General features: G+C 37.6%; 1 pseudogene; it reads right to left on the bottom strand.

Moving 5' to 3' along the window:
- Positions 1-26542: 26542 nt before the first annotated feature.
- Positions 26543-138493, bottom strand: LOC149259887 (putative sugar phosphate/phosphate translocator At1g12500 pseudogene; annotated as a pseudogene).
- Between the last annotated feature and the right edge of the window lie 5686 nt (positions 138494-144179).

Genomic DNA, 144179 nt, shown 5'->3' with positions numbered 1-144179 from the left:
ATCTTTGAAGAATCAAGATGGAGAAGGGCGATACTATTTCCACATATCTGAACAAGCTCACCACCTACAGAGATGAGCATGGTAGTATGGTAATAACTACTGCTGATGATGATATGGTGAGCCTCTCTTTCCTTGGCCTTCCAAAGAGTTGGAATAGCTATCATGACTCTGTGAATGGAAGGGAGAATTTGCTGGATTGGGAACGACTATGGTCGGATATTATGTAGGAGGAGATCAAGAGGAGCACACGAGATGGTTCTTCACCCAAGAATGATGATGAAGAAAATTTGGCCTTAGAAAGTAAGGCAAGGAAAAGGAAGGGGAAGGCTTCCCATTTCAAATCGAATTCTTCTCATGGAGGGAAGAAGGGTGACATGTCTAAAGTAAGATGCTTTAATTGTCACGAGATGGGACATTATGTGAATAATTTCCCATCAAAGAAGTCCAAGAAGGGATCCTCAGAAGGATCGGAAGGTGAGGCATTAGCCTCTCAATTCTAAATGGACTTTACCCTCATCACATGCATGATGTCATCGATGATGGGTTGTGTCTGGTATCTTGACAATCGAGCCTCATTCCATATGACCGGTGATAAAAATTTATTCAGTGCCTTGGAGGAGAAAGACTTCAAGATGTGCATAGAGATGGGTGATGATAGAAAGCATAGTGTTTCAGGAGTGGGCATAGTTGCTTTTTAGAGGGAGCATGGAGCTCCTCTCACCTTAATAGATGTGATGTATGTGCATGGACTGAAGAAGAATTTGGTATTGGTCACGATGTTGGAGGACAAAGGCTACGATGTTGCCTTCAGTACAGGAAAGGTGTTCCTAAGACACATAGCCATGGGTTAGACCAAGAGGATAGGGATTCAGGTGAAGAATCTCTATAAACTAGAGGTAGATGATTGTGCAGCATTGAGTACAAAAGCAAAATTGGTGCAAAGCCAAGACATTGGCGAGTTGTGGCACAGGAAGTTGGGCCATTTGCATCATGGGGCTTTGAAGATAATGCAACAGATATCTACAGGACTTCCCAAAGGTAAACTTGAGCAAGTTGACACATGCAAAGGTTGTACCTTGGGAAAGTACACCAAGTCTTCCTTTCATGATTGAGACAATCGAGCAAAGGCTATCTTAGAGTGAGTTCATACTGATGTGTGTGGACCATTCTTGACGAAATCCATAATGAAGCAAAGGTATTATGTGATTTTCATTGATGACTATTCTTGTAAATGTTGGATTTATTTCATGTAGAAGAAGGACCAAAATTTCACAAAGTTTTGTGAGTTCAAATCTTTGGTTGAGAAAGAGTCAAGGAAGAAGATCAAGGCCTTTAGAAGTGACAATGATGGAGAATATGTCTCTCAAGAGTTTAAGGACTTCTGTGCAGTGGAAGGAATTAAAGAGAGTTGACGACACCTCATAACCCACAGCAGAATGGGGTGGCCAAGAGGAAGAACAAAACTATTGTAGGGGCAGCACGGGAAATGCTGCATGACCAAGGCCTACCACTTCACTTGTGGGCTATGGCATGTAACACAATGATATATTTGTAGAATAGAAGCCCGCATCACATACTTGGGATGAAGACACCCAAGGAAGATTTCTCCAGTAAGAGACTAGATGTGGGTCACTTCAGGATCTTTGGCTCATTGGTATATTGCCATGTGACAATGGATGCACGGAAGAAGCTTGAGCCAACAACAGAGTTGAGGATATTTGTGGGGTACACTGATACACCTCACAACTATCAGGTGTACTTTCCTACCAGTCAGAGGACAGTGGTTCGCAAAGATCTCAAGTTTGATGAGCAGAATGCCATGCGAGTTTCCCTTGAGAGGGAGATCCAACTACAAGTTATGGAGGAACTGTTGCTTCCTAAGGAGGAGGAGCCTCAGACTGATGCGAAGTAGCTGCATGCAGAGGTTCCAAGAGTGTAGACATCCACTCAAGTAGAGTCTTCTAGAGATGGAGGAAAGCACACAAGAGAAGCTGACAGATTGTTGGAGGATGTGCGAGAGAATGTGGGAGCACCATTTTCTTAGCATAGACAGAGGAGGTCACGTGAGAGGTACATTGGATAGATGGCCCTTGCTGGGGAATGTGTTGAGACTGAAACATCTTCCTTTGAGGAAACAGTGCAGCTGTCAATTTGGGTTGATGCTATGGTGGAGGAGTATGACTCCATAGTTTGTAACAGTGTTTGGGACGTGGTTACAAGACCAGAGAACAAGTCAGTTGTGAGTTCCCGTTGACTTTACAAGGTAAAGCAAGCTAGTGATGGTAGTGTGGAGAAGCATAAGGCAAGAATTTTTACTCGTGGCTTTTCACAGGTCAAGAGGATCATGTTGCTGTAGTATATTTCGATAGAGGAGCAAGATGCTGACATTTTGACAAAGGCATTGTCAAAGTGTAAATTTGAGTTCCATAGAGACAAGATCGAGGTGGCAGAAAATCCCTTTCTTGTTGAGAGGGACTGTTGAAATATGGAAACAAGAATATTCCAATTTAATTTGTCCTTTAATTAAATTGTGAATTAAAATCGAATTTAGTCTTAACAGATACTTGGAAATAATTAATTAATTCATTTTGAATTAATTAGTTGGAGAAATTCAAGTTAGAAGTCTTTCTGAAGTCATGCAAGAGTTATCCCTTAAATTAAGGAGATAATATTGAGTTATATTTGAGTTGTAATTAGTTAACTCAATTTACAGAGTTAAGTCCAGTTAAATTAGTTCCAAACTATTTGGGGAACTAATGGTGAGTTAAAAGTTAGTTGATGCATGCATGCACTCAACTAGTGCTACTCTAGTTAATTGAAGATGCCCTCATCAAAAACTCATGCATGTCTATTATGAGAAAGGCCTAGTTGAGATTAAAGTCAAGGACATTGTGCTATTAATTGCATGTGTTTTCTCAAAGAGAAAACTCATGCATGCAGTCAAGGATTTAATCCTTGAGGATTGTGCAGTTTTAGAAGGTTATCATCCACTTGGTAGATGATTTTTCCACTTGGTAAGGGAGAATCATCCCAGAGGAACAACGCAAGGAAATAGGAGCTTGCAGGGCAGAGAGGAAGGCTGGAGAGAAGCTAAGATTGGCTATGAGCATTTGTGAGGATTGTACTGAGAGCTGGCTAGCTGTGAGAGCTAAGGCTTTGTATAATTCCTATGTATTTCCACCTTGTATGATAATACAGATAGTGGGGTTTTTAGCTGAGGCTTTCCCCAAAGTATTTTCATGTGTATTGTGCGATTGATTCTTCTTCTTCTGGTTATATTGTTCAACTTGATCTTTAAGCTTCCACAAATTGATAGTAGAAGTAGGTTATAGTATTCTGCTTTGATTTATATTGCATTATCGGGTTAACCTACACAAATTTTCTACATAGATAAGCACAATTTTCTACATCTGGTAGTTACGAACATCATTAAGTAACTACACATAAAATTAAACTTTATAGAAACTTTGACCTCTTCCTTAGATTACTTCACACACGAGAGGGAGAGAAATATGTGTGTGATAAGTGTGTAATGAGTGTAGGATGAGAGTGTGTAAATGAGAAGTACAAGTGTATTTTTATAGTGATATTAGGTTTCCCTAAAGAGGCACATCTCTTTGTAAATTAAATTATTTTTTCTTTCTTTTAGTTTTAACTTAACTTAAATTAATTTTTCTTTATTTTAATTTTAACTTTTGTAGCTGGGGAATACCTCCCGCAACTACCCAAAAATAAACACTCCCTCTTAGCTATGGAGGTATTCACCTTGACTTCCTTAGATGTTCACTTCACTAAAATTTGTTATCATGGGAGTTACCATGTAATGATTGCCCATTATACCAAATATTTGAAGGGTTGGAATATTATGCTTCCTTTGACTAAGGAATATCTCACCCGACTTCTATCACACTTCTAATCCCAAGAAGTAATGTATTGAACCAATATCCTTCATCTCGAACTCAGAGGTAAACTCCCTTGACATTGAAGCAGGGCTTGACTGCCCCCTCTATCATGGAAGAAAGTCCTCTTGCCACTATTTCTCCCTTTGTCACATGAGTCCTTCTTCTCCTATCAGAAACAAGTCATATAATAACAATTTCAACCAAAACTCATCAGATTTATATCAATACAAGAATACCAAGCCCAACGTGTCTGCTTGTTATTGTACTTGTGTAGCTGAGGAATATCTCCCTCAAATACCAAAAAATCAACACTCCCTCTTAAGTAGGAACGTATTCACTTTAAATTTATTAGAAGTATCTCTTTTTTGAAAAATTTCTCCATCCCCAAAAAAAGTTGAATGAGCTCAACTATGTTGATGAATCCATCCACCTCATGTTCCATTCTAGAACCATGTGGAAAACATCCTACATCAACATCACGCAAAATATTTAGTTACCGACTAGACAAATCCCCTTTGTAAATGGATCTAGTCACCCACTAGCCAAATAACCTTTAGCGATATGGGTGGGTACACCCTGATCGGAGTAACAATAGTCCTAGTTCATCAACTATCCAAGTCATCACTTGGAACCAGGTCAGTATCCATGATCAATGGAGAAACCTTGGTCCAATTTACCATTCTCTCATGTCGTCACATGATAGTGAATGATAAAACACTTTCCTAATGCTTGAGGCACTCACTCTACCCACTATCTAAGTAACCCTTGGCAATATGGTCAAGTAACCTCTCACTGGGGCAACACTCTAGGCCTTGATGCTACTAGGACAATATCCCTAGCCACATTACATGGTCCTTGGTCAATACCCTTGACCTATCAATATTCTTGACCCAGGGAGAAAGACTGCCTTTTGATGCTATAACATCAACACTATGTTAGGTGGACAAATCTCGTTCTGTGGACAAAACAAGATCTCTCTAGACTTGGAAACCAAGCCTAGAAACAAACAAACAAATAAGTGCAAACATTCCCTAATTTATGATTGGATCATAAATATAAGAATATGAAAAGATGCATACCGTTTCATGAAATTATCATTAATGACCCTCGCTATTGTCCTTTATAGATTCCAGCCTTTCTCCATTGATGCTCCAAGAGGAGACCTGTAAAGACAAAACTAAACAAGAGATCAAAGCATAACATATATCAAATATTCAATCATAAACCATGTAAGAGATCAAGGAGCCTTACAATAAACATTATAACACATGCATATGGGAAAGAAACAAATATTTGTATTAATGATAAAGAGAAGGAGATTTACAACCAAGTGCCTTGATGTTAGAGTCTCCTTGCAATGATCCTCAACCCAAGCCTTTGAAATGAAAAGATCTCAATTGAAAATTTGAGCAACATTTAGGTAAGTTTAGATGCTTGAAATGACAACCCAAATCTCTTTGCAAGCATTGTACTTATAGGAAGAAATGGAAGTTGAGAGATACATGAAGGAAGGAAAGAGACCCATAATGAGTTGGATGGATCCACTATAGGAGGGAGGAGGCCCAGGATATGGGGAGCTTGAGATTAATCTCAAACAATTTAGATTAGATACCAACCATGAGGCTTCTAGAAAAGGAAGCTTCATTTACATTTAATTTTTTACCTTAGTATGAAGATCATTGCGACCTTATCATAGGCAAAAGTGCAATGACATTGCTCTATATATACTATGAAATCATGCATCATCACACCTTGTAAACTGAGTTCCCATGATGTCCTCCACAATTAGGGTTTTTTAGATATTTAATCTAGGATTATTATACACCATTAAAAGGCATTTCTTCCATCTTTTAAGGGGATTGATGATCATACTTCATCGGATCGTGTAAGACCTAGATTTCGTATCATTTGCATAAGAGTGACACATTGATGTGTAACAGATTCCCCCCTAAAGTACAAAGTCAAAACTAGTATGATGGATGAATTTTTTTAACAAATAAAGGAAAGGAGCAAGGAATCATTGTTTAGAGACTTCCAAATCAACAATCAAAGGGATTAAAATACAATATCATTATCATCACTGAGGTAGGCATTCCCATACTCATAGTAAAAGTGTAACAACCCCTAGTTAAAAGTTCATGTAATAAAAGTTAATAAAGGAAAAATAAGAGCACGATTAAGGGACACATATTCCAAGCTGAATGTTGGGCAATGATATCATAATGGGCATCAATAGATGTGTTTATGGATAAGGGAAATTGGCGAAGGAAATGGCTAAGGATTTGGAAAGGAAAAATGGAAATTTTGGCACATTGTTTATGAAAATAAAGGAAAATAGGAGAAAAGGAAGGTGAAAGGTCACATGTTTCATGTGAGGAGGAAATTGAAGGAAAATAATGGTAGATGATCAACTGGTGATGGGACCAAGTCGACATTCATTTCGACCAATGGTTGGTTGGGAATAGACACAAGAGAGTCTCACTCAGGAAGAGGAGTGTGATTTTGGTTTGGAGTGAAGCCTAAAGGGAAGATCCTTAAAACTATTGTTGATTGAGGCCATCATGGAATGCTAGTAGAAGTGTGTGGGAACCTGGTCTTGTCAGAGGAGGACATAAATGTCAAGACAATGGTTGTAATCCCTTCTTGATTCAATATATATGCAACTATCAATTGATTTTCTACATGTTTTTTCATCTTACATATTCATGGCTTAATGTTTCTTGACTTGTTAAGTAGGTTGAATTACAATTTGTCTATTATCATGGTTGTTGTTTGCTACTGTTTACTTGTTTCAAGTGCTTGAAGAAGGAAGCGAGAGATAACTAGAGTGAGCAAGCAAGGACATCATCAAACATGATATGCATACTAAGAGGTAGGCCCTCTTAATTGGTTCTAACCTAAGGAAATATTTCGTATAATGTATCAGTTGTGGCTAGACCCATTATCGGGGTAGAGGAATTTGTTTGTGTCGCACTTATAATTTTACTTCACCACAAATTGGCGAATCCACTGGGGAATTGATCTTCTCATGAAGAGGGACATAATGGGGGTTTCTTCATGAAGGGAAAGCATGTAGGTTTCATTGTAGAGGTCCTCCAGGATCAAGGAACGGGGAGTACATGGACAATGACAAAATGTTGTGTAACAGGGGTCCTGTAGATGATGTTGAAGGTTTGTTTGTTATGCTTCCATTGATTCCATTTCCTTGATGTCACATAGGAGGTTGAATCCAACCACAGTAGCCTCTCGTCACATGTTTACCCCCATTGGCTGGTTACTTGGGTAGATGTGGGAGGAGGGTGTTACATTGAAACCAAAAAATCATGAAATATGGTGGAAAAATGATACAAGGGTATAATTTTGGCTATTTTAAGAAAAAATAGGTAAAAGTAGTAATTAAAAATAATTTTATTTTCTACAAAAGCCTAAAAATTCATTTTATTTAATCATTTCTTCTTTACCAATTCCAAAGCTAAAAAACTCACTTTTACCTTCAAACTTTCAAAGCAAAATGCGACCAATCCAGTCAATAATTTTCAGTGTCGTTTCTTCTAGGTAATAACTCTCTCCTTTCTCTTCCCCTTTATGATTCATTTTAATTTTCTTTTTTAATGGTGAAAATATTGGTTTTTAGCTTGTAAAGAAACCTAGGTCACTTTGAGGAATCATCGCGGGTTTCCTCTTCAGACCTACAATGACCGTGGGTTCGAAGCTGAAAAGCATGATGACATCATTTTGTTAAAAAAACATGCGTGGTGAATGGGAAATGCATAAAAATTTTAAATTTTCTCATGGAATAACCTCAAAATTTTATTTCTTTGCAATCCAATGTTTTCCTTTTTTAATTTTAACAAGGTTTACACCCACCACGACCATTGAATGAAGATAATGAGAACATGAAACTGATGATATCATAATAGTAAATGATCCAAATACAATTTTGGCCCTACGACTGTGTGGTTTGGCCAAATTCTTCTTAACCCCTGGCATCAACGCTCAGACAGAGCTCTTAGAGTTCTTGGTAAGGGAATGGGATTCCAATGAACAATGATTTCACATTGGTTCCCATTCCCTTGCAATTGAAGTAGAAGACATCTACTTTTTAACTAGATTGTCCAAGAAAGGGGCTAGGATTCAGTTAACTAGCCATTGTGGTGGTGGTGAAAACACTGATTATTATGTTTCTCAACATTACATCTGAGGATCTCGTAAAGCAAGTAGTGGCAAGATTGAGATAAATATGTAGCAAACATTTCTTTGAAAACCATCTTATTTACTATGTCTTGAGTGGGTGGGAGCACAACTCCTCATGTAGCTTCGAAATCTTAGATGCAGTATGCTCTTATGTGTATGGATCCAAAAGTATTTAAATGGTGCGAGGCTTTGCTGAAGAATATGAAAGAGCCACTAACAAAGTGCAAGACATGAAGGCTGAAGTAGTTTGGGTATGGTTCTATCTTGGTATGTTTTTTTTAGAATGAGTACCACTATTCCATTTATATAAGGTTGATGTAAATACTCCTAAACCTAGATATATGCACATGAGGAGGTGGGTTGACCTAATGACCTGCCATGGTGGGGGGAAACTAATTCCATTCACTCCTCCTTTCTTCAGGTGAATTTGTCTACAAATTGTTATGATTGAAGGATGTCCTTATGGAGGGACCAACTTTAGAGGAGATCCAGATTTCATTCTCCCACTAGGCATATAGTTGGACGAGTCAGGTAGAAACAATTTTTGGGTGTTTTGAATATTTTTGATTTTTTTCTAAGTGTGTCAAGACTAAAATTTGACTATTGTACAAACATGTGAGTGGTAAGACTAGCTGGGATTCCTTCTACATAGAGGTGGGGCCAACAAGAGGTACAGGTTAGAGAACATAACTTGGAGGGTTCTGTGACACTAATAGAGTTGAAGCGAAACCTGGAGGGACTTACCCAGGGTATTCCAGACTATGGGATTGATGATATTCCACTTTTCTACTAGAGGCACATTGTATGAGTGCCTCCACAATTACATTGATTATTTGGATATGTTGTAAGAGCCATAGTCTGTTATCATGAGCACCACCGTGCCTAGTGTTTAGGTAGTTTAGGCTAGTTTTTGATGTTTTGATGTCATCAACATAATAAAGGCTTGAGAGACTCATGTGTCATGAACACAATTTTGATGTATAAAATCTTTTGAAAACTTTATATATATATATATATATATTGACCTATCTATCTTCCTCTGAGCTATTTAAAATGTATGCTTTCTTTCTATGGTTTTTACAAATGGTGCAAATGTCTATCTAAAATATGATTTTCTAATGTATCTATCAATGTATTTACATGTCTTGGAATGTGTTGATATTAAATATGATCAAAATTTCTTTCCAAGAGATGGATTGTTAAAAAAATCCTTAGCATCGATAGACTTTTGACGGAATAAACCCTACTTAGTTGTAAAACTATGAGTTGAGAATCAAGTCTAACAACTAATCTACGAATACCAAAAGCACAACATCAGATAATAGCTTGATTATCGCACTATATTCTGTGATATTCTTAGTCGCACAACCTAAACACCTCCCATGTAAACTTAGTAATTCATCATTAGGTGTGAAAATTTCCCAAGAAGTGCATGAGAGATTCCAAGTACTACTACTAGCACCATCAACAAAGCTGATATAAGGTAAATACTCTGACGACATTTGCAAACCAAGTGCAACACTACACAAGTAGCGGGTTAAAAATTCGTTCACAAAAGAATGCGCAACACACCAAAAACTAAAATACCATATGTACAAAGTACCCATGCATGAATCTAGGCATAATACCTTTTTAGGTAAAACCGATTTCTAGGCTTGGAAAGAGGAATCCCATCATAGTCAACTAGATCATAGGAACCTTTTCCAAGTGCACACTTTACAATATAAGGACCATGCAACATGGGCTCAAATTTTCTGGCTCCTAGGTTTTCATGACCTTGATTATAAAGTAAGACCAAGTCACCTTCTGAAAACACACGATGATTATCACTTTTGTCAAATTTTTCTTTAATAAATTTCTTACGAGCCTTGCTAGCCATAGTGGCATCGTGACAAGTCTCATCTAGACATGCTAAAATAAAAAACACTCTTCCTCTGCCAAATTAGCAGGGATACATTCGATATCTAGCTTAAGTGACGAGATCTTGCATTCAATAGGTAACACCGCTTCTAGGCCATAAACAAGCTGAAAGTGTGTAAAACCAGTTGCATTTTTTCCTGAGGTATAGTATGCCCACAATGTCGAGAAGAGCATAAGATACCAAGTCATTTTGTGAATTCCTATCATCTGTTGAAGCACAATGGTTAATACTTTGTTCATGGCTTCTACTTGGCCATTGGCCTACAAATAATAGGGAGTTAGGCTATCGTGACGTAGACCCAACTTGGGAGTAAGCTCGGACATCATAAAACTTCAAAAATTTGTGCCATGATAAGTGACAATGGCTTGTGGGACACCGACCTAGCAATCACATGATTGAATATGAATAGGGAAACAATTTCACCAGTGTCTTTATATATAGGCATTGCCTTGACCCCTTTTGAAAAATAATCCACTGCAAGGATAATACACCCATGCCCCTCGACTGAGTGAGAGTCACATGTAATGAAATCAATGCCCCATTTGGAAAAGGGGCCGATGAAAAATACTAAATTAAGAGGAGTAAGAGGAACACACATTTTCAGTTGTATATTTGACACACATGACATTTATGGACCACAAGAATACAATATTTAAACATAGAAGGCCAAAAATATCTAACATGCAAGATTTAATAGGCAGTGTCATACCCTGACATATGTCCGCCACATGCTCCAGAGTGATAATAATTCAAAACTTTTTCAGCTTCCTCATGCGTTAAACATCGACGCAAAATTGAATCGACACCATGACGATAAAGTATATTTGCAACAATATTGTATTATTGATATTGGTACTGAACACGATGACGTTAAGTATGGGACAATTCATGCTTACAAGTTTGAATTTGGAGATAAATAATAATATCTCCATACCAAGGACCTGGCAAACTCATAAGAAAGAGAGATACATTGGGAATAGAATCTTATGCCACAGTTTCTGTTTCAACATAAGGAAGGTTAAAAATTAATTTGACAAATATTAAGGATTTCTTAGACTTAGATTTGATGAATTCTAAAAAAAACTCTTGTAGAATAACAATCAACTTCGAGTATTTCCCCCCGAGCAATTTAAGATTAAGGATATATATAATAGGGTTGCAATAAAAAACCACTATAGTTTTGCAAAGTAATATATATTGACAAAACCATTGGACAACTTGCAAGGCTTCCAAAGCCAATTTCTCCACATGTGAGTACTTTATCTCTATGTTGGTAAGATTTATACTCAGGTAGTAAATCACATGTTTGTCGTTTTCATCATCTTCTTGGAGAAGCACCACAAAAATAGTAATGTCCGAGGCATCTAAGTATAAAAAATAATCTTGATGATAATTAGGGGTTGTAACAAAGGTGTGTGAGTCAACACATCCTTCAAAGCATCAAAATATTTTTGGTCTGTGTCATCCCAAATAAGGGGAACCACTTTTTCAATATTCAGGTAAATCCTTTAGTAAGCTCAACATAATTAGGTACAAAGCAACATAAAAATTTTGCCTTCCCATGCAAACTTTTGAGTTGACATAGGTTAGAAGGAGTAGGTAGATTAAGTATGGACCGAACCTTCAATGGATCAATGTGTATCCCCTCCTTGGATACAATGAAACCTAAGAGTTTACCATATTCCACACAAAAAACAAATTTGTGCATGTTCAAGTGCATATTGTAATGTCTGCATCATAGAAATATGGCTCGCAGATGCATAATATGATCTTGACATTTCTTAGAGTGAGCAAGTAATTCATCAAGATAAGGCTGAATGATATTTTTGATGTCATTAAAAGCATAGGACATTGATCTTTGGAAAGTTGCACCAACATTTTTAAGACCAAAAGGAAGCTTTCGATAGGAAAAAGTTCCCCATGGGCAGATACAACCAATTTTATGTTGGTTAGAAGGAAGTATTTTTATTTGATTATATCCGGAAAATCTGTCCATAAACGAAAATTTTTCATTCTCGACACAATCATCAATGATTTGGTCGATGAAAGGAGTTGGATAATTATCCTTTCGACAAGCTCTATTGTTTTTTTGTAACTGGGACAATATTCGACACCCAGTCAGTTAATGGAACAAGATATATAAAACCAACTTTTAGAAGTTTTTCAACTTCAACCTTGATAGCAACAACTTTTTGCGAATGTACCAAACATAACCTTGTTGAACAGGAATAACATCCAAATAAGTTTTGATTTGATGGAAAATAATACTTGGGCCGATTCTAGGAATTTCCTCGTATGTCCAAGAAAATATATCTCATAATTATTGGAGCAGGGCCTTGTAAGTTTATATTTATTCTATAGAACAAGAGGCTCCTATGTGAACTTTCTCAATAATCCCTAGTTTTTACCAAGATGTCAATCAAGATAGTAGCAGATATACTCCCTAAATTCCTTTCAGAACTTGCTTCATAAATAGGAACAAGACTTTGGGTTTTTCAACTATCTCAGGTAAAAAGAACTAATTAGAATTATTCTCAATTAGTTCTAATTTTGGTAGAAAAGAGGAATAATGATGGTTATTGTCCCATGTTTTTTCATCTGAATACATTACCTCCACAATGCTTTCATCCGTAGTGAAAACACCATAAAAAGGATTAGGGTTTGAGATAGAAATAACCATGAATGTTGAGAATATTCGTCGACTATCGGGTTCACTTAGTTTTCTTGTGCATGGATTACTGCAAAAGTTAAATGGATTTCTTTATAAGTAGACTCAATTGGACTAAGCAACATTCAACCCAATAAATTTGATAATCAGTGTCAGTAGGTACTATCCATGGATCATAAGAATCAGTACTAGATAATATCATGTTTACTTATACGACTGTGGTAGAAACATTAGGTGGAGGGAGTACAAAAGTTCCGATTAGTGATGAATCTTTAAGTAGACCCACACCAACACTCTCTTAAGAACTAGTCATTTTCGCCACAAGGGGTACACTAATAGTGGTATTTGGAAGGAAGTGTAAAAATCCAGCTTATCTACTTTAACTATTCTCCCTTGGTGGGGAAATAATATCATTCAAAATAATGAAGAGACTACCATAGACATGGCATAAGTCTAACTCCAACCTAGTAAAAGGTATTAGTTAAGCTGAGCATCAACAACCTTTACCTTGACAATAACTATTTTACCTTCTAATTCCATGGGTAAGTCATTTAAAATGCCATAGGGTCTGAATCCTCTTCCATCGAATGCTTTAAGAGTGGTAGGAAATTGATTAAGTGTTGGAGAGCCCAAAGATTTCCAACAAGTAGAATCTCCCTTGTCAATTATAGTACGAAATACTCTTTTGGTTTTAACAAAAGCTAGAATTTGGAATTCTAGTTGATGCGAGAGTGTAGGTACATGATTTTCAAGATCAAAGACTATTAGGTTAGAATCCCATGGATCAATTCCACCAATAGTTGATAACAATATTTTTTGCTGTGTTGGGCATGTTTAAAGCACTTCAAGAGCCGACTTTGTTGAAGGAGCTTGAATCAAGTCTTCAACAATATTATAATTTTGAGCTGCTTGAGCATGCAGATTAAAAGACAAATTTCGAATAAAACCTTTAGGAGGAGGGTGAATTATTGTTTCACGAACCGATTACTCGATCCACAGAGGATAAGAGGGAAGCAAGATTGACGTGGAAGGTTGATTTGTATCGTTCCATTTGAAGGATTTTTGAGAACCATAATCTTTGGACTTTGTTGCTACCATAACTTGAGAAGACTAAGAAGACATCATCATGTTATTAGCAGAGTTTTGGGAAGAAGAATATTTTTAGGTGGAAAAATCTCGTTCTGTGGACATAACAAGATGTACCTAGACTTGGAAATGAAGCCTAGAAACATACAAACAAATAAGTGCAAACGTTCCCTAATTTATGAATGAAACATAGATATAAGAAGATGTAAATACACATACTATTCCATGAAATTCTCATTGATGACCCTCGCTATTGTCCTTTGTACCTTCCAACCTTTCTCCCTTGATTCTCTAAGAGGGGACCTCCAAAGACAAAACCAAACAAGAGATCAAGGAATACCATATATCAAATATTAAATCATAAACCATGTAAGAGATAAAGAATACTTACAATAAACATTATAACACATGAATATGGGAAAAAAACCAAGTGCCTTGATGTTGGAGTCTCCTTGCAATGATCCTCAACCCAATTCTTTGAAATGAAAAGAAATCCAATGGAAATTTGAGCAACATTTAGGTAAGTTCAGAAGTTTGAAATGAAAACCCAACTCTCTTTACAAGAATTGTACTTATAGGGAGGAGTGGAAGTTGAGAGATCCATGAAGGAAGGAGACAGATCCATGATGACTGGGATGGATCCAATATAGGAGGAAGGAGGCCCAGGATATGAGGATATCAAGCTCAATCTCAACCAATTTGGATTAGATACCAACCATGAGGTTTCTAGAAAAGGAAGCTTCATTTACTTTTTATTTTTTTACCTCAGTAAGAAGATCGTCACAACCTTAAAATAAGAAAAAGTGCATCGGGATCCCTATGTATACATCATGCAATCATGTGTCATCGCAACTTTTAAACTAATTTCCCTCAATGTCCTCCAAAATTAGGGTTTTTTAAATATTTAATTTAGGATTCTTATACACCATTTAAAGGTATTTCTTCCATATTTCAAGTCGAATAATGATCATAGTTCATCACATCATGTAAGACCCATATTTGGTATCATTTGCATAAGAGTGACAAATTGATGTGTAACACACTCCCTCTAACTAAGGTAAACATTCTCAACCACTCCAATCTTATCCCTAAAGTAAACAAACTTCATCCTGGGATAAAATATTTGTGAGAATGTTAGAAATCTACTTGTTTAAATAAAATTATCAGAGCTACACCACTCCCTTCTGTACCATGTCTTGGTACTTGATCTGAATTTTCTTTGACCTATCATCATAGTCGTCTCCTTCACCTATTCAAATAATCCCACGAGAAAATTCCAAATCCATGCTGCTTCACATCTCTCCAAACTAGCTGCAATATAGTTAGTCTTTGTAGTGTTGAGTGTGACAAATGTCTATTATTTGCAAAGCTCAAATTGAAGCAACATCTCGATGTGTTCTTCCGGTCTTCGACACTCCCTACTCAATTGTAATATGTATATCCCAACAATTGTACTTCATCATTTGAGACATATCTCATTCCATATCCAAATGTACCATGTTGGTACCTCAAGACATGGTTTGCTGCATGCCCCGGTTCAACCATAAACAAACAACTTCCGATATTGGATCCATCACCACAATTATTTTTCGATCACCTTGACTGGGTGCTCTCTCTGACACTGAAATAGATCCTACTGTGGCAATCCTGGATTCTCCCTCTACCACTGCTATTTCCTAGTCACTGAAGCATAAATGCTATCTTGCATGGTCGACTCATAGAGGGAAAAACTGAGCATCTAATCTAACAATATTATAGTCCTCATCTAAAGGATCTCATTAGTATACTTCCATTGACTAAGGAAGTAATACATCAAATCTAGATCCTTTATCTCAAATTCTAAGGCCATAGTCGTCTGACATTGAAGAAATGATTCTTGTGGTAATCCTGACTACTCCCTTTATCACAAAAGAAAATATTCTTTCTAATGCTACTTCCTCTATCAGAATAAGTCATCAACAAGATAATATGATCATCAAAAAATAAGTTACCTACTATGTCCATACAAATTATTTTTCCTTAGTTTGCAAATGTGAGACTCCTTCTTATGAACCTTAAGGCCCTGAGTTGGTCCTATGTACACTTCTTCCTCAATTTATTCATTAAGGAAAGTGATATTCATATCCACCTGGTGCAATTTCTAAGGCAATTGAAATAATAATTCTAACAAAGGACCTGACAACTGGAGCACATGTCTTGTCATAGTCTTCTCCCTCTTTTTGGGAGAACCTACTTGTCATGAATCTTTATTTTTACTTCTCTATGCTACCATCTGCTGCATGCTAGATCTTGTATATCAACGCTAAGTCACCATTGACTTCCCCTCAGCTGTTGACATAATTTCCCACACATCATTCTTCATGATGGATTGATATTCCTCCATCATTGCATCCTTCCAAAATTTCTGGCTTGCTACCTCCTTATAGTTGAATGACTCAAAATAAATGATTTGACTCATCATTGCTACATATCCTAAGTACTTAGGATGTTTTATTTCCTTCACAGTGCCACGGGGAGATATATGTCCCTTTACATACTTCAATGTACTTCAAAGTTGTGCCAACCTCTTCTTGGATTCTAGAACAACAACCCTATGTGGGTACATTAGATCAATGGGATCTTCTGGCTCTTCCTAATGATATAAAGAATATTCCACATGTATAGAAGGACTTTAATCCACATCCTTGGGAGCCTTATTATCCTCATCATCATGAGAGACCTATTGGATCTTCAGTAGGATGCATCATTCCACTCTACCTGACTGTATGCTCCCTCTGAACTGGAATATTTTCTAGTTGTTAAGCATGGTTCTAAATGTCTTGTTCCATTTCTCCCTCTTGAACACAAATCTCTCTAGTCGAGTTTGTGCTCCACCCTAGGAGAATCCTCTTATCATAAAATTTGCTTTTCTCTTCTTGCTTCTTCGATATACTTCCAGATCCTTTGCAACCTTCATAATCTAATTGCAACCCTCATCAGGAGGTCCTCTTAATTTGAGCAATGTAGGGAATTGTAAACTCCCTCTTGATCCTTTCCTTCTTACAAGAAGCATTGAAATCTCATAAAGCTAGAAATGATCATCCTTGTACTCATCATCAACATGTTTATTTCCTCTCCTTTCATGCATGAGCTAGGATTTCTTATGTCAACAAAAAAATTGATATAGGTCTAGATCTAGGGTTTTATTCATAAACCATAGGGATTTATTATCCAAGACTTCTAGTATTTTATGGTTTACAAACCATTAGACTTCCAACTTTCATCAACACCCTGTGAATCACATCACTAGAAACCTTTTTCCTCAATTCTCTATAGTTATGGAGTATCTTTCAACTTTGTACCTAAAATTGTCCAACAAGACTTGAGTGTGAGCCCTTATCATGGTCCTGCTACTCTGCTTTCTAGAGTTTAGTTCATCCATTTTATATGATATCAATTAATCAATAATACTTCATCTCGAAAAGATACCAATTTGTTTCAACTTCAAGTGGCACAAGCATGATCCAAACTTCTTGATATATCTTAAATGATTGCTTGATCCTGGGAGAATGCTCTAAGATTCCCTTTAAATATCCTAGGTTAATTTATTATTAAAAATAGTGGATACATGAATTTCTTATTAACAGTAGTGGATATATGTTGTTATTCACCCCAAACATATTCTTTAACCATCTACTCATTGGTGCTATGAGGTTAAATCTCTCCTCATTACTCCTTTTGAATTGGGCTATAATCCACCCAAGTAGTGTTTGAATTTGTTAAATTGTTCCTCCATAATTTATGGGATGCTTTGCATAAGTTTAGGAGAAGTAAAAAGTAAATATGCAATACATTCTTTTAGTAGGAATTACTACCCACCATAATTTATGGAATTCTTTGCATAAATTTAGGTAGGAGTAAAAAGTAAATATGTTGTTACATAAAGATTGTAACAACCCAAAAATTTAACATATATTTTTCCTTGCAAGATCTTATTACTCTAATACGAATAACCGCTTACCTCCTAATCCCCTAAAGTGTTAACCCCTAAGCTAGCCTATCCCCTTAATCCCTAACCCTAAACCTCTAATTAAAAAAAAACAAATCTACTTTATAAGGACATATAATGAATAACTTACCAAGGGATGATATTCACACCCACCTTCAATATGTCCAAATTCTCTACAATGTTGTTTAGATTTTTTAATTAAAAGTTTCCTCTTATTGTAGTCCCATTTCTTATAAGGGAAATAAAATTTTCCATCACCCATTTTTCTTACCAAACTTTCAATATTGATTAAATAAAAAATATACCAAAATTAAACTATTTGTAATGCAATTGATAAATTATTTGTGAACAAAAAACAACCCTGGTTTATATTTGTTGATTTATGACGTCCATAGATTATGGGGAGGAGCTGTACAATAGTAAAAAAAGTTGACCTTGTTTCAAAATTGCTATAACTTACCGGGTCAAATGTTAGAAATACACTAAACGTCACATATGTTGGAATAGATAGACAAAAATAAAGAATGGGAGTAAAATCCACTTTCATCAAATATATTATACATATAAATATAACATTAGAACCATTTGATTTAATTTCCAAGGTTTCTTGGACATGTGGTTACTGTCCACCATAGCCATAATGGATTAGGTGTCCTACATTTCCCCCCTTAATCTAAAGGGGTGTATATGAGTCCAAGATGAGCTCTAAAATGCAAAAGTACATGGAGGCCAATGGTTGAATGTGCTCTTTGAAATGGTGGTTTAAAAGAGACCACAAACCAAATGAGTTAGAAGGTGTTAAGGAAGCCCACAAACCAAATGAGGTAGATGGTGGTTTAAGGAAGACAACAAAACAAATTAGTGGGAGAAATCGAGGTCTCTACTAGTGGTGGTTTAAGATTGACCACCAACTCTGTAACTAAATCTCGAAGCAATTCCAAGAACAATTCTGAATCGAGCTAGAAGCTTAAGTCTTCAAATAGTGGAAGTGCTCCTTGATAATGGTTTAAAGGTGGCCATAAAATAATGTAGCTGAAACCAAAGTCTTTTTATTGGTGTTGGCTTAAGGTAGGTCACTAAGCAAAATGAATGCTCATGGAGAATAAATCTGTCTCTGGCTACAACTCTAAATCTAGCTATGGATGACTCTAGCTCTAGGCTCTGACCTTTTGGTTCTGGTTCAGATTGTGGTTCAGGCTTGCTTGATAAACCTTTGAAGTAAGTAGTTGACCATCAATACTCACTTAATAAATCTTCGAAGTAAGTAGCTAACTATAAATTCCACCATGTCAGATACAAGTAAGAATATGAAGAAATCTTAATTGTAAGACTAGTCAATACTCGAGAACAAATTCCGTGGTATGACCAGTATATCTTCTTGGCTATTGAAGGCCATTGCCAAGAAGTAATCCATCCAAGGTGAATGTTTGTTCTTGCAAGAGTCTTGTTTTTGGAATATGTGTTTGAATGATGAATGTTCTTACCATAATGCGTTTTTGGAATATGTGTTTGAATGATGAGTGTTCTTACCATAATGCTCAAAACATTGATATTTCACATGGCCAACTCGATCACACTGTTGGCATGTGATAATCTTCTATGGATATGGAATAGGGGCAAGTGAAGATGTATCATCTTGAAGAAACCCAACACTATGAAACTGGATGGGCTTGGAATAGTCCAGAATATGAAAGGAAAAATCCTTGTCATATCTAATACCAGTTCTTTTCCTATTGTTAACATCTTCTTCCTGAGGTCTAATGATGGGTTTGGGAAGTGAAAGCTAAACCTCTGCATTTTTATGCAAATATGTTCTTGAAATGAATTCATGAATATGACTAATCTCTAACTATTGATGGGAGTTAGACTAAAAAAGGGAGTTGTTCTGAATAATAACTAGTTCAAAATCATGGGAGTCGGACTAAAAAGGGAACTTGTTCTAAACAAGAACCAATTCAGAATCACAACTCTTCTATTGGAGTTCATCTCATAGTAGCTATGATTCAATCTCCAAAAACTCAAACTTGTTTTGAGAATTTTGCAAATAGATTAGAATGTTAGAGATAGCATCCTTACTGATTTTAATTGTATTTTCAACAATAAATAGTATTAGAGTGTTCAATAACTCTAATAATCCCTCATCTCTCTGCCTCAAGCAGAATTCTGCTGAATGTTCACTCATCTGATTGTAACTTTTTTATTTTACTAATAGAAAAGTTCGGCTTTTTTCTTCGGAAAAAACTCTAATAATCCCTCAAGACTGGCATTTTTTTTGAACATTTACAATCAACTTCGAAAAATGGTGTTGGATTCAACTGAAAATGCACCCGTTTACAATGTAATTTAATAAGTAAAAGATAGATGGCACCCAAAAATTTGTAATTACTATGACAAATAGAATTAGGAATTAATCACCACGTCATGAGACACAGATACAATAGTTATTAGTTGTTAATATCTGATTACTTCACAATGAATATATGGATCTCCATTTATATACTAATTTCTTTTCACTAAATGCATATCTGCTTCCAAATTCACCATCAGATGCAATGTAATATTCAGCCCAGCCGACCATTCTCCTCTACTAGCGAGCATGAAGAGATGTAGAATTGATTATGGAAGTTTTGTTAAAACTAAAATGCTACATCATGAGGAGAGGAGGCACAACCTAATGTTGTGCTCCAACATGATCATGGTTTTCATGCACTCTTAGAAGATTATGTCTGCCTATGAAAGAAAAAAATAAAAAACCATTAATGCACATTGAAATCTTTAATGGAGAAATAAACTTCAACGTAGCAAGGATGAGAAATTGCTATAAGTGGCTAAACTAAGATAGAGCCGATGGGAAATAGTTGATACTTGAGACTCACTACTTAATAAATTCACTTCGTCTGAACCATAGTGATTGTAACTCAATAGAATACGTTGATACCATAACTTGTGATAGTGGGAAACATGAACGTGAAAATAATGACTTAGATTTAGGGTATTAATAATTAAATTTTTGAAAATATATGGTCATCAGTATGGGTGACAAAGAATAAACTTGCAAGATTCCTTGCACATTTTATATAGATTTCCTTACTATCCACGAACTCCATAGTGGAAATGGTTTCACTTTCTTGTGGTCATACTATCAGAAAGACACAATGCAAGAATTTTTTGAAGATAATATGCAACAAGATAAATGGAAGAATTAATAGAACTATCAATTGATTTCGAGATTAAACATTTCATAAGTTGTATATGCATTTAAGAATCTACCTATATAATCATTGTGAGAAAGTGATCTCTCTATGTATTTTCCAATTATTCTTATAATAATCCATATGCCTTTGAATTTATTAGTAAGGACATTTAAGACTCATTTTATTAAATTTAAATCTCAAACACCTAGTTTATCAACTAGGTAAATGTAATTCTTTTTATTATAATAGGGCTTTTCTTACTTACTTTTTATAAAATTTATGATCTTTATTCCTCTTTACTATTATAATAGGGTTTAGTTAATTACTTTATATAAAATTTATGTTCTTGTTTTCCCTTTACTATTTGCTTGCAATAAATTTCCAAATTATTGTTTCTTTTTTAATTAAATGTTTATTTGGTTGGTTTGATTTACAAGATTTGAAACTTGAATTTTATGGCTTATATAATATTTCATAACATAATTATTGTTAATTGAATTACACTTCATTGACATGAAAAATGAGATTTTAATAAATATCTAACTTTATAATATGCATTAACTAATAATACACAAAATATTAAATTTTTTAACCTCCATTAATTAAATACATAATAATTTTTTTTAGATTTTTAAAATTAAAATAAGATACTATTTTATTAATTAATTAAAAAATTAATATAATAATACATTTTTGGTATAATAATATATTAAGTTCAAATCTCAAAAAGTAATAGATATGAATGGAATAGAAAACTGATAGATATGAATCTATTTGAATACTAAGATAACGAATTTGGTAGAAAATAATTCCTGATTTCGATTAAAAAATAAAATTTATTATTGTAAAAACAAATAATAACATAATCTCAACTTTCAAATTTAATTCTTGATGGAGAAGATAAAAATGTCTTTCTTACCAAATGAAATATAAATTTAAAAGCCTTTATTATTTTTTGCCTATGACAATGTAGGGACTATAGCGATCGGTTACAATGGAGTTTATATTAGTTTGCATTGATTGGATGTCTTTACCAAAATTTAACCAAATTTTCGGGGTGACAATTTGAGTTCAACAAAATTTAACCAAATTTTTGAAATGGACCTCTTATTGGAAACTTCACGTCCCTAGAGGAAAAGTATGGATAACCAAAGTCTACATAACCAAAGTTTTGTAATAACCAAATTCGGCAAAAAACCAAAAGCTTTTAAAATAACCGAAGTTTGTAAATAACCAAATTTTTGTAATAACCAAAGTCTGTAAATAACCAAGGTTTAATAATAACCAATTCTTGCAATATATTTCCCAAAAATTGCATTAACAAAAGTTAATGCATAGATTTAATGTATATGCACAAAATGCTCTTTATTGTTCTTAATCCAAAGTCCATCACCTTTGTGTCCATTTACACCTGCCACCACTTTTCTCCGCCTGAAACAACTGTTCATGTACATTTCCACCATTTTCGACCACTGCTTCTTGGTGAGTAGTATATCATACAAAGAAGTGATGCTTGTTAGCAAGTATTGAAAAAATGCATCACAATTTTTCATTGAAGCAATGCTTGTTAGTGATTATTGCAAACCCGCATCATAAATTTGCATTGGAGTGCACTGCAGACAACCTACATCACAATTTTGCAGATTTGGACTGTATTGCTAATGTTGTGTTTTTTCTCACAATTTTGCATCATATTTGGACTATATTGCTACTGATGTGTTTTTTCTCCCATTACAAAAAGAAAGGATTGTATTATAGATGTTGTGTTTTTTCTCCCATAAGTTGGTTGTTAAAGAATGGACTATATTGCATCTGCTGTGTTTTCGCTCCCATTGGCTGGTTATTTTTTGAAATAATTATTTTGATAATAGGGTGTTGAATAGTTCTTGTTCTCTTCATTGCAGGCTAGACATGTGTGTTCATGTTGCCATGAACTGGTTTTAGTTGCAACGAAGCATTTTCATGGACATTAGTAACTAGAGGTTTGTTTATGGTTTAACTTTTTCTAGCTATGGTTTTGATTTTTGTAGCTTATGCTTAGGTGTGTCTAGAACTAGCCTATTGAAAGTGGTGTGTCTAGAACTGGACTAGTTAGTTGCTTCTTTATAATCTTGATACTGAACATTTCAATTTTTGTTCCTAAGCAACAATGAGTGAAGAGAAGCATAGAATAGAGACTCGGGCAATAATTTTCAGGAAAATGAAAATAAAATCCCCACAATCCTCTTCAAGAAAAAAATAAAATTCTATACTGAATTGATCAATGGAGACCTGCACAATACTTAGTCACCCTGGATTCCTTGTCTTTCTCAATTGAAGAATTCTCGGTTTCATGTGCCACTACAAGGAAAAGACCTTCTAACAGAGGTTTTTGTGCAAACCCTTATACAAATAGCCCAAAAATCCATTTGTAGCAGAGGTCACTAGCAGAGGTGGGCGGGAAGGTGTTTTAGCATATGTTTTTTGGATAGTGCATGTACAATATACAAACACACCGATGCTTTACTATCCATAAAAGCACTAGTGTTGGATATAACATTGTGCATCATGGAAAAATATTTTTATAAAATAAAAAAAATAGTGCGCTAAATAACACAACGCACCGGTGCTTGAATAATCGATAGCATATGTGCCCTTCATGTAGTAAAACATCCTAGTGCATACCACTAAGTAGCACTGCTATAGTTTTAAATTTAAGAAAAATGCAGTGTTATTTTCTAATGATGCACCAGTGTGATAAAGATACTAAAACACCTCAGGGTGTCTAATAAAGAGCACTACTAGGCGATTTTTAATTTTTAAAAATAGAGCGATACTATAGTTAGACAAAGCACCAATGCGGTACCTGTATTAGAATGCCCCAGGGTGTCTTAAGAAAAGCACTGCGATATATTTTTTAATTTTAAAAACAGGTGGCTCTCTTGGATCAATTCCGCATTGGTGTTGTAAGAGTAACACACCGAAGGAAGGTTAAATACAAAAAACCCTCTCGTCCGTAAATTTCATTTTTACCATCTACAGTGCTAGAGAGCTCTAAAGAACTGGTGCCACTCTTGCCTCATGCAAGCACCCTGATGTCAGTGCTTCTCATGCTCACCATCCTTCCATACTGTGCTCACTGCCTGACTTTCCAATTTTTTCAAACCATGCTAAAATTTGTTTTTCTCCATTATGTGTCCACAATGCCTCTTGACGACCAAATGTCGAGGTAATGTCTATGTTTCTATCTCATTTATTTTTTTAGCAGATTAGAATTACAAATTAGGTTAAATTTTCTATTTTTTTTTTCTCCATGCGCAGTACGCTCGATATATTTGGCTTGCAAAGATAGTGGTGCACCCTGTAAATTTACAGGGTGCACCCTGCATTTCAGTGCGTGAACATAACACACCCATATTTTTGCGGTGCGTTTCGTAAATAAAAAGGCACCGGGAATACTATAAATTATAAGCCAGTGTGTTACTCATGGTGCATTTATATTTACCAAATGCATCACAAAAATAATATTTAAAAATTTAGTTATAGCTTGGTGCGTTCGAGAACCTGAATGTTCTGTGTTGGTGTGAAAAAGTTTATATATGCACACCAGTGCACAAGTGTGACACACCACTATGAAAAATTAAATTTGTGAACCAACAACGATGTGTCATCCTTATGTGTACATCGATGTTAGTGCGGTTATGTTTGGCAATGCACTGGAGCTGGTACATGACTGTGTTTTGAGTGCATCAATGATTTTTTTTTATTTTGTTTTTAATTTAAATTTATGTTTCCATATATATAAATACATGTTTCATTTATTAAAACAAATTATATTTTATGTATGAGGCTGATGTATTTTATATGTCAATCATGTAGCAGAGACATCAACAGAGGGAACAACAACATGAGTAGGAGTAGTAACCAGACCCATATAATATGGTCCAAAATGGGAGGCCAGAGAGAGGGAGAGGAATTTATACCCTTCCCCTATTACTACAGTGACCTGAGTGCTCTTAAGGAATGTAGGCCTCCTAAAATACTATGAGGAGGCTACATCCTTGAAGGTACACTCTGTCTTATTGGTGCATTTCATCCACTAATGGAGTGCCCAAGAGAATGCTTTCCATGTTGGTCCTAGGGCGCAGTATAGGCCCATTGAGGAGGACATATACTTTATCACTGCCCTATCCAGGAGAGGGGAAGATTTTTCCCAGTTCCATGATGTCCCCCATGGGGTTGCAGCTAAGATTTAGCTTGCCTACACTCAGAGATATGTCAGGCCTCATGCAGTCCGTCCTACAAATTTTCAGGTTTATGGTGGACAACTACAGATTTCTTATTTCGCCACACAGGAGGTTAGGTGCCTCTATTTATTAGTCACCACCATTGAACACTCTAGTAGTGATTGGCAACACATTAGTTTCCCTCTTTTGTATTATGTTGATTCTTTGATACGGGTGCCATGTTGTATCAGTTGGTCTGCCATTTTTTTGAGGAAATTTTGCATGGCTTTAGATAGATGTTGTGCATTGAGACAAAGGAGGGAGACCTTCCCTTTCGCTTCAGAGCTATTTTGTATATTCTTTTGAGAGCCTTCCATAGGAAAGGCCTACATTTGAACGTCGCCCCTTAAGCCGATCATTGAGGTTCATATGTGCATGTAGGGGAAGATAATGCCCAAAAGGGGCCTGCCATAGTATCCAACTAGGAATTCCACCGAGGCACTGATGCTACTGGCCAATGAGGATGAGCATGTGTTTATCGCGTAGGCGTTTCCATAGCGGGGATTGATTAGAGACAATGTCCCAACATCCTCTTCACAATGAATGAGCCTCTAGATGATAGAGGTAATATTTGTGTTTTCTTTGAATTAATCTAGTTCCATTTTATTGTTTTAATTAATTAGAATAAAATTTATTCTAGCACGTTCTTTAACTTGTTTTATTAAATTGTTTAATATTGAAATTGTCTAATTATTGTTGTGTACTATATATTTCGTAGACATTGACACATTCTATGGGGACATTCCTCCTCCGCCACTGGATGGAGGAGATAAGGAGATGGCCGAGGCATGGGCGTGGGTGTCTGGGGCCATAGGGCTAGTTTGAAATTTCAGATGGGTTACTATGACATATTAGCCATAGTTTTGATTGACGAGGGAGTCCGTCCTGTGAGTGCTCAAGATATCAGCATAGATCATAGGTTCGTGTATCTCTATAGGGACTATTTGCACAAGGTGATGTCTCTTATGTGTCATATCATTAGAGCTAGTAGGGTACTGGCAACAATGAGGAATGTAGGGCATGCAACAACAAATACATTAGATGAGGGTGGTGATCATGATGATGAGGGTGGTGATCGTGATGCTTCTGGTAGTACAACCCCATCGAATCATGGCCATCAGGATGCCTATGATCCTTCTGGTAGTACACCTCCTCGTCAATCACCTGATGATGAGATGCCAGAGCTAGAGGACGTGCCTGATGTTTCTCCTGATAGAGCAGAGTAACCAACTCCTCTTCCACCAAAGAGTTTGATAGACCACATTGAGACAATAGTTGACCATCCATCATCTTCTACCCCAGACCAACCACCTCCTCCTCTACCTCAACTGAGTTCAACAGACGTCGAGGGAGTAGCTAACCATCCATCATCTTCTACTACATACCAGGCTGACACTTTCACGTCTATTGTATCAACAAATATTTGATTGCACTTATTTGAATTGATATATATTGCATTTTTTTTGTTCATGTATATGTACTTAATTTATATGTTGGTGTTGGTGTGCATATTATTAGGTCATGTTAGATATGTTCATCTAATGTGATTGCAAATTGATGTGTATGTGATAATATTTATTTGACATGAGATTTATATTATTTTGAGTATGTGTGTGGTGATGATGTTAGATTACAATGTTTGCATTTTGTTATATGTGATCATGATGATGATGTTGTGTTAGGTTATTAGATTTGTGTGCTAGCTAATGACGTTTATATGTGCTAGAGGTGTATATAATTATATGATGGTAGTGAATTCGAATGTGTATCTTAGATGATGTTTATGTTTGTTAGATGGCTATCATCATGATGTTTATTTTTATGAAATAATATTTATTATAGATTATGTATTTGTTGATGGTGCTGGACCTGCCAACATGTCAAGGGAATCTCCTCGGTAAGAAGTCCCAATTAGGCCTCAGACTGTTTGGTGCAGGAGTCGCAATAGTGGGTCGTAAGGTAATGCCTTAACCGCGATGTCGCGCAGAGGCAAGTAAGATAACTCTGTCAGTAGCAAGGGTGTGACTGATGCAGTGAGTTAAGGAATGAGTATGAGAGGTTCCAAAACTTCAAAGGGAGAGGAAGGTGAAGGTGAGTTCCAAGTTGAAAGGGATCACTCCCAACTCGGCCAGGAACACACAACACAAAGGACATGCACAACTTCTGGTAGAGCAGTCGACACGGATGCGGTAGTCACAACACATAAGGTAAGATAACATGAAAAACACTCACAGATCAGTATGAGATGAGTATTATAGTTGATATAACAAGGTTCAAAGAAAGGTCTGTTTGATGTCCGACAGAGCAGTTGACACTGACGGTGACAACATTAACAACATATGCAACACATTAATAACAAGATTCATATAATTGCATACAAATAAGTTCATATACAAGTACGTAAGTTAAACAACATATATAATTAAGGAAACCAGAACAGTCCAACTAAAATAATAACATATGCATGAAAATGAGCAGGCCCTTATTATTAAAGAAGTGTAAGTCAAAATCATAAAATACACCATTTAAACCTGCTAGCCCCAACAGTGGAACGTTACAGCCACATCCGCCTGCTCCTCCAAAGAGATGTACTAGCACCACGTAGTGGAGAAGCCAAGGCCCATTATAATATTGTCCAAGCCTTCTTCAAGATAGTCTTAGTAGAAGCTTGGTTGACCAAAAGCCTATACAATGAGTTATGAGGGACTACTTATAGCAAAGGGTGGGGTGACCCTTGACATTCCCCTTTGTGACAGTTCAACTACCCTCATGACTCTTCTCTTGCTCTATGACTGTTACATCCAACTGTTGTCACTTGAACTACACTTGACATGACTCAAAATTACAATGCACATGTACTCATGTGAGACAACATGGCTTTAGCAAGCCTTGCAAGACATCATTGACACTCGTTCGGCTGTGGTGAGACCAACTCTTTGACATGCTTGTGATGGTGAAGTTGGTGAAATGATGCCAAACTTGGTCGTCCATGATGGTGTGCATGCACCTCATGGTGACATCTTACTGAATGGAACTCTTGCCTCCACTACAACTGATGCATTGGTTCAACCCCTTCATCCAACTCGTCTGTTATCATGCGCATGGTCTTCTTGGGTACGGTTGAACCAAAAACATATTGATGCATAGTGTCGGTGATGATCTTCAAGTGTGTGTTGGTGGTCATGCGCATCAACTTGCCGAAGTGCATGTTTAGCCCCAGTTGGACTTGCTTCTTGTCTTCGCCTTGGTGAGTGTGTTGAATGGGTTGGATTTCATGCGTGCGCTCAATGGCAGGCATGCTTCTATATCCTTTGCATGTGATCAAAAACATTGCTCACCATGTTTTCTCTGTGTCAGCTGCTGGGATGGATCCTTAACTTGTACTGGCACAGTTTTATCCATGAGTGCATGTTGCATGCACTGCTATTCCTATTCCTGCTACAACTCATTGGTCTATCTGTGCAGCTTCATGTTCTTCCTAAGTTTTTGCTTCAACACATGCAACTCCTTCTTTGTTCCATCTTCTGCCTTTACGCGATCTTCATGTTACACCTTCACTTCATAGCCCGTGTCTCCAAAGTTGCTTTCATTATCAGTAGATCTGCTTGATCTTGCAACTTTGCTCCACCTCTATGTTGTCAGCAACCTTCCTCTTCCATTCTCTGCGTTCACTTCATTTGCTGCATTCGCTGCATTCGATATGCTACCTTAAGCTACTGTTCATGTTGCTGCTCGCTGTGATGCTGTTGGTTGATGTCCTTGTCCATGAACGACTCGATGTCTTTGTGAGTAGGTAAGCCCATGGAAACTTGATCGACTGCATCCCTAAGCATACTCTGAACGGTGTCTTCATCTCTGCTCTCTTAGAAACCATTGTACCTGTAATACTGAGAGGCAAATGAACACCTGTGATACCTGGAGACATGGCAAGACTCATAGCAAGCAATCTATCAGTCAAAAACTAAAATGAACATGAGAACTGACTTGCAACATACCTGGGTGAATGATCATGAAGGTTGCATAATTTCGGCCGGGAGGTCGGGAGACTGGCTGCCAAGAATGCATAAGGCACAATCCAGGTTGCTGGGAGACTAACTGACTTTTGGAAATGAAAAATGTGAATCCATTTGGGTAGTTGGCTGGTGGGATTATGCAATGCACGATTCTAGCTGGGAAAGACTACTGGCCCAAGGAAAAATTTACGCAAATTTTTGGGCCAAGCAGTCACTGACCTCCAGAAATGTGCAATTCAGTCCAGGAGGCCTGTGCAGGGCCAAAATGCACAAATCTAGAGAGGAAGGTGAGCCTTCCTTCTCCATATTTCACAATGCAGCCTTGGTGAAGGTAGAGACTGGGCCAAGGTTGGCCCGACTCGCCAACGGGAAACTGAAAGAAAGTAAGTCGATGAAATGCATGGAGACACTAAGTGATAACATAAGTGATAAACAGTGCATGCAAAACATGAATGGAAGATTCAACAAACAAATCAACATACATGTGGGTGAGGCCGTTTGCCGGTTGGGCGAACGTCCATGCAAAACAGTTTCATGCATGTGACAACAGTGTGATAGCAACGAAAATTGAAACAGAGCTAGGAAAAGTTAGAATACATGTAAACGACAACCGGTGTTTAAATAAATCAAGCAAGAAGTACTCATACAAGCGGAAACCAAAAAAGTGACAGAAATGCAGCACAAGGCATGGGAAGCGAGCTTACCCCAAAATAGTCGAGCTGAATGTGCTGACTGCTCCTAGATGTGATGTGGGATGTTAGAGCTACAAGGCTTATGTGAGGAATGAGATATGCAGCATTTGGTTGATGAGTTTTGATAACATCGGGGTTGTGACGCGCATGCCACAAATCTAGGGGAAGCAACACTTGGTGCGAGGTTTCTGAATTTCTCCTTGCATGTAACCTCCAACTGCTAAACATAGATCCCTGAGACAAGGGATGCCTTTGCATGCTACCTTGGGAGAAGTAGCTTATGCATGCAAGTCTATTTTGCTCGGTCTCGAAGGGAACCAATCAACTAAGCTGCACATGCAAGAGATTGCTTGACTGCTAGAGAAAAATGCACATTTCTGTCTGTAAGCTGGACTGACTGCCCAAGGGGATTACACAATTTCTAGGTAGAGCAGCTGACTCCTGCCCATATTTGCACAAATCCTCGATTGAACAACCTGTTGATGGAAAAAATTGCGCAAATCTTGCTAGGAGTGTTGGCTGATAGGATTGCACAATCCTGGAGCCTAGCAGGATGTTAGAGGGAATTGCGCAATTCCTAGAGGGAAAGCTGGTTTCCCTCTAGAAATGCACAAATTTCACTAGGAAGATGCTCAACCTTCAGCTGGACCAAGTCCAGGTGAGCAGCATGTGAAGGGAAAAGATCAAACTGTGATCAATAGGTTGCCTTTGAGCAAGAAAGACACCGAAGCTTGAGGACTTGACGAAGCAAGGCAAGCTGCTATGCAAGTTTGTAGGGAGGCTCCAAAACAGGCTAAGGAAAAATTTTGGAGGGTGGTTGTAGCTGCTAGGCAACACACTGGTAGAACTCCAGCTCTGTGAATGGACCTTCTTTGTGAAAAGCAAGTCTAACACCTCCAGAAGTATTGTTCAGCTCTCAGCTTGTCTTGGCTTAACACTAGCTTGATTGTAATATGTAGCATCTGCTAGACTCTTGGTCGATTGACACACATTCCAAGCCAAGGCAACACAGTTGTTTTGATTAGGGTTGAGGGGTATATAAGTGCACAAGCAGTATAGTCGTCAGAGTCTAAATTTCATCTCCGGTGTTACTCCATTGCCAGCAGGCCTGGACAGTACCCCGGTGGAGTCACATAGGAACACAAGCATGGCTATGCTGCCAGCAAGCCTGGTCAGTACCTCGACAGAGTTACTTGCATCACCTCCCTGCGGAGGAAGCCTTTCTCTTCTTTCTCATTATTCATTTTCATTTGAATTTTTTTACTTTTCATTTTTTTCATTTGCACTGTACATAACGCTTATTCATTTCAGAGGCGGAAGAGGGATCCCGACTTATTGAGAGAAGAGGAGGTTGTTCCAACATAGAAGTAGTTTATTGCATCTCTGACATGCTTGTTAATGTTTTCCCCCTAGCTTACTCTACTTGACTGAGCTAACAAGGGTTAACCCAAAAGCAACCGACTAGAGCAGGTGACACTAGTTAGCGCACAAACATTGTAGATGAGAAGGAAGGATGTTCACCCTCTACGTTTCTGGAAAGAGAAGATGAAATATCAAGTGGATTTTCAATGATTGATTGGTCCTCTCCATTGTTGGATGATGGGATAACATATAATGTGTCCTAAAAAAGATCAACAATGGGTGCATACGTAGATGAAGAAACACATGAAAAATAATAGATGGCAGGTTCACCAATGATGTTAGGAAAGGACGGAGGGGGCTCGGATGAAATGGAGTCATCCTTCACCAAGTGTTGATGCTCAAGCTCCCACTCATACTCTTCATGAATGACAATGCATGTTGGTTGTGCAACACCAACTTCTTAAGTGGGTTTTTCCTCATTCACAACAAGTGGAGAGTCCGAAATGGATGAGCACAAGACAACATCATCTGTAGGAACACCTAGGTGTGAAGAAAGAGATCGAAAAAATGAATGCATATGAGAACTTGAAGGACTCACTACCAAATCTGCACAAAAAGTGTGTGGAGTGAGGGTGTGAAGGTTGAATAGGTGTATGAACATGATCCTTAACATCATAGGGAGATGTTGGAACTATTGAATGAGAGGGAGGAAGAAAGTCCGTTGAGACAGTACCTGCTCCCACATGAGATTGTGCAGTTCCATCAATGAAGAAGGTTGAGCGAGGCTTGATCTCAAGCTTTCTCTTGGGACGGGCAGATTTCTTAAGGAAATACTCGAACCGGTCCTAGAGATAAGAAAACTTCATCTGGCTCCTCAGAGCTTGAAACTGTAAGTCACGGAAGCGCTGCCAAAAATCAATAACAGATTCATGCGGAGCCCTCTGTTGCTGTAACAGTTTCTGGTCAAGATGGTCTGGATCAAAATGATAGAACATGTCTTCAATAAGATCACATAAGTGCTCACATGAGTGCATGGTGTCAGCTGGTAGGCTAAGCACCCAACGAAATGGGGATTAGTGAAGTGTGAATGCAAGTAGCAGACCAGCCTGTTCATCAGTAAGCTCATCTTCCTCATAAATCATGGAAAGGAAGTTATGTAAGTTCTCAGGCCAGGCCACTTCACCTTCACCATCATACATGTGAGTGGACAAGAGATTGAAAAGCTTCCCCGAGATGGAGACATCTTCACGATTTGAAAAGCACCTCAGGGGAAGAAGAATGCAAGAATCCATGAAAGATATGAAAAGTTTCAAAACTGGATGAGAGGACATTACTTGTCATCAGGCCCTCCTTCTAGCACCAAAAATGTTGATGGTGCTGGACCCGCAAACAAGTCAAGGGGATCTCCCTGGTAAGAAGTCCCAATTAGACCTTAGACCGTTTGGTGTAGGAGTCCTAGCAGTGGGTCGTAAGGTAATGCCTCAACCGCGATGTCACACAGAGGCAAGTAAGATAACTCTGTTAGTAGCAAGGGTGTGATTGATGTAGTGAGTCGAGGAATGAGTATGAGATGTTCCAACACTTCAAAGGGAGAGGAAGGTGAAGGTGAGTTTCAGGTTGAAAGGGATCAGTCCCAACTCGGCTAGGAACACACAACACAAAGGACATGCACAACTTTTGGTAGAGCAGTCGACACGAATGCGACAGTCACAACACACAAGGTAAGATAACAAGAACAACACTCAAGGATCAATTCAAGATGAGTGTGACGGTTGATATAACAAGGTTCTGTTGAAGCCCCGAAAATCGGGTCGACAACAAGGGGGATACCCACCCGGTCCGGACCTTGGTTGGCAGCTCCTTATCCATTTGGTATAGCGGGTCCAGTTGGGGATAATGGGACCAGTTTCCAAATCTATGAGTGTGTGTGTGTAGAATTCGATGTTGCTGATCTAAAAATTCCTATCTAAGCTATTCTAATTCAAACTTCTAATCTAATTCTATGCTATTGTAATCTAATAAACTGCACATCTAAATCTATACTAACCCGGGATGTAATTCTTCTATTATGCGATCTAAAGAGATTTCAAATAACAATTGGTAATAAAGATCATTCAGCGATTATAAGAAAGGAAATCATTCAAGATGAACCACCTCGCATAAAAAGTTAGACGAAACGATTGTGAACAACATATCGCATAATGAGCTATTGATACATTAAACATAAATAAATATCTACCACCGTACAAAAGTGCCAAATGATAACTCAAGCATTCATGCAATAATACATAAACAACTAAAAACTGTATATCACTTTAACATATAAGCAGAAATGTTCAAGAGATAAAAGTACCATTTATGACTGGTCCTACTCCTAAGCTTCAAGCAACAATGATTTATCTCTCCTTACTCTAACATCTACTAAAAGTACAGAAGTGCAACATCAGTAGCAGATATCAAATGCAAACATCAACAAATCTTGATCCATTCATTCACCAAAACCTCCTCTGAGGGTGCAAAAGTGCATGTTCTGAGGACAAGTTTTTGATAAATTTCTGGACCCTTCTCTAAATGCATGAGAAGGGTTTAAATACTACTAACTAAATAACTTAATTACATAGATTCAGGATATGGTTTAAATGACCGCCCTTTTTCTAAGCAAACTATTTCTAAAAATTAAATCTAATATCTAACTATTTCTGCATTTGCTCCTTAATGTTGCGAGCATTCAATATTTGCCTGGGTAGAGTCGGCTGACTGTCTTCCGCTTTTGGTTGAGCTAAGCAAACAGAAATGGTAAGAGCTGGCACCATCTTTTCAGCAAAATAGATGATATACTCGAGAGTCATCCTCTGGCTATGTGGATTTACTGTGTATGCCCAGTAATAATCCAAGTTCCACTTGGTTAATCCTCGAATTGCTTCTGCCTTTGCTTTCTTGCGTTTTCCGGGCTTACGAGTGACTGAGCAGTTAGAGACTTTGCTTTTTGAGCAATTTTCTCAGCGATGCGCGATTAGTGCTAGGCGCTAGGCGCTAATCGCGCATCAGAAACTGCCTCCGTTCTTTGATCCGGGCCTTTCTGATGCGTTTTTCGCCTTTAGTGCCTTTTCCTTCACTGGGTATAAGCTTCAAAATTTTGTAAACATACTGCTTTCGTGAGCTTCTGACCTTGAGCGTTAAACCGCCTGTTGATATCAGCATTGTTCAACTACTCATTCAACCATGGCTGTGACTGAAAGATCTGTAATGGATAGCTCAGCAGCGTTCTGCGAATCTGTGGCTCTGTTACATGCGGTATCCGCTTATGAGGGCATCTTTTCTCTATCTCTGAGCATTGGAGCTTTACCCTTTTCCTTTATTGCTTCCTGCACATTGCTTCATGTTGTTTCTGTTTTTCGTTCCTGCAGTTCACACATGAGGAGAGAGTAATGATAATAAAAATCGACAAGAAAGCTTTACACTCTACGGATGTACAAAAACATGCCACCTGACATGAACTGACTCTTCGAAAAACACAAAACCGTCTTTCATCAACACTTGGCGCATCATTCATTAATTATCATTAAAGCGTGTATCCAATTTTTGGTTTATGGACAGCTTTTCTTGAATGTTGAGCCGGGGAAAATCTGCGATGAAAATTTTCTGCGATTCACATCGCAGCATCGCAGTGTCACATTATCGCATTTTTCATTAAGATGTGTTATCACAGGGTTGCTCGATCGCGCTTATCGCAGAATCGCAGAATCGCAGTATCGCGCGATCGCAAAATCGCAAATTGCTATAATCGTTAAATGGTTATGTGTTTTTTTATGCGACATTGCGATATGCGATATCGCATATCGGATATCGGCGATTTTTTAAAGTTTTCCAATGTGAGTGTTTCTTAATGTATGCGATGCGATGGAATTCGCGTTGCACTCTCGCAATTTATCATTTTACTCATAAGGAAATGTCCTATCATTCTTCGCGCGATGCGATGTTTTCTTAAGGAGTAAAATACATGAGTTTTAATTGAATTTTTTGAATTTTTACTAAGGGTCCCCACTTACCTAGTGTTATTGCTAATACTAAATAAGGAGGGGGGTTGTTGGTGGCCACAACAATTGGCGATTCACTTGGAAGAACCAGTTATCTCTGTTTTTCTATTGAATTTTTCAAACTTCCAAAACAGAAAATTTTTCAGAAAATTAAACTTTGTTATGGAAAGATAGAGTACATTATGCTCTAAACTGTCAATGATATTTTGTTTCAACCTCTTTCTACTCTAATTATTTGTTTCATCAGGTTAGTCCTTGTATTCACATCAGCCATTACTTGGTCTTGTAAAGATAAAACAAAGTCTCCTCTGTAAGCCAGTTTTAAATATGCTCATTTGTCGTAGGTAGAGCCTCTGCTGCCAGCAGGCGTTTATAGCCTCGATAGGGTTACCTGTTACCCAACAATGATCCTGTATCCTACTTAAGGTGACCTACAACTTTCAAAGAAAAAATCCATATCCACACTTATTGCTTTGATTTTCTTTTTATTCTTAAAGAACAATGTCTTGGTTTGGTAGCCAAATTATGACACAGTCATTCACTTGATTTATAACTTTGCTGAACAAGCTGGCTCGTGATGAGACCCCTTGTCTTTTGATTGCAACAATCTTGAGTCATTGCCCTGTTGTGGTGTACAGTATTGGCAAAGTCAGCAAGTTATAATATCTGTGATAATGATAAGCCGGCTCGTGATGAGACCTCTCATTCTTCAAGATAAAGTGTATCCTTGGATTATTCCTCTGAAAGCTGCGATTTCCTTAGCAGGGAGGAAGTCATTGTTTCCTTAAGATAGCTCTGGACGACAATAATAGAGTTTTTGGAAACAGCTATTCTACAGAGAATCTTTATTTTGTTATTGATACCTTTCATTGTACTGAGATAAAACAATTTCTTCACTAAAGGTTGCTTTCATCAAATTCTTTGAAGTTGAAACTAGTATCATATCTAGGCTAAAGTTTTTAACTGTATCTGTCAATAATAAAGATCAGTTTTCCAAAAGATTTGCTATTTATACAAGCGAAAAGTTCAAAATCTGAAAGAGAATTGGTGTCTTTTTCGTAAATGCCTAATGTAACCATTCACAACGGGTTTTATTATGAAAAAGAAAAACTATTCTACAAAAATAGAAGAATAATCTTCTATGGAAAATATTTCTTGAGAATTTGTCCATTAACAGGCAAAGGATCCCTCTTACCTGCTAAATCCTGTAACACAAACGTTGATGGACCTACGACTTCAACAATCTGAAAAGGACCAAGCCACATCCTTTGAAATTTTGTATGTTTGCCCTTTTCTTCATGAGCCTTGTCCCACTATAAAACTAAATCTCCCATCTGAAATGGTCATTATGTTTGAATCAAAAGAGGATTTTACTAGTGCTTGATGATGAGCATGCATTTTCTTAGCTTATTCTCGTTGTTCTTCTAATTTAATTATTTCCATTTGTCTTAGCTGTAAGGAGGAAGCAGGTACTTCATCAATGTATTGTACTAAAGACAAAGAGGGAATGGCTAAGTGAGTCAGAAAAACCACTTCTTTCCCATAAACTAAATTAGAGGGAGAAGTGCCGATAGAAGCTTTTTGCGTTATCCGATCTGCCCATAAAGCATATATCAAAGCCTTGTGCCAATTCTTTTGATTCTGGTCAACTGTTCTTTTAATAATCCTGATTAGGTTTTTATTTGTTGACTCAGCTAACCCATTACCTTGCGGGTAGTAATTGGCCGAATATTTAAGTTTGAATCCTCTTTTAAGTGCAAATTCAGTCATTGCATTTCTAGAAAAGTATGATGCATTATCAAACATTAAAGCGGATGGCAATCCAAACTTGGTGATTATAAATTGATCTATGAACTCAATTATATTTTCAGAATTAGCTGTCTTGAGCGGAACTGCTTCTACCCATTTAGTAAAATAATCTGTTGCTATGAGGATGTATCTATGCTGCTTAGAAGAGTGAGGAACGATCTCACCTATTATGTCCAAGCCCCACTGATTGAAAGGTTGCTCGATGTTTACCGGCTGTAGTGGTAGGGATGGCTTCTTTTGTCTTCCAGCAATAGTTTGGCAGACTTGACATCTTCTCACGTAACTGTGCGAGTCTTTAAACAGCGTGGGCCAGTAATATCCTGCGCGTAAGATTTTATGTGCAGTAGCATCTCCAGCATAGTGTCCGCCTGCTGGCCCATCGTGGAGTTCCTGCAAAACTTTTTCAGCTTCAGCTTTCTCAAGACACCTAAGAAGAACATAATCATAATTTTTTCTAAAAAGAATATCATTTATGAGCTGATATTGTTTAGCTTTCAACCTTAGGGCTCTTTTCTTAGTATGATCAAGGTGTGAAGGAGCATACCCATTCTTAAGATAATAAATGACATCAGCATATAATGATTATGCATCATTTAGGCTTACCTCACACATTTGTACCTCTTCAGATGGAATTTCAGAAATTTGCGATGCTCCAGCCAACATTTTGCAAAAGCCTTGGCCTCTTACAATGTTTGCTGGTTTGATCTCAATGTCATATTCCTGTAAGGCAGTAACCCAATTGGCCCTTTTCTCACCCACATCTTTCTGTACTAGAAGATTCCTTACCGCTGGAAACGTTACTATGATCTTAGTATGGGTTTTAAGTAAGAAAGGTCTGAAGTATTTGACCGCTTTGAAAACAGCATAAGCTTGTTTCTCCACGTTTGAATAATTTAGTTCAGCACCCTGTAAATTTGAGCTAAAAAACGCAATTGGAGCTTCCGCTTTTTCTTGATTTTCTTGAGTTAAAATCGCAGCATATGACTTATCTGAGGCAAATGTGTATAAAACAAAAGGCTCTGAAAAATTCATAGTCACTAAAGATGGAGCATTAATAATAGCTTGCTTGATCAGGTTGAATGCTTCATGTTCATCTTGACCCCATTTAAAATTTGAATTCTTTTTAATCATGGTTTGCAAAGGAGACACGATTTGTGAAAAATCTGGAACGAACCTCTTTACAAAATTAATTTGACCAAGGAAAGATTGCATGGCTTTTTTGTTATGAGGTAGGGATATTTCAAAAATTTCTTTGATTCTGTCGGGATCAATGTGAATACCAGATTTTGACACTATGAATCCTAGAAGTTTCCCTTCACTTAGTGCGAAAAAATATTTCTTTGGGTTAAGTGAAATTCCATACCTTAAACATCGTTGAAAGATTTGTTTCAGGTCTTTGAGATGGTCGTTTCGCTTCTTCGAGTACACTGTTATATCATCCAAATAAATTACTACAGATTTATTGACTAAACCTTTGAATGCGATGTCCATGGCTCTCTAAAATGTGGCACCAGCATTAATCAAACCAAATGGCATCTTCCGATATGCGTATGTGCCCCATTTAGTTCTGAATGTGGTTTTCAACTGATCATCAGGATGTACCAACACTTGATTGTATCCTGAAAATCCATCCAAGAAAGACATTAATTCTAAGCCCGCCACTGCTTGCAGTATCTGTTCCATAGGTGGTAGAGGAAAATTATCTTTTTGACAGGCTTTGTTAAGGTTCCGAAAGTCAATGCAAATCCTAATATCTCCGTTTTTCTTTCTAACGGGTACCATATTGGAGACCCATTTGGAATGTCTGACGGGAAAGATTATCCTGGCTTTCAGTAACTTATTGAGCTTAGTTTTTATCTGATTTTCTAAATTGGGGTGGATTTTTCTCAGCTTTTGTTGGACAGGTTTTTCATTATTGATCATGGGAATAGTATGCTGGATGATGGAAGTGTCGTATGTTTTCAGCTCATCATAATTCCAGGCAAAAACATTTTTATATTGTCTCAAAAGACGAATATACGCTAGTTTCTCTTCAGGGGCTAGGCCGAGGCCTAGATTAATGTTTTGTGGTTTAGCATCGGTCCCTAGGTTTACTAATTCGTAGTTCAAGGTTGAACTTTGGAGTTTTGAATTGGTAGATCTCTTAAACCGATTTTTCAAATCGTACAAGTCTTCTAACTTGACCACCGACTTAGGTATAGCATTATTAGTGCTATTTTGTTGCAATTGTTGATCGTGTTGGTCTTCGTCAATTATTTGATTGGAGTAGGATCCTTCAGACGTGAGGAAATTTACGATATCAGGATCATCATTGAATACTCTCCAATTTGTGATGTTGTCGGGAATGGACGGTCTAAAGATTAATTCTATTAAGAATCTGTCTGGACTAAAATCTTCGGAGGGAATAAGCTTAGAAGCTACGTTAGCCAAAAGGTCTGCACTTGCGTTTTGGAGCCTGGGGATTGAAGAAATATTAAACGCTATGAAATGCTCAGTCAGATCTTGTACTAAGGATTGATAGTGTTTTAAATGACCTGATAAGCAATGTATAGTGTTACATACCTGTTTAACCACAATCTCAGAGTCTCCAAAAACTTGAAGATACTTGACGTCTAACCCGATTGCTTTGTACAGGCCTTGAACCAAAGCCTCGTATTCTGCTGTATTGTTTGTGCAATCGAATTCGAGTCTACATGTGAGCATGATTTTATCTCCTTCTGGACTAATTAGAGCGCATCCTGCTCCTACTCCTTCGTTAGATCTAGAGCTATCAAAAAATAATTTCCAAAACAAAGATTTATTTACAGGTTTATCTAAAAAATTGATACATTTCGAACTATCAGTTCGAGAAAATTTTTCGACTTGGGACAAAACAGAGTGTTCTAAATAGGGTGACGCATGAGCATTGAAATTGCCGAGGAAAGAATCTACCAAGTAATTGCCAATAATGCTGCTGTTATACACTACTGGTTCATTTTCTCCCTCTAACTCTGTTACTATGTACTTCTGGTGTAGCTCTCATTCAACTTTTATTTGATTCGGTTTACCGTTGTAGGGTAGCCACATGTGCAACCAGTCGTTTGCGAAGTATCCATGGAGTTTTTCTGACCAATCCCTGCTAAGAATTAAGCCATAGAATTCTGGGATATCGGCAACTAGAATGTCAATAACCTGACATACCTTCGGGTTGGATGACAATCTTATGGTTACTTGATTTAGTTCGCCAATCACTTCGACTTGAGATCGATCTAGCTGAACTATGCGCACTGCGGATTTCTGTGGTTGAAAATTTAACTTAGCACATATAGATTTGGGTAAAATATTCGATGAAGCACCGGAATCTACCAAACAATTGTGGACATTTTTATTGAAGATTTCATAAGTAAGGAGAAATAGGGGAGTGTGAGATCTTGATCTTCCTCCAATTAGGGCGATGTCATTTGGATCAATATTATTGATCGCGTTAGTTGGAGGTCTTCCCATGTTATGGGAAGCTTGAGAAAGTACAGTGGCAGGCAAAGGTGCAACTGGCACGGCATGTAATTCTTTCATCATTATCTTCTGTTGATGTTTCAACTTGCTCAGTTCGTAAAGGGTGATATTAGCCCTAGTCTTCTTCATGTCATCAATAATATTATACTCCATTTCATCCGACACTATCAGTGTTTTAGATGGAGTCGTTTCATCTGTTTGGACTGGGCTAGTTTGAGTCGCTTTAGATGTCGTTTTCTTTGTTGCGACTTTATCCTTTGTTGCAGAGCTTGTGCTCTTCGGCTTAGGGGTAGTTTGGGGAGGATCAAGCTGATTTTTGCTTCGTGTGCTAACTGGAAATACTTCTTGATCTTCTTCTTGTGGGAGGATGAAATCCCACATTCCTTGTAATTCCATAACTTCTTCGTCATCAGTCTGCCCTTCAGTGGAAATTTCCTCTTCCTCTTCCTCGGATTCAGCATTTGAAATGGCGTTGGGTGGCTTTGTGTCCGTTGAAGGACCTCTTTTAAAAGCTCTGTAGGGATTTTTTGAAGAAGTTTCTGCTACTTGCTTTTTTATGTCGACCATCTCATTAGACATGGTCTTTAGAACTTTCTGCAATCCTTTCAAATCGAATGGATCTTTTGCTTGTTTCTTCTTGGAGTCTTCCTTGAAGGTGACTTTTTTGGACTTACGTTCCTCTATCGCGGATCTCTTTTCGAGGGCTATTATTCATTTCTCTACTGCTATCGCCTCTTTCATGTTATCAGTTAAGGTTATTTTATTTTCCCTTTCCACGAAGATTGCTAGGTTTGATGGTAGAGCGGTGATATACCATTCACATCGTACTTCTTCACTGGGCTGGGAACCAGTAGGAATTTTGTTGAACCGTAAATTGAAATCCTTGATAGGCTCTCTAGCTTCGGCTTTAAGATTGGATAGGTAATTGATTAACGTTGCCGTTGTCCTGTCATCACCAAACTTGGTTAGGAATTGGTCCTGGAAGATGTCCCAACTTGTGATGGATTCGGAGGGTAATGAAAAGTACCATGACCGGGCTGTTCCTTGCAGTGTATAAGGAAAAAGCCGAACAACAGCATCTTCATTAGTAACTCCATTGAGATTAATGGAAAGCATGAAGTTTTTTATGTGCTCTTCTGCTAGCATGCCTACCTCGGGATTGAATTTAGGCAGCCATTTCTCAGGATGGGCTAGTATTTGACTCAAGGGTGCAGGCATTAAGACTGCCCCAAGGTTATTCCATGGAGACTGGGCCATTGTTGAACTGCTAACAGAGGAAAGTGCAGAAGATGATCCCTGTGGCTGGGAGGATGAGGATTGTAGATGACTGAAGAGGGGTTGTGGGGGTTCCAGTGGACGGTTGGACGATGATCTGGAGTGGAGGTGTGGATGGTTGACTTCGCGGTGAAGTAGTTGAGATGGACGATGTTGACGAAAGAGTCTCACTGTCAGACTCTTGCAGTGATTTCCTCGCTCTTTTCCTGGTGGGAAGAGGTAATTCGGTTGGCTGGACGCCAAAATTTTCACTCTTTAGCCTAGTCAGGGGATGAGTAGGGTTGTATTGTGAAGTCACGCTGCCTTGAGATTTATCAGACCTCTGAGGAGAAATGGAAAATCGCTGAAGTTTGTGAATCAGGGATTCGACTTCAGGAAGTTCAATGGTAGATTGTTCTGAAATATCAGGGTGTGTAGCAGCGGTTGATACTCGAGCAACTTCTGACTCTGGATTTAAATGTAATGGGGAAGTCGGGGGAGATGATGAGGGCGATTTAATCTCAGAATGGTATTCAGATTTGGATTTACTTGCCATTCATAGTTTAGGCCCTCCTTCTAGCGCCAAATATGTTGAAGCCCCGAAAATCGGGTCGACAATAAGGGGGATACCCGCCCGGTCCGAACCTTGGTTGGCAGCTCCTTATCCGTTTGGTATAGCGGGTCCGACTGGGGATAATGGGACCAGTTTCCCAATCTATGAGTGTGTGTGTGTAGAATTCGATGTTGCTGATCTAACAATTCCTATCTAAGCTATTCTAATTCAAACTTTTAATCTAATTCTATGCTATTGTAATCTAATAAACAACACATCTAAATCTATACTAACCCGGGATGTAATTCTTCTATTATGCGATCTAAAGAGATTTCAAATAACAACTGGTAATAAAGATCATTAAGCAATTATAAGAAAGGAAATCATTCAAGATGAACCACCTCACATAAAAAGTTAGACGAAACGGTTGTGAACAGCATATCGCATAATGAGCTATTCATACATTAAACATAAATAAATAGCTACCACCGTACAAAAGTGCCAAATGATAACTCAAGCATTCATGCAATAATACATAAACAACTAAAAACTCTATATCACTTTAACATATAAGCATAAATGGTCAAGAGATAAAAGTACCATTTATGACTGGTCCTACACATAAGCTTCAAGCAACAATGATTTATCTCTCCTTGCTCTAACATCTACTAAGAGTACAGAAGTGCAACATCAGTAGCAGATATCAAATGCAAACATCAACAAATCTTGATCCATTCATTCACCAAAACCTCCTCTGAGGGTGCAAAAGTGCATGTTCTGAGAACAAGTTTTTGATAAATTTCTGGACCCTTCTCTAAATGCATGAGAAGGGTTTAAATACTACTAACTAAATAACTTAATTACACAGATTCAGGATACAGTTTAAATGACCGCCCTTTTTCTAAGCAAAACTATTTCTAAAAATTAAATCTAATATCTAACTATTTCTGCATTTGCTCCTTAATGTTGCGAGCATTCAATATTTGCCTGGGTAGAGTCGGCTAACTGTCTTCCGCTTTTGGTTGAGCTAAGCAAATAGAAATGGTAAGAGCTGGCACCATCTTTTCAGAAAAATAGATGATATACTCGAGAGTCATCCTCTGGCTATGTGGATTTACTGTGTATGCCTAGTAATAATCCAAGTTCCACTTGGTTAATCCTCGAATTGCTTTTGCCTTTGCTTTCTTGCATTTTCCGGGCTTACGAGTGACTGAGCAGTTAGAGACTTTGCTTTCTGAGCAATTTTCTCAGCGATGCGCGATTAGTGCTAGGCACTAGGCGCTAATCGCGCATCAGAAACTGCCTCCATTCTTTGATCCGGGCCTTTTTGACGTGCTTTTCGCCTTTAGCGCCTTTTCCTTCACTCGGTATAAGCTTCAAAATTTTGTAAACACACTTCTTTCGTGAGCTTCTGACCTTGAGCGTTAAACTGCCTGTTGATATCAGCATTGTTCAACTACTCATTCAACCATGGCTGTGACTGAAAGATCTGTAATGGATAGCTTAGCAGCGTTCTGCGAATCTGTGGCTCTGTTACACACGGTATTCGCTTATGAGGGCATCTTTTCTCTGTCTCTGAGCATTGGAGCTTTACCCTTTTACTTTATTGCTTCCTGCACATTGCTTCATGTTGTTTCTGTTTTTCATTCCTGCAGTTCACACATGAGGAGAGAGTAATGATAATAAAAATCGACAAGAAAGCTTTACACTCTACGGATGTACAAAAACATGCCACCTGACATGAACTGACTCTTCGAAAAACACAAAACCGTCTTTCATCAACACTTGGCGCATCATTCATTAATTATCATTAAAGCGCGTATCCAATTTTTGGTTTATGGACAGCTTTTCTTGAATGTTGAGTCGGGGAAAATCTGCGATGGAAAGTTTCTGCGATTCACATCGCAGCATCACAATGTCGCATTATTGCATTTTTCATTAAGATGTGTTATCGCAGGGTTGCTCGATCGCGCTTATTGCAGAATCGCAAATCGCAGTATCGCGCGATCGCAAAATCGCAGATTGCTATAATCGTTAAATGGTTATGTGTTTTTTATGCGACATTGCGATATGCGATATCGCATATCGGATATCGGTGATTTTTTAAAGTTTTCCAATGTGAGTGTTTCTTAATGTATGCGATGCAATGGAATTCACGTCGCACTCTCGCAGTTTATCATTTTACTCATAAGGAAATGTCCTATCATTCTTCGCGTGATGCGATGTTTTCTTAAGGAGTAAAATACATGAGTTCTAATTGAATTTTTTGAATTTTTACTAAGGGTCCCCACTTACCTAGTGTTATCGCTAATACTAAATAAGGAGGGGGGTTGTTGATGGCCACAACAGGTTCATAGAAAGGTCTATTTGATGTCCGAAAGAGTAGTCGACACAGACAGTGACAACATTAACAACATATGCAACACATTAACAACAAGATTCATATAATTGCATACAAATCACTTCATATACAAGTACGCAAGTTAAACAACATATATCATTAAGGCAACCAGAACAATCCAACTACAATAACAACATATGCATGAAAATTTGTTGGCTCTTATTATTAAATAAGTGTAAATCACAATCATACAATACACCATGTAAACCTACTAGCCCCAACAGTGGAACGTTACAACCACATTTGCCTGCTCCTCCAAAGAGATGTACTAGCTCTGTGCAAAGGAGAAGCCAAGGCACATTACAATACTATCTAATCCTTCTTCAAGATAGTCTTAGTAGAAGCTTGGCTGACCAAAAGCCTATACAATGGTTATGAGGGACTATTTATAATAAAGGGTAGGGTGACCCTTGACATTCCCCTTTTTGACAGTTCAACTACCCTCATGACTCTTCACCTACTCTATGACTGTTACATCCAACTATTGACACTTGACCTACACTTGACATGACTCAACATTACAATGCACATGTACTCTTATGAGACAACATGGCTTGAGCAAGCCTTGCAAGACATCATTGACACTCGACCCACTGTGGTGAGACCAACTCTTTGACATGATTGTGATGGTGAAGCTGGTGAGCTTATGCCAAGCTTGGTTGTTCTTGATGGTGTGCATGCACCTCATGGTGACATCTTGCTGAAGCAAACTCTTGCCTCTGTTGTAACCGGTGCATTGGTTCAGCCCATTCATACAACTCCTCTGCTATCATGCGCATGGTCGTCTTAGGTACGGTTGAATTGGCAACACACTGATGCATAGTGTCAGTGCTGATCTTCAAGTGTGTGTTGGTGGTCATGCACATCAACTTTCCAAAGTGCATGTTCAACCCTAGTTGGACTTGCTTCTTGTCTTCACCTTGGTGAGTGTGTTAAATGGGTTGGATTGCATGCGTGTGCTCAATGATATGCATGCTGCTGGATCCTTTACATGCGATCAACAACACTACTCATCATGTTTGCTCTATGTTATCTATTGGGATGGATCCTTAACTTGTACTGGCGTAATTTCATCTGTGAGTGCATGTTGCACCCTCATGGTCTGTCTGCAACTCATGGTCTGTCTGCAACTCATGGTCTGTCTGCCTTTGCACGATCTTCATGTCTCACCGTCACTTCATAGCTTGATTCTCCAAAGTTTCTTTCATTATCTGTGGATCTGCTTGATCTTGCAACTTTTCTTCGCCTCTATGTTTTCAACAACCTTCCTCATGCATTTGCTGCGTTTGCTTCATTTACTGCATTCGCTGCATTCAGTATGTTGCCTTCAGCTGTTGTTCATGATGATGCTCACTGTGATGATGTTGCTTGATCTCCTTGTCCATGAACTACTTGATGTCTTCGTGAGTAGGTAAGCCCATGGACACTTGATCGACTGCATCCCCAAGCATGCTCTGAATGATGTCTTCGTCTCTTCTCTCTTGGAAACCATTATACTTGTACTTCTGAGAGGTAGATGAACACCTGTGATACTTGGAGACATGGAAACACTCATAGCAAGCAATCTGTCAGTCAAAAACCAAAATGAACATGAGAACTGACTTGCAACATACCTGGGTGAATGATCATGAAGGTTGCACAATTTTGGCCAGGAGGTTAGGAAACCAACTACCAAGACTACACAAGGCACAGTCTGGGCTGCTAGGAGACTGATTGACTTTTGGAACTGCAAAATGCACAATCCAGTTGGGCAGTTGGCTGCTGGGATTGCACAATGCGTGATTCCAGTTGGGAAAGACTACTGGCCCAGGGACATATTTGCACAAATTTTTGGTCCAAGCAGCCACTGACCTCTAGAAATGTGAAATTCAGTCTAGAAGGCCATTTTTGGGCCAGAATGCACAAATATGGCGAGGAAGGTGAGCCTTCCTTCTCCATATTGCGCAATGCAGCCTTGGTGAAGGCAGAGACCAGGCCAAGGTTGGCCCGACTCGCCAATGGGAAACTGAAAGTAAGTAAGTCGATGAAATGCATTGCGACACTAAGTGATAGTAGAAGTGACAAACAGTGCATGAAAAAACATGAATGAAAGATTCAACAAATAGATCAACATGCATGTGGGTGAGGCCGTTTGTCGGTTGGGCGAACGTCCGTGCAAAACAGTTTCATGCATGCGACAGTAATGAGATAGAAATGAAAATTGAAACATGGCTAGGACAAGTTAGAATACATGTAAACGATAGTAGGCATTCAAAGAAATCAAGCAAACAATACTCATACAAGCAAAAACTCAAAAAACGACATAAATGCAACATAAGGCATGGGAAGCAAGCTTACCCCAAAACAGCTGAGCTGAATGTGTTGACTACTCCTAGATGTGATATGGGGTGTTAGAGCTACAAGGTTGATGTGAGGAATGAGCTCTGCAGCATCCAGTTGATGAGTTTTGATAACATCGAGGTTGTGATGCGCATGCCACAAATCTAGGGGAAGTGACACTTGGTGGGAGGTTTCTGAATTGCTCCTTGCATGTAACCTCCAAATGCTAAACATAGATCCCTGAGATAAGGGATGCCTTTGCATGTTTCCTTGGGAGAAGCAGCCTATGCATGCAAGTATGTTTTGCTCGGTCCCGGAGGGAACTAGTGAACTCAACTGCACATGCAAGCGACTACTCGACTGTTGGAGAAAAATGTGCATTTCTGACTGTAAGATGGACTGATTACCCAAGGGGATTACGCAATTTCTGGGCAGAGCAACTGACTGCTGCCCAGATTTGTGCAAATCCTAGGTTGAACAACCTGTTGATGGAAAAAAATTGGCAAATCCTGCTGGGAGGGTTGGCTGGCAGGATTATGCAATCCTGGAGCCTAGCAGGTTGTCAGAGGGAATTGTGCAATTCCTGGAGGGAAGGATGATTTCCCTCCAGAAATGTGCAAATTTCATTAGGAAGATGCTCAACCTTCACCTATGAAGGGAAAAGATCAAATTGTGATCGACAGGTTGCCTTTGAGCAAGAAAGACACCGAAGCTTGAGGACTTGATGAAGCAAGGCAAGCAGCTGTGCAGGTTAAAAGGGGGTCTCCAAAATAGGCTAAGGCAAAATTTTGGAGGGTGGTTATAGCCGCTACAACAATATTGGTGAACTTATATCAAACTTTTATTTATGAAATTGCATGCAAAACGACTTACTTCAAAAAAAATGCAAAGATATTTTTATAAATTATAAAGTTTACTATGGTTGAAACTATGATTGTAAAATTACAATAAATATTTTTTTATTCTTTAGATAGTTCACTGATATCCAATCTAACTTAATTAGTAAAATATTTCAATACTCACAAGGAAAAATAATTAAAGGTAAAATAATTTAGTTAGTTCTTAATAAGACGAAAATGTGTAACTCATTCAATTTTTAATATAAAATATTATTAATAATAAATTATTCAAAAATACAATTTAACTAATTCAATATTGGTTTATAAAATTCAATCTATTGTTAAATTTAAAAAACTTGAGTTAGAATTTTTTATAACCAACCTAGATCCATCTAACTCTGGATCTACCAAGCACTGAGATGGATCAAATCTCTTAATATGCAAACATATTTTAGAGTGAAAAGAGATTTGATCCCTCTAGGTGTTTGGTAGATCCAGAGTTAAGATGGATCTATCATTTTATAATATATATGTAGTTGACATTGAAATATTTTATCTATAATTTAGGTTCTCCATATTAAAATGTTAAAATATGCCCCCTCATATTTTTTCATGTATGTATACATTTAATTATTTTTATTATTAATATTTTTCTAAAATATTACATATCAAATCCATTTTAAGCATTGAAAACATTACAAATATCCCCCATACATTGAATTAGAAAGCAACTATTAATGGAATAAGAATTCTCTCAATCTTTCTCACTAAAGTGAAAATATAAGAAAAATTTCAATTTAAATTACTTTATTTTTCTCTATATAAAGTTATAAAATTATGCTATTTAATATGGACATTGAAATATTTTACTTATGGTTGACAATAAAATACTTTTTGTTATAAATATATTTTTGTTTTAAATATCACATGTAAATGGGACGTAGAATGAATTATACATAATGTAATATCAATAATACTATTTCTTGTCATGTGAAAAAAATACATTTCTTCCTTGTAGTAAAAAGTTAATTATATTTTTTTACTTAGTAAATTTCTTCCTCATAATAAAAGCTATTTTTATTTTTTATTTTCGGTTACTTTATATCTCTATATAAAGTTATATAAGATTAAGGTGTAAATTGAAGTATTGTATCTCTATATAAAGTTATATAAGATTAAGGTGTAAATTGAAGTATTGTAATTATGATTGACATTAATTTCTTTTATTATTACTATTTTTAATTTGTTAATTTAAATTATTATTTTAATATTTTTAAATGTAACGAGACAACATCTCTCTCATACTAATTAGATTTAATATATCTTAAAAAAATCTATTTTTATAAAATTTAATTTATTACTAAAGTTATGAGATTTTCAAGAAATTTAAATTTAATATTTATAGCAATTCTTACCAATTTAAATTAGAAATTTCTCTCTCTAAAGATGATGATAAAGAAATGTAAAATAATACTTGTGAAGTTACATGCAATTGGGGATTTGTTCTATTAGAAGTTCTCCCTTAAAGAGGCAAGTGAACATTTTTCTAGTAATAAATATATAACATTTTGGTTTTTTATTTGCTATTGTACTGGTTTAAATTTAACTCTTTTTAATAATAAATATGAGTTAAATAATACAAAAATGATACTATATTAGATTTAAACTTTTGACAAATTATATATTTGATTATTTCTTAATGAACAACTCAAAAAATATTATTTTTTCCACATACTTATCACTAGATAGCCACTAAAATTCATGTTTTCACATTTTTCCTAGCTAGTATTACATCATGTTCACAATGATAAAGACATGTTTACTTTCAATAATTTAGTTATATATATATATATATATATATATATATAATCTAAAAAGGAAACAAAAATGCATCACCAAGTCTATTTGAAAGTCAAGCAAATGCCTCTTAATTACCATAAAAAATGTGGTGCGCTCGATATGTTCTACACACATCGAAGCGATCATATTTACCAAACACACCACAAAAATAATATTAAAAAATATAGTTGTATCTCAGTGCGTTCGATAACCTGAACATTTCGTATCGGTGCGAAAAGGCTATACATGCACACCAGTGCGTAAGCGTGACACACTGCTATGAAAATTTAAATTTGTGAACCAAAAATGGTGTGGCATACATATGTGTGCATCGATGCCGATGCAATTATCTTTGATAGCACATCAAAGATAGTGCATGACTGTGATTTTGGTGCACCAATGATTTTTTTTTTTAAATTGAAAATTATGTTTCCATATTAATAAATATATTTTTCATTTAATAAAAAAAATTGTATGTTATGTATGAGGTTGATGTATTTTATGTGTCAACCATGTAGCAAAGACGTTAGCAGATGGAACAACAACATGAGCATGAGAAAATGACAGACCCATATAATATGATTTGACCATAGGGGACCAGAGAGAGGGAGAACACCTAATTATTGTCCTACAATACACACTTCATGTGTCTTATTTGGAACTCAAAGGTCCCTGGTATAAACCATGATGGAGCCATGGATTTCAGAAATGGAACTGTGAAAAGATTATACTTTCTTAAATGATGTTGGTTCAAATGGTAAAATTAAAGTGAAACTAGAAGGAAGTGGTATGGAGATAAGATATCATATTAGGGTTTCATGGGTCTTATTTGTCACACAATAAACATTGTGAAAACTTGCAGTTGTGCCTTTCACGCCACTGTCGTATTGTACAATTGATGTCCTTCAAACTGGTGTTGTGATGTATATGGCTTAGGCTTTTGACTTTCAATGACATGATGTATATGGTTTGGGCTTGATACCTTCAATGATCATTCTGGGTAGGATAAATTTTAATAAATATCACACTCAACACCTTACTATGTAGCCTTATCACTTATCATTACCGAACTTATAAAGACATGTCTACTTTAAACAATTTACTTATAAATACATAAAAATAGATTTTTATTTTACATAATCTGAATAGGAAAGAAAAATACATCACCAAGTTTATTTGAAAGCCAAACAAATGCCTCTTAATCACCATCAAGTTATTTATCATTTAATTCTTAGCCATAAAATATTTATTAATTCAAGTTATATTTATAATTACCATTGAAAAGAAAATTCAAAACTATTCCATTATCCATGAAGAAAAAATTAAAACCTGTCATGTTCATGTAAGTTGATTTGTTTCTCTTATGGTCCACAAAAAGATGTAATCAACATTTATACATGCATAAGACCTTCTTTTCGTTTACATAATGCTACAAGAACTGTAAGTTAAATATAATAAACATGACTTTACCTCTCATGTTAAGAATTTAATCTCTCTCTCTCTCTCTCTCTATATATATATATATATATATATATATATATATATATACAATTTTTTCATTGTCAAAGTCCTCATAGAGTTATCACTACATGATGATTTATATTGATTTTGAACTAAACAAGAAGAAAAACATGTGAACTAATTAATAAACCAATAAGTATATAAATCGATACTAAACCTTCAATGTTATTTCTAAATTCACTATTTTGTTCTGATTTTCCTATTCGAAGGGTTGTGACCTTGAACCCTTATTATCATAGATATCGTACACAATTGGAAACACTTAGTTTTAAGTGTAAAAATGTTTCCACTACAAAAAAAATGTGTAAAAACATTTGTGAATCTTACCAATTATATTATAAAATTCCAACAAGATGAATAAAAAACAATATAATTAGCGAAATAAAGAAAACAAAAACATACAACAATAGTATAAATGATAAAATAACACAAGTACATATCACTCTCCATTGTCATCACCCTGATTATCTTCCTTGCTTGGAATGATAACACTGTTGTTCTCAAAAATATGTTTTGATGTAGGTTCGTGTCTTAATATGAACCACCAATCCCTATCCAACACATCTAGGTAAAAAAACACTTGGTTGCAGTGTTTTGGGAAAACATAAGGCTTCCTAGCTTCATGCCACATATTTCTAGAGTTGATAGATATCAGCCCACTATCACAATATTCCTTTACATTATTTTGATCAAACGTGTCCCACCACTTGCACCTAAAAATAACACATTGGAACGGAGAGAAGTTCGCTTGAATGATCTCTTATATCTTTCCAACATAACATAACATCCCCTGCATTAGGTTTTGATCGAGGTGGCTAGCACAAATAGATTGGTCGAACTCCACATCCACTCCACAATCTTGTTTATGCATCCATCATCGAGATTCTCCCTGTGAAAATGATGTCCATATTCCCACATAGATGGGAACAAATGCACCTATAAAAAAGTGAAAAAATCACAGTGTCATGTGTCTAATAACCCGAACATAATTAAAAATATAAAATATATATAGATGTTACAATTCAAATGTGCAGTATGAAGTTAAAACTGTACATAAATAGATCATAATTACCGAGTTTCTGCTCCCAATCCCTATGTTTAGCGCATCCTCTTCAACACGCGGGTAATGACCAGATGCACCATATTTCTGTCTGAATTGATTAACAACCCAACTGTTAGGGCATGTCATTGGCATATTTTCTTTTAAATGATTAGGATAAGGCATGCTTCTATCATTCAACCATTTGAATTCTTTCCTGTTACTGTGCCATTTCCTCCTCTTCTCTTCATATAATGTGACCCATGGTTGTGTCGCTTCCATATTATAAAGAATGAATTTGTTGATAGCGTCAATTTTTGAATTCGCTGATGAAATCAAATCAAACTTGGTGTGTTTTCAATCTGCTTGTTGCACTCACTAGCATAATAGAAAGACTCATATGATACACACCCCTCTGCCATAGACCCCTCAGGTTTTTCCCTTTGTCAAACAAAAAATTTCAATTTCTTCATGTACCTATCTAAGAAGAACATCCAATGACAAGAAAAAACCCCAACTAATTCAACCTCATCTACTAGATGAATTAGAAGATGAACTTGCAATTCCATGAAACTCATCAGCAGTTCCTTCTCAAACATGAAAATAATCTCATCTATCTCTTGATGCCACCATGGAATGCTAGCCATATGAATCTCCTTTGATGTGATCCAAGGTACAAATGGAGATAATTTAGATATGGAATGTAATAGGTCTTGGGGGAAGTCATGGTTCACACACCCACACACGAGTAGAAGATAATGTCACTGCACACTAAATAGTAAATTATACAAAAATTAATTATAAAATATCCCATTACATCAAAGTAAAAAATAATAATAAAATCATGTTTTTAACATACGTACTCTTATAAGATTCAAATGGCTATGCGGTTTTGACCCCGAAAAATAGTCTTCCATAGTCAAGCAACACTGTAGTGAAGACCCATATAAATAAGGCACCCTCACACTCATTATAACTTCCTTTTCAAAATAAACATCACATTTCTTTAAAATCCATGGGAAATCACCTTCTTTGAAAGACTAAGAGGGACTAGCCTCTCCTCTAGTTTCTTGCCTTGGCCAATGTTTCTTTTAGTTTTTGAAGAAATACTATCTCTCCTAGCAACCAATGTGTCAATTTATTTCGATGACATGTGCCTCCATAAAGAAGATGAAACATTTTTAAATATATGCATGGGATATAGTAAGTGGGTAATATTAATATTCTCCCAGTATGGGAGCTCATAAAAGGTAAATATCCTTTTCATCCCAATGGGAAATTCCTCAACATAGGTGTCGAAGAATTTTGGATCATCGAACATAGGCTCCCCATTTGAATCGAACAATTTTGAAAACTCCTTCTCCTTCTCTCTCTCATATGCTGTAAGCCATTCAATTGGTGTCATTATTGCATGCCTTTATGTTCTCTGGTTTACCATTGAAAGCAAATGTTTCTCTTCTATAAGGGTGTTCTTCTGGGAGGAACCTTGGAGCAATCATACATTTGCTTTCGTAGGTTTTCAGACCACTTATCCTTTAGAGTAGGTCCACAACATTTAGTTTCATGATACCCTTTTGTTACAAGACCTGCGAAATTATTGTATACAAGATGACACATTAGCCACCATGAATATCTAAACAATTGCAACAAATTAAACTAATATGTGAAACAATATTGTTATGTATATAAACAAATTAATAAAAATGTAATTTACGAGAGAAAACTACTAAGCCTAGATAATCATGTATGGTGTAAGCACATATGCCATACAATGTAAATTCCTCTTTGTTGCGATGGGTCTGAATACATCATACACGTGTATTTCTTCCCATAATTCCTTCGATTCATCTACCAATGGTTGTAAGTAGACATACATATTCTTCACTTGTCTTCTACCAGTGACTATGAGAGCCAACATAATATGTTCATTCTTCACGGAAAACCATGGGGGGATATTATTATTGATCACTACTACAGACCAAACATAATAGTTGGTGTTTTTGAGGGAGGATGGGTTGACACCATCCATGGGTATGTAGAATCATATACTTCATACTTGATCCGGATTTAAACAGGAACGCAACAAATTACAGAGATAACCATATACACAAAGATGCAGCGGAAATAATACTTCATTTCATTAATGGAAAATACTGAAATATGCTTACAACCAGAAATGGAAATAAACCAGCTAGGGCGATGGTAGCTTATCTCTGAGAAGAGATGTGATGGCTACATGCCTCTGAACTGTTAAAAACTGTATTACAATGAGGCTCGAAGGCCTATTTATTGTTGAGAAACAATGGAAAACCCTTCACATCCCGAAACCTAGCCCTAGAAGATGAAACACCAAATTGTGGGCCCCGTTTGGGTAAATTGGTACATCAATTTCCCGGGGTCGTAACTTTGGCATACGATCTCCGTTTGACGCGTACGATAGCTCGTTAGAAAGATCTATCCGAGTACTACCACTTTGGGAGGCAACATGGTCCATGTTGCCCCAGAATCCCAAAAAAACGTTGTTTAGGGCCTCAAAACGGCTCCGGAAGTTCAGGACCCGAAAAACTGCTAAAAATAGTAAGTTGTGCTACAATTAAGGAAACCGAAAACGCTGAGAAAGACAATGGTGGGGGTCCAGGTGGACTTGGCAGGTGGCCACCAATATCCACCTGGATCATTCCTCCCCCCTTAGGAAGCAATGGTCCCCATTGCGTTGAGCTCCTCCATGAGATGAGGAAACTTCTGCTGAACTTGTTCCCTAGTGAGCCACTTGCCCTGTTGAAGGAGTTGGCCTGCTTTGACAACTCGATACAGTTGGATATTCTGTTGGCGAGTGTTCTTGATCTGTGTGTCCATGATCTGATCAGTTGCAGCTTGTTCCATGCAATCTGGATTTAATTCTGTGGGTTTGAGCTGTTCTGCAATGTCAGATGTGTCTAGCAATGGTGGAAAGTATGGCCGAAGGCGGTCCACATTGAACACTGGGTGCAGGCCAAGGAATGGGGGAATGCTGAGCTTAAATGCATTGTCTCCCATAGCCTTAGTAATGGTGTAAGGACCATATCAGAGTGGTCTCAATTTCCGATAGGCTCCAGTAAGGCGTTCCTTTTGCAAATGCAACCAGACTTTGTCGCCCACCTGAAACTTGTGTGGCACCCGGTGTTGATCATGTCGCTGCTTGTACTTGGCATTTGATTTCTCAAGAATGTCATGGACCTGCTGGCGAATATGTTGGATGCGCTCAATGAAGCTGGTGGCCTTATCTGTTTCAGACTGGACATGAGCTGAATTCATGTGAGTAGCTGCAAGGGGCATGGCCACATCGATGGGGCATAGTGGCTGGAACCCCAAACCCACCTGAAAAGGGCTATGGCCAGTGGAGCTGTGAAGAGCTCGGTTATAGCTGTGCTGAACATAGGGGAGGCTCTCATCCCATGTGCGTGGATGCTTTGAGTTATACATGCGTAGAATGCGCACAATCATCCTGTTGACAACCTCTGTCTGGCCATCAGTTTGAGGATGGAAGGCTGTGGACTTCGTGAGTTTGGTGTCCAGCATTGACCAGAGACTGGACCAAAATGTGCTGAGAAACCGACTATCTCGATCTGAGATGATAGACTGTGGGATCCCAAAGTGCACCCACACTCGTTCAAAGAAGAGTTTAGCAGTGGCTTCTGCTATGATATTCTTCTTGCAGGCCATCATAATGGCCATCTTCGAGAACCTGTCGACGACCACAAAAACACAGTCATTTCCATGCTTAGTGGAAGGAAGGCCTGACATGTAATCCATGGAGATGGATTCCCAAGGTCGACTAGGGGTAGGCAACGGGGTATAGAGGCCGTGCTTCTTGATGGTCGGTTTGGCAATGGCACAGGCAGTACATGATCGGATGTACTTCCCAACATCCTGTCGAAGATTCGGCCAATAGAAATAATTTTGCAGTATTGCCACTGTTTTCTCGACCCCGAAATGCCCAGCAGCCCGACTGTAGTGTGCTTCCCAGATCATCTTGGCACGCTCTCTTGAAGGAACACAAAGGTGACCGAGGTGGCATAATAGGGCATCCTGGAGGTGAAAATCTGCAACATGCCGACCCTCCAAGAGTGTCTGGTATGTGTGGCCGAATTACGGGTCGCTTTTGTAGAGAAGTGGCCAATCAGCAGTCTCGTGCCCACAAGAGTTGAGCACGGTGGTTAGCGCCATGATTGGTGGCCGACTGAGGCAATTTGCAACATTATTGGTGCTGCCCTTTTTATACTTGATATTCAAGTGAAACTGTTGCAGGTATGTAGACCACTTCTGATGGCGATCATTCTGCAATTTCCCTTGGGTCTGTATGAACTACAGAGGTCGGTGGTCTGTGTGGATGACCGTTTCCTTCCCCAAAATGTAATGCTTCCATTGTCGGCAGGCCTGTACAATGGAATACATCTCTTTATCATAAGTGGGGTACTTCCGGACTGTGTCTGAAAGTGTTTCACTGTGATATGCCACTGGATGTCCATGTTGAGTAAGGACTGCCCAAATAGCATAGTCAAAGGCATCTGTCTCGACCTCAAATGGTTGTTGTAAATATGGTAACGCGAGCACTGGTGCTATGCAGAGGCGATCCTTCAATTCCCTGAATGCCTTTTGTTGAGATTCAGACCAAAAGAATTTTGCTTTCACCCCGCCCTTGGTGACTTGACTCAAGGGCCAAGAAATATGAGAAAACCCGAACACAAACCTGCGGTAGAAGTTGGCAAGACCTAGAAAGCTGCGGAGCTCTGTTAGAGTGGTTGGAGAGGGCCAATCCCGAATGACTTGGATCTTGGCCGGATCGACATGCACCCCCTGTTCATCAATTATGTATCCCAGATACTGAACCTGGGTCATGCCAAAAGTGCATTTCTCCAAATTGGGACATAGCTTGTGTTGCCGCAGTGTTTGGAGAACCTGTCGGATGTGGTGGAGGTGCTCTTCCCAACTCTGGTTGAAGATCAGAATGTCATCCAAGTATACTACTACAAAGGAGTTGGTGAATGGCCGCAAGATGCCATCCATTAGCCTCATAAAGGTTGCAGGAGCATTCGTCAATCCGAAAGGCATGACCAACCATTCGAAGAGGCCCTCCTTGGATTTGAAGGCAGTCTTCCACACATCGGAGGGTTTGATTGGTACCTGGTGATATCCTGACTTTAGATCGATCTTGCTGAAATATTTCGCCCCCTTTAGTTGGTCTAGGAGGTCATCAATCCGCGTGATCGGGTACCTATTGCGGACAGTGATCTTGTTCAGCGCCCGATAGTCAATACAGAGTCTCCACGTCCCATCCTTCTTCTGTACCAACACGATCGGGCTCCCACAGGGCGATGAACTCGGACGGATGTGACCTTTCTGCAGGAGCTCCTGAATCTGCCTCTTGATTTCAATGTTCTCCAGAACGGAGCGCCGATAAATTGGTCCATTGGGTAGCAGCGCACCTGGGGTCAGATCGATGGGGTGCTTGACTTGACAGTGCAGAGGAACCCCTGCCGGGGAGGTGAAGATGTCCTCGTACTCCTTCACAACCTTGTCCGTCTGTAGTTGTCGTGCAGAGGGACCCCGTTTGGAGGCCGCGGCCACTGTCTTCTTCTTTCCTTGAGGGCGCATCATCAGGAAAACAAATTTCCTGGTTTTGGAAATGATCTTACTGCATTGTTTTGCAGTAATCAAAGAGATGGTGGCAGGAGGTGCTACCTCTGGTATCCTGAACAACTTATTTCCCAATGTAATAATAACAGCACGGGGCCTTGATTCATACACAGCATGTCGCTTCCACAAGTATGGTTGCCCTAGTAATACATCACAAACTTCAAGGGGAGCAATGTCACACAATACCTCATCCGTGAAGGGCTTGATGTTGTATGGAAGGCGACACTGCTGGCTCACGCGAAGATCCCGTCCTTGGTGAAGCCACCCAATGGTGTATGGTTGTGGATGTGCTATGGTCGGTAAGCCCAACCGCTTCACGACCTCTGCCGAAATGAGGTTCTTTTGACTCCCGCTATCAACAATGAACTGTATCGGGGAGCCCTTTACCCACATATGGGAGTGGAAGAGACGCTCCTCCTCCTCTGGATCTTCGGGTTCATTTTTCTGGATCTTTGCGGTAGCAACAGTGGCGCTGGGATCCGCATCAATGATCTGCTTCCCTTTTTCATACCCCTTATCGGGTTCTGACTCAGAGTCGGAACATGCATCTGATTCTGAAACCTTTAGCTCAGCCACCAGTGACTGCTTGGCCCGACACTCACTTGTGTTGTGAGTGGAGCTCTTATGGAACTCGCACCATTTTCCAGTGTCCTTTCTCGACTTCGCGACGCTATTCTTTGCTTGCGGCTTTGGCTGGTTGTCTTGGGCTGTCCCGCCTTGGCTTTGTCCTTTGTTCTGTGGTTTAGGGGCACCTTTCCCCTGCTTTGGATTCGCAGATCCAAAGTCTCGCTTCTTTTGTTTAAACTTCTACTCGACCTTGATGGCATATCGGTATGCTGCGCCGAGCGAGGGGATGTTTAGGAATTGTATTTCTTCCTGGATGTACTTGTGCAGGTAGCCACGGTATTTGAGTATCAAATGTTGCTCCGAATCCTTGATACCCAACTTTGTGCGAAGGGTATGGAAAAGATTGGTGAACTCCGGCACGTCTTGGTCCCTTCCCTGCCGCAGCGTGGTCCACTTTATGTATTCATCCTCATAGCTTCCGACAGGGTAGTACTGCTCCTTGATGGCATCCCGGAACGAATCCCAGGTGGGTGCGGCTGAAAATAGTGAGCCAATACTTTCATCCTTCTGCTCGCAGTAGGTTTCCCACCAGTCCTTGACGTGGGGGGCTGCTTTGAGAAGAGCAAAAACAATCTTTTCCCGACTCGAAAATTCATGAACAGAAAAATAACCCTCTAGCAGATTTAACCATTTATCTACGACATCTGCATCTATCTGACCCTCGAATATGGGGATTTCAAAATTAACTTGTACCTTAAAGGGTGTGGCGTTTCCAGAGTAGCTGCTGGAAGCTGATGCGTTGCTTCTGGGTAGCCGCTGAAGGATCTGGGCAAAGCTGTTCATCATCGCGTTCCGTTGTCGCTCAAGGGCTTCTTCGAGCAAGATTTTGATGGGATCTCCTGCCCCCTCATCTTTCTTCTCGTCCGCCATGGGAGGCCGTCGGGATTTGCGAGGCTGGTCTTGCAAAGGTTCAACCAGTTCAAGCCCTAACTCCTTATATCCCGACCTTGTTGGGGACATGCAAAGAAAAACAGAGAAAAAGCAGACCGCTTTGATACCACTGATCCGGATTTAAACAAGAACGCAACAAATTACAGAGATAACCATATACACAAAGATGCAGCGGAAATAATACTTCATTTCATTAATGGAAAATACTGAAATATGCTTACAACCAGAAATGGAAATAAACCAGCTAGGGCGATGGTAGCTTATCTCTGAGAAGAGATGTGATGGCTACATGCCTCTGAACTGTTAAAAACTGTATTACAATGAGGCTCGAAGGCCTATTTATTGTTGAGAAACAATGGAAAACCCTTCACATCCCGAAACCTAGCCCTAGAAGATGAAACGCCAAATTGTGGGCCCCGTTTGGGTAAATTGGTACATCAATTTCCGGGGGTCGTAACTTTGGCATACGATCTCCGTTTGACGCGTACGATAGCTCCTTAGAAAGATCTATCCGAGTACTACCACTTTGGGGGGTAACATCGGTCCATGGACCCATGTTGCCCCAGAATCCCAAAAAAACGTCGTTTAGGGCCTCAAAACGGCTCCGGAAGTTCAGGACCCGAAAAACTGATAAAAATAGTAAGTTGTGCTACAATTAAGGAAACTGAAAATGCGGAGAAAGACAATGGTGGGGGTCCAGGTGGACTTGACAGGTGGCCACCAATATCCACCTGGATCAATACTTCATCCTTGAATTTTTTAGGCCATGTATCTTCTATATGCTTGATGGCTATGAATCTATTGAGATTCAAATAACTCATGACTCACTTCTATGTGAGGCATGCCATCCCTGTGACATAACTAATTCTTTGCAACGGAAGAGCCTTTGAATCCTTGGGATTATAAGCACGTGAATCAATATATTATGAGGAGGAACATGTGATTTACCCTTTTTTTTGAATTACGGTACCTGTCATGCCCATATTTTAGACATATCTCTTTGTCTGCATATTATCCTCTATATAGAATACAATCATTTAGACATGAATGATAAGATATGTACTCAACACCTAGCATTTTCAACAACTGCTTTACCTCTTTGTAGCTACCTAAAAAGGAATTATCACTTGGAAGAACCTTATCATTGAATATCCTGCAGTTGGTGGGGAATATAATTGTACAATGTCAATATTTAACATTCATAAAATCGACCATTTTTAATTTCAATTGTGTGAGAAAATATAAGGACTTGATCGATCATGTAGGTCAATTACCATCAATATTTCCGAGAAACATGCATTTGACATGCCAAACTTTGATTTCACGTTGTACAATAACATCGTTTTCTCCAACTGAGTAGACTTTGACTTGCTTCCAGGTCTAAAGAGAGGGGTGGTGGAAGCAGATATCAGGATTTTGAATAAGGCATCCGGGATATGAGCATCATCCCCTAGCTCATTGCTCTAGAATACATCTAAAAAAATTTCCTCCATAGAATTCATATCCCGTAAGTAATCATCCATACCAACCTCTATTTCATTGCATCCATTTCCTACTTGTAATGAAGAACTACTATTTCTATAGTAATTCCTAATTGGTGAATCTAGACATAGTGGGAATTGAATAGGTGGTTGATTTAACCATTCTTTGTATGCTTCCTCTTTGATTCTTGATCTTAATGCAACCTTCTCTCAAGTTGACATTGTAGTGGGGTGCACCGAAAGATGGTAGGTGGGTCACTCATCATCATTAGAATCCTAATCTCAAAAAATATTAAACGTCATTAGTAAAATATCAATGATATTAGTAAGCATGCCAATGTAATTAGTTTTTTGAAATTACATTATACTGAACAATTATTACCATCATTGATCCATGATTGCAGATGGGATATATCATGTTCCAATTGGCATGGTGAAGAGGTTGTCCATTTTCATCTACCAAGTGCTTGCGATATGATGCTCCTAATAAGAGCTTCCGAAGTTTTTGAAATGAAGGAATATTTTCTGCATCTGAACTTGACTCTGAATCATGATCCTGCAAATTTGGATACATTTGTATTCAAATTGACATAGATTAAAAAAATAAAATCAATTAGATAATCGAAACATAAATAAATTATGAACTTACTAGAGATGGAAGGGGAGAACTCTGTGAAGGACTTTGATCAACAATATAGAACGAGTTGGAATTTGTAGAATTCACCATTTGATATTATTGAGATTTCATCCTCTCATTTGAGAAAAATTAGAAATAACATTTTGTGTGCATATCTAAAATTAATATTGAGAACCATATAACCACAATCTGAATTTCAATATAGTTTTCAAACCATTTTTCAACAATAAGGTGACTTTAAGAGGAAAATGTATGCTATGAACTATTGTAATTCATGTGGATGCATCCCAAAGGATAATTTGAGATTAATTTTCCATTCTATGTGAAATTAAAATTTCAGATAGATTTTAAACACAATTTGTGCACCTATTAGAAAAAAGTACATTGATGTGTTTAAAAAAATAACAACAGTAGGGCATCCAAATAATACTTGCACTGATTTCTGACATTAAAAAAAAAATGTTATCATACATTCGGTGCTCTTCTACAAAAACACACTTATGCATTAAAAAAAAACAACACTGCTAAACACTTGTTTCCGAATTTTAGAAAATAAAAATGAATTCAACCAACTTGGTGCTCTTATAATAATTAGAGCACTGATGCTTTTAAATAGAAATTGCACCATTGCGTTAAAAAAATTAATCACATCGTTTCAGGATTTTGAAAATTTTAAAAAAATGTATCATGTCGGTGCGTTGAAAACATTTGGCACCCTGACAATGTCAGTGCACTTTATTTATAAATGAACCGGTGTGCTTGACTATCAAACGCACCAATGTGAAGAGAAATTAAAAAAAAGGCGTTTCTTTTTTTAAAATTCAAAAAATGAGCGGTAATTGATTTTTTGAAATCTAATTTCATAAAGTATTTGAAATAGTAAAATGTTATTCACCATCTCATTATTTTACCCAAAATTTCAAGGGAACGATTTGCCAGAGAGACATACCAGGAGCACTGTGCAACAACATAATAATTTGGAGTAGTAGAACTATTAAGAAGACCAAAAGCTGAAAGCTATGGTGATTCACTCAATAACCTACATAGTAATTTTTTTAATTTTTATTGTTTATTTCACAAAGATTTTTTTTACAATTTCTATTAGGGTTTAATTAAAAAAGAGATCATTTGTAAGAGAGACATACTGGGAGCAATGTGGAATTGCAAAATATTTTGGATGCATTGAAAGATTAGAATTTGAAAGGTATGGTGATTCACTGAAAACCCTTGATAATAAAAATTTTTAAATTTTACTATTAAAGTTTTTTTCAATTTCAGTTAGATTTATTCACAATTTAGAAAAAAATAAAATAAAAACCCTGTATAATAATAAAATTACTATAGATATTACTAGTAAATTGTTTTACAATCTCTGTTCTGTTGAGAAGTGTAGCAATAAAGTCTCAATTTGACCATGCCTTAGACAAATTGAGAAAAATCAAATTTCCACATCAGCATACAATTTGGATGCAATTAACTTGTGAGACATGGCTCTTGTAACTCAGTTAACTCAGTAAATTCAAGTTATAGGGCTTGGAGTTTAGTTAAGCATGTGTGATTTCTAAATTTTAGTAATCTAGTTCAGTTATATCCAGTTGAGTTCATTTAAACTAGTTATAACAGTTGGAGGAACTAGTGGAAGGTCAATTGTGAAGTGGGACAATAGTCTAACTCAGTGATCATCTAGTTAACTAATCAATCAACCTAAAATAACTAGTTCATGCAAATAATTTGAGTTCCCAGTTGTGGTGGAGATTCCAGGGTAGTGTAACAAGAAATTATAAACTAGTTTGAGTGTACAGGGGTTGCATGTAGGCATATGATCAAACCTTGGGAATTGCACAATCAATTAGAGGAAAATTCCTAAAAAATAGGCGCTAATTCTCTAGGATTTGTGTAAGGAAATAGGGGCTCAAGCAGAGGCAAAATTAATCTAGTTGGCATTATGGCTAAAGTATTGTCCTTGATGGCAACCCATACAGGTGACAGATCATAGAACATCAAGCCAGTAGCAAAGATTGATGAGTAGCCTCTCAGATTGGAAGAAAATAAGAGGTACACAGGTACACCGTACAGAAGGTGCGTACACGCAGGCATGTCTTACATAAAGTGCGTACATACACGCAGTTATCACGTGTAAAAGGTGCGTACCCCCAGTTCACTTACTTCAAGGCAGAGAAGCGCGCTCACGTGGGGTTTCTTATGTTTGGCCAATGGTATTTAGACCGTCGTTCTTGATTCTATGGTTTTGGCTCGTGGTATTGTTTTATATTATTATTATTGAGCCCCTATTGATCCATGATTTTAGGGAGATCTTGCCTATATAAAGCAAAGGAGATCATTTGGCTAGACACTTGTGAAAGTAGAAGATCTTGAGAGAAGCTAGATCTGAAATTCTAGTGATGGGTTTGTGAGAGATAGTTGAATCTAAATCAAGGAGAAACATGAGGGTTACAAGTTGGATCTACTAATGGGTTGATATCTCCTCGGCGCATGTTCAGATCTATAGATCTGATAGTCTGGGTTATTCTTGTAGTCTTGAAATTATCTATACCCGCAGGTACGCAAGTACAGTGAAAGAAAAGTGCAGAGATACGCAGGCACAGAAGTGCTGCAGGTGCGCAGATACGCAGGCCAAGAAGCGCTGCAGATGCGGAGGCGCGTAGGCAGTTCATTGGACATAGAGCGCAGGTACGCAGGAAGTCTGTGAGGCAGAGTGCGTGGGTATGCAGGAACGGAGTTGGAAACAGTGCGTACTTCTACGCAGGTGTTATATGGGTGAAGCTGCGTACTTCTCATGAAATCTACTTAGCTGTCCATGTTTATCATTGCTGTGTTCTGGGTTTTGAATTTCTGGTATTAAGTTCTGATAACAGCAGTGATTGATTGAATGATTATGATTAACTTGAGTATTGATAGATGAATGGATTAGGTTCTTATATGATCTGGTGGACTAGATCTGGTTGATAACTCTCATTGTATATGTATTGATCTAGTGATTGGGTGATTCAGAAGGTTGATTGATTATGAGCTTCAATGTTGTTGTTGGGTCCAGTATGAAAATTGGATTAAATGTGGCCTTTCAGATTATGTGTTGTGCTTCAGTGTATCCAGTTTGAAAATTGATGAAACGTGGTACCTGGAGGAGAGAAGATTGTAGGTCAGCACCTACGTACTAGTATCTAAGCTAGTACAAGAGCTAAAGGAAATGTTTGGAGCATTGTTGCAGGTAGCAGCCTGCGTACTAGTAAATGGATCGGCTAGTACAAGAGCAAAGGGGGTTGTAGCTCCCGTACTGGTATAAGACTGCACCAGTACAAATATTGTAAAAGAATTTTCTTATTAAGAAGAAGATTGAGATGACTTGCAGCAGGTGGTTTTCTCCCGCATTGGGTTTCCACCTTATATCATGGTGTTCATGTGTGTGCCTTATGTGTGATGATCTATTCTATGTTACTGCATCTGTTAACTGATAATATGGTTGATAATGTTCTAATGCACTCATTGAAGATCAATTAACTTAATCATAAGAAGTTGTGGAAGTAGCATATATGAATCTGATTATGGAAATGAAAAAGTTTTATTAATGTGATAATACTGATTCACCCCCCCTCTCAGTATTATTTCCAACAATTGGTATCAGAGCAGGTCCTTTGGTAAAAGCTTGATCGCTTGAAGGAGATCCGTGGAACAATGGGAAAGAAGCTTAAGAAGAAAGCTCATAAGAAGAAGAAGTCATCTCAGAAGAACTATGACAGTGGGAGAATCGATTGGGGATTAGGTATAAGAAGCTCTTCAGATTCAGAATCAGATTCAGAATCATTATCAGGTATGAATATATTATCCTCTGATGTTCCAGCTATCTTTCCTTTTGGAAGAGATGAAAGTGATAGCGAAACTACTGAATTTGCTCTTATGGGTGAACAAGAAAGATATCAAATAGAGGCAGAATTTAAAAGGCTGACAGACAAAATTAGAGATCAACAAGATCTATTGAACAAAAGGGAATGTGACTTCAAAGAAGAAGCTACCAAACTAAAGGCCCAACTAGAAGAAGGAAACAAGGTAAGAAAGCTACTCAAGGACAAGGAAGACCAATGTCAAAAATTGCAGCATGAAGTGACATCATTAAGAAAAGAAGTCAACGAAAGAAGCACAACCATCAAGAAACTCAAAGATAGATCCAGCTACTATGAAAATCTTGAAGCTACAATCCTCTCACTAAAAGGAGATCTTGAAGAATCAAAGAAGCAGAATACAGATCTACTCCAAGCTATTGCAAAACAAGAAAACGAAGTCACCAGCTTAAAATCTCAACTAGAATGTGCCTTCCGAGTTCGTCAAATGCAGCAGGATTTGAATGAAGAACAAGAAAAGGAGATTCTCAAACTAAGGGAACAAATGGAAGAAGGAAGGAAAGCTGAAGAAGATTTGAAAAAGCAATCTCTTGAAAAGGAAGAACAGCTTCAGGTTGAGGTAAATATCTTGAAAGGTAAATTAGAAGAAAAGGATAAGCTTTTACGATTTCAAGATAGTTCTAAAGTCTTGGATGATATTCTTAGTAGTCAAAGGTCTCCTGCTGTAAAGACTGGTCTTGCTTTCCATGAATCTGTTGAAGGTGAATCTAGTTCACAAGGTGAGGCAAGGAACTCTAAAGAGAAATCTAAAGTGATCAACGAAGAAATTAAAGATCAATCTCATCACCAACCAAGGAAAGAGATTCCTCAAAGAAAATCCTTTACTCCTCCTATGAATAATGTTGAATGTTATGTATGTCATAATCTTGGACATGTTGCAGCTAGATGTAGAAGAAGAAGGGTTCAAGACCATTATGCAGAAAGATCATCACATTCAAGGTACTTTAATGGATATTGCTTTGCTTGCAATATGTATGGTAATAAAGCTGCTGACTGTTACAGGAGGAATATGAAACATGTAAGATGTTATGCATGTAACAAGCTTGGACATATAGCTAAGGAATGCAGGAACAAAGTGTGGGCACCATATCAAAAGGAGAAAATGTCATCATCACGCTTGAAGATATGGAGGAAAAAGGAAGTACAGTCAGAAAAAGGCGGCACAGCACAACCAGAATCAGAGGGAGCTGAAAGTACAAAACTTCAGTGTCTTGAATCTCATATGCAAACTCCATAAAGGAAAGTCGCGTATATACGCGAGTTGGATACTGCAAAATCGCGTATATGATTGTTTGAAGAAAGGCAGTAGGCAAAGTGAAGTTGGAAGTGAATCTATCAGATCTGGGAATCTAACTGTCAGTGGCACAAAGGAGGACGGTTAATTGGGTTCTAATTAGAGGTACGTAGATCATTCACTGTGAAATTGCGGGTGTACGCAGCAGAGCGTAAGTCTCGGTGCGGAGGTACGCAAGCGAAGGCACAGTCCCCCTGCGGAGGTACGCGGAGAAACAGAAGAAGAGGTGCGGAGCAAGATCGGAGGTACGCGGCGCGATAGAAGGATAACCTGCGGAGGTACATAGAAGTACGTGGCGTGATAGAAGCAAAGGATGCGTGAGGTACGCGGCGCAACTGATGGCACAGGTGCGTGGGTACGCACTGTAGAATAAGGCTGTCTGCGTGAATACACCGAATCAAAGAAAGTCAGGTGCGTGGATACGCAGAGGAGCGAAAGACGAAGTGCGGAGCCACGCAGGTCATATAATGAGAAACTGCGTATCTGTCTTAAGGCATTTATTGGCTAACTTTTCTTGTTGATAAGATCTGACAGATGGCACCAGTTTAGGGGGAGCATATGTTTTTAATGCATTGTTGGCATTATGGTTAATAGTCCTTGGTGATGATGCTTATATAGATAAATGATTCATCTTGCTATGAGTTGTCCACATGGTTCTTGGATCAAATTTGTGGTTGATTCTCTAATGGTGCTTGCATGGTAACTTTCATGAGGATAAGGAGAAGCACTTAGCTTGAATTCTCATCTTCTTGATGATGAGTCACTCATATGCTGCTGTGGACATATACATAAAGATCATTACAGTTATGATGCATGATTCCTTTCATTCTTGGCATATATGGATGAGGATTGTTGGCTGGATACATGGATGATTATTCAAAGTTACATTGTTGGAGACATGATGATGATGAGTTCCTACCTATATGATGATAGGTTGTTTCATATGTTGATTGATGGAGATATTCCCAATTGATGATACTTGGTTCATGCAGATCTGGATGCCTATGGTGTTTCTCACATATGATAGAATGTGAATGATTCTGTATATACAAAATTCTGTTCAAAAGGATGAGTTGATACGGAAATACCTTGATGATTCATGCACTAATACAAGTTGCTGGTCTAGTTGCTGTTGACAGATGCTATGGAGCAGATCATACAGTGTTGTTGCTGATGTTTATCATGATCTTATTTAGGTGTTTGGTCTTTGTTATAAATGTCATGTATATCATTCGATGTAAAGGTCATATCAAGACTCATGATGTAATAGTGTGTCTCTATCTATTGTAGTCATTTGATGAGATCTCTTCAGGTCATGTAACGGCCTATGTTTCCCCACTATGCCTGGGATGAATGATGTTATCATATGTAAACTTTTGATGTATCGCCATTGTGATGGGTGATGGATGTATGTATTGAGTCTTTTGGTGATAGGAAGGTCATTTATGATATATAGAGTCATTTTCTTCTTGTAGAACATCTTTTTGCAGACCTTGCTTACAGTCAGGGGGAGCTTGAGCATGAACAGCACTATATAGCAGAGCAGATATTTTAGTTTGTTCTCAGAAAGAGCATTATCAGATTGGAGCACCATGGCATATATAAAGGGGAAGCTCATTCAAAGACTTCAGCAGATCTGGTTTATAGTCAAGGGGAGCATGTTCTTAGGGGGAGCATAACCCTTTGCCCTTGATGTCAAAGGGGGAGAGTGATTTGGTGTTGTTGCCATCAAGTCCGAAGGGGGAGATTGTTGGCATTATGATGCATGTGTTGTATTTGATGGCAACCCACTCATAGAAGAACATCTCACTTATATACATTCAGATGAATCTACAGAAGAGATATCAGATGTGACATAATACATAGATGTAGGACAGTTCAAAGGAATCAAATGGCAAGTTCTTAGTAAGCTTTGCCATCAAGTCCAAAGGGGGAGATTGTTGGCATTATGGCCAAAGTATTGTCCTTGATGGCAACCCATACAGGTGACAGATCATAGAACATCAAGCCAGTAGCAAAGATTGATGAGTAGCCTCTCAGATTGGAAGAAAATAAGAGGTACGCAGGTACACCGTACAGAAGGTGCGTACACGCAGGCGTGTCTTACATAAAGTGCGTACATACACGCAGTTATCACGTGTAAAAGGTGCGTACCCCCAGTTCACTTACTTCAAGGCATAGAAGCGCGCTCACGTGGGGTTTCTTATGTTTGGCCCGTGGTATTTAGCCCATCGTTCTTGATTCTATGGTTTTGGCCCATGGTATTGTTTTATATTATTATTATTGAGCCCCTATTGATCCATGATTTTAGGGAGAGCTTGCCTATATAAAGCAAAGGAGATCATTTGGCTAGACAATTGTGAAAGTAGAAGATCTTGAGAGAAGCTAGATCTGAAATTCTAGTGATGGGTTTGTGAGAGATAGCTGAATCTAAATCAAGGAGAAACATGAGGGTTACAAGTCGGATCTACTGATGGGTTGATATCTCCTCGGCGCATGTTCAGATCTATAGATTTGATAGTCTGGGTTATTCTTGTAGTCTTGAAATTATCTATACCCGCAGGTACGCAAGTACAGTGAAAGAAAAGTGCGGAGATACGCAGGCACATAAGTGCTGTAGGTGCGCAGATACGCAGGCCAAGAAGCGCTGCAGATGCGGAGGTGCGCAGGCAGTTCATTGGACACAGAGCGCAGGTACGCAGGAAGTCTGTGAGGCAGAGTGCGTGGGTACGTAGGAACGGAGTTGGAAACAGTGCCTACTTCTACGCAGGTGTTATATGGGTGAAGCTGTGTACTTCTCATGAAATCTACTTAGCTATCCATGTTTATCATTGCTGTGTTCTGGGTTTTGAATTTCTGGTATTAAGTTCTGATAACAACAGTGATTGATTGAATGATTATGATTAACTTGAGTATTGATAGATGAATGGATCAGGTTCTTATATGATCTGGTGGACTAGATTTGGTTGATAACTCTCATTGTATATGTATTGATCTAGTGATTGGGTGATTCAGAAGGTTGATTGATTATGAGCTTCAATGTTGTTGTTGGGTCCAGTATGAAAATTGGATGAAATGTGGCCTTTCAGATTATGTGTTGTACTTTAGTGTATCCAGTCTGAAAATTGATGAAACGTGGTACCTAGAGGAGAGAAGATTGTAGGTCAGCACCTACGTACTAGTATCTAAGCTAGTACAAGAGCTAAAGGAAATGTTTGGAGCATTGTTGCAGGTAGCAGCCTGCGTACTAGTAAATGGATCGGCTAGTACAAGAGCAAAGGGGGTTGTAGCTCCTGTACTGGTATAAGACTGCACCAGTACAAATATTGTAAAAGAATTTTCTTATTAAGAAGAAGATTGAGATGACTTGCAGCAGGTGGTTTTCTCCCGCATTGGGTTTCCACCTTATATCATGGTGTTCATGTGTGTGCCTTATGTGTGATGATCTATTCTATGTTACTGCATCTGTTAACTGATAATATGGTTGATAATGTTCTAATGCACTCATTGAAGATCAATTAACTTAATCATAAGAAGTTGTGGAAGTAGCATATATGAATCTGATTATGGAAATGAAAAAGTTTTATTAATGTGATAATACTGATTCACCCCCCCTCTCAGTATTATTTCCAACAAACTAATCAATCAACCTAAAATAACTAGTGCATGCAAATAATTTGAGTTCCCAGTTGTGGTGGAGATTCCAAGGTAGTGTAACAAGAAATTATAAACTAGTTTGAGTGTACAGGGGTTGCATGTAGGCATATGATCAAACCTTGGGAATTGCACAATCAATTAGAGGAAAATTCCTAAAAAATAGGCGCTAATTCTCTAGGATTTGTGTAAGGAAATAGGGGCTCAAGCAGAGGCAAAATTCGTCTAAGTCTGGGTCAGTGCTTCTCACTGAGTAGAGAGATAGGTTATTCACTTGCAAGTTGAGGTTAGATTGACCTAGAAATTGTAATACATCTCTATTCATCTGATTAATGCAAAAATGCTTGAGGAGTTTTTCCCAGTTGCATTCCCCTAGAAAAATACTATGCATGTGTGTTATTACTTATTGCATGTGTTATGGAACCAGCTCAAGAAAAGATATAAAATATAGATCAACGCCTTAGAATTCAGCCTCTTCGAGGGGGCAACCTCCTTTACATTACATAAATGAAAAATTCTTGGATGATTCAAATGACAAAACCTCCTTTCTATATATAGGAGTCTAAGGAGTCACAATATAACCCAGCCGACCTAACACTAATAATATAAAGCCACAAAAATAACAATAGAGGGATTCTATGGGGCACAATAATAACAATATGGGGACAATAGGGGCACAAAAATATTAATAAGGGGTACAACTACAATAGTAATGGGGTAATCACTAGTATTATAGGGACCCAACATGCCCCTCTCCTTCAAAAAAGTGTTGTCCTCAACGCTTGAGTAGTTCTAGATGCTTCTGTATAAAATTCTCATCCTCCCATGTGGAATCTTCAGCAGATAAGTTCTTCCACTTGATAAGATACTTTGAAATTGATCGATTTCGTAGCTGTCAAGTTTTTGTTTCTGTGACTACTTCTGGTTCCAATATAATTTTTCCTTCCTTGTCAAGTTCTGGCAATATTGTTTGAACTGGGAGATTATCGCCTATAACCTTCTTTAAACACAAAACATGGAAAACTGGGTGCAATCGAGAAGTTGCAGGAAGCTCCAATTTGTATGCCATAGTACCAATCTTTTGCAACACCTTGTACAGAAATAATACTTTGGCGAAAATTAGCCCCAAGGGTTAGCTCAATCGGTCAAGTCGGGGCCTCGCCAATGGGAGGTCACAGGGTCGAAACCTGAAAGCTCTTGGGGTTAGGTCTGTGGTGACCGAGGGGTGGACCCCCTTCGGGTGGGGTCCACCTAGATTGCAAAGAACCTGGAGTAGCGGATCAACTGACCAGGGTCCGTGAACCAGCTGGAAAAAAAAAAAAAAAAATACTTTGGCGATAATTTATTATCCTTCTTAGCTTGCTTGAGGGACATTTGCTTATATGGTTGTAGCCGTAGGAATACCCAATCACCTACTTCAAAACTTCTTTTGCTGCGATGTTGATCTACCTGTTGTTTCATTCTATTCTGTGCCAACACGAGGTTATCCTTTAAGAGTTGGAGGACTTGTTGTTGATGTTCAATGTAATGTTCCACTGCTTGAACCTTAGAATTTTCCCTTAAATATGATGTGATGGATGGTGGCTGATACCCATAAAGTGCCATAAATGGGGTCATTTTTGTTGCTGTATGGAAGGAAGTGTTATACCACCATTAAGCCAGAGGCAACCATTTGACCCATTGTGTCTGTTTATCAGATACAAAGCAACGAAGATATCCTTTCAAACATTTGTTTACTATCTTAGTTTGCCCATCAGATTGAGGATGATAAGATGAGCTATGAGCTAACTGAGTACCAAGACAAGAAAATAATTCTGTCCAAAAATTTCCAGTGAAAATGGGATCTCTGTCACTTACAATAATCTTTGGGTTTCCATGTAGCTTTTGAATTGTTTCCATAAATGCAGTAGAAACTGTACTGGCTTTAAATGGATGTGATAATGCACAAAAGTGTGCATACTTGGTAAGTCTGTCAACTACCACCATGATGACACTCTTTCCCTCAGACTTGGGTAAACCTGAGATAAAATCTATTGAAACCTCCTCCCAATGTTGGCTTGGAATGGATAAAGGTTGTAATAGTCCTGGTGTCTTAATTGTTTCAACTTTATTTTGTTGGCAAACCAAACATTCCGCCACAAACTTTTGAATATCTGATTTAAGGCCATCCCAAAAAAATTCCTTCTTAACCATGTGGTAAGTTTTTAAAAATCCCGAGTGCCCTCCTAAGGGAGAAGTGTGCAATTCCATAAGAATCTTTTGTTTTAGCTAGGAATTCTTATAGAGGTATAAGCGATCTTTGTACCATAATGAATCATTTTTCCAGCTAAATGTATCTGATGCTTTGGAATCTTGTTGTAACTTTCGAATAAGTGCCCACACTTCTTCGTCATTCTTCCATTCCTCCCTTGCTTCGTTTATCCAATCTAGTTGGATAATAGAAATGGTGCACAACAATGATTCCACATCCTCATCCTTTCTTGAGAGTGCATCTGCCACCACACTTTGCTTCCCTTTTTTGTAGATGATTTCAAAGTCATAACCAAACATCTTTGTGACCCACTTTTGTTGCTCTTCAGAGGATAATCTTTGTTCTAAAAAGTATTTAAGGCTATCATGATCCGTTTTTACCTTGAAGTGTCTTCCCATTAGGTAGGGTCACCATTTCTTAAGTGCATGGAGTATTGCCAACATTTCCTTCTCATAAATAGCTTTGTGTAAAAACTTTCCCTTGATTGGATGACTTTCAAAAGCAATGGGTCTTTCATCTTGCATTAAAACAACACCAATTTCATTTCCTGAAGCATCACATTCCACAATAAAGGTTTTTGTGAAGTCCGGTGTAGCTAAGAGAGGTGCTTGGCACATTGCCTCTTTAAGATGTTCGAAGGCCTTTGTCGCTTCTGGAGTCCATGAAAATGCATCTTTTTTCAATTGTGTTGTTAGAGGTGCTGCTATTCTCCCATAATTCTTAACAAACTTGCGATAATACCCTGTCAACCCGAGAAATCCTCGCAGATGCTTTATGGATGTGGGGATTTTCCATTCCTTAATGGCTTTAATTTTGCTAGGGTCTACCTTAACTCCTTCATGAGATAAAATATGACCCAGATATTCCACCTCTTATACTCCAAAGAAACATTTGGATCTTTTTGCATATAATTGTTTCTCCTCCAATAGTTGTGGCACCCTGTTAACATGTTCAACATGATCCTTCCAAGACTCGCTGTAGATTAGTATATCATCAAAAAATACTAACACAAATTTTCTAAGGAATGGTTTGAAAATTGAATTCATCAAACCTTGAAATGTTGAAGGTGCATTGGTGAGGCCAAAAGGCATGACCAAAAATTCATAATGACCCTCATGAGTTCTAAATGCTGTTTTCGGAATGTCTTCAGTCTTCATTCTGATTTGATGATATCCTGAATGAAGATCCAACTTGGTGAAGTAAATTGATCCATGCAATTCATCCAGTAATTTATCAATGACAGAAATGGGAAACTTATCTTTAATAGTGAGCTTGTTGAGCTCCCTATAATCCGAACACATGCGCCATGATCCATCCTTCTGGTGCACCAATACTACTGGAGCAGAGAAAGAACTTTGACTCGGTTGAATTATACCAGCCTCTAGCATTTCTGCAACCATACGTTCAATTTCACTCTTTTGGGCATAGGGATATTTGTACGGCCTGATGTTTGGAGGAACACTTCCTGGAATCAGATGAATAGCATGATCATGATCACGAATAGGTGGGAGACCTTTAGGAGTCTCAAAAACCTTGGAATGATTGTCCAAGACTTTTTGGAGATCTAGAGAAATAGATGATTCTAATGTGGAAACATCTAGCGAACATAATTGTGCAATTACACCTTTTTGTTCCTTTTTTAGAAGCTTTGTCATACTGTTAGAGCTGATTATCTTTCCTGGTTTCCTTGCAATACCCCTTAATTCAACTTCCTTTCTTTCCATAGAAAATTTCATGAAAAGTTCTTGAAAATTAAAAGCTATTGTACCCAAGGATTGTAGCCATTGGACTCCTAATACAACATCAGCACCTCCCATTGGAATGGAAAGCATTGGGCTAGTCAATACATATTCTCCCATGGATAGCTTGATATTATGGCACTTTCCAGAGCAATTTATGGTTCCTCCATTTGCAACCATCACTTGACACTCTGGTGCTGGATATAAGAAGCAATTCAATTCTTTTGCTACCTTACAATGAATAAAATTGTGGGTACTTCCTGAATCAATCAACACTATTACCTTTTTCTTCTTGATTTGTCCTTCTATCTTGATGGTTTGAGGAGTGGTAATTCCTGCCAATGCATTACAAGATATGGTTGGATTCATTTGTTCTTCATCTAGGCTTTGTTCCTGGAGTATATCCTCTTCTTTTGACCTTTCTTGCTCCTTTTCTTCTTCCTCTTCACAATCTATGTAGAATAATTTCTTCTCAACACACTTATGACCTTTAGTGTATTTGCTATCACAACTATAACAAAGCCCTTTTGCTCTTTTTTCTTCCAATTTTTGTGGTGTCAACCTTATAGGTTGTGGAAGACTAGCGGCAACAACACTTCCGTCTTTATAGTTGTGAGTGGTATGCTTCCTGGTTGCCATAATTTTTCTTTCCATTTTTCTTGCTAACCTGAATGCCTTCTCTACTGAATCAGGTTCCCAAAGGTGAACATCATGTTGGATATTATCCTTTAAAGTCCCTATGAACACATCAATCCTATGCTCCTCTGGAATATTTTTTACCCTTATGTTCAATTTTTGGAACTCCTCAATGTGCTCTATTATTGAACCCTTTTGTTTGAGACTTATCAATTGGCTAAAAAAAGTGTTTCTTTTTGTATCCTCATAATGTGCTATCAATTCTTCCATAAAAATTGCCCAAGTGATAAATTGTTTACGAGATCAAAGCCATTGATACCATACAAACTGATTTGGTTCCAAATATAAAGTTGCAATACGTACCTTTTGTGTGTTTTGTACATTATTGAGATTGAAAAATTGCTCCATCTGTAATATCCATGTTCTGGGATCCTTGCCATCAAACTTCCTCATATCGATTTTTGGAATATGGTGTGTCTTCAATCCAACATTAGAGTCTATGAAATCATGATTAACATTTCCTTTGTTCGCATCATGAGTTTCCTTTACTCCCCTTTCACCATTAGTAAGTATTTCTTGTAGAAAATTTATCAAATCTACCTTCAAATCTATCTTCAAATCGTCAATCTTGGCTTCCACGCCATTTATCTTAGATTCCACGCCATTTATCTTAGCTTCTGTTAGCTTTTGTGAGAGTGAAATTTGTTGCACTTGGTCTTGTAATTTTGATATATCATGTAGCATTTATTCCTCTTCTTCATGAGTCATGCTAGAGCTTTCAGATTGCTTACTAGGTGTTTGCATTTTCTTTCCTCAGGGCATCAGTTACCGATACTAATGCTCTACTATGCCCTTTGAATTCCTTCAAAATAATTTTTCAAACCAAGCTTAAGCAAAAAGTTAAAAAATCTACACACCTTTTTTCACTTTGTAGGAGCTCAATATTGCCTCTGATGTATCTCTGTAATTTTGGATCATCCAGTTTTGAAATTGGAACGTATGGTAGCCCTCTGTGTCCTCTTTCTAATGCCACCAGTCTGACCCCAATTGGATTCTCCAATGAAGAGTTATGCCAAATCTCCCATAGTGACCTGATTATAGACTAATTCAGTAGAGCGAACTTGTATGACGTGCCACGTGTCCCTGTTTCGACCTTTGGCTTTGAAAAATATATACAAGAAACTACAGTCTGTCCTCTTTCTGTACCTTCTTACAAAATTTCAATCTGATGCTCAGAGAGAAAGTTATGATGATTTTCCCCAGGTCACCTGTTTGGAATGTAATTCAAGAGTCTGGCAAAAGACCAACTTCCTCAGATCATATCTCCGCAAATATAGCGCGAAAAGCTCTGAAATTCGGACCCAAGGTTCAGTGCGATTTCGTCTCAAATGGTTTTTTTTTTCACTTCTGAAACGTCACAGAAAAAAAGTTATAGCGAAATTGCCATGATCACCTGTTTGGAGCAGCGAAACCCTAGAATCCAAAGCTCTGAAACCAAATGTTATGGAACCAGCTCAAGAAAAGATAGAAAATATAGATCAACGCCTTAGAATTCAGCCTCTTCGAGGGGGCAATCTCATTTACATTACATAAATGAACAATTCTTGGATGATTCAAATGAAAAAACCTCCTTTCTATATATAGGAGTCTAAGGAGTCACAATATAACCCAGCCGACCTAACACTAATAATATAAAGCCACAAAAATAACAATAGAGGGATTCTATGGGGCACAATAATAACAATATGGGGACAATAGGGGCACAACAATATTAATAAGGGGTACAAATACAATAGTAATGGGGTAATCACTAGTATTATAGGGACCCAACAACATGTCTCAGATTGTTGTTCTAAATTATGAATTGAATTCTGTAAACCAGTAGAATAGAATTGTGTCTCTTGATTTAGATTAAAATTTGTTGAGTAGTTACAATTCTATCACCATATTTCTACATGTTCCTATTTAAATTTAATTAAAATTCAGAAAAAAAGAAATTTAATGCTTAGGGTTTAACTTCCTATACCACTTGACAATTAAGGTTTAAATTCAAAATTTCACCTCAGGGTTTAACTTCATATACCACTTCATAATTAGGGTTTTTCAATTTAGGAATTTTAGATTTAATGGGTTTGTGTACTTACTATATAGGGTGTTTGACATGTAAAATAGGGTAAGCATTTATTGAATTAGATCCAAACCTTGTAGGCCCTCTCCGTTTTAAAAAAAAATGACTATATGTTCCACAGTGCACCTTCTGTAATATAACACACCGGTGCACCCTATGTAATTACAACACATTGACATATTATAACACTGTCGATTCTGTCAAGTCTGTTCATTGTTTCTATCAGTGTAATATAACAAATTGACGTGTCTCTTCCAAATAACACTTTTAAATCATTGTTGTGTGTTTAACCTTACAAATCAAACCGCATTAATTTAAAATTATTTTTAAAAATTATTTTTTCCATGATGGCACTGAACAATTAAATGCCCGGTGCATTGATTTATATAAACACAACGATTACCAAATCTTTTTTTGGCTGAAAATTATTTGATTTAATTGTAAAATATATTTAATGGATTTTGTATTGAATGGTACAAGTTTCTCGAGTAACAAAAATATTGATTGACACAATGTTAGCACATAAAAAAAACATAGAAGGCAAGTTATTTGTAAATTGTTTAAAACATTAATATGTTTGAACTATATGTAAGTTTAACTAATATGTATAGGTTGCTGTGTGTCGTGCAGAGCCAAAAAATGAACAAGGTTGATAAGATTATATCTAATCTAAGTGTAGAAGAATGTAAAATCCTGATAGAAAAATTGCAAAAGGATGAATTAGGTGAATGAAAAAATACTATTCAATATGAGTTTTTTTTTTGAATTTTCATTAATAATATACTTGAGAATATTAGATAACATGTTTGAAACAATCTATTAATTCATATATGTTTAATGTTCTATAGGGAGCAACAACGAAGGAAAATATCAATGTCGTTCTAAGAAAAGAAAAAAATATAGAACATGTGAATGACGATGAATTAGTCCTTAGCTCATCTGGAGTGCTGCTAGAGGTTAATGAAAGAGGGAATATTTTTTACAAAACTATGAGGGATCTAGTGGAACGAATGTATAGATGTACTTTCCACTTACAATACAAAAATCGATCCAATGATTCTAAGAACCAGATTATATATATACTACAAGAAGTGTTTTGAGAGCAATGGTCAATGAGACATGTTAGACTTGCAATAGAAAAAACATATAACAACAAAAAAGAGTCATTCAAAAGGTAATATTCCTAATTATGTAAAATAATTTACTAGAATTATATGTATATATTACTACAAACCATTCATTTATTAAGGTCAATTTTGTTATATTTAGCTTTCATATATCATTATAAAAAATGTTTATTAATTTTTTTTAGGAATATTATGAAAATCCCAAATGATCAACACGCTGATATGTGAAACATGCCAATAGGAATTCCAAAAAAGTGTATAAGGAGATGGACAAAAAAAATGGACATAGTTGCATCACATGAGGAACCATCTCAATAACAATGTGCTTCAAATATATGTAATCAGGATTGACTTTGTACATATAAAAGAATATTTAGGCATTAAATATTAATTTTCAAGTATTTTCTTGTAGAAAAGAAAGAAAGATGGAACTCATTTAGCACATAAAATAGGATGATGTTGATGGCACTGGGAATATGCCAACCAAGGGGGTCTCCTCGATGTGAATTCCCAATTAGACCTCACATCATTTGGAATAGGAGCCCCATCTGGAGCATCGACTCGATTGCCATATATTCTTATAGATTTTCCTTGGCTTTAGTTGTCAGAAAGAGAGAAAAGCGTGTAGGTGCCTTTACGAAAAACAAGTAAGTGTTCTTGGTGAATGTTCAGTTGCAGGTGTATCATGGGTTCTTCTATTAAAGAGGGAGGAACAATGAGCCTCTATGAGAGAGGTAATAGTACCACCTTATTAGAGGCGCACACAAGCGAAAATAGAATCACCTAACATCAAGAGGAATAGTCCACATAGATGTGAAGATTGTGACAACCATTACAACACATTTTCAATTAGATAAGCATTAAAATAACCAAAATAGTTTAACTACTTTAGTAAAAGTGAAAGAAAACATGAATCATAAACATTCACAGAACAATTTTACAAATATTCACAATCCATGCATGAAAACGTGCTGGCCATCAAGACTTAAGAATTAAGTAAAAGTTCCAAGGTACATGTATACAACAAACATTACTATCTCCAATAGTGGAGCATTGGAGCCATGAATTTCTCTTAAAAAGTAATGACTCTGTCTCTTTGTTCCCTTATGGGAGAAGCCAAGGTGAAAAGTACTTTTCTTGTACTTGTACAATGAGGGTGTATATATAACAAATGACTTGACCATCAACCTCCCTAGTGACTCTTGGACTACCCTCATGACTGTTTGACTTCTCCATAACTCTTTGACTTCCTACATGACTTTTCACATTACATGGATAACCCTTGGACTTCCACTTTTACAATACATTTTCCCAAGTTGAATTACATATTCCATAAAATGATGTGGCAGATGATGAATGATGACATGACATGACATGACATGACATTGGTTACATGGACTGCATAATGACATGGCAGTGTCAAGTCACTCTTTGCTGCTGTTTCCTTTTTGTCTTCTTGAAAGATGGAACATGATTTTCTTCTTCCTCCTCATGAATTAAAGATAAGGAGTCTCCAATGTGGTCTTGGTATTCAAATGCTGTTGCAAACTGATGTCCCTTTGTCTTCTCTTTGTTGTAACTTTTTTTCACCATGTTTTCCATTTCCTTATGTTGAAAAATAAAAAAATACAAAAAATAAAAGAGAAATAAAAAGCAAAGAAAATAAAAAAAGAAAGAAAATAGAAAAAAAATAAAATGGGATTTAATATGTATATATATATATATATATATATATATATATATATATATATAGATATATATATACATACATACAGATATATATATATATATATATATATATATATATATATATATATATATATATATATATATATATATATGAGAAAAATAAATATAAAAATCCCAAAGTATAGACACGCTTGTTTAAATGTTGTCACAATTAGAATTGTATTATTATTAATCTTTATTATGTTAATTAATCGATGATTATTTAATATATTATTTATAAAGTGAATTGATTTGACATGTTGTCAACTTGTGATAAAGCTCAAGTGAGAATTAAAGGTGGATATCACCCCCATCCAGATCAACGATGGGGGATGAACTTCAGATCCCCTGCATGCTATCGACGTTTAACCAGGGGGGTTCCGAAAAGTTGTTTTGAAAATCCCCCCCATGGCTACATGGCCCCTCCACATCCATTTCACCCCCCCTCCAAAATTGCAAACAACCTACCCCCCCGAAAACCACTCACTCATTTGCTCCACTCCTGCCGCTGCTTTCATACCTCCTCACACCTTGCCACATGTCATTCCCTCATTTGTCCACATCACATTACCATTGCAACTAATAAATATCCCCGCCAACAACTAATTAACCATTATAATGAATAAATTCTTCCCACCAACGTCTAGTGCATTAACTAGATGCACCAAAAATGGTTAATTCACCCACTCCCTTATAAAAAATTCTGCTCCCTATCAACTCCCTTTCTCCCATCCTCTCATAGTAGAGTTGGTATCAATTGGATTTTATCAGCGGACAAGCATTTTCTACACCAGCGATCCTGAGTTCCTGATAATTCGATACACCTGTCTACAAGTTCATGGTTCACCATGTCGTCATCCAAAGGGAAGTCCAAATTAGTGGTAGGAAGCCTAATGTTTCCCCTATAGTAAATTTAGATGAATTTTCCCTAGTTGAAAAGAAATACAAAATCTCTGAAAGTTCGATCTTTATGAGCTCCACAACTGGGAAAATCAGAAATCCTTAGATGATAGTGGTGAATTGAACATATGGGACTCCTTCCTACCCCAATTTGTCTTTCCTTAGACTTATTTTTTCCCAGAATTTTTCACTTGGTGTCATTTAAGATATTTACCCAGTTAGAGGGCCATAATTGCCCAAAATAATGAAGCCTTGTTTACTGTCACACCTGAGTCAATATGTCATATCCTTCAAGTTAAAACTACAACCCCTCTACATCCTTTTTATGTAGACTCTCTCATGGAGATCTATTATAAACTCATATTCCCTCAAAGAGCCAAGATCTTTGAATCATTTTTACTTGAGAACTCTGAGTTACCAAGAACAAATCCACCCTACTCTTCTTCAATATTTCCAGAAATGTATAGGCAAGTAATCTCTATGGTTTCATGTTTATTAGGTTACCCTAGCGATTAGTGCGTTGATGAGGTAATTCTAGCATTTTTATCAGTATTTTCAGCAGGTGATAAACCATCACTCATTTTCAACTACAATCAATTTCTGGCAGAGAGAATTCATGATCAGTTTCTGAAGTTTTCTACTGAAGGTGATTTTAAGCATCAATCAGTCCTTGTGTATTTATTTTTATTTTTCCAAGCAGATAGATTCAAATTTCCACTACAAAAATTAGATGCACAGGGGAATCCTCAATCTGTTATTCATTGGAATTCATTGGTAAGAAAGAACACAGAGGAGTATTATTTTAGTGATTATGTAAATCGGTTTTTACATACGACATTGTGTCTTCTCAGTAGTGATATTATACCTAGAATTTCACTTGAAATCAAAATAATTCTTCACCTCTGTGAGTAATCTAATATTGGAGACTGGTACCTCTATCAGAACTACATAGAAATTAGAGTCTATGGGTGTGAGCTTCCTCCCTATAGGTTTCCAAAATTTGCACCAATCATATTTTTTGCACTGGAATATATTAGACAAATGATGAACATGGATGATCTACATTTTGTATCCAACAAAAAGAAATCTCAGTTTAAACTAAAAGCATAGATTTGACTATTCATTGTCAACACTAGAGCAACAACAAAGGAGGAAGATCTTCTCTTGAAACAAATGAAGTTCAGATTGAGATTCACCTGGTCATATGATCCTTTGGGGATTATTTCTAAGTTAAGATTTGAACAGAAGACTACACCTTATGCACATACACCTAGGCCAAAAATAGAATAATATGAAAATCAAGAGGAGTGGCAGGAGAACACATTGCAAGAGGTAGAGGAACAAATTGATATTCAAACAAATTCACAAACTCCAGTTCCTCAAGAGAAAGAGACTAAGAGGCCAAGAACAAGTTTGTCTCCTTCAGTTTCAGAAATTCAAGAGACAAACTTCCAAGTGTTTAAAAGAAGAAATAAAACTAATACTTAGGAGGATCCTTTTCAGGTAGAAAGTTCATAGGATCTGGAAACAATGTTATTGACAGGTTCTCATACTTCTACCTTTCCAAGGATTGAAGAGATTTCCACAGATTCTCCTATATCATCTGTTTCTCAGGGTACATAACAACATAACATTTTTTCTAGGTATAAAGAGATTAAAAGAAAGAATGAAGCACTAAAGGCCACTAGATATTCCAAATTTTGGAAACAGACTTCTACTACCCATCACAGACTTCTTTCTGCACTTGACACTAAAAGGGGACAATTTTAGCTAGCTTTCTTGGAACCCAAAGTTCCAGCACCTAAAGGTGCAAACAATTATAAGACATCAATTTTTTCTTTTGACACCAAACAAATTCATGCCATTGATCAGATTGACCTGCATAAGTAGGTTGGAGAAATGATATATTCTACTTTGACCAGGTCATCCATGGTAGCCTCCAACCTATAGCTTCACTGAATAACATTCATTCACAATTAAAGATGGAGGAAATGTCATCCATAGCCAAAAATAGCAGAATTAAGTCATTAGAATATCTGGTAATAAAATTAGGATATGATCCTAATGATGTTAAAGAAGTTGAAGAAATGATTGAGAACAATAATGTTGATATTCAATCATTAAGGAAACAACTGAAGCTTCCTACTGCAAAACATCCACAGGCCAAAGAAGTTGGTCAATTGGAGATAGAAAAAGAGAATATGTTCAAAATCATAATTGAACAAAATCTCCAGATATAAAAGATGGAGGCCAAAATGGAGACACTATTAAAGGAAAAAGAACAAGAGTTGGATGTTTTAACAACTATCCCGATAACAACATCTATTATAGGTACTTCAACAACAAGGACTACTTCAACAACAGGGACTTATACAACAACAACTGTTATAGTGGATACAAAATCCACTGATGCAACAACATATTTATCAAAAGCTATGGGAGACTTAACATTGAAAGATTAGGAGATTGAAAAATTGAAAATTTTAGTTCAGAAGCTCCAATAACAAAAGATCAAGACTGATAATGCATACTTGGCTGAGTTTCAGAAAAGTTATAAGTTGACTCAGCAAATAGAAACTTATGAAAATGAAGCTGTAATTTCTCAGACTATTGCTCAGGACAAAGAAAATATTTGGTTTAATATTAATGAATCAATAACTAAATTATGGCCTTCAATTCAGATTATTTTTGAGTAGGAAGAGTTGCTACAGAAATCAAAGGAAGCAGTGGTATAAGTAAAGGAAGACATCAACCACAAACCATGAGATGGTACAAAAATAATCAAGGTTCTGAATTCCAAGAAAAAAGAAGAGCTTGCAGAGTATGGTATTGAAGACATAAATGAAGTTGTCTTGGATGTGAGAAGAGTACATAATAAAATAAATTTAATACTACAGTTGGAGAATAAATGTCATAATTTAGAACTCCAGATAAAAAAATATCACAGAAAATTTATTTCATTGTATGTAAAAGGAATTCTAGGTCTGCATGGTATAGGTGATAAATTAATTCCACTGGAATAATATCAATATAGATTGCATGATATAGAAATAGATAAAGTATAATTTGCTAAAAGTAAAGGAACCATCACTAGAAAGGCTTTCATGGAAGGTCTTAGTTATGATTTATTAATTCAACATGAGATAAATCATCTGTTCATAATTAAGCCTACTTTTGAGAAATACACTGAAGTGGATGAATCATACAAAAAAATATTAAAAATTTTCTATTCCTAATGAAAAAAGATGGGACAAGTTGTGTGAACTCATCGAATGAGAGACAACATATTTTCAACAACAGAATACCAAGTTTTCAGGGACAAAGAAAATATTTCTAGAAACAACAAACAAAAAAACAACTTTATAGCCCTAGTCACCAACAATAATCCTCGAATTCTATGCAAGATGTCAAAACGATGCAGATTTCCTCTTTTACGGTTCTATTTTTGTAATAAATCCAAATCAGTTTGGAAACAATATTTTGTAATAAATTTTGATTTTAAGTCTAGATATTTTGATTAGAAACTCTATAAATACTTTCTAATTCTAAATAGGAAAGGTTTAACCCTTGTGATAAGCCATTGAGCATGATTGTAATTCTATGAACTATTTTTGAGATTAATAGAAGGATTATGGACTCATTTTGAAGCAGCTTGTGTTTTCCTATGAGTTTTCTAGTTTCTTATTATGTTTCCATCTTTATTTATTTCTACACATGTTTAGAGTTAATAGGAAATTTGGGTAAGATAACATTGAATATTAATCTTTCTGAAATCCCTGGGAAGTTATAATCAATTACAAAGATTAATTAACTGAAACTATTTGTTTGAGTTAATTCCTCTACATAATTTAATTGTTGCTTCTTGTTATCTTTAAATATGCTCTGTTTGGTTGTAAAAGGTTTTCATGCACATCATCTATATATGACAAGTTAGATACTCTATTTGGATGTTTAAGGAATCATATATATCATCTTAAAATTCTACATTTCATAAGCATTTTTAAGCTTAATTCGGTTAAAGGTGAAGAATCAACGCTTTTAATATATAAGAAAAAAATAGGATTTGCATCTCTTTAACAGTTTAAATCATTGGTCATCCAAACCCAAATTAAAACAACATTTTAGATGCTTTGACACAGTTCCTTAGCCTAGAACTGTATACAAAGGACAACATCAGATTGGCACCATTGTTAGGGAACGAAAATTTGAAGTTTCTTTTCCCTGGGACAACAATAAAACTTTCTTCTTAAAGGTGAATAAGAAGTTAGTTGGCTAAAATCATTCACCTAGCGACTCCATTAAGTAAACCTAGCTTCACACAAGCACACTAGGTCTCATTCTGACTCTGAGCTTCATTCTCCATTATCAGATCCTGAAAGGTTAGTAAGAATCGCCTCTTCTAGATGCAGATTAGAAGCCTCTTCTTCTATTCTTGTATCTCTTCCACTAGAAACTGTATCACAACCTGATCCTTTTCAACCTATCCCAATTCCTACAGAATTATTAGATCTACCACCAAAGTGTTATAACTATTATCTAAATTAGTTGACCTGCAATCATATTTAATGGTTCATCAATTTGGATCAGTTCACCTTTCCATTCCTACTTCACATGCAACTGATACAAAAACTCAGTTAGGGTCTGAATTACCTGATTTCAAACCAATTGATTTTATTTCTTCTGTGATACAAACTTACCCATCTACTTCTATCAAACCCGAGGAAGGTTTTACTAATATCAGTTCTTTTTCTTTTTAAGAAGAAGACAAATCTATCCCAAAAGTTTAGAAATTAGTTATCCCTTCTAAATTCATATAACCTACTTCCACCTCCTATCATTCATATTCATCTCAAGTAATTTCTTCCCAACATGCTCCTTCTTCTTCTCCTTATTCTTCCTCATCTTCATCTTCATCTTCCTACATCACCACATTCAATGGTTGGTTTTTGGATAATCATAGCAGCTCGTTATGCATCCCTAGTCCTTCCTCTTGTAGCTCAACTCCATCCTTTTCTTGATGGATATTTGAAACATTTACCTAGATTCAATGGAGAAACTAGCCCATCTGTTGAAGATCATCTAGTTGCATTTTTAGATTTTGCTGATAATTTGAATATCGAACATGAAGATGTTTATACTAGACTCTTTGTCCAATCATTAGAAGGAAATGTTCGAATTTGGTTTAGACAATTACAACCAAATACTATAAATTCCTGGGCTGAATTAATAAACATTTTTAAGAATCAGTGGGGAATTAAGAAAGATGTTGTTTACTATTTAACTGAATTTGAAGATTTGAAAAGAAACCCAAATGAACCTGTTGTTGATTTCATCAAGAGATTTAATAAATTGTATAAAAAGATGCCCCCAGATTGTAAACCTTTAGTAAGTGTTTCCAAAGTTAGATTTTCTAAGGCATTCGAAGATGATTTTTCTATTATGCTTAGAGAAAGGAAGTCTGAAACTTTAGAAGATATGCAGACCAATGCAATTTAAGTTGAAGCTAATAGGTCAACATCTAGTAAACTAAGAGCCAAAGCTGAGAAAGCTGAAAAGAGGATGAAAGCTAGAGAAGAAGGTGCATCATCATAAAAAACTAAAGATGAAGGAACCAAAATTGATGAAATAACTTCTCTCCTTAGAAACCTCTCTAATAGAATCTCTAAGATGGAATCTCAACCTAGAGTTGTTCAATGAGTTACAAATAGACCACAAGCTCAATATAGAATACATTTTCAACCTCAAATTTCGCAAATACCAAATAATGACTAGTAAATCCAAACTCTTTTATTAATTGATGATCAAGAACCTAAAGAAACTATTCTTGTTGTTACAAATGATATCAATCAGTTTGAAGATTCCTTATCCCACAATGAAATTGTTCCAATAAATTAGGATTAGGTTTTTGCCCAAAATCAAGAAAGTTCTCAAATTTCTAAATATCAAGTTTTGTTGGTTTTGTTTGTTTGTTTTTTTTTTCTTTTGTTTTTTTGTTTTGTTTTGTTTTTTTTTTGGTTTTGTTTTGTTTTGTTTTGCTTTGTTTTTTTGTTTTGTTTTGTTTGTTTGTTTGTTTGTTTGTTTGTTTGTTTTTTGAGTTTCTTATTGCCGAGTTAAACAAAAGATATGACTTAATGACCTGGTAGACCAAAAAAAGGGTAACCTTTGGTGAACCTCAAGTTAAAACTTCTAAAACATAAACATCATCAAGTGAAACACATAATTAGTTACCAGAACAAAATATTCCTGAAAAAACTACGCCAACAATTTTTAATGTTCATAACGAATTAGAAAGAGTGAAAATTCCAATTCCATTATTTGAACTCTTTAAAAATCCAGGCTATAAAAATCAAGTTTCAAAATGGATTCAATCTTCAAGTATTGATGCAGAAGAAGATGTCATAAGTTTGCCCGATGAAAGACCTCAAGTAGTTTTTGGTCCTAGCTCTAATATGATAGATGAAACTGTACCTCCCTTCTATGTCACCCTAAAAATTCATGATTACCTTTTATATAATTTCACGTTATATTTCGGAGCTTCTCATAATCTAATGCATAAAATAATCATGGATCAACTTCAACTGCAAATCACCAGACCATACCATGACCTATACACTTTTGACTCAAAGGAAGTACCTTGCCTTAGACTAATGAAGGATTTAGTTGTAACACTTTCCCAAATCCCTGTAAAGAGTATAGACTTGGATATAGTGGTCACAAATATTCCACCCAAGTTTGGAATGTTATTGTCTAGATATTGTTGTGAAAAATTGGGAGGGAGTTTACAAATGGACATGTCTTTTGCTACAATCCTGTTTATGGAGGTGAACATTTAAGGTTATATAAAGAGGTTAAATTTATCAACATAGTTTATAAAGAAAATCAAACCATCAATCATCCAATTTATGCTATTGATGAAGTGAAATACAAGCCACCTATTCTTAATAACCTTAAACACTGGCAGGTTTTTGAAGATGATGAACACTTAAAAAAATTCTTACAAGCAATATATGAATTCCCAGCCTTGCATATTGAAGAAGAACAAATTGATGAAAGTAAATCAAATGAAGACAATCAGAATTTAAAGTTAGAACAAACAATAGCACATCACAATATCATTCAATTATATAATAATTACATTCCAAAAGGATTAGTTCCCCTTGAAAAACTCTTTGATCATAATGATGTCTCAAAAACCTCATTATTAAATTCACAACAAGAGGATGTTCAGGATTGTAATATTGGAGCTTCTGAATAAATTAGAAATGTTAAAATTTCAACATCACTACCTTACAAAATTAAAGTACAATATGTCAATATTTTCAAACATTATAAAGACGTATTTGCATGGTCATATGATGAGTTAAAAACCTATGACATAGCTATTATTTAACATAAAATTCCTCTCAAGCCAGAAGCTAAACCGACTTTTCAGGAAAAGTTAAGAATAATAAATCCAATCTTGGTTCCAATTACTGAAAGAGAAATTAAAGAACTATTGGATGCAAAAATAATTGTTTCCTTAAGATATTCTGAATGGATAGCTAACCTACTACCTGTCAAGAAGAAAAATGGTGAAATAAGACTGTGTGTCGACTTTATAAATCTAAACAAACTGTCTTTAAAAGATAATGATCCATTACCAAAGATGGATCAATTACTTCAAAAAGTCTCAGGTTCAGCTAGAATTTCAATGTTAGTAGGGTAACGATACTTTTATTTTGTAGAATCTAGAAGGACAATATTCTTCATTGCCAGTCAATGGGAAATATCTCAAACATTACATTCATTATTAAAAATGTTTGCAACCATAGTTCATTGTAAATTTCCGGTTTTCTTTTAAGTTTCACTATCAAGTGCGATTTTCACAGCAAAGACTCCATAACCTGAGGAGAAGGCACATGGATATGCAAGTTCTTTGCATCCCATAGGGGGAAATAGTCCCCAAATGGAGCCAATGTTGTAACTTTTCTTCACCATGTTATGTTTTCCATTTCCTTATGTTGAAAAACAAAATATAGAAAAAATAAAATACAAAAGGAAAAGAGAAATAAAAAGAAAAGAAAATAAAAAAATAAATAAAATAAAAAAGGAAATAAAATGGGATTTAAAAAAATAAAATTATATATATATATATATATATATATATATATATATATATATATATATATATATATGAGAAGAGAGAGATAAATATAAAAATCCAAAAGGATAGACATGCTTGTTTAAATGCTGTCATTATGTTAATTAATCGATGATTAATTAAAATATTTTTTATAAAGTGAATTGATTTGATGTGTTGTCAGCTTCTGATAAAGCCCAAGCGAGAATTAAAGGTGGAGATCACCCATGCCCAGATCAACGGGAGGGGATGAAGTTTGAACCCACCCGCCCCTCGTGCTATCAACGTTTAACCAAGGTAGGGGGTCCGAAAAGCTGTTTTGAAAATTTTGCCCATGGCTACATGGCCCCTCCATATCCATTTCAGGCCCCCCAACAACTAATTAACCGTTATAATGAATAAATTCTTCCTGCCAACATCTAGTGCATTAACTAGACACACCAAAAATTGTTAATTCGCCCACTCCCTTATAAAATATTCGGCTGCCCGCCAAACTCCCCTTCTCCCATCCTCTTGTAGCAGCGTTGGTATCAGTTGGATTTTATCAGCATACAAGCATTTTATACAACAATGATCATTAGTTCCTGATAATTCGATACACCTGTCCACAAATTCATAGTTTAACATGTTGTCATCCAAAGGGAAGTCCAAATTAGTGGTAGAAATCCCAATGTTTCCCCCTGCAGTAAATTTAGACGAATTTCCCATGGTTGAAAATAAATACAAAATCTTTGAAACCCAGTGTGAGTTCAATCTTTATGAACTCCACAACTGGGAAAATCAGAAATCCTTAGATGATAGTGATGAATTGAACATATGGGACTCCTTCCTACCCCAATTCGTCTTTCCTCAGACTTATTTCTTCCCAGAATTTTTCACCTGCTGTCATTTAAGATATCTACCCAGTTAGAGGGCCATAATTGCCCAAAATAATGAAGTCTTGTTTATTGTCACTCCTGAGTCAATATGTCATATCCTTCAAGTTAAAATTACAACCCCTCTGCATCCTTTTTATGTAGACTCTCTCATGGAGATCTATTAGAAACTCACATTCCCTCAAAGAGCCAAGATCTTTGAATCATTTTTACTTGAGAACTCTGAGTTACCAAGAACCAATCCACCCTACTCTTCTTCAATATTTCCAAAAATGTCTAGGCAAGTCATCTCTATGGTTTCATGTTTATTAGGTTACCCTAGAGATTAATGGGTTGATGACTTAATTCTAGCATTTTTATCAATATTTTCAGTAGGTGATAAACCATCACTCATTTTCAACTACAGTCAATTTCTGGCAAAGATCATTCATGACTAGTTTATGAAGTTTTCTACTGAAGGTGCTTTTAGGCATCAATCAGTCCTTGTGTATTTATTTTTATTTTTCCAAGCAAATAGATTCAAATTTCCACTATATAAATTATATGCACAGGGGAATCCTCAGTCTGCTATTCATTGGGCTTCATTTATAAGAAAGAAAACAAAGGAGTATTCTTCCAGTGATTATGTAAATCAATTTTTGCATACGACATTGTGTCTTCTCAGCAGTGATATTATACCGAGAATTTCACTTGAAATCAAAAGAATTCTTCACCTCTGTGAGAAAACTAATATTGGAGACTGGTACCTCTATCAGAACTACAAAGAAATTAGAATCTATGGGTGTGAGCTTCCTCCCTAAAGGTTGCCAAAATTTGTACCAATCAAAATTTTTGTAATGGAATATATCAGAAAAATGATGAACATGGATGATTTACATTTTGTATCTAGCAAGAAGAAATCCCAGTTTAAACTAAAAGCATAGATTGAACAATTTATTGTCAACACCTGAGCAGTATCAAAGGAGGCAAATCTTCTCTTGAAACAAATTAAGTTCAAATTGAGATTCACCTAGTCTTATGATTCTTTGGGGATTATTTCTAAGTTAAGAGTCGAACAAAAGACTACACCTTATGCACATACACCTAGGCCAGAAATAGAACAATATGCAAATCAAGAGGAGTGGAAGGAGAACACATTGCAAGAGGCAGAGGAACAAATTGATATTCAAACAACTTCACAAACTCCAGTTCCTCAAGAGAAAGAGACTAAGAGGCCAAGAGAAATTTTGTCTCCTTCAGTTTCAGAAATTCAAGAGATAGACTTCCAAGTGTTTAAAATAAGAAAGAAAACTAATACTTAGGAGGAGCCTTTTCAAGTAGAAATTTCACAGAATAAGGCAACAATGATATTGACGGGTTATCATACTTCTACCTTTCCAAGGATTGAGGAGATTTCCACAAATTCTCCTATATCATCTGTTTCTCAAGGTACAAAACAACATAACATTTTTGCTAGGTATAAAGAGATTAAAATAAAGAATGAAGAACTAAAGGCCACCAAATATTTCAAATTTTGGAAACAAACTTCTACTACTGAGAAAAAACTTCTGTTTGCACTCGAGACTGAAAAGGGACAATTTGAACTAGCTTTCTTGGAACCCAAAGATCCATTCCCTAGAGGTGTAGAAGATTATAAGACATCAATTTTTGCTTTTGACACCAAACAAATTCACGCCATTGATCAGATTGACCTACATAAATGCTAGAGAAATGATATATTCTACTTTGACCATTTCAGCCATGGCGGCCTCCAAACTACAAAATTAACTGAATAACATTCATTCACGATTAAAGATGGAGAAAATGTCATCCCTGGCCAAAGATACCAGAATTAAGTCATTGGGAGATCTGGTAATAAAATTAGGATATGATCCTAATGAAATTAAATCAATTGAGGAAATGATCAAGAACAAGAATGCTGATATTAAAGCATTAAGGAAACATCTGAAGCTTCCTACTAGAGAACATCAAAAAGCCAAAGAAGTTGGTCAATTAGAGATATAAAATGAGAATATGTTCAAAATGATAATTGAACAAAATCTCCAGATACAAAAAATGGAGACCAAAATGGAGGCACTATTAAAGGAAAAAGAAAAATGGCTGGATGTTTCAACAGAGATCCCCATAATAACATCTATTGTAGGTACTTCAACAACATGGACTACTTCAACAACATGGACTTCTACAACAACAATTGTTATAATGGATACATAGTCCATTGATGTAACAACAAATTTATCAAAACCATGGGAGAATTAACACTGAAAGATTAGGAGATTGAGAAATTGAAAACTCTACTTCAAAATATCGAAGAACAAAAGATTAAGATTGATAATGCATTCTTGGCCAAGTTGTAGAAAAGTTATAAGTTGAATCAACAAATAGAAACTTATGAAAATTAAGTTGTAATTGCTCAAACCGTTGCTTAGGCCAATGAAAATATTTGGCTTAATATTAATGAATCAATTACTTAATTATGGCCAATTGAGATTATTTTTGAACAGGAAGAGTTGTTACAAAATCAAAGGAAGTAGTGGAAGAAGTAAAGGAAGACCTTGACCACAAACCAAGAGATGTTACAAAAATAATCAAGGTTATGAATTCCAAGACAAAATAAGAGCTTAAAGAGTATGGTATTGAAGAAAGAACTGAACCTATCTTGGAGGTGAGAAGAGTACATACTAAAAGAAATTTAATGCTACAACTGGAGAATAAATGTCATAATTTAGAACTCCAGATTAAAAAGTTTCACAAAAAATTTAATTCATTGCATGTAAAAGGACTTCTAGGTCTACAAGGTATAGGTGATAAATTAATTCCACTTGAAGAACATCATCATAGATTGCATGATAAAGCAATAGATAAAGCTAATTTTTCTAAAATTAAAGGAACCATCACTAGAAAGGCTTTCATGGAAGGTCTAAGTTATGATTTATTAATTCAACATGAGATCAAACATCTGTTCATAACTAAGCCTACTTTTGAGAAATACACTGAAGTGGATGAATCATACAAAAAATTATTAAAGTTTTCTATTCCTGATGAAAAAAGATGGGACAAGTTGTGTGAACTCATCGAATGAGAGACAATAGATTTTCAACAGCAGAATACCAAGTTTTCAGGGACAAATAACAAATTGCCAGGAAGAAGAAATAGAACAATAGCTTTATAGCTCCTGTCACCAGCAACAATCTTCAAATTTTGTGCAAGATGTCAAAACAATTCATATTTCCTCTTTTCTAGTGTGACACTAAAGGTACACTTTGCGACGACAGTGATGTCACTTGTGCGACAGTGCTTGAAATTTTGGAAATGAGTGCGAAACATGTCTACATGATAATAAAAACTCATTATCATAAACATTTACCCTTGAAATGAGACAAAACTCCACTTTACGCGATAAGTGGCAATTCCCACACCAAAATATGACACTTGCGATATGATAAGAAAAGTGTGAATGAAACTTGTGATATGCGAATGACGATGAAAAAAACACATGTTAGGATGAAGATAACATGAAAATAACACTAACTGAAGTGAATAAAATAAAAAATGACAATCGTAATCATGAAAATGACACTTGCAATGATGAAAGTGCGCAAAAGGTGATAATTGAAGAAACTCATCGAAATAGAAGGACGATCACAAAAAAAGTGAGGGACTGGAAATGACAGTGCACATTGACTACCAAAATGGGTTGATCATTGCATAGGAACTATCTTAGTGCACTATTCCACCCTTGTTGAAGCTTGCGTGAAGGAATGATATCATGAATGCATTACAGACTGAGCATGTGTGAGCAGGTGACTTTGACACTTACGATCCAGTAGAAAGATCAAAGAATTAACAAAGCATCGACTAACCAAGAAGTGACTAAGGAAGGAATGATCAAAATATCCATAATGGGCTCCATAATTCAAGCATTGGAAAAATTTTGGAGGGTGTTTGTCGCAGTGACAACACTTGAAGACACACCGTTAGAAACCCAGCTTCTCTACCTTGGTCAATACTTTTGTGGAGGGTCTAGTTCTTTAGGGAGTATTGATTGATCATTCATATTACCATGGATTCCCCACTTATCTCGTGTGTAAACATATTCCCCATCATTCCTTTACTCGATTAAACACAAACATAAGGTCAGTGACCTCACAATGTTTCGAATCAGGAAAGGGTAATAAAGTTTGTAAAATTTAGATTTTTAGAGTGTAATTTTTCATCTCTAGTGTTGCTTCGCTCCCAGTAAGCCTAGACATTACCCTAAAGGAGTTTCTTTCTTAACCTCTTTGTGCAAAAATCCTTTCTCTTCTTTCACCTTTATTTATTTATTTTATATAGGACTGTGCATCGAAACTTATTTATTTCATGGGTGGAAGAGGGATCCTGACTTATTGAGAGCATAAGAGGTTGTCCTTTCAAAGAAGAATATATAATACCTCTGATATTGCTTTGCTCGTTTAGATTTTCCCCTTGTCCTTCTCTACTTGATTGGATCAACCTGAAAACATTGAAACATAAAGACACGAGTGTAGGCATGAGGTTTCTCGAATAGACATGGAGATCATGGTTCAACACAAGGATTTCTTTACACAAGGATCATTTTTTCCATCAGAACATGATCGACCAAAATGTGCAACCAAGACAAGGAAGAAGAATAAAGAGTTAGCCAAATGTTTTAGTGTCACAAAGTCCTTTTATTTTTTTCCATATAGACTTTTGAGCCAACAAAGAATCTTCATGCAAGACCTTACATAAAAAAAGAAAAGACAACAAACAAAAAGGAAAAAGACCATAGGATAAAACAAAATGAGGCTAAACAAAAACATGATGCGAAACCAAAAAAAAAAAAAAACAAGACAAACTTAAAAAAAAATAAAAAATACAGGATGAATATGCAAGTAACTAATATGCGACTAGACCTACTCCTAACCTAACTAGCTAGAAGGCCAGGGCCAGGTATAATGAAATTTCCAATGTAGCCATGGTAGTTGTTCCCAACCTGCAATCACAAAGTTATGATCGATTAAAAATTTAGATAAAACAATGTGCAACAGAAAATATAAGAGCTTGAAGAAATTGCACAACAAAAAGAAGGTCTTTCCCTTCGGCAAAACGATGTATCACAACCACTACTTTTAACCAGTCCACATTCTTACCTTTTCGACAAAGATCATAGCTAAACAAACCTTGGAAACTTCTTGCAAACGTATCTTCATCTACAAGAATGAGGAAATATCGAAACCTGTTATTGATGACAAAGCTTGACAGGTAAGATTGCTCCAACCATTCAGTGATTGGATCATGAAACTTGGAACACTCCTCTTAAGAATGCTGAAATATTTGAAAAGATGAATTTGCAATTAAGGGTACTAGATCAAGATGAGATTATTGTAAGGGAAAATAAATATGATCACGTTCAAAAGGATTGTTTAGATAGTGAGGGCTTGAAATAACCATTAGTGAAGGCTAAAGTGCCTCAACTACTCGACAAGTATCCGAACAATGAGATAAACCATATAGATTAATCGATGTGAAACAACTGTCATCAAATATGTTGGTGGGAAAATGATAAAAAAATGACAATTAATATTATGATTATATGAACCTTTTGTGGAAAGGGATTCTCAGTTATAAGATTACAAAGATAGATAAGTTTGAACATCTTTATGAATGCCTTGAGCAGATGAATCATCTTCCTTGCATGATAAATGTAACAAACGATTTCCTTGTGACTGGTCGCATGCTGTACTATCATGGTAATCATAAAAAGAAGTGAAAAAGAATTCTAGTACAATAAACACATGATACCAACCAAGATACAATGAATGAAGAAGAGTTTGATTCAAAGAGAGTAACTCACACATTCATTAACACTCAGGATGATTTTTGGTGCGATGAAGAACAATATTCATGATATAACATTCACAAGAAAAACCAGGAGCTAATTATTCTGAAATGAATCTGACAAGCATGATTCCCACGACCAAATATGGTTTTTGAAATGATTAAATTCACACTTCCATGATTATATGAGAGATATACATTCTAAACTTGCATTTGATACACAATATTTGTAGTAGATCTGACCTAAAAATATATGAGAATAGAACTATGCCCATAAATACAAGATAGAAATAGATAAACTTCAGATCTTTATTAATATCAAACCCTTGAGGTAGGGTAACACCATACAATCACTCCTTAAGGAAGGAGAACACTCCACAAGCCATATGCTTGCCAATATAATAATCCTTGACATCTCTCAATGGGGAGTCTCTAGCCTCTATATATGATTCATACATACAATACCATGGGTCATTACCATGGTTATCTCAATACCATATATCAAATACCATGAGCTTACCTTATAACTATGGCCCATCCCATTATTACATTATTCCCTTGGGTACCTCCCTCTGTACCCCATACTATCCCCCCTAGGTATACTACATTCCACCCCCCTTAAACATGTTTCATCCCCGAAACATAAGAAGAACACAAATAATAAGATCTACTCAATAGAGTAGTCCACTGGTACCATGCACGTGCATCTACCCATCCAAGAGAAAGGTGAACCCTCGATATAGCCAGTGCCTCGCTCGCTTGAGATGGAAGCTGAACCTGGCAGCTCTTCTCTATTGATGTGTTGTGGGTGGATCATCACTCCTCTCTATCTATCAGATCTACAATTAGTTTCTCAAAATTCCCCACAAAAACGACAAAAATTAACTGGAGACCGCCGTCCACGAATTTTCGTAAAAAAAATTCTGCAACACAGTTGATTTTTAAATCAGCGATATCTCCCTCATCCAGACTCTGATTTGGCCGATTTGTTTTTTGAATTTGGGTTTTTTTCGCAAATAATCCAGATATGTAATTTTTTTCTGCAAATTCTGCACTAGAAGTTTTAGATATGATCTGCAAACTCGCTGCCCCAAAAAATTCATGCAAAAAAAAAATATCTCTTTGCTTGCCCAAGAAAGTGCTACAATACCACTTGTAGTGGTCATTACCATGGTTCTTTCAATACCATATATCTAATACCATAGGATTACCTTATAACTATGGCCCATGCCATTATTATATTATTCCCTTGGGTACCTCCCTCTGTACCCCACACTATCCCCCTGTGGCATTAGATATATGGTATTGAGAGAACCATATATCTAATACCACGAGCTTACCTTATAACTATGGCCCATCCCATTATTACATTATTCCCTTGGGTAACTCCCTCTGTACCCCATGCTATCCCCCCTAGGTATACTATAATATTTGCATGAAGATGAATCAATTGAAGAGGATTCATGAATCTGATCAGAAATAAAATCTTGAAAGCTCAAAATACTGCATCCACATGAGCAAACATCTTTCAAAAAGGAATTTATATCAAGTGAAACCATGCATAGAGAAGGATTATGTGAGAGAAACCAAATCTAACTTAGTTTGTGGGGTTTACCAGAGCCATGAGATCCTTACATAACCATCAACGAAATTTGAAGTGCTTTGACTTCCTGACAAGTATCGTAAATTTCAAAGATTGTAAAATCACATTCTGATGATTGAATCAGATCATGCATGACATGAGGATAACTACTTCCTTTGATCTCAATGGGAAAACTACAAACCTAATGGAAACCATGTCTGTCACTAATCTAATAATATTTTACAACATCAACAACTAGATTACTCAAACTGAAATATTCTTCTGATCACAAATTCGGAGATGTACGAATCGGAGAAATTTCATGAGCAAGTTGATTTGAAGAGTTGTCTTCATGCAAGAAAAAATATGATGAGGGATGGAAAGAATACTCAATGATTTGATTATTTTCATTCATTTCATGGATAATATCATTTCCTTGTGTCAATTGGGAAGTTTACTCATTAGATGGAGAACTTGAAAAGCTTGAAGCATCTTCGTTGCAAATAGATGCATTGCAAACAATAGAGCATAAGGGATAGTGAGATTAAGAGGAAGTTTTGATAATAACATCTTCGTTGACTGAATCGGATTCAAGATTTAGATTGAAATCACCATGAAAATTGAAATATCAACTAATGCACCTGGGAATTCGTGATCACATAAATAAATAGAGTCATTATCATCAGAATGATTGCTACTCAAGGCTATAGATTGATTGGAAGAATTGATTGCATTTGATTACCTATCGAGATTACTTGATTGAAAATAATCCATGAATGGAATTGCATCATATTAACACGGGGGACTTTGAAAAAGGGAAGAGAAATCAAAATTATCTTCAATTTCCTCCTCCTCTACAAGTGTAATGTGACTACCTTTTATTTGATCACAATTTGAAACAACAACTCAAAAATCAGGAGAGCTAGTTGTTGGAGAAGATTGATCAAGCAGATCATGATACACAAATTCATGACATGTAGATGATAAAGGGTGACAGATGTCCCTCGAAGAAGTAATACTTTCAATGGAACCAGATTCAAGGCTAATGTTAAGAGTGCCAATATGATCTTGAGGAATGAAAGGATTAGCCTTCACCTTAGGCTCCATATGAGCCATTCTGAGGTTTCTTCTATTAGACCTGAATCATGAAAAATGAAAGGAGGATGAAGGGATGAATTAGGAATTTTATTTTCATATTTCCCAACTTTATTATCACAAGGAGGCACCCAAATTGGTACTAGAAAAGGAGTAGGACAAGGAAAAAAAGGAATAGTAGGTTCCGTCTCCGGACTTAGGGTTGTCTCATGATTTACAAGAGTTGGGGGAGTAAAAACATCAAGGGGTCCATATTCACTATGCAAAGATATATGAACCAATATTTTAAACTTTTTTTTAAAGAAATCCCAATCCATGTTTTCTCCCAGAAATTCATAACAAAGGTGAAGGAATTGATCAAAAAAATCCTCAACTGATTCATTCTTAGTTGATTAATTATTTTAAGAAAATTTTGGTAATCATACATGTCAAATGATTTATGAAGATCCTTCACAAGATGGTCGAATGAATGGATGGAAGCAACAAGTAACATGTGATACCATCTCTTACCATGAACTTCAAATGTGAGGGTGATCAATATAGAAATGTCTTCTTTGCAATGTATTCCATTAGAAAGGAAAAGACAAACAAATTGAAACATATCTTAATGAAGAGTTAATTCACCCTCGCCATGAAGCTTAAATTGGGACAAGTTATGGAAAAATTCCACGGGGATGGTAAAATCAAGCTCTTTAGAAAAAAATCCCAGGATTATGATTTAGGGAAGAGCCATTTTTAATAAGATATTCAAAGTAGACTCAATAGGCACAACTTATTGTCTGTCCCTACTTCTAGATCAATTTGTTGACACTACTGGAAATCCATCAACCAAGGGGGTATCCCCAATGTGAAGTCCAAATTAGACCCCACACCATTTGGAATGGAGCCCCATCTAGAGTATTAGATCATTTTCCATATATTCTTATAGATTTTCCTTGGCTTTAGCTATCAGCAAGAGAGAGAAGCGTGTAGGTGCGTTTGCAAAAAGAAAGTAAGTGATCCCTGGTGAATCTTCAGTTGTAGGTGTATCAGGGGTTCTTCTACTGCAGAGGGAGAAAAGGTGGGACTCTAAGAGAGAGTTAATAGTACCACCCTAGTAGAGGCACACACAAGCAAAAAGAGAAATGTCTAACATCAAGCAGAATAGTCAACATACTTGCGATGATTGTTACAACCATTACAACACATTTTCAATTAGATAAGCACTAAAATAACCAAAATAGTTCAACTACTTTAGTACAGGTGAAAGAAAACATGAATCATAAACATTCACCGAATAGTCTTACAAATATTCACAATCCATGCATGAAAACATGTTGGCCATCATGCTTCAAGTATTAAGTAAATGCCCCAAGATACATGTATACAACGAGCATGACTAGCTCCAATAGTGGAGCATTGGAGCCACAACTTGCTCCCCAAAAGTACTGACTCTCTCTCTCTCTGATGCCTTATGGGAGAAGCCAAGGTGAAAAGTACTTTTCTTGTACAATGAGGGTGTATATATAACAAATGAGGTGACCATTCACCTCCCTAGTGACTCTTGGACTACTCTCATGACTGCTTGATTTCTCCATGACTCTTTGACTTCCTACACAAATTTTCGCATTACATGGATGACTCTTGGAATTCCACTTTTACAATACATTTTCCATGTTGAATTACATATTCCATAAAATGATGTGGTAGATGATGACTAATGACATGAAATGACATGACACTTGTGACATGGATTGCATGATGACATGGAAGTGTCAACTCACTCTTTGTTTCTTCTTCCTTTCTGTCTTCTTGAAATATGGAACATGCTCTTCTTCTTCCTCCTCCTCATGACTTGAAGATAAGGAGTCTCTAATGTTCTCTTGGTCTTCAACTGCTGTTGCCAACCGATGTCACTTTGTCTTCTCTTGATGGATCAAGTTGTCTTTGCAGCTACAAGAGTATCTTCTAGCATGGCCTCCTTCTCCATATCCTTCATCATCATCCTGTCATGACATAATAAAATACCTATGATTGCAAACCACTCATGACAATATCACATCAGTTCAATAAACCCCTAGCCTAAGATGCTTCATGAAATCACTTGTTAGCAGTGGAACTAGTGACTAATTGAGTGACTGACTCAAGGATTATGCAGTTCCAGAGGCCAAGGTTTAGGACTGAGGCTTGAGATTACGCAATGCACAATTCATGATGGGTAGGTTCAAAGGATTACACAGTTGAGGGACTCAAGGATTCAGGTTAGAGTCTAGAGCCTTGAGACTGCGTAATGCATAGTTGAGGAGGCCTGGGAAGAGGGAATGTGTAGTTAAGGGACTCAAGGGCTCAAGCTGGAGGCTTGAGGTTTGAGACTACGAAGTGCGCAATTATGAGGGCACCAGATAAGTGACTGTGTAGTTGGGGAACTTAGGAGGTCAAGCTTGAAGATTGAAGTTTCCCAATGCGTAGTTCAGATAGGAGAACAACGTGGGAGATTACATAGTTGAGGTGTTCAAGGGCTCAAGGTTGAGGCTTGAGGCTTGAATTTTCCAAATGTGCAGTTATAGAGGGAGAAAAACCTCACGGATTGTGTAGTTGCACAACTCAAGGTGTCGGGCTAGAAGCTTGAGGCTTGAAACTGCATAATGCACAGTTAAAGCTAACTGGGAGGCTTAAATTTTATAGTTTTGGAGCTCAAGGGTCAAAGATGGGAACTGTGACTGCACAATGTGCAGTTCCAAGAGGAAAGGTCAGGGATTGAGGGTTAATACTACACAATGCACAGTTCAAGAAGGACAAGTGAGGTCAACTTTCTCGAGAGTGAAATTTTCTGGATGAAGCTAAGTATGGAATCAGTGAGCCCAAGTGTGACACTAAAGGTACACTTTGTGATGATAGTGATGACACTTGTGCGACATTGATTGAAATTTTAGAAATTAGTGAAAAACATGTCTACATGATAAGAAAAACTCATTATCATAAACATTTCCCCTTGAAACGAGCCAAAACTCCACTTTACGCAATAGCGGAAATTCCCACACCAAAAGTCGGCCCTTGTGATATGGAACGATGGTGAAAAAACACATGCTAGGATGAAGATAACATGAAAATGAAACTAATTAAAGTGAACATAAGAAAAAAAAACAATGGTAAGCATGAAAATGATACTTGCAAAGATGAAAGTGCATAAAAGGCGACAATTGAAGAAACTCACTTTAATAGAAATACGATCGCAAAAAAGTGAGGGACTGTCAATGACAGTGCGCACTGACTGTTGACATGGGTTGAAAATTGTATGGGAATTGTCTTAGTGCATTGTGCCACGTCTGTTCAAGCTTGCGTGAATGAATTATTTCATGAATTCATTACACACTGATTGTAGGTTTTAACCCCATACAAAAATCACCTGCATACGAATTCTAAAAATAGAAAATAAACAATGGTAAGAGCATAACACTTAAAACAAATATACACAGAGATTTTCCCTTGGATCCCAAAACCAGGACTACCAAATTGATTTTTCATTATGTTCCTTTCAATGTTACAATAAATATATATACATACTGAAGCATCCATAAACCCCAATCCATTAACCTTGGATTAGAACATAACCATAGTTCCCTTGACCAGATCTACAAAATATCATGGACCGAAAACCATCGTGCCCAAAACCATGTGCAAAATCGATGCACAAAACCATAGGTAGGTCCACCCACCCAATATAGGGTCCAAATTTTTTTTCCCGGGATGTTGTCCCTTACCTCGTGTAGGGGGGCTACCACCCTTGTGCATACCCCCCGACAGGGGGGGTAGTCACTGCCCTTGTGACCCCCTGACAATGCTCGGTGCAATGTAGAGGTGTGTCTATCGCCTTGCGTGTAACCCCCTTGCACGTGGGCTAGTCGTGCAAAGAATATAACACAACACAACACTAAGCATGTGTGAGCATGTGACTTCGGCACTTATGATCCAGAAGCAAGCTCAAAGACTTAACAAATAATTGACCGACCAAGAAGTGACTATGAATAGCCAATTAAAAGATCCATAGTAGACTCCAAAATTCAAGTATTGGGAAAAAATTTGAGGGTGTTTATCGCAACGACAACACTTGGGAACACACTGGTAGAATTCCAACTTCTCTTCTTGGTAAATTCTTTCATGTAGGGTCTAGTTCTTTAGGGAGTATTGATTCATCATTTAGATTATCATGGCTTCTCCACTTACCCCATGCATAAACATAGTGATCTTCATTCGTTTACTTGGTTGAAAAAAAACAAGGTCAACGATCACACGATGTTGCAAATCAGGAAAGAATAATGAAGTTTGTGAGCTTTAGATTTTTGGAGTGTAGTTTTTCATCTATGGTGTTGCTCTGGTGCCAGCAAGACTAGACAATACCCCGACGAAGTCACTTTAGGGACACAAACATTTTTCTTCTACCAGTAGGCTTGGACGTATCGTGATGAAGTTTCTTGCTTCAACTCTCTGTGAAGGAAACCTTTCTCTTATTTTTCCTTTATTTATTTATTTTATATAGGATTGTGCATCGACGCTTATTTATTTCATGTGCGGAAGAGGTATCCTGACTTATTGAGAGAAGAAGAAGTTGTCCCTTCAAAGAATCATATATAAGGACTATGATATTGGTTTTCTCATTTATATTTTACCCTTTTCCTTCTCTACTTGATTGGATCATCCTGAAAATACCGAAACATAAATACCCGAGTGTAGGCATGAGGTTTCCAAAATAGACATGGAGATCATAGTTCAACACAAGGATTTACTTACGTAAGGATCATATTTTCCATTGGAACATCATCGACCAAAAGGTGTCACCAAAACAAGGAAGAAGGGCAAGGAGTTAGCCATATTTTGCAATGTCACAAAGTCCTTTTCTATTTTTCCACATTGCCTTTTGAGATAATAAAGCATATTCGTGCAAGGCCTTACCAAACAAAAGAAAAGACAACACACAACAAGGAAACATAACCAGAAGAAAAAACAGAAGGAGGCTAAACCAAAACATGATGTGAAACCAAAATTAGAAAATACTAGACAAAATTAAAAAAAAAAGGATGCTAGATGAAAATGTAGGTAACTAATACGCGACTAAACCTACTCCTAACCTAACCAACTAGAAGGCTAGGGTTAAGTAAAATGAAATTTCCAATGTAGCTACCATAGTTGTTGCCGACCTGTAATCACAAAGATATGATTGATAAAAATTGAGATAAAACAATGTGCAATAGAAAATATAAGAGCTTCAAGGAATTGCACAACAAAAAGAAGGTCTTGCCTGTTAGCAAAATGATGTGTCACAATCACTATTTTTAACCAGTTCACATTCTTAATTTTTTAACGAAGATCATAGGTAAACAAAACCTATAGTATTCTTGTGAACGTATCTTCATCTTCAAGCTTGAGGAAATATCGAAACCTGTTATTGATGATGAAGCTTTTTAGGTAATATTACTCCAGCCATTCAACGAATGGATCATGAAACTCAAAACAATCCTCTTGAGAATATTGAAATCTTTGAAAACATGAATTTTCAATTAAGGGTGTGGGATCAGGATGAGAATCTTGTAAGGGAAAATATATTTGATCATGTTTAGAAGGCTTGTTGAGACAGTGAGGGCCTGACATAACCATCAATGAAGGTTGAAGTGCCTCAACTGCTAGACAAGTATCCGAATAGTGAGATAAACCATAAAGATTAATTGATGTGAAACAACTGTCATCAAATATGCTAGTGGGAAAATGATAAAATGAATGATAGTTAATATTATGATTAGATGGACCGTTTGTGGCAAGAGATTCTCGGTTAGAAGATAAAAATGATAGTTTAGTTTGAACATCTTTATGAATGCCTTGAACAAATGAAACATCTTCCATGTAACAAGCAATTTCCTTGTGACTGGTTGCATGTTTTATTGTCATGGTAATCATTGAAAGAAGTGAAAGAGAATCCCAATACAACAAACACATGAGACAAGACAAGATACAATGAACAAAGAAGAGTTTGATTTGCATAATAACTCACACATTCATTAGCACTCAAGAGGATTTCTGGTGAGATGAAGAACTAGATTCGTGATATAACATTACAAAAAAAAAACCAGGAGATGATTATTCTGAAATGAATCTGATAGGCATGACTCCCTTGGCCAAAGATGATTTTTGAAATGATTAAATTCACAGTTCCATGATTATATGAGAAATATACATTCAAGACCTACGTTTGATACATGAGAGTTGCATGAAGATGAATCAACTGAAGAGGATTCATGAATCCGATCAAAAATAAAATCTTGAAAGCTCGAAATACTAAATCTGAAATACCAAACATATTTAAAAAATAAATTTACATCAAGTGAAATCATCCAAAGAGAATGATTGTATGGGAGAAACCAAATATGACTTAGTTCGGGGGGTTTACTAGAGTCAAGAGATCCTGACATAACCATCAATGGAAGTTGAAGTGCCTCGACTTCCTAACAAGTCCCAGAACTTTGAAGGATTGTAAAATCACATTCTGATGATTGAATCAGATCATGCATGGCGTGAGGATAACTTTTATCTCTGATATCACTGGGACCGCCACTAGCCAGATGGAAGCCACCCATGTCACTAATTTGACCAGATTTTAAAAATTCAACAATAAGATTACTCAAACTGAAATATTCTTTTGATAAAAAATATGGAGATATATGAATTGGGGAAATTTCATGATCAAGATGATTTGAAGAGTTGTCTTCATGCAAAACAAGAGATGATGAGGGATGGAATGAAAACTCAATGATTTGATTATTTCCTTTCATGTGATGGATAATCTCACTGTGTTGTGTCAATTCAGAAGTTTACTCATTAGATGGATAACTTGAAAAGAATGAAGCATGTTCATTGCAAATAGATGCATTGCAAATAGTAGAGCACAATGGATGGTGAGATGAAGAGGAAGTCTCGATAATAACATCTTCTTTGACTGCATCAGATTCTAGATTTAAATTTAAATCATCATGAGAAACCGAAAGATCAAGTAATGCACCTAGGTATTCGTGATCACATACATCAACAAAGTCATCATCATTAGAATGATTGCAATCGAAGTGTTGTAGCAGCTACAACCACCCTCCAAAATTTTGGCTTGCATGCAAATTTCAGAGCCTACCTTGGATCCTGCGATCGATCATTCCTTGGTCACTTGTTGGTAAGCTGATGATCTCAAGCTTCCCCTCCTTGATCTTAAGAGTTGTTCATGCTCTCATCTTTATGCAACATGCATCATATTTGGGCATAGGGATTGTTGTTTGTCATGCAAAGGGATGTTATTTTTCTTCAAGGGATAGCATGCGCACATGATTTGTTATCATCTCATAGACATGTTTCACACTCACTTCACACACTCTTGTCACGAAGGTTGTTGCATCAAGCAGAGTATTTTTTATACATTTTGGATGGTCTATGTTGTATCACTAAGTGTTCATGTTTGATCATAGTCAATTCTTATCACTGTTTACATCTGTGTCACTGATATCACACTTAGCCATTTCATGAGAAACCTAGTGTCATCCAGCTTCCTGGAACTGTGCATTTTTCTTTTGCAACCCTCAAACTTTCTCTCTTACCTGCTGGAAATGTGCAGTGCGTAGAGACCCCAACCTCCCTTGGAATCCAAAACTGCACAGTGGTTTCCTCCAGTGTCCTTCCCCCAGCCGGAACCCACTATCTCCAGAAACTACACAATATTCTCCCTCATATTCTTAGTCTGCCTTGCACTTGAAATTGCGTAGATGTGTCCTCCTAAAACCCATCCCGTAACAGTTCCTTGCATCCAGAAACTCCGCAGTATTGCCTCTTAGCTGCCCAGGCTGCACTGCACTCAGAAACTGCATAGAGGAGTCCTCCCAAGACCGCATCCCACAACAGTGTCATGTGCCTCAAAACTACACAGTGTAATCCAAGCTGCCCTATCTGTATTGCATGCAGAAACTGTGCAGATGGGCCTCCCATGGCCTCATCCTGACAACAGTCACTGCCCGCTGAAACTGCGCTGATCTATCTCTCAATGACTACAAGAAAATGTGACATGCTAAGATCACTCCCAAGGAGTTGAGGATAAGGACAAATAGTATAAGTGATGGTACAGTATTAGGACCACATGCAAACTTCGTCGGATGCATGATCATCTCGAGGGTAAGTATGGTAAGTAAAGAACACCTTTTGAAGTACACCTCTTAGTTTAGTCTACAAGATTGCTTGTCATTTTCATGTCATCCTGTCTTTAGTAACATGCATGTGTGCAAACACAAAAGTCATTTCATGTGTTTCCTCTACATGCCTTGCTTCCTTTTCGCTTGTTTGACCAACTGTCTTTGTCGGCATGTTGATTGCTATGTCATGCTTGCGACCTTGTTCTGGTGATGTAGAAGGTTTTTCTTTGTGTGTATGAGTTGTGTTCACTATGTAAACATCTATCGCACTCACACACAAAGTTGTAAACAATGTCGCACAAGTGTTGTCACGGTCATTCAATGATTTATCTCAAATGTCGCACTTGTCACTCTTAACCTTTAGACAGTCACACCGAGACATGTTTTCTTATTGGTTTGAGGTGTCTTGTCATCGAGTCATGTTGAGTGTGTGTTCACAAGGTCATGCATACATGAGTTCACTTGCTCACACACTTAACAATTTTTTTGAAAATCTATCGACTAGACCACCCTCCATCAGCTAGACCTCCACTAAGCTGCACTGTGTAGTCTCAACCCTTGGTGACTAAACACTGTTGCCTAAAATGAACAGAGCTTGAGGTTTTCATCTAGGCAGTCTACATTGCACAATTATGGAATCAACCCGGCTGACTGTCACCCAGAACAATGTAGAAGTTTCCCAAGAAGCAATCTCAGTTTGCACTCCCCGCAAGCCTATCCATCAAGACTCCTGCTGGTCAACTGGATAATTTGACTTGAATAGTGACCCAGGGATGTACTCACCTCCAAAACTGCGAAGAAGCTTTCCTACCTGCATTTCATGAAGAAATTGTACAAACATGAGGGACAGGAACTCGCTGCCTATCACTGCACTGTCCTGGGAAATTGCACATTTTTTCCAGGTAGTCCCCCTATTGGCCTACTCTCCATTGCTCCTAAAAACTGAACAGCTTTCATTAACATTCCACTTGCTACCCGACACCCCAATCAGCCCAGAAACTATGCAATCATGTCTTTCTTAAATGCCTCCCAGAACTGCGTAGTTATGACCAGCAGGCTCCCGCAACCCGATCTTGGCCTCCTCTGGAAAACTACGCAGTTTTCACTGACAATGCCTCTTACTGCCTGCACTGCCTTCCCCAGAAAAACTTTGCAATTATGCCTCCCAGCTAAGCCATATCCCATAGATGTCGCTGTTGTCTTGAACTGCTCAACCCATCTCTCAGTGACCTTTGTGCAATTTTCCCGACAGTGCCCTAGAGCCTCGCATCTCATCCTGACATGTGCTCTATGCTATTTCAGAACCTTGTCCTCTCTCCCGGTCACTTGCACTCGGACATGAAAGACAATGTATCATGGTAGAGTAGGGAATTTTTGGATTTGATGTCATCTCTTCATGAGTGATTGCAGAAATAGGTACATGGATGAGACATGGCGTGACGACGAACGGGATAAACAAGGAGCGCATGCTAGAAGAATTTCTCACGGTTGGACGAACACACGAAACATACCAAGTAGCAAGCAAAGGAGACACTTGCACATGCATGAACCATCAAGCGAACACCAAGACCAGTGATAACTCTGTGAACTTTTCCATGTGGAGGTGAAGCTATGGTACACCATGAGCACACTCATCATTCAGTAGCATAACAACTCGACATGAACAAGACAGCCAGCATGTGCATACCTGAAGTGTCACGTCGAGTTGTGTCATGAGTCACCTTGGTCACATCACTACTTTGGTTCATACTTGTGTAATCAATGTAATATAACGTGGAAGTCTAAGAGACCCATAGACGAAGTTAAAGAGTCATGTAAGTCGAACAGTCATGAGGGAAGTCGAACTGTCACAAGGGTCAGTTTCACCCTTGGCTATATATACCCCCTCATTTGTACAACAAAGGACTTTTCACCTTGGCTCCTCCCACATAGTCTTGAGAGTCTATAATATTTTCTTTGAGGAGTGAGCAATGGCTCCAACACTCCACTACTAGGGCTAGTGATGTATGGTGTATGAATGTGTCTTGGAACTTTCTCTTAATTCAAAATCCTGTCATAAGGCAACACGTTTTCACACATGTATTATATTTGTTTGTAAGACTATTATTTGGATGCTTGTAATGCATGTTGCTTTAACTTGTACTAAGATATTTGAATTATTTCAGTTGTTTTAGTGCATACACTATTGGAAATGTGTTGTAGCAGTTGTTATCATTGTCTCACATGTGTGGACTACTCCACCAGACACTAGACAGACTCATTCTTTTAAAATTGTTATAATGACTGTCACACGCATGTGGACTACTCTGTTGGGTGTTGTATGTGCTATCTATTCACCTTCGTGTATGTGACTGCCACATCCTTGTGGACTACTCCGCCAGAAGCTACGCAGATCCTGTTGTGTGGTGTGTCTCTACCTGAGTTGAGAATACTCACTTTCGACTTGAGACTCACTCTCACCCTCCCCCTCTGCAGTGAAAGAAATTTGACACAAGTGACACTAAGCACTCACCAAGCACACAAACCTCGCTGTTTGAAGACTAAGTATACCACTCTCATGTGCCGACAAGCAAAAGATAAGACATATCTTTAAGATAATGACAATGGGCCATCACACCAAATGGGAATCCTACACCAAACTATGTGAGGTCTAGTTGGGACTTCATACCAGGGAGATCCCCTGAATTTTGGTGGATCCAGCATCGTCAACATGAATTTATTGGAAGAATTGATTACATTTGATTCAAGATAGAGATTAGAACATTAAAAATCATCCAAGAATGGAAGTGCATCATCTTGACATGGGGGACTTTGAAAAAGGTAAGAGAGATCAAAAGTCTCTTCACTTTCCTCCTCCTCTACCAGTGTAATGTGATTGCCTTGTATCTGATCACAATTTGAACCAGTAACTCGAAAATCAAGAGAGCATGAAGAGCTAGTTGGTGGAGTAGATTAATTAAGGATATCATGATACATAGAGTCATGACATTTATATGATAGAGGATGACAGGTGCCTGTTGAAGAAGTAACACTTTAAATGGAACCAAATTCAAGACTGATGTTAAGAGTGCCAATGTCATCTTGAGGAATGAAATGATTAGCCTTCACCCTAGGCTCCATGAGCCATTCTGGGGTTTCTTCCATTAGATATGAATCATGAAAAGTGGGAGGAGGATGAAGAGATGGATTAGGAATTTTATTTGCATATTTCCCAACTTTATTATCATAGGGAGGCATCCGAATTGGTACTGGAAAAGGAGGAGGACAAGGAAAAAAAATGAGTAGTAGGTTCCTCCTTTAGACTTAGGGGTGTCTCATGATTTATAAGAGTTGGCGGAGTAAAAACATCAAGGGGTTCATATTCAATGTGTAAAGAGATATGAACCAAATGCTTAAACTTTTGTTTAAAAAAATCCCAATCCATGTCTTCTCCCCGAAATTCATAACAAAGGTGAAGAAATCGATCAAAAAATCCTCAATTGATTCATTAGGCTTCATTCTTAGTTGATTAATTCTTTTAAGAACATTCTGGTAATCATACCTGTCAAATGATTTATGAATCTCCTTCACAAGTTGGTCGAATGAATGGATAGAAGCAGCAGGTAATGTGTGATATCATCTCTTAACACGACCTTCAAATGTGAGGGTGAGAAATCTAGCCATGATGTCTTTGCAATGCATTCCATTATAAAGGAAAAGATGAACAAATTGAAACAAATTTTAATGAAGAGTTAATTCACCCTTGCCATCAAACTTAAATTGGGACAGGTTATGGAAAATTTCTGCAGGGATGGTAAAATTAATCTCTTTAGAAAAAAATCATGGGATTACAATTTGGGGAAGAGCCATTTTGAATAAGATAATCAGAGTAGATTCAATGGGCATAACTCGTCATTTAGCCCTCCTTCTAGCGCCATTTGTTGACGGTGCTGGAAATTTGTCAATCAAGGGCGTATCCCCGATGTGAATTCCTAGTTAGACCTCACACCATTTGGAATAGGAGCCCCATTTGGAGTATCGACCTAGTTGTCGTATATTCTTATATATTTTCCTTGGCTTTAGCTATTAGTAAGAGAGAGAATCATGTAGGTTCCTTTGTGAAAAACAAGTAAGTGAGCCCAGTGAGTGTTCGATTGTAGGTGTATCAAGGGTTCTTCTAATGCAAAGGGAGGAAAAACTCTAAGAGAGAGGTAATAGTACCACCCTACTAGAGGCACACACAAGCGAAAAGAGAATCACCTAACACCAAGTGGAATAGTTCACATATATGCAACGATTTTTACAACTATTACAACACATTTTCAATTAGATAAGCACTAAACTAGTTGAAATAGTTTAACTACTATGGTACAAGTGAAAGCAAACATGAATCATAAACATTCATAGAACAATATTACAAATATTCACAATCCATGCATGAAAATGTGATGGCCATCAAGCTTCAAGTATTAATTAAAAGTCCCAAGATACACGTATACAACGAACATTACTAGCTCCAATAGTGGAGCATTGGAGCCACGACTTGCTCCCCAAAAGTACTGATTCTGTTTCTTTGATGCATTATGGGAGAATCCAAGGTGAAAAGTCCTTTTCTTGTACAATGAGGGTGTATATATAACAAATGAGGTGACCATTCACCTCCCTTGTGACTCTTGGACTACCCTCATGACTGTTTGACTTCTCCATGACTCTTTGACTTCCTACATGACTTTTCACATTACATGGATGACTCTTGGACTTCCACTTTTACAATACATTTTCCCATGTTGAATTACATATTCCATAAAATGATGTGGAAGATGATGACTGATGACATGAAATTGGTGACATGGACTACATGATGACATGGAAGTGTCAAGTCACTCTTTGTTGCTGCTTCCTTTATTTCTTCTTGAAATATGAAACATTCTCTTCTTCTTCCTCCTCCTCGTGACTTGAAGATAAGAAGTATCCAATATGGTCTTGGTCTTCAGTTGCTATTGAAAACCGACATCCATTTGTCTTATCTTGATGGATCAAATTGTCTTGCAGCTACAAGTGTGTCTTTTAGCATGGTCTCCTTCTCCATCTCCTTCATCATCATCCTGTCATGACATAATAGAATACCTGTGGTTGCAAAACACTCATGAAAAGACAACATCAATCTAATAAAACCCTGTCCTAAAATGCTTCATGAAATAACTTGTTAGGGTTAGAATTGGTGATTGATTGAGTGACTGACTCAAGGATTGCATAGTTCTAGAGGCCAAGGTTCGGGACTGAGGCTTGATACTGCACAATTTGCAATTTAGGATGGTCAAGGTCAAAGGATTGTGTAGTTGGGGGACTCAAGGACTCAGGCTGGAGGCTAGAGCCTTTGAGACTGTATAATGCACAGCTAAGGAGGCCTTGTTTATTTTCCATGACCTTGGGTCTAGGATAGAGTCTTAAAATATCTGACACTACCAAACCAAGAATCACAATGATACTACTTTGGATAGCATAATATAAACAATAGTAAATCTATTAGTGCACAAAATATGATTTTTTTTTTTTTTTTTTTTACAATTTTCAACCCAACTTCATTATATTAATCAAACTGAATAATGCAACAGTCTAGGGCTCCCATACTGGGGATAATGGCCCTCAAATATCCACTAGTACAAGAATACAAAACTGGGGCTTGGTGTCAATCGATCGACAACCAATCTATCCTCAATAAGATACTCTGACCATCGGGTTGTATCACGATCTCTTAGCTCCTCTCAGTGGTACCCTGTACCTGCTCGGTCCTTCAACTCCCAATTTGCAACACTTCCTCTATTAATGATCCAAGTCCATATGGCCAATGAACCTTGTCTACCCAATATACTCACTAGTTGTGCCTTATTCCATTAAGGGCACAACACATCGAGACTCCTGTCATGTTGTTCACAACTCCATTTGTGAACAACTCTCAATCTGCATACTGTTGCTCCTCATCTACATAGGGACTTCAACCCACTATGATCTTCCTGTGCTACTCCAATGAAGACCAACATAGGGCATGGCGGGATGCCACCTATCACTACAATATGTCCAGTTCCCACAATGAACAACGGATAGGAGGACTTCCCATCATCTTTTGTAGAAGTCCTTCTCCACACACAAGTCTAGGGCCATTCAACTGCTCCTCTGGTTTGTTAACACTTACACTCAAAAAATGCCACTCTAGCAACTACTTTTCACCATCAAAGTGTTGCACACCGGGCTCTAAATTGGGCACTATCATGCTGTCCTATAGTAGACTATAAATTCCAAATCACTATCAACACTTGGTCCACTCTCACACTTCCCTCCAATAATCCACGAGTGACCAAGTCTGCTATAGCATCTACTCCTAGTTAGGGCATCCAAACACCTATGAATCCATTCCACTTAGCTACCATTAGACTTCATCAAATCAGTCCTCTCCTAGGATAGTCATCCTCTAGCATCCAATCATTAAAGAAGAAGACATCTGCAACTTATTGTTGTTGTCCTCTTTGCCTCGAGATATGTGCATGTACTAGACTGGTTAGGGCAAACCAAAATCCCTACACTAGTTCCCAATCTCTATGTTCACCTTTATATACTAGGCTGCTCCACTTTTTGTTTGTTTTAGGCATCAAAGTACATTAGTAGATCTTGAGGATGTTAGGGCCTAAATCTACCTTAGGATGAGAAAGGTAGGATCTAGGGTAACATCAAACCACACTTAACCTGGTAGCTAGCCCTACCAGGTCGGGAGAGGGCTCTCTCCTTGTCAATCTCAGTAAAATATGATCAATGAGGGCTTGAGATGATAGATCTAAATATTGATCTTAGGCTAGGTATGTGTCCAAAAGAGTTTGATTGAATTTAAAGATGTTTTGTTGGCTCAAATGGAAAGGCAAATTTTGGGTCTTGGGAATGAGGCTCAGTTTTGCAGAGGTCTCAATGGGGAAAGGTAGGCAAGTGATTCGATACTTCAAATTGAATTAAATGGAGAGATTTACATAGGTGAGGAGTTGAAAAGGGCAAGAAAACCTCAAGGATCCTCTTCAAACAGCTGAAAACATCAATAACTAAGCAAACCCTAGGTAGAGCACTGCAATTTCAATGGATTCTACCTTTATCCTTGTTTGTTTTAGTTAAGAAGAATAAAGAGAGATAATGGCATACATAAAAAACATATAAACTTACATTTACAGAAGGAAACACAATATCAAAGCAACATGCCACATGAATCCCATAGACTGCTGCAAACCCTGGTCTATTCCTTAGTCAAAACTGCTGAGAAAATGTATACAATGAAGCTCCAAACTTTCTCAAAAGTCCAACCTTATGCCATAATCCAACCCCTACACTATGAAATTCATTAAATATATACATTTTCTCATCCTTGTACTAAGGGAATTGAGCTCAACCATTTTCTTCAAAATAGAAACAGTTACATTAAACTTGGGCCGAATTTCTGAAAATAGGTGTTGAAGATGAACTCGTATCTCCTAAAACATAGCCCCTGTTACAAAAATGAAAGCGGTTTTTGTATATAAGGTCATTTTGGAGAAACACCTCTCTCAAATTTGGGAAATTCATTTCCAGTTGCTCGCAATCTGTTCCAAAAAATCATCTCTAAAACAGAAAATCATTAAAAATTTAAATCTGTAAAAATGAGCTGTAAAGATCTAGTCACATATCCCAATTAGTGACACTTGTGAATAAAATGAAATAGGTTTTTTTTATATGGCTCATGTTTAACAAAAACCTCCTTGGGTTTTGCAAAATTACTTTCCATCTGGTGTAAAATGGCCCCGCACTAAAATGACTAAAACAGTAAAAAATATGAAAAATTTGCTTTGTTTTAATGTAAGCTCCAAATATCACTGTATATCTCCCACATAGTAGCACCTGTGCATAAACTGAAGGATTTTTTTGTTATTTGGTATGTGATGAAAAAAAACCTCTTTCACTTTTGAAAGATTCCTTATCATTATTTCAGAAACTAATTTTGTACTAAACTTGTCATTGTGTGCAACAACTGACCTCAAAACATGCATAACCAAGAATCACTCATCCATTTCAATCATATCTTCTAATCCGGGAGCTGGTTACGGGAGTGTGATATACCGTTGGAAATATTTTTCCAAGCTTCTTCTGATGGACACACTTGTGACATGTTTTGTTCTGAAAATCATGTGCAAAACATCTAACAAAACCAGACATAGTAAGAGCTCATGTTGATCCCTGGTGATAGGCCGCGAAGACTGGAACTAACAGAGGATAATCCTCACAACACCCTACATCATACCTATACCTTCCAACAATAAAAATCTTTCCAAACTCATGGAGAAGAGGTATGTTTAGGCTGTGGCCTTCAAGAGATAAATGTGATTGGGTTAGAGGGTCTCTCCAAGGCATCTTAGCCCACTCAAATCTCCCTTCTCAACGATACTGCAATTCCTATGATCTGCGGCCCAAACAACATGTATTAACACACTTAAAAAATGGAAAAACAATCCCTAAAATCACCTTTAACAAAGTCAAGACACATCTCAATTTATCTTGTACATGCCTCAGACCTATGGCTATATTCCTTAGAAATCCACACTCCTAAAACAGGCCCAAACTCGTGCTCCTATCCTTCTTCATTCCCCCTTAATCTCGTTGTCCAATCGTAGAGGTGTTCCTTAATATTGATGCACTTTAGATGTGTTAAAATCAATCCTTTCACCTTGAATTTATATCCATACAAATTATCCACGAATGGACATGTCTTTTGGCACATTCACTCCAAACCTACATGACTTATGTGCCAAAAACCCATCATTAACCTTAAAAAATTCACAACTCTTCAATGAAAGCTCAGAATTGGTCACTTATTGATGCATTGGAATAGTCTCGTCATCTACTATCATCCTCATCCATCATATGTCACAATATTGTCATGGTTTTGGCCCAAACATCGATGGTTGTAAAATCCCAAGCTTGGGTTTCAAGCCCACAATGCCACTTGTGGAGCTCCTTTCTCCAAACCTTCGACCCTCAAGGCTTGGAGTACCTCCCAAGCTACAAAAATTAACAGGACTAGGCAGAGGGACTGTGAAGTTGAGAGACTCAAGGGCTCAAGCTAGAGGCTTGAGTCTTGAGACTATGCAATGCATGGTTTTGAGGTCTTAGGCTAAGTGATCGCACAGTTGGGGAACTCAGGAGGTCAACCTTGAGGCTTGAAGTTTCCCAATGAACAATTTAGATAGGAGAACAAGCTGGGAGATTATGCAGTTGAGGGTTTCAAGGGCTCAAAGTTGAGGCTTGAGGCTTGAATTTTCCCAGTGTACAATTCTAGAGGGAGAAAAATCTCAAGGATTGCACAATTGCGCAACTCAAGGTGTCAAGCTAGAAGCTTGAGGCTTGACACCGCACAATGCGCAGTTAAGACTGACTTGGAGGCATAAATTGTGTAGTTGTGAAGCTGAAGGGTCAAAGCTAGGAACTATGACTATGTAATGCACAATTCCATGAGGTAACATCAAGGATTGAGGGTTAATACTGGGAAATGCATAGTTCAGGAAGGCTGAGTGAGGTCAAGTTGCCTGGGAGTGAAATTTTCTAGATGAGGCTAAGTGTGGAAATAGTGAGCCAAAGCGAACAAGGAAAAAAATTGAGCATAATCACACACTTAGAACAATTTAAGACACAAAATTGATCACTTAAAATCCATGAACAACATACTTCCCTTGATGCGACGACATTGTGATGGCTTTCCCCAAGTGCGACACTAAGGTACACTTTGCGACGATAGTGACGAAACTTCTATGACAGTGCTTGAAAATTTGGAAATGGGTGCAAAACATGTATACATGATAAGGAAAACTCATTGTCACAAACATGTCCCCTTGAAACAATATAAAATTCCACTTTATGCGATAAGTGGCAATTCCCACGCCAAAAGACGACATTTGCGATATGACAAGAAAAGTGTGAATGACACTTGCGATATGAAAACGATAGTGAAAAAAACACATTATAGGATGAAGATAACATGAAAATGACACTAATTAAAGTGAACACAAGAAAAAATGACAGTTGTAAGCATGAAAACGACACTTGCAAAGATGAAAGTGCGCAAAAGGCAACAATTGAAGAAACTCACCGAAATAGAAGTACAATCGCAAAAAAAGTGAGGGACTGTCAATGATAGTGTGCATTGACTATTGACATGGGTTGAACATTACACATGCATTGTCTTATTTCACTATGCCATGCCTATTCAACCTTGCGTGAAGGAATGCTTTCATGAATGCATTATGGACCGAGCATGTGTGAGAAAGTGACTTCAACACTTACGATCCAGAAGAAATATCAAAGAATCTACAAAGCATTGACTGACCAAGAAGTGACTATGGAACAAGTAATCACAAGATCCACAGTAGGCTCCAAAATTCAAGCATTGGTAAAATTTTTGATGGTGTTTGTCGCAGCGACAAAAGACGACAAGGAAGAAAAGGGTTGTTTTCAAAGTTTTGAGTAATTGTTAATATTTCCTTATAACAACTCAATGTTTCATCTTTGAATACTTTAAGTTGTTTTACAACAACCATCCTTGAATGTCTTCAAATAGGTGCTAACATACAAAGAAGAGCCATCGGAAGAATTGATTGACATTGGGTTAAATAAGGGTTGTAAGTATATGTTGGCATATCAAAAATTAATTGTGGATTTTGTAAGTATCAATGTTGTTTTATTTCTATGGGTTTATAATTAATAGAACAAAAATATCCTTTATATTAAATCTATGATTTATAATGGGGTTTAAAACATGCAGGAAACAATGTATGGAACTGCGCCAGTAGAACACTTGTTGCAACAAGGCATGAGACTTGGTTTTGAAACCATGTGCACAATTTATGAGTCACTTCTTTCTATGATACATTTCTATTCGATTTACATTGATGTATATTATTTATTTCAATTTTCATTATTCTCACCAATGTAGATATACTCATTACACTTTATTTTTATGTTTGTAGATGGAACATGATCAATAATTCGAAAACAATCGATACAACCAATAAAAAATTCCTCCAAATAACCCAAGCCATGGAAGTATCTCGAGCACTGACAACAGTTCCAATGAAGAATGATGATCTATTTGGATATCAATGCAACATGTTGTATTTTTTGAAATAATTGCCTGTGAAAATAAGACAGTTTGTTTAATGTAATGGACATAGTGTCCCAATTGAAATACAAGGAGTTACCAATAACAATCCGATTTTGCATGACAAGGAGCCTCTTATTGATATATAATAAAATACATTTTAATTTATTCTATTATGTTATCCAATGCCACTGTGAAATGCTGTAGAAATTTTGAATAATATGACACTTATTCACAGAGATTATCCTGATTATACACTATTGCGGAATACATGCATAATACATAACCTCCTCTACGTTGATCATCAATTTTGCTGAATTAAAAACAATGAAACATCAATCGCATGCACACATTAACACAGTATGTAATCGGGGAAAGCATACAACTGAAAACCCCCAACTATCTGTATATTATATTGATTGAGAACATGTAACAATACATAGTAAAATACTCCTCGCAAGTACTCAGTACTATCTCCACCTGTTACACACAAACTAGCTCAGATCCGAATCAATCACAGGTTCAAATCTCCTCCATTGCTTGCCTGCCTCCACTGTGCAATCCTGCATGAGAATCGATGAGTGTGGCTGATCCAAACTCGTATTTCCCTTGGCTGAACCACGCAATCCTCATTGGCAATACTCAATCCATTGATTGTGCAAATTTCATGCACAACTATAGTCACAACTGACAGCTGTCTTACCCTTTCACTCACCTCTAACCCCTGTCTCCACTGAACTGTCCATGCACTGAGTTAACTGATGTATTCTTTAGTTGATTTATGAGTTAATAATTGGTGAATTAATTAATAATTAATTCACATCACTCATCACTAGTGTATTCTGCAGTTAGACTAAATACAACTAGTTCAACCAAGTCAAACTGAACACAACTCCATCAACTCCTCAATCAACTCCACCAAACTCAATCACTTGAGTTCTAACTGAAGTCCACCATGCAATAGCTCAACTGACCCATAAGAAAAGTGTATTTCCTTCTGATAGCTGCATGTGCCACATCTGTAGCTCAAACTGAAGTGCTCCAAGAGGATACAATAATGTTTATAGTCCAAATATTATTAAGAGCTAATAATATTCGACTGTTCTATTTTTAGCCTGGCAGTCTAAAAATAGAATCCGCCCATATGTCTAAAAATAGAAGTCCATCTATTTTTACCAACATGACTAATCATCCACAAATAGCATTCTGCAACTCATAGACCATGATTCATATGTCTAAAAATAGACATAGTCTAAAAATAGACTTTGCGCCAAAAATAGCCTACGGGCCCACTTAGTGAAGGCGACTCCTTTCCACTAAGCTCCATCATCTTGTTGCATTTTCAACACTCCCTCTCAACAAGATATGGATTATCTGCAACCCCTATCCTGCCTCGGTGGTATTCGAATTTGCTCCCGGTGAGCGCCTTCGTCAAGATATCAACATCCTGATCCTCCATTGGAATGTATGAAAGTAACATGATTCTCCGCTGCACAAAATCTATGATATGATGGTAGCTGATGTCAATGTGCTTAGATCTATCATGAAATACTGGATTAGCCGAGAGTTTAATGCAACTCTGGTTATCACAATAAATCATAGTAGGCTCCAAGCATGAACTGAGCAACCCGACCAGGATCTTCCTCATCCATATAGCCTCGCATGTAGCCAAACTTGCTGCCATATACTCGGCCTCTGCTGAAATGAGTGCCATGGATCTCTGCTTCCTGCTGTACCAAGAAACTGCTGTCGACCCGATACTGAAGATCCCTCCAGATGTGCTCTTTCTGTCCGTTGGGCTCCCTGCCCAATCTGCATCCGTGAAGCCACGTAGCTTCACCTCATCCTCCTGTCTGTACCACAATCCATATCCTGATGTGCCTCTGAGATAACGCAATACATGCTTGCCTGCCTTCCAGAAGAGCTTGGTTGGCTTAACCATAGCTTGTGAAAGCTGGTTAACAGCATAGCATATATCGGGTCATGTATTGACCAGATACATAAGTGACCCCACCAACAGTCGATAAACAATGGCATCCACTACCTCCGTTGAAGTAGCATCCTCCTTCCTCCAACCTCCAGGAAGAGGAGTATCAACAGGCTTGCAACCATGCATGTTGAACTTCTCCAGTATCTCCCGAGCATACTTACCCTGAGAAACAAATAGTTCATCACTGTGCTACCAAATTTCCAATCCCAAGAAATAATGAAGGAGGCCCAAGTCCTTCATCTCAAACTCCCTGGCAAGATCATCCTTGCATGAAAGTATCAAAAGCTCATCACCTGTAAAAATCAAATCATATACATAAAGTACAATGATAAGCAACTTACCCTCCACCACAATCTGGTATAGGTTAGGATCCGCCTCACTCTTGGAGAATCCAAGTCCGGTGAAATAACTATCTATCCGTGTGTACCAAGCACGTGGTGCTTGTTTCAACCCATACAACGCTCTCTTGAGCTTGCACACATGCGAATCACTGCTGAAGATCTCGAAACCTTCGGGCTGCTCTATGTACACCTCCTCCTCAATGACTCCGTTGAGGAACGCAGTCTTCACATCCATCTGATGAATGTGCCACCCCATCTGCGCTGAGAGAGCAAGAATCGTCCGTATGGAAGAATACCTTGCGACAGGTGCAAAGGTCTCCTCATAATCGATCCCCTCTATCTGTGAAAAGCCTCGGGCAACAAATCTTGCCTTGTACTTCTCCACACTCCCGTCAGCTGCCTGCTTAACTTTGTAGATCCATCTCGAACCCACCACTGATTTCCCTTCCGGTCTTGGGACAATCTCCCATGCACTGTTTCTGACAATCGAATCATACTCTTCCACCATGGCATCTACCCATGCGGGATCCTCCACAGCTTCCTTGAAAGAGGATGGCTCAGTCACAACACATTTGCTCACAAGAGCCATGTATCCAGTGTACCGATCAGGTGACTGTCTCTGTCTACGTTGAGCTGTAGGTGGTCCTACAACCTTCTCTGCATCTTGAGCCAGTCGCTCAGCTTCTGTAATGCGCTTTCGCCCTCTGATGGTTGGCGCTGCATGAGTGGTCTCTTCCACTCCATGGGCTTCGTCCTGTGGCTGATCCATGTCCTGAAGCTCATCCTTAGGAACTAATAGCTCCTCATCTGCATGCAAGTGTGGTTCCCTCTCAAGCGAACACTTCATGGCTTTCTCCTCCTGAAATTTTATATCCCGTCGCACAACAGTCTTGTGACTATCTGGCAAATGCACACGATAGTTGTGGGGCATATCAGTGTACCCCACAAATATCCCAACCTCTGCGGTCGGCTCCAGCTTCTTCCTGGCATCCTTCGTCACATGCATGTAAACGTTAGAACCAAAAATCCTAAAATGAGAAATATCAGGCCTCTTACCAGAATAAGCCTCCTCGGGTGTACTCATGCCAAGTATCCTGTGAGGACAACGGTTTTGCACATATACTGCAGTATTTCATGCCTCCGCCCACAAGTGAAGGGGTAGGCCCTGATCATGCAACATCGCCTGTGCAGCACCCACGATCGTTTTGTTCTTCCGCTCAGCAACCTCGTTTTTCTATGGGTTATGGGGAGCTATGAGCTCTCTTCGAATCCCTTCTGCGCTGCAGAAGTCCTTGAACTTGCCAGAGATGAATTCACCACCATTGTCGCTCCTAAGAGCCTTCACCTTCTTCCCCGATTCCTTCTTGGCTAGTGCTTTGAACTCACAAAACTTTGAGTATGTCTCGCTCTTCTTCTGCATGAAGAAGATCCAGCACTTCTGAGAGAAATCATCAACAAAGATCACATAGTACCTATGCTTTGCTGTCGAAGCTACTGAGAAAGGTCCACACATGTCTGTGTGAATTCTCTCAAGGATCTTCGTGGTGCGACTATCCTTCTCGTGAAAGGTGGCTTTCACAAATTTTCCCAAAGTACACCCCTTGCACTGATCTGACTGCACAAGAGTGCCTTTAGGAAGCCCAATAGTAATCTGCTGCAGTATCTTCAAGGCTCCATGGTGAAGGTGGCCCAATCTCCTATGCCACAGCTCACCATCATCTCGGCTCACCAATCCTTCTGCCTTGCATGCCATTGCTGCGCAACCATCTACATGCAACTGATAAAGGTTCCTGACTCGAACCCCTATCTTCCGGGTTTCTCCAGTTGTCTTACTGCGCAGGAAAGCCTTTCCCTCGCTGAAAACAACATCATATCCCTTGTCTTCCAACATCGCCACAGAGATAATATTCTTCTTCAATCCTGGAACATGCATCACTTCTTTCAATACGAAGGGTTTACCAGACTCCCTCTCAAAGGAAATGGTACCAATACCGGTCGCACTGTATCTACCATCATCGCCCATCTCGATGTGCATTCCAAGATCTTTCTCCTCCAGATCAGAAAACAAATCTCGATCTCTTGTCATGTGAAATGACGCACCACTGTCCAAGAACCATACCGATCTCATCACACTTGATACCAAGCATGCGATCAACGAAAAATCCAGCTCAAACTGCGAGGCTAAGGCCTCTCCCACTGCAGATCCAACAACTTGCTTATTTTTCTTCTTCTGCGGACAATTTGTGGCATAATGTCCGTGCTGGTGATAGTGAAAGCACTTCACTTTGGACATGTCTTGCTTCTTGCCTTTCGCACCGGAATGAGAATCTTTCTTGTTCTTCCCCTTCTTTGCTTTGGCAACCAAAGGGCAATTTTCTTCATCAGGTGCCTTTGATGAAGATCCGTCCCTGGTATTCCGCCTGATCTTCTCTTGCACAAGATCTGACCAAAGTCTCTCGCATCCTGGCAATTTCTCCCGACCATTGACAGAGTCCTGAAAGGAATGCCAACTCTTTGGAAGACCAAGGAGAGCCAAGCTCACCAAGTCCTCATCATCGACAGTCACCCCCACACTTCCCAACTCATCTCGGCATTGAGTGAACTTCGTGAGATACTTGGGCATACTGTCTCCCTTCTCACACTTAATGTTTCTGAGTTTATCCTTGAGTGCCAACTTCCTCTGGTTGCTCTTGCTTTAGAATAGATCTGTCAACGCTTTCCACATCAAGTATGGAGAAGCCTTTCCATGTAGGCTGGACACAATGTGATCCTTCACGCCCTCCAACAGAATCCTTCGACACTTTGCTGTCTTCTTTTGCCAAGCCTCAACTTTAGCAGTATCAATAGGCTTTGGGACCTCAGCCTCTATGAACTCCTTCAGCCCATTGTCATCTAACACTGCCTTCATCCTGTATTTCCATGCAATATAATTCGAGTTGCCCTCAATAGCATACTCCAATCGCAATCCATTGAAAGACATTTCAACTTTGACACCAAGAAAACACTGCTGCAAATTCAAATTCCACCAGCTCAAAACTCAACCGCTTCTGATCTAAAATTCGTGAGAATATTTCTCGTACAGAGATTGACTGTATGGGCATTCACCGGATATCTCACCTTCCAAAAGAAGGATGAATCTAGAGGCTACCTGGCCCGATTACAGACTCTGCCTGAAGAAATAAAATGTAATCACTTTCTGAATAATAGATCTGATGATCAACTCTACTCTGATACCATGTAGAAATTTTGAATAATATGACACTTATTCACAGAGATTATCCTGATTATACACTATTGCGGAATACATGCATAATACATAACCTCCTCTACGTTGATCATCAATTTTGTGGAATTAAAAACAATGAAACATCAATCGCATGCGCACATTAACACAGTATGTAACCGGGGAAAGCATACAGCTGAAAACCCCCAACTATCTGTATATTATATTGATTGAGAACATGTAACAATACATAGTACAATACTCCTCGCAAGTACTCAGAACTATCTCTACCTGTTACACACAAACTAGCTCAGATCTGAATCAATCACAGGTTCAAATCTCCTCCACTGCTTGCCTGCCTCCACTGCGCAATCCTGCATGAGAATTGATGAGTGTGGCTGATCCAAACTCGTATTTCCCTTGGCTGAACCACGCAATCCTCATTGGCAATAATCAATCCATTGATTGTGCAAATCTCACGCACAACTATAGTCACAACTGACAGCTGTCATGCCCTTTCACTCACCTCTAACACCTGTCTCCACTGAACTGTCCATGCACTGAGTTAACTGATGTATTCTTTGGTTGATTTATGAGTTAATAATTAGTGAATTAATTAATAATTAATTCACATCACTCATCACTAGTGTATTCTGCAGTTAGACTAAATACAACTAGTTCAACCAAGTCAAACTGAACACAACTCCATCAACTCCTTAATCAACTCCACCAAACTCAATCACTTGAGTTCTAACTGAAGTCCACCATGCAATAGCTCAACTGACCCATAAGAAAAGTGTATTTCCTTCTGACAGCTGCATGTGCCACATCTGTAGCTCAAACTGAAGTGCTCCAAGAGGATAAGATAATGTTTATAGTCCAAATATTATTAAGAGCTAATAATATTAGACTATTCTATTTTTAGCCTGGCAGTCTAAAAATAGACTCTGCCCATATGTCTAAAAATAGAAGTCCATCTATTTTTACCAACATGACCAATCATCCACAAATAGGATCCTGCAACTCATAGACCTTGATCCATATGTCTAAAAATAGACTTTGCGCCAAAAATAGCCTGCGGGCCCACTTAGTGAAGGCGACTCCTTTCCACTAAGCTCCATCATCTTGTTGCATTTTCAACAAATGCTACATCACTGATTAAATATATGGATGATTAATTATTATAATGAAGATATACAAAACATGATAATATAACAAATTAATCCAAACATGATATTAAAATGCACTAATAAAATTTAATTTATATGAATATTGTTATAAGATATATGTTAATTTTTCGATGAATAACAAATTTAAAAAATTACAATAATTTCACTATCACAGATCGATGTTTCCAAAAAAGAGAAAATCTCGTACAAAAAACCGGTGCGTCTATAACATAAAAACACTCCAATATGCTATTTTTTATAAAAGCACTGTGAAGACATATTTTTCATGGATGGTTCCTTAGAAAATAAAAGTACCACGGTGTTTATCTTTTCAAGCACCAGTATTGTTTGACATTAATGCCATGGTGCATTGTTTCTTTTATAGGACTGACAACCCGGTCCTACAGAATATTATTTCCAGCCTAGTGCATTATGAAAACTAATAGCACCAGTTCTTTTATTTAACTAATGCATCGGGGCATTTGTAGAAACGATACACATCAACGCTGCAAGTTTAAAAAAGTACCGGTTCAACAATTATTTTTTGCATGCCCCATTGTCGTTCCTTACAAGAACGCCCCAATTTTTTTTTTTCTTTTTTTAGCACCAATGTGGTATATATTATGCCCAAATGTTATTTGGATTTAACGTCTCGGTTATTTTTGTTATGCATGTTGCCCAATGCTATTATATATGTTGCGCACGAGTGCTACTTGTTCCATGAAGCACACTGCAAAAAAAACATCTGCTGAAACCTCTAGCCACCCATATTTTTTCAGTTGTGATGAAGTTCTGTTAAAAAAACCGCTATCGCAAACAAATGTTTTAACTTGCCAATTTTATAACACTAAAAACCACCATTATAACCTTCGTAGAAGGTATTTTCCTTGTAGTGCATTTTTCCTACAACAATATCCTTATCTTTCCCTGTGTTCTCTGCTGCATATGTAGTGGTGTCACCAACAAGTAGTATTCTCCTCATTCTCTATGGTTTAGCTACCACTGATCTTAGGAAAATGATGATAAAATGTTACCAATCCATGGAAACTGTGTATCTCATGAATATTAGGTAGGGTTTGTTGGGCAGTGAACAACTACTTTCACCCTCTGAAGACACCACATAGCCTGACACAACATCTATAACATAAGAAACTATGGATAAAAGAGGAAGAAAAAAGTAACACAAGAAGAAGAAATGGACTACTATGAACATGAATACTTCTTAGCCAACACTATAACTACCTTATCACTATAGTAGTAGCATATAGTGGTGTAGTAGCTAATAGTGCTTCCTCCGAATCGAAGCAATTCAATGCAGGATGATCAAGATCTAGTTGGAGGCGTACTTTATTGCCTTCAGTTCACCAACACAATCTCGATGTTTTGAACTATACGATATCTTTTTCATTTAGATTTGAACCAGAAGACTCACATAATGGTTACGAAGCCTCTCCTCATTACCAGCCTTACGATTGAAACTCACACACTATTGTAACTCTTGGAATGCCCTTAAATTTGTTGTGTATTATCTTATGTCGAAATTCTATAAAAAATGTGAGCAAAACAATAACAAATTTCTCCCAAGAAACACGAGAAAAATGATATTGATATCTAATACAGGGGATGCGAAAACAAAACTATATTCGAAGTTGTTTAGTGGTAGAGCCATGGTGGGGATAGTGGTTACAAACAATAAGGAAAATGCAATTAATTTCAATATAAAATTCAATTGTTTCTATGTTGAATAACTGCTGTAAGTGCTCAAATGTTTCCAGGCTGAATGACTGATCTTGCACTTAGAATAAGGATAGTGATATCCCCTGCGTGCATTAAACACTTGTATGAATGGAGCCCACTTTCACTCCACAACCACCGAGTCAAACCAACATCATTACCACACATGATCCTTAACCTTGAGTTACTCTAACTTATAGTTGGGTAGTTGCTTGAGCTTGAGTTAGATTGACTTATAGTTGGGTTGTTTTTTTGAGTTAAATTGACTTAGATTCATAAGGGAGTATTTAACTATGAGTTGATTCAGAAGGCAATACTAAAATTAACATGTCTTCCTTTGCGCTGAGCCCTGAGTTATATTGAAAAGCCCCTTTTAATTTGTGATATGATCTTCGATGCCCCTTTCAATTCATGATATGATATTCATTCGATAGCTTTACAACGTGGCAATATTAACAAGTACGTGGTTTTCAAACCCATACCTCCACTTTAAACACCACACGTTTCCTCTCATAAAGAACCATGAAAACATCACTAGCTAGTTACTTAGGAGTGGCATATGAGTTACATCTGAATCTCTTAAAAACTTATGTAAAAACCAACTTTGCAGATATGGTAAGATTTTTTAACCAAATATGGTAAGATTTTCATACTCGACAGGGACTATCGTTGCTTGCGACTCTTGTTTAAATTAGTTTATGATAAATAGGATGCCTAATCCTATCATGCTATTTACTTGGTAATATATTATGTAAACTTTTGTTTTAATCGAAGATTTTAAAAGTTTAATTTAAAGTTTTAAGATGATAAAATGTTATATTAGTATGTTAATTGAGGTTATTTTGGGTAAGTCGGGTAGAATGATTGTTATTTTTCTTACTAAGGTTTTTTGCTAGTGATATGATGATGAGGTATTTTGCTAGTGACATGATGATGGGAAATACTGTTGTAATAGCTATGTGCTTATGAATATTGTTGTATTGATCCACACTTTCACTTTTGGATTGAGAGAAAAATATTTTTTCTAAAAAAATAAATACTATATTAATTTAAATGAGTTGATTCTAGTAAATATAAATATATTTTTTAAATAAAATATAAATATTTGGTTCTTGGGGGAACTCAATTGGTAATCGAAGTAATATGAAATCTGTGAAAACTAAAAGATCCAAAGTTCAAATCCCTTGGTTGTGACCCAGTTTACAGAGAGGAAAATAGTTTGTAAACCCTAAAAATTTACCAATAATTATGTGTCAAGAAAATTACTAAATTACTCATATATATATAAAACAACCCGGAGATAAAAATATTAATGCAAACAACACAAATAATATAACGATATAAGTTAACATTCAAATTTGATCTCTCAATGAGAAGATATCACTTTCTTCTATGTTTTAAGGATATCTTATATAATCACTTTCTTCTATGTTTTAAGGATATCTTATATAAATCCAAAAACATGTTTAAGGATATATGATATAAATACAATTTTTTTATAAATAATGATGTGATGTAAAATTGTGTGGTCAATTATATCATATGGGATGACATATAAATTAAGCATTTATTTATTTATTTTGCAATGTAATAATAAAATTTAATATAATGATGTATGGTTTTATAAAGTATTAAATTATAATTTTAAATTTTAATTAAATAAATAAGAATATTATAATATTTTTAAAGTCTAAACTTGATTTAAGAGAGATCATTTAAGTGTGGATTATTATTATTTTTAGAATTATTATGGAGGAATGTTACCATACTAAAATTAATTTTTGCTACTGTTTTTTTTATTTTAGAAAAGTTTTCGATGCCATTTTTGGAAGAGATAAATGCTTCTTTTGTGTTGATGGCCATTGTGATAAGGTTGTATAAAAATATTATTGTCAAGTTGAAGGTTCACAAGGGTTAGTGAGAAAAAATTAATTGTAAGGGTGTCCCTTGTCCCCTACTCTTTTTGGCATATACATTGATAAGTTAGAAAAATGTTTGAGAAAAAAGGTTGTGTTGGCCCTACTCTCACTATATAGTTATTACTCTTCTTCTTCATCAATGAGTTATGGATAAAGATAGAACAGATCCAAAAACAACTTATAACTTATAATTTCAAGATTAAAATAAATACACCCTATTTTATCTTCTTCCTCGAAGCAAGCCTTTTCCCCATTGAAAATATAGCTATGAGTAAATATTTTATATATAAAAAGAGGTTAAACACCATGGAAAGAACAAATTTCCTAAAAATACTTCTAACTCAAACCAAGATAACATGATGATATCCAAGCTAACTATATTAGGGATAAAGAACTACACAATTTTATAGAATACAGAAAATAGAGAAAACATTATTATACCAAAATTTAATGAGAAATTATAATGGTGATAAAGAATTAAGGAAAAAAACACGTTAAAATATTATAAGCCCATCCTAGCCGTTACTTATGTTTTCAATTGATTCATGGAAGAAAGTGGGGGGATAGGAATACGATGAAATTTGAAAAAGAGAACTTACAATTTGCTTTGCATGCATTGATTCTGCCTTTTCCTATGCAAAGCCATGAGAAGTTTCCTTGTGAAATGATGAAATTGGTGAGGGGTTAATGACCAAGAAAATCAAACCTGAATTGGATGGGACAAATTTTGTGATCAACTAGGATGTCTTAGGTCCCTATTCCAAGTGGAATCACTAAAAAAGACCTCTGTTAACTCATGCAAAAATAAAAAATAAAAAAATTACTAGTCGAAAATCTAGAAATTCGAGAACTAGTGAGTTAGTAAATCTAAAAAATGCCTAACCAAATCAAGTGAAAATGCAATGGGGTAATTTTTGTTATGAAATATAATTCTTTTTTGATCAAATGCAAGTGGAATCAATTCTATTGAAGCTCGTTAGCATGCTATAAAAAATAGCGGAAATTTACTGTTCTTTGCTAAAAAGGAGGTCCAACAATCTAGATTTGGGAATAAGAAGACTAATCCAAGCAACTAAATGATCATTATGAACTTCCAAATATTTTCAAAGGATGAAATAATGCTTGTGAACCTGCAAAAGAACTTACATCCATCATTTAACTCAATCCTACAACAAGAAATCATTAATACTAAATGCAGAAATAGAAAGAAATAAAAACAAGAGATGCATGTGAATAAGCAGTGAAAAGAAGGAAATAAAATGATACAAAAAGGGCTCTGAGGCTCCTAGGATGGCCAAGCCCAAGGAAAATCAGAGACCTATGGAGGAGAACCAGATTTCGAAGCTGAACATGACACCAATTTTCATTATTTTCATCAATAGAATTACATCCCGGCAAGAAAATACGCTGGAGCTACAAAAATACGAGTTCTCTCCACAAGAATACTAATAAAAATTTCCTCCTAGAGGAAAATTTGACTTGCCACTTAGAAAAAATGATTAGGAATCATTCCCCATGAATGGAGGAAGCTTCCCCACCAAAATCCCTTGATTAGTGGATCTAGTCCCCAATACTAGGAATCTGCATTAAATGGTAGGGAACACATTCCTAGATTTTCCCAATCATTCCCTAGAGGCAAATTCGACTTGGTACTGTGCCATAATTCCATAATATCTTGTTGATTTATTATTTATTATGGATCCTCCTGTGGTAGGGAACAAGTCCCTAAATTATCTCCTCCTCCAAATCTACATAATCTGCCCAATATTCTCATAATATTCCATAAAAATAAATAATATTAGACACAAATATCCAATTATTCATAAACCTTCCTAATGAATGTATTAAAGTTAAAAATAAATTATCTAATGCAAGAAAATAGGTTTAATATGTTGAAGGATGGTTAGATGGACCTTAATTTATGTTTAATTTATAGGCATGGGCCTTAATTTATGTCTAATTTAGAGGCCCATCATACCCCCTGCTGAAAGTGTTGCTCATCCTCTAAGCAACTTAGTGACCTCATTGTGCCTCATCCATGGCCCTAGTGGCCTCTCTTTTGTGCATTAAGAATCTTGGCTGTAAGTTCTGCAAGGACAAGCCCAAAAACATATTTGTGCAAAGAAAAATCATTATTTCTTGAAACCATTAGCTTGCTTTCTTGCCCTTATTCAAGATTAGTTCTTGATTATTTTTCAGTTTGGTAAGGTATTCCACACACTTATTAACCTACTGCTACCTTCTTCCGCCATTTGGACACCTCTAACACCTTCAAAATGCATTTAGATGAGAACTAGGACATCCTGTAGTAATTCCTATCAAAACTACAGGAAACCTATAGGAAACCCTATTAAAACTACAGGAAATAAGTTTTGGGCATAAATGATAGTCTGAGGTTAGGGCATGCCCTTAACTTGACTCCCATGCATTTCTCCAATTTTTAGGCCTTGGACAAAAGCTAGAAAGAGATTGGAGACCTCTTGGAACACCTCTTTTCATCACTGCGGTTTGAGTCCTATTTTGATGGTGAATGTCTTATCTCTTTTTGTTTCCTTATTCTTTTCTTTTTTGGCCTAGGTGATTTCCTAATGGCCTTGGAGTTCTCTGTTTTGATTAGGTCTCTCTTAGGCACTGCCATTTTGGGTTTTAGCATAATTTGTTCATTTCTTCCTTCTTGTAGCAGAATTATTCCTTCCTGTAGTAGTCATTCATTCTTCCTTCAAAGTCTTCTAACTATATGAGAGTGATGAAAAATGATGTAGAGGGATTGGATAATGATCTTATGGCTCAAAGGGAGTAGTGTAGGTTTGTGAAAAAGGAGAGGATGCTTTGTTTGTTTTTTTTTTTCAAGAATGAAATGGGATGGATGAATGATGAATATATAGTGAATATGAAGTGGATGGAGGGCTTGGAGTGCTGTGGTGACTTGGTCTTTGCAAAAATTTCTTCTTTTAACTGTTGTCCTCATTCCTTGAAATCATCACCCTTCATAATTTGACTTTTCAACATTGCATGAGTGAAGGAGTGAGTTGAAATTAACTAGTTGAAGGCAGCCAAGATTGTTGACCCATCCTTAGCTTATAAAACCCCATCTCTCATGCATTGACAACAAATTTCTAACTATAATATGCTCAAGAGAAGAGGTTAAGAATATTGCATACCTGTACCTACCTGATGGTTATTGGAGAGACCTGGATGTTGTTGCTGAGTTGATGTTGATGTGCAGGTGTTGGATGGTGATGTTGATGATCCTGATGCTATTGCTAAGCTCTGGAGGAGCTTCTTTGACCTCTAGATCTCCATGTTGAAGCTGACTGCAAATATCTAGCTACTTCATCAATATCCCCTCAATTTTTTAAAGTAACCCATCCAATTGTGCCTTTGAATATCTCTAGTATAAGAGGGTGCTAATGAATCCTCCCTATGTTGATGGGTTCCCTCTCCTTATCACTGCTTGATGAAGCCAACCTCTATTTTTCCCTTTTAAAATTGCTCACTGTCAATCCTATAGGTTTTCAGGGAACCCTGTAGGTTTATAGGACAACATTTTTTTTGTCCATATTTCCCAAACGATAGAATGAATTGACCTGGAACTTTTTGAGCATGTTGCCATTATCAATATGCACCTCCCCATAAAAAAATTTTGGTCAATGGATGCATGGATCTCAAGAAAAACTAAAAATGGCTAAAGGTGATAGAGGCCGATTTCTTGGAAATCGTGCACTAGAAGTTTCTAAAATTATTTGAGCATGTTATCATCATCCATATGCATCTCCCCATGAAACAAATTTTTATATGAATGCACAGATATCGAGAAAATGCAAAAATGGCTGTAGGTTATGGAGGCCGGTTTCTCGAAAAATGTGCTTTGGAATTTGCTGAAATTACTTAAGCATGTTACCATCATCCATATGCATCTCCCCTTGAAACAGATTGGCAAATGGATGCATGGTTTTCAAGTTATGGAAAAAACAAATTTTTTCTCTATGTATTTTTGTATCCTGTAGTAAAACAGAGCATCATGTAGTTTTTTAGGACAACAAGCAAATTGAATGGTAGAAGCTTGAGAATGATGGGTGGATGGTGGAAATAGATGAGGGTGATAGATTGGCATGGCCTTGGACTTGTTGGAGTATTTGAGCAAAGGGGGAGAAAGTCAAAATTTGACTTCTTTTGACTAGGATTGACCAATTTTCCCCTTGGTACCAACTTGTTCTTGTTGCTTTCAGATATTGGAGAGTACATGCATTCATCAAAGAGATGCATGGAGCAAGGATTTTTTTTTTTTTTTTTTTTTTTTTGTCTTCTAGGCCTACTAGCCACCTCAAGGAGGTTTTCAACTAGTATGTCTGCCTAGGCACCTCAAAGGAGGTTTTCACCTAGGATCTTTTCTTTTTTCCTCTTTTTTTTTCTTCCAACCCATTAACCGCCTGATGGAGGTTTTCAATCAATGAGCCAATCTGAGGCGCATCAAAGGAGGTTTTCACCTGATATTTTTATTTTTTCTCTTATTGTTCAATTTTTTTTTCCTACCCTACTCTACTTAAAAAACAAAATCACTTTCAAGTATAAGAATACTTCCAATGGAGCCATGTGCACATCAAGATGATGGATAAAATGACGTGGAGGCTTGAAATGTATGCTTTGACATGTACCTAGATTTGAAAGATCAAATGATTTGACTTTGATGGCATGAAGTGCATTTGAAGAAGAGGGTATTGCTGCAACTTAATGACTGTCTGGAACCATATTTCAATATAGTTGTGATGCCCTTGGTCCACTTGCTGATTTGGATCATCTTGGATGTCTTCTTCTTCCATGACTTTCAAATATTCCTCTTTTTGCTGATTGTTCTCTTGAACAGATGGAGGACTTGATGATAACCATGAGGGAGCTTTCTCAATCTCTAATTTTATTGTCTGCTCTTCATCAAGTGCAGCCCATGATTCTTTGATCTTCTCTTTCAAATATTCTTTCTCTGCATGTTGTCACTCAATGGTGTCAAGAGAATCACTTTTTTGTAATAATCCTCCTGAGATATGGTGAATACCATTGAGCTCAAGAGGAGATGTTTTGAAGTGTTGTATCTCAACATTGTAAGTGGGCTGAGCTACTTCAATGTGCGGGTTTGGAAATGGTGGTATAGGTAGGTGAGTGGGAGGGTATATTTGAGATGGATGTGGATGGGGTTGTGGTTGTGGTGGAGGTGAATGGTAGGGATAACATGGAGTTGGGTATGAAGGATATTGAGAAAAATACTGAGGATATTGTGGATCACTCTCATAAGTTCCTTGCCAACCTTGTTGCCAAGATTGATTTTGGGGTTGAGATGGCCAATGTTGCCAAGGAAAGGGTGTGTTCCAATTACTTTGAGGTGGATGTGCATAAGCTTGAAATTGTAAATTAGGCTTTTGCATCATATCAGGCTGAATAGGCTTCTATGGTCCCCTTGGAGCTACATAACATAGCTACATTGGCAATTGACTTGCTCCATTGTCCTCTTGGTAAACTTCCTTCAATCTTGGTAATGATGGACAATGTTTAACATCATGTGATTCTGCAACATAAATATTAGCATTTTATTTTCCTTCATCTTACATTCTTATCATTTCTATGTAGGTTTTAACCCCATACAGAAATTACCTGCATACAAATTCTAAAACACAGAAAATAAACAATGCGAGAGCATAACACATAAAACACATATACACAGAGATTTTCCCCTGGATCCCAAAACCGAGACTACCAACTTGATTTTTCATTATTTTCCTTTCAATGTTATAATACATATTTATACATGCCGAAGCATCCAATGCCCTGGACCGAAAACCATTGCATCCAATACTATGGACTGAAAACCATCGCGTCCAAAAACATGTGCGAAAATCATGCACAAAACCATAGCTGGGTTTGCCCAACCTAACATAGGTTCCAAAACCAAAATTTTCTGGGGCGCTGCCCCAAACTGCATAGAGTGGGGTTACCTGCACCCCTCAAACCCCCTATGACCCCCCCACTATGCAATCGGCGCAACGAAGGGGGGGCTTCGGCCCCCTCTAACCCCTTGGTTAACTATGTGGGATAGTCGTGGAAAGAATATAACACAACCCAACATTCTCCCACTTGTTGTTTTCTTTCCATAGGGGGGCACAAGAGAGCTTAGTCATTTATCCAGCCCTACAATGCCCATTGTTTCTCTACACCAAGAGAACTTCTCATAGCTCACAGATTTTGTCAATGCATCTATAGTATTCTTCAAAGTGTCCACCTTTACCAACAACACATTTTTGTCTTCTATCATATCCCTCACAAAGTGATACTGAACATCAATGTGCTTTGTCTTTGAATGATATGCAGGGTTCTTTGCCAATAAAATTGCACTTTGGCTATCATAGTTGGTGAGCCCCAGTATTGCAGCAATAATGCTGCAAATTCTGAGACTCCCTTCTTTAATTTTATCAACCCGGTAGTTCGTAACAAACTTGGAAGCGACGGTGCTGTATGCACAAGTACTAGCTCTTGCCGCAGCTGTCACTTGGTCAGCTGGCACAAGTCCGCTAGGGGCTTAAGCCAACTTCTATGAGCTCTTAGAAGAAGCTTTTTAATTGATGGATGAAAGCTAACTCGAAGGAAGCTAACCTAATTGCAAAAAGAAACTGAAAGCCAAAAACAAACGCAAACCCTAGCAAACCCTAATTCTACTAGCTAGTCCTACTGACGCAAAGGAGAGCATGCAAACTACTGAAAGAGATGCCATTACTTCTAGGAAGGTAAAATGCATGTGTCTAAGTTATCACTATCTGAAGAAAACATCTTTTTGTATTTTTGATTAAGTTATTAGAATTATCATGCATGTGCTTTTAACTAGCTTTTCACTGTGCAGAGGTGGATCAAGGAGGAGAAATGCTTGGAAGAGGTCGGGAAGGTTCAGAGAGGGTCTAAGGAGTCCCTAACACCCTTCCAGAGAGTTTCACAAAGTTTGGCTATCAAGAAACCTCATTTGTGAGCTTCTACAGGAAGTCTGCAGGGGTTCTACAGGATGTTCAGAGATTTCTACAGGATGTTCTGAAAAGAGGATTTTGGAGAATGGATGGAGGGAAAAAGATGGAGGAATGAGTATGGAGGTGAAATAGGGGTGTGAAGAGGTCTAGGGCTTGGTGGATGAGGCTAAGGAGCGATTGGATTTGTTCAAGGATGGATGAAGCGATGTTGCACAAGAAGATGAGAATCATGGCAAAGTAAGCGGATGAGGCAAATGTAAGGTAAGGGTTACAAGTGAAGGGCGAAGCAGGTAGGTTGGATGGAGTATGGGCAGGTAAGGAAGGATAACAGGTACTCTGCAAGTGGTTTTTCAAACTGACCAAACAAAGACATGCAAGAAAACAAAGATCTAGTTATAAAACCTATGACCTAGTTACTTCACTCTAATCTGACCTAACAGCAAAAGGAAATGAACAGAAGTTTATTTGTAGTGAAACCATGTGAAACAACTATGAAACTAAGTGATCATAAACCTAAGCATGCATCCAAACTGATATCAAGTTCTACGCACGAGATTCAAACACTAATGATTGCATGGTGAAGCAAAGAAAGTGTTTTTGTTTGGGACAGCATGGTTACTTCAACTCCAGCCCCTGATCCAATAAGGAAGAGGTGAAACCAAAAGCGTTTGCTGACCCTTTTTTGGAGCTTTTTCCTGTTATTAGCCTACCAATATATTCTAAACATAAACAGCTACTTTAACCATCAAAAGAAATCTAAATAACGAAGCAAGATCTAAATCTAAATAGCAGATTTTATTTTAAGAACGTAGCAAACACATAAAGACAAACGAAGGAGGTACTGGGCGCTTGAGATGGGCCCAACCCCAAGAGCTACAGCCTCCCAAGAGAGATTTTGAGCTGGTGCAAAGCTGGATTCATCTTTATTGATCAAGAAATGAAAAGTTACATCAAAACTGTCCACAAGAAGAGCTTGCAAATGAGCTGAAAGCAAAGCTAATCTATTGCATCCAAATCGAACCATAAACTAGCTAACTATTGGCTACAAAATGACTAACCACTAGCTAACTATCTACTGGCTAACTAGCTAACATCCACTGGCTAACCAAAATGAGGCCCTAAGCCTTCTTATTTATACAATTTGAGGACCCAACAGTCCTCCTAAAATTTAGGGACTCGGCTGCCCAAGACTTGGAGTTAACAGCAATCCTACTTGACTTGCTTGGCTGCCCTTGTGCTGATTGATTCGGTGGCCCTTGAACTCCGAGCTGATGGTGGAGAATTCGAGGTAAGGACCCATAAATGAAGGGGACACCTTCCTACAAATCCTCTCCCTTGTCTTCCCACGAATTTGGCTGCCAAGTGCTCATTAAGACCTTCAATTTTGTCTCCAAATTGACCAAAAAGGCTACACAAAGCACCCATTAGACTTGTTGGCATAATGACTAACCAAATTCACTCTATTAACATAAATATAATAAAAAACATGCAATAAACTAATGAGAATGGTGGATTAATTCAAATTAGGAGGTTGAATGAGCCCAAATAATTATCCATTTTTGGGGTTCATCATCACCCCCCTACTGAAAGTGTTGCTCATCCTCTGAGCAACCAATCTCTCTCCTCATCTTTGATGGCCCTGGTGGCCTCCTTGGCTAAAATCTCGCCCGATTTCTCCTTTGGCTTCCCTCTTTTCAAACTTCCTGTAGAAAAATTCGCAGGCTTCCTGTAGAAACAGTCCTCTGTCTTCCTGTAGAAACAGTCTGCTAACTTCTTGTAGAACCAATTTTCTCTGATTTTGCTTGCTTGGCTGGGGGTGCCTTCTCCTTGAACTGTGCTGCTTGCGACTCTGAGCTAGTGTGATTTGATTAGGTAATATTTGAATGAGTGAGGATTTAATGAGGAGGATCTATCTCCTATAATCTCTCCTCCTTGTCTCATTCAAGTTCCTGCTCTTAATTAGCCAAAATTGCCATGATTTTCTCCCAAAAACCCAATGACGAGGCTCATCAATATGCTGATAGGCCTGATGGATATGCTGAGAAACAAATTGGTGGTGGTGCAAAGGCTGGTACTTGTGGCCTTGGCATTTCCTAAAACCTGCAATGTGAGGGCACTCGTATGTTTTGTAACAAGGAAGTTGGTTAAATTCACAAGATAAGCCATGGTCATGTTTCCAAGCAACAGGAATATGATAAAGGTGTTTTCTCTGGCTTTTTCAATAGCAATAGCTAATACATTACCCTCCAAAAAAAGAGTAACAGGAAGCAATAACAGCGCAACAATTGGTGCCATGTACATGAGCAAATTCATAGAGTGAAGCTTCTTTGCCTCAGAGGTAAGCAGGAGCCCCTGAACAACTGATTTCAATGCTCTGGCAGCAGTTGATCCTAGGCAAACCAAAAAGCCAAAAAGGTGGAATAATGGCTCACTGTTGCTTGCAATAACAATGCCAAATACCACAGGCACCAAGGCCATATAAACCACAGAAGACTCCCTCTTACATGTTATTATAAATGCAAAATATTGCTGTGAAGAAGGGAGTTGTTGCCCCAATAGCTTGATTGAAGGAGACTGGCAAATAGCGCAGAGAAATATTGCCACAAACAACCGAGAAGGAGAAAATGAAGCTCAGTGCCAATATCTCAAGAAACTGTCTCCTGGAGACGATGAACTGCATTGGTACAATCTCTAACCATGAAATTGCCAGAAAACCATAAAATGAACAGGCACACATGTGCAACATTGTGAGGAATATTGGGTATCTGCATCCAAAAAACTAAGTAGGCATTTGTTAAGCAATAGCACACCAATATTGGAAGAGTACCAAGCTGCAATAATGAGAGCTGTTGTAATAGTCTGGGACACAGGAAATGCACCATATTTTCCTTCTCCTGTTGGAGTTGGAGGTATGTCAATAACTTCTTGTTCAAGCTTTGGATTACTGCCCCGCCTCGTCCATGTTTGTGTTTCGGCCATAGCTGAAGAGGGCTTGAAAAATCAGATCTGATCAATATTCGGAAGACCCAATTGGTTTCCAGACCTGAGCATCGTCTGGGTACTTGTCTATACTGTGTAGGACTCAGATGGACCCAAAACAGATGTGGATGTCTCGTTATTATAAGCCTCCCCCAACTCTGCAACTTGGTGATCTTTTTAGCCTCCTCGAGCTGAGAGATGAAAGAGAGATCAGTTCCTATTGGGAACAACTTCAGATTGAGATTGAGGTGTATGAGAAGCGAGCGCAAACACAAATCTCATCAGAGAGCTCCACCCCAGTTCCGCCTGAAAACCAAGCAGCTTACTCTGCCCTGGAAGACTCTGCTGTATTTTCCTGTAAAACGTCTTCCTGTAGAATGCTACTGCCCCTCTAAGCGAGCCGGATACGCAACAGACTCTCGAAGACAGGTAGAAAACCCCATGGAGGATGACTAGTTAACAGCTTGTGGGAGCAGAGGACGCGTACTTCGGCTAAGAACGTTGCAGGCACAAATGAATCAGCGGGTGGTGAGAGTCAGCCGAGCATTTTTTTAATTACGGCATGATTCACGTGAGCGAGTGAAGTGGCCAAGTGTACGTGGCCTCATGCAACTAGAAGTGTTGTTCCTCACTGTAGTGTAATTATGAACTGTAGTTCTCTGCCTGTAATCACTCACCATTAGTTGCACTGGAGTTTAGACTACCCACACTGTCCGTGTTTTTTAAATTTCACGTGCATGACTGATCCATGCATGCTGCGTGACTTTCTCGTGAGTGCTAGAGAACTGGATGTCTTGCTATATTCATGGCTTAATTTCACCATTCCATTCGTTCATGCAATGCTTAGACTAGATTCATGCAATAGATGAACAAGGTTTAGTCACGTACCTGAAGTCAAACGGCTACTTGTGAAGCTTTTTGCTTCTGCATGCTCACGTTCTGCTGCTGCATGCTTGGATCCTTTGGTTGCATGAGGGCTTGATTGATGATTTTTGATTGCTTTTCCTTGTGCATGTGTCCTCTGACCAGATCTAAGCTGCATGCATTTGTTTCCACGTTCAGATCTGCACGTTCAAGCTGCTGCTGCTGCAATGTCACAGAACCAGAACTTGTTTTCGCCATTGCTCCCAAACGGTAAACCGGATTGATTTGAAACTTGCTGAGCGTGTTCCTATCATCATTATGCATCTCCCATAGCAAAATCGTGATCAATGGATGCACGGATTTCGAGGAAAATGGAAAATGGCTGAAGATTTCAGAGATCGATTTCTCGGAAACCGTGCATCGGAATCGGTTGAAACTGCTTGGGTAGGTTACTATCACCCATATGCATATCCCCATGAAACAGGTTTTAAAATGGATGCACGGATATGGAGAAAATGTAAAAATGGATGATGGCGATGGAGGCTGATTTCTTGGAAACCGTGCACCGGAACGGCATGAAACTGCTCAGGCATGTTGTCATCACCCTTGTACAATTCCCCATGAAACGGTTTGTCAAATGGATGCATGGTTTTCAAGTTATGGCAAAAACAAATTTTGTTCCATGTGTTTTTTTCTTCAAGGCATTTTGCAAGTGTTTGCATGGAAGGGAAAACTGAGCTTGGGCTGTGATGCAGGTATGGAGATGATGGAGGAGGAGTTGGAAGATTTCATGAGGGCTTTTGAACCCTTGAGGAAGCTACCATGTTCGCCAAACCACTTTTTGAAATCCATGTCTAGTTTCCCACAATTTCTACAGGAAGTTCCTGTAGAAGCACAATGAGAAGCACAATGAGGTGGAAAAAATGATGGAGAAAGGCAAGGGATGGCCACACAAGTGCTTGCAGGTCTAATCAACAGATTCCCACCATTATATTCACTTTTGAAATTGGATTTGGCTCGTCCAAAGGTTCTACGGGATGTTTCCTGTAGAAATACAGACCTTCCTGTAGAAGGCACATGAAAAATTCCTTTGATCTTGATTTGAGTGCTCCTCCTGTCATGAAACGTCCTTCTTGCAACCTGCAATTAGCCAATGGAATTAGTTTTATTTTTATTTTTCTTTTTCTCTTTTTTTTTTGAAAAACAACTAGGGCGCCTCATGGAGGTTTTCACCCTAATTGCCTGCCTTGGGCACCTCCTAGGGAGGTTTTCACCCAAAGATCTTATTCTCTTTTCTCTTTTTTTCCAACCCATTGACCGCCTCATGGAGGTTTTCAATCAATGAGCCAATCTAAGGCGCCTCTGAGGAGGTTTTCACCTTACATTTTTATTTTCTTCTTATTTTCATTTTTTTTTCTTTTTTCTTTTTTTTTCTACCCTACCCTACTTGAAAAACAAAATCATTTTCAAGTATAAGAATACTTCCAATGGAGCCATGTGCACATCGAGATTAGAGAAAAAATGATGTGAAGGCTTGAAATGCATGCTTGGACAACTATCCAGATCTCAGAGACCAAATGATCTGGCGTTGAAGGGATCAAACAAAGCTGAGGAAGAAAGTACCGCTGCAACTTAGTGACCTTCTGAAACCATATCTCAATATAGCTTTGATATCCTTGGTCGTCTTGCTGATTTGGATCATTCTTCATGTCACCTTCTATCATGACCTTATGATCTTCCTCTTTTTGTTGATCTTTCTCTTGAATACATGGAAGATTTGATGATAACCATGAGGGAACTCTCTCGATCTCTGATTTTGATGCCTTCTCTTCATCAAGTGCATCCCATGGTGCTTTGATCTCCTCTTTTGAATCTTATTTTGCCTGATGTGGTCCTTCAATGCTTTCAATATAGTCTCTTTGTTGCAATACGCTTCCTGAGCTATGGTGAAGATCATTGAGCTCAAGAGCAGTGGTTTGGACATGTTGTGCCTCAGCTTTGCAATTGAGTTGAGCTGCTCCATGGTATGGTTTTGGAAATGGTGGTACGGGTATTTGAGTGGAGGTGTGTATTTGAGATGGATGTGGATGGGGTTGTGGTTGGGCAGGCATTTGGGGTTGCCTTGGTGGAGGAGGAGGCGATGGTTGTGGATGAGCAGGTGGTGGAGGAAAATGAGCGGGATGAGAGTTGTACTAGGGCCTCCACTCCTGATAAGGTGCATTCCACTGAGGTTGTGGCTGAGCATAAGAGTGAAATGAATGAGCAGCTGGTTGGGCGTAATATGGATCTGTGAAGGAACAAGGAGGAGATGTGAACCAGGAAGGATGAGCAGGGGGACCCCAAGAAGGCATGAAAGTGGCTTGATAGGGGTCATAATAGGTCTCAGATGTCCCTTGCAGTTCCTGCTGGTAAGATCTAGGTCCATGCGGCCCCCTTTGGTTCATATAATGGAGTGGTTCAGTGGCTCCTTTGGCTCTCTGATATGCAACTTTAAGTCCAGGCAAGGAAGGGCACTGATTTGTATTCTTCACAGATGAAACACACTTCTAGGGAGTGCATTGGACATTCGTTCCTAGGATGCTTTCTAGTGCACCTAGGACAAAAGATGACCAAAGCGCTCTTGGCTCCCTCTTGCTTCCTTTGGATCTGTAAGGTATCCAGTTGTATGGCAAGAAACTGCCTCATATCACTCTTGAAATCTTCCATTTGAGTTGCAAACTCATTCTTGGACAAGGTATTGCTCCCAACATTTCTACTTGTAGCCATTTGCTCGAGAGGAATGGTTTCTTCTTCTTCTCCCCTAGAGGTTCTTTAAATATGCCTTGATGTCCACCCAGGGGTTCTTCTTAGTCACAGCCATCGAAGAAGAGAGAAGGTTGGCCGTGTGAAGCAATGGGGGGTGTTGTGAAATCATTTTTCTAACTTATCTCTACTCCTACAAGGCATGAAAGGAAATATTTTTGATTGATTTTTGTATTTTTCTTCTTGTACCTGCAAAACTGAAATAGATTGAACTGCAACTAACTATCTTGCTAGAATGAAAATGCGGAATTGAAACGAAAGCAGGAAAGGACTAATCTATTTTTCTCAAATGAAATTGCAGGAATCAAATGCTAGTCTACGCTTGCGGAATTGAAATGCTAATCTACGCTAGCAGAAATGAAATTGCGGAATTGAAATGCTAATCTATGAAAGCGGGAAATACTAATCTACTTTTGCATAAACGAAATTGCATAATGGAAATGAAATAAACTACTTAGCAGAAGATTGTAGTGGAAAATAGAAGAAAAGCGACAATCACCAATACTCTGACGCTTCCCCGGCAACGGCGCTAAAAAGATGGTGAGCCCCAGTATTGCAGCAATAATGATGCAACTTCTGAGACTCCCTTCTTTAATTTTATCAACCCGGTAGTTCGTAACAAACTTGGAAGCGATGGTGCTGTATGCACAAGTACTAGCTCTTGCCGCAGCTGTCACTTGGTCAGCTGGCACAAGTCTGCTAGGAGCTTAAGCCAACTTCTATGAGCTCTTAGAAGAAGCTTTCTAATTGATGGATGAAAGCTAACTCGAAGGAAGCTAACCTAATTGCAAAAAGAAACTGAAATCCAAAAACAAACGCAAACCCTAGCAAACCCTAATTCTACTAGCTAGTCCTACTGACACAAAGGAGAGCATGAAAACTACTGAAAGAGATGCCATTACTTCTAGGAAGGTAAAATGCATGTGTCTAAGTTATCACTATCTGAAGAAAACATCTTTTTGTATTTTTGATTAAGTTATTAGAATTATCATGCATGTGCTTTTAACTAGCTTTTCACTGTGCAGAGGTGGATCAAGGAGGAGAAATGCTTGGAAGAGGTCGGGAAGGTTCAGAGAGGGTCTAAGGAGTCCCTAACACCCTTCCAGAGAGTTTCACAAAGTTTGGCTATCAAGAAACCTCATTTGTGAGCTTCTACAGGAAGTCTGCAGGGGTTCTACAGGATGTTCAGAGATTTCTACAGGATGTTCTGAAAAGAGGATTTTGGAGAATGGATGGAGGAATGAGTATGGAGGTGAAATAGGGGTGTGAAGAGGTCTAGGGCTTGGTGGATGAGGCTAAGGAGCGATTGGATTTGTTCAAGGATGGATGAAGCGATGTTGCACAAGAAGATGAGAATCATGGCAAAGTAAGTGGATGAGGCAAATGTAAGGTAAGGGTTACAAGTGAAGGGCGAAGCAGGTAGGTTGGATGGAGTATGGGCAGGTAAGGAAGGATAAACCTGCTTGATACTGCCACTGCATGTGCAATGTCTGGTCTAGTACAGACCATTGCATACATCAAGCTACCGACTGCACTAGCATATGGAACACATGACATGTCCTCTTCCTCTTCTTGTGTCTTGTGACACTATTCAATAGATAACTTTACATTTATAGGAATAGGAACCTTAACCGATTTACTATCCTGCATATTAAACCTCTGCAGTATTGTCTCGACATACTTCCTTTGGTTTAACCAGAGCTTCCTCTTTTCCCGGTCTCTTTTAGTTTCCATGCCCAAAATGTAGTTTGTAGCACCAAGATCTTTCATGTCGAATTTGGAGGACAATTGGGTCTTCAAATCCTAGATAATTTCTTTGTCATTTCCAACCAGAAACATATCATCCACATACAAGACTAGATAAATAACACGATCATCAATTAATTTAAAATACACATAGTGATCTGCTTTGCTTCTGGTGAAGCCAAGTCCCCGTATAAATGTATCAAATTTATGATACCACATCCTTGGTGACTATTTTAACCCATACAGAGACTTCTTTAACTTGCATACCAGTTCTTTCTTACCCTTCACTGCAAAGCCTTTAGGTTGCTTCATGAGATTTCCTCTTCTAGATCCTCGTGAAGAAATGTTGTCTTTACATCCATCTGTTTTAACTCAAAATCAAAAGAAACAACAATAGATAAAAGTAATCTAATAGAAGTTACCTTGGCAATAGGAGAAAAATTATCACCAAAATCAATTCCCGGCACCTGGGAATAACCTTTTGCTACCAACC

The sequence above is a fragment of the Pinus tabuliformis genome, chromosome 6 (assembly GCF_031772625.1).
Source record: "Pinus tabuliformis cultivar Carrire ecotype Pingquan chromosome 6, CPIR1, whole genome shotgun sequence".
NCBI lineage: Eukaryota > Viridiplantae > Streptophyta > Pinopsida > Pinales > Pinaceae > Pinus > Pinus tabuliformis.
This window is presented reverse-complemented; position numbering and strand designations above follow the sequence as displayed.